Source organism: Nycticebus coucang, chromosome 22, assembly GCF_027406575.1.
Source record: "Nycticebus coucang isolate mNycCou1 chromosome 22, mNycCou1.pri, whole genome shotgun sequence".
Classification (NCBI taxonomy): Eukaryota; Metazoa; Chordata; class Mammalia; order Primates; family Lorisidae; genus Nycticebus; species Nycticebus coucang.
The window spans coordinates 34,147,785-34,274,701 of NC_069801.1; the positions used below are offsets into that span (position 1 = coordinate 34,147,785).

The window sequence follows — 126,917 nt, forward strand, 5'->3', positions numbered from 1 at the left end:
AAAGAATCAAAAGTAAGGACTCAAAGAGATATTCATGCATCAAAAAAAAAAGAAAAGAAAAATAGGCAATGAAATCCTGAATAGGGACTTCAATGGGGAACTCAAATAGCTAGCAAATACTGAGGGTGCCAAGAAAATGTAGCCACATTTTTTTTTTTTGCAGTTTTTGGCTGGGGCTGGGTTTGAACCCACCACCTCTGGCATATGGGGCCAGTGCCCTACCCCTTTGAGCCACAGGCACCGCCCATGTAGCCACATTTTAAGTGATGTTATCTATGTATTACTTTTTGAAGTTGAATGTATTATAGTAGCAATGAATAGTATGAAATTGACTCAAAAGATGGCGTTAATCAAATGAATGCCAGCATCATGCAATGGGCAGAATAGTCAAAGAAAATGGTGGAACCATGATCATCCTTCAAGCAGCACAAGGCCATTTTGAAGTGATATTTGAAATTCAAGAACATTGTGGAAGTATGACAATGGAGGTGTGAGTATGGGGGACCTTAAAGGATATGGTGTACTATAGAAAACTGGCTACACTGGGAACTTGGGGAAGAATTCGAAATGGCATGTGCAGTGATTCAAGTGGGCACTTTTTTTTTTGGTAGAGACAGAGTCTCACTTTATTGTCCACAGTAGAGTGCTGTGGCGTCACACAGCTCACAGCAACCTCCAGCTCTTGGGCATAGGCGATTCTCTTGCCTTCAGCCTCCCGAGTAACTGGGACTACAGGCACCTGCCACAACACTGGCTATTTTTTTGTTGCAGTTTGGCCAGGGCTGGGTTTGAACCTGCCACCCTCAGTATATGGGGCTGGCGCCCTGCCCACTGAGCCACAGGCACCGCCTCAAGTGGACATTTTGGTCAACATTGTTCATGAGGTAGTTTGCCACAATCAGAAGTGTCTGGACACTGATGGTACCACTTTGAGTACCTCTTATAATTGCAGAAGTCAAAAGTGACTCATATTCATCTTTTGTTATTAGTATATTTTGAGTATTAAAATTTTAATAAATTTTTTTCTTTTCTTAATATGTGTGCACATTTTTTGGCATCCTTTGTACATGAAGCTACGTTCAATCTCAGTAGTAGTTGGGGGAACAGGAATAAAAACTGCTGTAAGATATTAATGAACATCTACTAGTATATAGAGATGATGAACATTTTTTCATGTGTTTGTTAGCCATTCATCTGTCGTCTATAGAGAAAGTTCTATTCATGTCTCTTGCCCATTGATATATGGGATTGTTGGCTTTTTTCATGTGGCTTAACTTGAGTTCTCTATAGATCCTAGTTATCAAGCTTTTGTCTGATTGAAAATATGCAAATATCCTTTCCCATTGTGTAGGTTATCTCTTTGCTTTGGTTATTGTCTCCTTAGCTGTACAGAAGCTTTTCAGTTTAATGAAGTCCCATTGGTTTATTTTTGTTGTTGTTGCAATTGCCATGGCAGTCTTCTTCATGAAGTCTTTCCCCAGGCCAATATCTTCCAGTGTTTTTCCTATGCTTTCTTGGAGGATTTTTATTGTTTCATGCCTTAAATGTAAGTCCTTTATCCATCTTGAATCAATTTTTGTGAGTGGGGAAAGGTGTGGGTCCAGTTTCAGTCTTTTACATGTAGACATCCAGTTCTCCCAACACCATTTATTGAATAGGGAGTCTTTCCCCCAAGGTATGTTCTTGTTTGGTTTATCAAAGATTAGGTGGTTGTAAGATGTTAGTTTCATTTCTTGGTTTTCAATTCGATTCCAAGTGTCTATGTCTCTGTTTTTGTGCCAGTACCATGCTGTCTTGACCACTATGGCTTTGTAGTATAGACTAAAATCTGGTATGCTGATGCCCCCAGCTTTATTTTTGTTACAGAGAACTGCCTTAGCTATACGGGTTTTTTTCTGGTTCCATACAAAATGCAGAATCATTTTTTCCAAATCTTGAAAGTACGATGTTGGTATTTTGATAGCAATGGCATTGAATAGGTAGATTGCTTTGGGAAGAATAGACATTTTAACAATGTCGATTCTTCCCATCCATGAGCATGGTATGTTCTTCCATTTGTTAATATCCTCTGCTATTTCCTTTCTGAGGTGTTCATAGTTTTCTTTATAGAGGTCCTTCACCTCCTTCGTTAGGTATACTCCTAGGTATTTCATTTTCTTTGAAACTATGGTGAAGGGAGTTGTGTCCTTAATTAGCTTCTCATCTTGGCTGTTATTGGTGTACACAAAGGCTACTGACTTGTGGACATTGATTTTATATCCTGAAACATTACTGTATTTTTTGATGACTTTTAGGAGTCTTGTGGTTGAGTCTTTGGGGTTCTCTAAGTATAAGATCATGTCGTCAGCAAAGAGGGAGAGTTTGACCTCCTCTGCTCCCATTTGGATTCCCTTTATTTCCTTGTCTTGCCTAATTGTATTGGCTAGAACTTCCAGCACTACGTTGAATAGTAAAGGTGACAGAGGACTACTGTAGTTATATGCAACCACACAAAGGAATCTTACAAACTCAATGTTGAATGCATTTTATCTTTTTTTGTTTTGCTTTTTTGATAGTCTTGCTCTGCTGTCCCAGCTAGAGTGCAGTGATGTCATCTTAGCTCACTGCAATCTTAAATTACTGAGCTGAAGTAATTCTCCGGCCTCAGCCTCCCAAATAGCCACCAGGCCTAGACTGCTATTTGTAGAGACAAGGTCTTGCTCTCGCTCAGGTTATTTTGTGTGTGTGTGAATATTTCCAGAAATAGTTTATATCACCAATTTTTCACTTGATGATAAAAGTCACTGTACACTTGATACTGTCTTCCTAATCAATGTATCACCTCAATTCCTATATTTATTTTATTTAATTTTTTAATTTTATTTTATATTTTTTGAGACAGAGTCTCACTATGTCACCCTCAGTAGAGTGTCGTGGCATCACAGCTTACATCAAACTCTTGGACTTAAGCGATTCTCTTGTCTTATCCTCCCAAGTAGCTGGGACTAACAGGTAGCTACTACAACAACAGGCTATATTTTAAGACGGGGTCTTGCTCTTGCTCAGGCTGGTCTTGAACCCGTGAGCTCAGGGCAATCCACCTGTCTTGGCCTCCCAGAGTGCTAGGAGACTCCATCTCTTAAAAGAGTCTAAAGTAACTACAATTTTAATTCTGAATTTCTGTTACTCTTATGTAAAAATTAGCATAAAACTGCATAGTTTTGTTTACTAATCTTGTAGAGGCTTAAGGAAAGTAAGATGAATGTGGCTTTCTTCTGTCCCTCAGGAGTTTGAGGTTGCTTTGTGACTCCACCGCACTCTACTGAGACCCTGTCTCAAAAGAAAAAAAAGAAACAGTTGCTTAGAACCAAGGGTGTCTATGACTCTGAAAGACAATTTTAATTGTTATATGTTTCTGTTTTTAACTATGGTGTGTATGTATATACATGAAACCTTCCACAGACTGGACTCATCAGTGTTTACTTAGATCCCTGAAGATACTCCAGAATATTTCCAATAATACTACTAATAATCACTTTAACTTAGAAAGCAATTCTGGTGAGCTAGTTACTTGCATATAAAAGAGCCTTCATCACAAAACAATGTACAAAATACTTTCTTATCTCAAAACTATGTATAGAATCACCTTTCTTTGAATAATAGTTTTGCCTTTTAACTTTAAAACAAAACTTTACTTTCCTGAAGTTGTATGATGTGTAACATGTACGGTAGGAAGCCAATCTGATTTGTTCCTATTATGAAGTGAAAGTTTGTGTCCCCCTCCCAAATTCATATGTATGTTGAAGTCCTAACTCCTAATTTGACTATATTTGGAAATAGAGGCTTTAAGGAAGTAATAAGGTTAAATGGGGCTATCGGGTGGGGCTTTAATCTGTGGGATGAGGGTCCCTAAAAGAAGAGATACAAGAGAGCTCACTTTCCTCAAGCACAAGAAGAGGTCATGTAAGCATACAGCAAGATACGGCCACCTACAAGCAAGGAAAATGAAACCTATTTTGCCCACACCTTGACCTTGTATTTCCTACCCACCAGAATTCTGAGAAAACTAATTTCTGCTGTTTAAGCCCAGTCTGTAGTATTTTGTTATGCCAGGAAAACTAAAAACTAAAACAGTTCCCTAAATGGGTAGCTAGTTGTCCTAATGACATTAGTTGAATAATCCATCATTACCCAACTATTTTCATCAGTTTGTGCTCCTGTAACAAACTACCATTGACTGGGTAGCTTCAACAATAGAAATTTATTTCCTCACAGTTGTGGAGACTAGAGTTCCAGATAAAGGTCTGGCAGGTTTAGTTTCTGACTAGCACTCTTGCAGCGGGAAGTCTTCTCCCTAAGTCCTCACATAGCCTCTAAGTGCCTGCAGTGTCCCAGAGACAGAGGGAGAGGGAGGAGAAGGTAGGAGGAGGAAAAAGGGAGAAGAGGGAGGGACACAGTGAGCTCCCTGGTGTCTCTTCCTATAAGGACGTTAATACAATGGGACCAGGGCCCCACCCTTCAGACCTTATTTAATCATAATTATTTCCATAAAGGCTCTGACTCCAAAATATAGTAAGATTGTAGGGCTTCAATATAAATTTTGGGATAGCACATTCATAAGAACTATAGCAACTGCTATAATTTTATTCCATTTTCTAAATTGTTATTTTTGTAAGCTATTGATGTAGAAATGTATTTGGAATGATGTATTCTTAATTTTCTGAGGGGAGAAAACCCAGCAATAAAACACCATAAATCGCTTTTATGGAAAATAGATAAAAATTCATGAAAAAACATAAACGGTGTGTATGAGAGAGAGAGAGAAAGAGAGAAAAGCTGTGCACCCTTAGCAACAGTTACCTCCGCTTGGTGAGATTACAGGTAATAATCGTTCTCTTGTTTATGTGTATTTTCTGGCATTTCAGAAATACAAGGAGAGCAATTAACACGAAAAATTCTTGAACACTAGAACAAAAAGCTACCTGATCCTGGTATTCTTTTAATAAAACACTGGACCCCATCAAATGTGCAGTCTTTCCCCAGGAGCACATTATTCAGGGACGGTGGTATGTTTCTGCGCTAGTGTTGTTTCAACATTGGCAAAGATTGCAAATGCTTACCGAGAAATTTTTATGTGCATATCGTCAGCAGAGGAGACCTGGGTCTCTGCTGCAGCATCTGGGACACAGGGACATAGGCTGCTGCGGCAGGAGCAGGGCGGGACCACGCCGGGCTGGGATCCCGGGGCCCCCAAAGGCAGCGGCGGGCGGGTGCTGGGGAGGACGCGCGAGGCCGCCACCGCGCAGGCGCGCTGCGCGGGGCTGGGAGCTGCGGGCAGGCGGGAGCGTGCGGTCCGGCGGGTAAGAGGGGTAGCCCGGAGTGCTTTCTGGGGTTCGGGTAGGGGGCGGAGCAGGGGCAGTGCGACCTGGGCCCCGCGGCATCCCTGCCTCGCGCGGTGCTCTGCGCAGCCCCGCAGGGAGCTCGGACAAAGACCGCGAAGGCCGGGCTGGGCGGGTCCAGCCTTGCCACCGAGGTGAGGTTTCGCCTCTTGTTTAGGGAGGAAGGCGTGGGATCCGAGCGGTTACGGGACTTGCCACCATTGATAAGTGAAGGAGCTGGGACTCCAAATTCCAGACTGCTTGAGACATAATTACTGCCCAAGAGAAAGAATTGGGGTGTATTCGTCTCTGCCCCTAAGTGATACCTGCAGGGTGTTGTGGACCTTGTGGGCTGTGTCTGTCCACCATCTCCATGTGTCTTTTGTAAAAATGTAAAAATTTGACAGTGGTTTGTGTAAGTTCTAAGCTTTGGGACCCTGACCCTGAGCCTCAGTCTAGACTCTAATCTAGTTTTCTACCCCTAGTCTGCAGGGGACTGGAGAGGTGGCTGCTGAGAATAAACACCTAGCACCTCCTGCTGGAGCTCAGGTTGGGAGACAGGTCTTGATAGCCGTTGACAGAAACGAGGCCAGAGCCCAGATTTTGGTGCTGTATGCTTCCCGTGTTCCTGATGATGAGGCTTCAGAGGAGCAGAAGTGGTGACTACAGGTCACCTGTGAAGCCTCCTATCGGAGGTTCCAGCAGTTTCCTCCCAGAAGTGGACAGGCCTGCGGGCTGAGACAGAGAGTTGCTCAGAAAGGAGGCGGAAGTCATCATGCCGCAGCGGCTCCTGACCTCCCTGCCCACCGAGGCCAGCACCAGGATGAAGTTGCACCATCCACAGAAGGCCGAGGAGGGGCCGCCCCGGTGGGAGGATGTGACTAAATTGTTTAAACAAGAAGGTGAGAGTAAACTGACGGGTGGGAGGGAGGAAAAGCCGTCGCCCCCTGTGTGTAAAAGATGGTGGACGGCGGAGTGGAAGCGCGTCTTGGGGGGATAATCGGGTGAAACATCTCTGGAGTTCTTGTTATGGCTTCTGGTCTGCGGTTTTCCTAAGTACTAGTGGTCAGTTCAGCCTAAAAGGATAACTGCAATGTCCTAGCTATGTATGTTTTTATTTATTTATTTTATTTTTTGCAGTTTTTGGCTGGGACCCGGTTTGAACCCACCACCTCTGGTATATGGGGCTGGCACCCTACTCCTTGAGCCACAGATGCCACCCTAATTATTTATTTTTTGAGACAGAGTCTCAAGTTGTCCCTCTGGGTAGAGTGCTGTGAAGTGACAGCTCACAGAAACCTCAAACTCTTGGGCTTACGCAATTCTCTTGCCTCAGCCTCCCAGGTAGCTGGGACTACAGGTGCCCCCCACAATGCCTGGCTATTTTTTGTTGCAGTTGCCATTGTTTAGCAGGCCTGGGCCAGGTTCGAACCTGCCAGCTTCAGTGTATGTGGCCGGCGCCCTACCCACTGAGCTATAGGCACCTCTGCTACATATGTTTTCTTTTCATCTTCCCTGTGAGCATGTGTGGCAGGAGGGACTTACCTGATTTTCTTTCTTCTATCAGTTGGGGAACTGTAAATCAAATGGGAGACCTGCCCAGGATCACACAGGTAGTTGGTGGTTGGGTCAGAAGTAGAAGGCAGCAGGGGAAGTCTCAAGTGAGTCTAGAGCTAGACTTGTGCTAGAAAGCAGGGAAGAGCATAAGGACTGATGGACGTGTGTCAAAAGGATGCAGGAGCCAGGTTCAGGGGGCTGCCACTGGACACATCTGGGACAGTTTAAGTGTCCAAATTGATTGTAACAGCTTGAATAAATGAGATTCCACAGCTCACAGTCACACTTAAAATAGAGAAAAATGAGGGGGAAAAACTCATTTGCAACATTGGAGGCAATTAATATGATGATTCCTTACTTTGAAAAATAGATTGTCATGGGAATGAATGATGCATTTACCTTGCATTTTAGATCATCTGCAGTTGGTGAGAGAGAGCTCTTTACAGAAACACCTGCCAATAATTCTGTAGAACAAATGATAGAATACTATAAATGAAATAATTGAAAGGTTGATGGGGAACAGATATTCACATAGTATCAAAGTATTACCCTCTTAGATTATGCTAAATGTCAAGGAAAGAACGTATGGTGAGGTCTGATGGTCACTCTCTTAACCAAATGTCCCAACAACAGGATAACTTGACATTTTGTATTTCTGGGTAATGTAATATTAAGCACATGGTATCACCCTACCAAAAATGTTCAACCTGATCTTTAGTTAAGCTTCAAGGCTGAACTTCTGGTTTACAGAAAATACAGGGGAGAAATAAGGTAAACCTCACCATCAGGATACAGTCAGACTATTCTTGTCTTTTAAAAAGTGTCATGAAAAATAGGAAAGTACTATTGTAGAGTAAAAGAAACTAGACGTAACAACCACTTTGAAGGTATGAACCTTTATTAACTCCTGGTTTGGAAAAACCCTAGAATAAAAGATAGTTTGGGAGCAGTTGAAGAAATCTGAATATGGATTGAATATTTATTTATTTAGAGACAGAGTCTTGCTTGGTCGCTGCCCTGAGTAGAGTGCCATGGCATCATAGCTCACAGCAAACTGAAGCTTGGGCTCAAGTGGTCCTCTTGCCTCAGCCTCCTAAGTAGCTGGGACTACAGGCATCTGCCAAAAAGCCCAGCTATTTTTTAGAGACAGGGTCTTACACTTGCTCAGGCTGGTCTGAAACCTGTGAGTTCAGGCAATCCACCTGCTTCAGCCTCCCAGAGTGTTAGAATTACAGGTGTGAGCCATCATGCCTGGCCTTAGTTTTTCTATTTTTAGTAGAGACAGATTCCTGCTTTTGGCTCAGGCTGGTCTCAAACTCGTAAGCTCAAGCAATCCACCTGTCTCGGACTCCCAGATTGTTAGAATTACAAGCGTGAGCTACCATGGCTGGCCTAGATTGAATATTTAGATGGCACTATAGATTTATTATTAATTTTTGTAGGTGTGATGAATGACATTGTGGTTATGCAGGAAAAGGTCCTTATTTGAAGTATTGAGGGATGAAATATCATGATGTCTACAACTTTCAAATGGTTCAGAAAAGTACAGATAAATAAAATATGGTGGTATATGTTAATTGTTGAATCTAAGTGGTGGATATATGGGGTTCAATATTCATGACAAAAAGCTGGAATAAAATATTTGAATAATAATTCATGTGTTTTAATTCCTAGTTCATATTTTTAATATGAACTTTTTTTTTTTTTTTTTTTAGAGACACAGTCTCACTTTATGGTCCTCAGTAGAGTGCCGTGGCCTCACACAGCTCACAGCAACCTCCAACTCCTGGGCTTAAGCGATTCTCTTGCCTCAGCCTCCCGAGTAGCTGGGGCTACAGGTGCCCGCCACAACGCCCGGCTATTTTTTGGTTGCAGTTTGGCTGGGGCTGGGTTTGAACCCGTCACCCTCGGTATATGGGGCTGGCGCCTTACCAACTGAGCCACAGGCGCCGCCCTTTAATATGAACTTTTTAATAAAAAGAGAAGAAAAGAAAAAGAATTACATGAGTAGGTGTGCTTAGTGGGTGGAGGATGACATTTAGAGGGAGATCATCCATAGAGAAGTAGCTTTGGACTGGTTGTGGGGGAACCTTTGAGGATTTTTTTTTTTTTTTGAGACAGCGTCTCACTCTGTCACCCTCAGTAGAGTGCTGTGGCGTCATAGTTCATAGCAACCTCCAACTCTTGGGCTCAAGCGAGTCTCTTTGCCTCAGCCTCCCCAGTAGTTGGGACTTCAGGCGCCTGCCACAACTCCTGGTTATGAGGATTTTTTAAAAACAGTACTTTGAGTTGCCATTTTAGCCTTTGAGGATTTTTGAACAAAGGATTGGCCTGAGAGATCTGAGACCAGTGGGAAATGTTAATGCCTAAAGCAATATGCTCATTAAGGAGGCATACTGCTCTTGAGTCACTCTGAATGTCCTTCTTTGTGCATCTATTGGGGAAGGAGCCACATTCAGTGGGTCTGCAGGCAGTTTTTGTGTTTGGGGGACTTGGGGAGATGTAATCTCATGGCTCTTTTCCTTCCCTAGCTCTACTATCTCAGGATACTGATGTGACCCAGGGAGAAAGTTTAGAGGATGAAGTGACCCCTGAGCCCCTGACAGCAGAATCCCAGGTGGGTTGGAGTTTCTGGTCACTTTCTTTTTTTCTTTCTTTTTTTTTTTTTAGAGACAGAGTCTCACTTTACTGCCCTTGGTAGAGTGCCTTGATGTCACATGGCTCACAGCAACCTCAAACTCTTGGGCTTAAGCAATTCCTTGCCTCAGTCTCCCAAGCAGCTGGGACTATAGGCGCCCGCCACAACGCCCGGCTATTTTTTTTTTTGGTTGCAGTTTGGCCGAGGCCAGGTTTGAACCTGCTACCCTCGGTATGTGGGGCTGGCGCCCTACTCACTGAGCCACAGGTGCCACCCTCTGGTCACTTTCTTGATGTTGTTTTTCAGACTTTAAGTGCTCTGGACTTTGATTTTTTTGGCTGGACTTCCTGAATTGGTTTTTCTTAGCCTGTTCTTCCTCAGGGAAAACCTCAGTTGAACTGGGCCTACCTCAATTGATTTTGCAGGTAATTTCCCACCAGTAATAATCCTCCCCAGTAAACCTTGTTTTTAGCGAATCGCTAGTCATTTGTCCAGCAAATTTAAAAAGTGTGCTGGTGTGTGTATGTGAGTGAGTGTGTGAGAATTTACGTGTGTAAGAGAAAGAGAGAGAGAAAAGGAAAAGGAGGAGGGAGGAGAGAGAGAGAGGAAGTATAAAATTTAGTCCTTGGTTCGGCGCCTGTGGCACAGAGGTTACAGCATCAGCCACATACACCAAGGCTGGCGGGTTCCAACCCGGCCCGGGCCAGCTAAAGAACAATAACAACTGCAACAAAAAAACAAAACAAAACAAAAAAAAGCCAGGCGTTGTGGCCATTGCCTGTCGTCCCAGCTACTCGAGAGGCTGAGGCAAGAGAATCACCTAAGCCCAAGAGCTGGAGGTTACTGTGAGCTATGATGTCACAGCACTCTACTGAGGGTGACAAAGTGAGACTCTGTCTCTAAAAAAATAATAATAATAAATAAATAAAATTTAGTTCTTGTTCTCAAAACTCACAGATATTGGGTGGCGCCTGTGGCTCAGTGAGGGCGCCGGCCCCATATACCGAGGGTGGTGGGTTCAAACCCAGCCCCGGCTGAACTGCAACCAAAAAATAGCTGGGCATTGTGGCGGGCATCTGTAGTCCCAGCTGCTCTGGGCTGAGGCAGAAGAATTGCAAAAGCCCAAGAGCTGGAGGTTGCTGTGAGTCCTGTGACATCACGGCACTCTACCGAGGGTGGTAAAGTGAGACTCTGTCTGTACAAAAAAAAAACAAAAAACAAAAACCTCACAGGTATTACCTGGGAGAAAGACAAATGTTACAAAGTCATTTCAAGCAACATTTTAAAATCAACAAAAGTCATAAACTTCATTAATGACCTTTAAGAGAAGTTTTTTGGTCAAGTCTTGAAGCAAAACTGTAGCTGAAAAGAGAAATGAGCAGAGAAGATACTAACAAGTCAGAAAGGACACAAACTAAATGGGCTGAATAGAAAAGGAAGGAAAACTTCTAAGAGCAGTTTAACAGTGTGCTGTATATCATAAATGAGCTAATCAGAAAACTTACTTCACTGGCAACTGGCACAGCTCTACACTACCAAACTCCAGAGGGAACCTTAGGAAAATTACAGTCAGAGAACTAGGAGATGTTATTGGAGAATAGAAGAGTTTTAGCATGGAGTATTCTTAGCTAATAAAACCATGTAGTTTAATCACATTTAATCATAGGGTTTAATCCTGTGTGGTTAGCCTTCTTCAAATTCAGTTTTCTTTTTTCTTTTTTTTTTTTTAAAACAGAGTCTCACTTTGTTACCTTTGATAGAGTGCTATGGTATCATAGCTCTCAGCAACCTCAAACTCTTAGGCTGGAGTAATTCTCTTGCCTCAGCTTCCCGAGTAGCTGGGACTATAGACACCTGCCACAATGCCAGGCTATTTATACAGACACGGTCTTGTTCTGGCTCAGGCTGGAACTCGTGAGCTCAAGCAGTCCACCTGCCTCAGCCTCCTAGAGTGCTAGGATTACAGGTGTGAACCACCATGCCTCACCTCAAATTCATTTTTCCTGTAGGCCAGAAATGAATTTTAGAATTATTTATGGTACATAAAAAGCATTAAAGTAGTGTCCATACTTGGGGGATTTGTTATTATTTCAGCATTCTGGCCTTTGAATTCTCTTTGTATTTGGGAGTATTTTTAGAAAAGAACTAGCAAATGGTTGTTTAATTTGTGTAGATCATATATAACAGACTCTTGTACTTCACAATGCAGAGTGTCTGCCTCGGTCAAGGTGTCTTCCTTATAGTCAGAATTCATGCTCCCTCCAAAAACATGCTGTTCTCTCATACTTTTCTTATTAACAAAAAAATACAGCTAAGGGTATTGTACCCATGCTAAAATATTCTCATTTTAACCAATTCTTTGAGACCAGCCCAGGTACCTGTGGCCTTGCTGCTTTTGAATTCTCCCCTTCCCCAAATACTCCTTAACTTTATTGTCCTTAATCTAAATTACTGCACACAGTTCTGTAACCTTCTTTAATATTTCATGAACACTTTCTCTTCATCTAAATTGTAAGCTGTAAAAGCAGCTCACTACTCTGCAACCAAATGATTAGCAAGAGGGTACCAGGAAAACTTGACTAGAATCTCTTTGCATCTAGACAAAGTCAGAACAATTTCCTGAACTCTGGCTGAAAAGGAACATATTTGATGTTCTAGGAACTGTTAACCTTCAAGGACGTATCTGTGGACTTCACCCAGGAAGAATGGAGGCAGCTGGCCCCTGCCCACCAGAATCTGTATCGGGAGGTGATGCTGGAGAACTATGGCAACCTGGTCTCAGTGGGTAAGCATAGATTCCCCTTGAAAATAGGACGTGCCTTTTGGAATAAAATTTTTGTTTCTAGGGTGGCGCCTGTGGCTCAAGGAGTAGGGCGCCGGCCCCATATACTGGCGGTAGCGGGTTCAAGCCTGGCGCCTGCCAAAACTGCAAAAAAAAAATTTTTGTTTCTAAATTAAGTGTTTTTCTTGGGCTTTGGGTTTACATTAGAGGTTTCTAATTCCATCTGAACACCAAGTCAGGATTGCTGTGGTCTTTCTACTCTACTATCTTTAGAAGACTTGAATATCAAAGGACCATTTTTAAATTCTTGGGATGGCTCTTTGACTCAGCACATACACCTTTTTTTTCCCCATAAGCAGGATACCAGTTTTCCAAACCTGGTGTGATTTCCCAGTTGGAGAAAGGAGAAGAACCATGGCTGATGGAGGGACAGATTTTAGGATATGCAAGTTCAGGTAAGAGCAAGGCAGATGGGGCTTTTGTGATGCTGGCCAGAGAATTCCCCTCAAACCTTCTCCAAGCAGTGGGGAAGGCTAAAGCCATTTAAATAAGACCCACAAGAAAGCTGGTTCTATCATTTTTGTTACTTGTTTCCCACACTTACATCTCCTTAATCTCTCTGGAGTCAGAGGAAAAGAGATGCCTTTCTCATCAGAGTTAACATTCATTGTCATTTCTTTTGATCTGACCTTCATGATTTTTACCACTTTCTCTAGTATTCTGAACCTTGCTCTGATCAGTTTCTTTCCCATGTAGATTTAGATGTACATAAGTCTCTCATTAAATATAATCTACTTCACTGGATTCTTATGTCATTTTATCATTGGTTTCATTTCCTTTCAATAATTTTATTTTCCAGTTTTTTTCTAAATATTATTCTATGATCACAGCTATAATTCTGATTCTCTTTTTAACTTGTATAATTTAACTTTTCGTGCTAGATACTTTGTGGCTTTTTGAGAAATGACAGAATTCCTTCTTACCAAATAACAATGGCCTTTAACAATCTTCTTCAACATCTATGAACAGTAACGGTGACAGTTTTTGCCAAGCTGGCCTCTGTTAGTCCTACATTAACCCATCTTTTTTTTTTTTTTTTTTTTAGGTTTTTGTTTTTTAATTTATGAACCTCTATACAAATCGGCATTGCCCTGCTCACATGCTCCTTAAGATAGCTATTGCCCCTGCCTTTATAATAACCACGTCTTCACTTTTCTTTATAGTTTCACTGTCTTAGTATGCATGCTTAAACAATAGAGTTTAATTGTTCCTGGTCCTGGATTTTACAGGCTGGGATTACCCTGCCAGAATTCTCCTGTGTCTTCCTTTCCAGGATGTTGTTAAATTCAGCTGTAGTTCATCAATTTTCTCTTCTCTTTTTTTTTTTTTTTATTGTTGGGGATTCATTGAGGGTACAATAAGCCAGGTTACACTGATTGCAATTGTTAGGTAAAGTCCCTCTTGCAATCATGTCTTGCCCCCATGAAGTGTGACACACACCAAGGCTCCACCCCCCACATTAACCCATCTTAAAAAAGAGGAAGAAGGAGGCAGATTAAGAAATATACAGTGGGGCGGCGCCTGTGGCTCAGTGAGTAGGGCGTCGGCCCCATATGCCGAGGGTGGCGGGTTCAAACCCAGCCCCGGCCAAACTGCAACAAAAAAATAGCCGGGCGTTGTGGCGGGCGCCTGTAGTCCCAGCTACTCGGGAGGCTGAGGCAAGAGAATCGCGTAAGCCCAAGAGTTAGAGGTTGCTGTGAGCCGTGTGACGCCACGGCGCTCTACCAAGGGCGGTACAGTGAGACTCTGTCTCTACAAAAAAAAAAAAAAAAAGAAATATACAGTGAAATCAGCTACCACTTAGTGGAGTACCATATTTTGTTGTGTATAATGTGTTCCTGTGTATAACCTGCGCCCACATATTTGGCCCAAACTTTCAGGAAAGAAATCTTTTGATTTTTTTTTTTGAGACAGTCCTCACTTGGTCTCCTTCGGTAGAGTGCCATAGCGTCACAGCTCACAGCAAGCTCACACTCTTGGGCTTAAGCTGTTCTCTTGCCTCAGCCTCCCAAGTAGGTGGGACTATAGGCGTCCGCCACAATGCCTGGTTATTTTTTAGAGACGAGGTCTCACTCTTTTTTTTTTTTTTATAGAAACAGACTCTCACGTTATGGCCCTCAGTAGAGTGCCGTAGCCTCACATAGCTCACAGCAACCTCCAACTCCTGGGCTTAAGCAATTCTCTTGCCTCAGCCTCCCGAGTAGCTGGGACTACAGGCGCCCGCCACAACGCCCGGCTATAGCTATGGAATTTAGTATATGGGCCACTATGAAAGTTTTAGACAGATTGTGTTATGGTTCATTATTTTGCTTCTAAGAAATATGGTCAGTTGTGTCCTTTCTGAGTCACCTATGTGAGTTTGGTCTTCCAGTATTGCTGGAAGGGCTTCATTTTTTTCCTTTTGGATGGATTATGTTTCTTGATTTTTGTGTATCTCAAAACTTTTGTAATGACCCATGTACCATGTATAATGCACATCCTTATTTTTCCCTCAGAAATTTCAGGAAAGAAGTACACATTATTCACTGCAAATATCGATAAGTATTTTATTTCTAATCATTCTGATTCCACAATTTGTGTGTTCTTATGGCACTGTGCTATATGACTACAATAGATTATACAGACCTTATCACCTTAGTTCCTTTCCTCCATCAGCTAGTTTAATAATTTTTGTTTCCTCTCTCTCTTACTGCTTTTTCAGTGCTTCTCTTCAGTGTCTTTTTCTTTTCTTTTGGAGACAGAGTCTCAAGCTGTTGCCCTGGGTAGAGTGCTGTGGCATCACAGCTCACAGCAACCTCAAACTCTTGGGTCCAAGTGATTCTCTTGCCTCAGCCTCCCAGGTATCTGGGACCACAGGCACCTGCCACAACACCCAGCTGTTTTTGATTGTAGTTGTCATTGTTATTTGGCAGGCCTGGGCCAGGTTTGAACACCAACTCTGGTGTATGTGGCTGGTACCCTAGCTGCTAGCCACAGGCACCAAGCCAATTTTTCCATTTTGTAGTATGGATGGGGTCTCACTTTTTCTCAGGCTGGTCTCAAACTCATGAGCTCAAGCAATGCACCTCCCTTGGCCTCCCAGAGTGCTAGGATTAAAGGTGTGAGCCACTACTCCTGGCCATTTTTTTTTTTTTTTTTGAGACAGAGTCTCACTCTGTGCCCTGGGTAGAGTGCTATGGTGTCATAGCTCACAGCAACCTCAAACTCATGACTCAAAGAGTTCTCTTGCCTAAGCCTCCCTACAGGCACCCACCACAACACCCAGCTACTTTTTTCTATTTTTAGTAGAGAGAGGGGTCTCACTCTTGCTCAGGCTGGTTTTGAACTCTTGAGCCTGCCTTGGCCTCCCAGAGTAATGGGATTACAGATGTGAGCCACTGTGCCCAGCCTTCAATGTATTTTTAATGCAGATATATAATTTCTTCCTTTGTTAAGATTGGCTAAACTACTATAACAAATAGACTTCAAAATTTTGCAACAAATTTTGAGCTAGAAATTATTTCAAACATAATATGAATTTACAATATGAACTTATTTTTATTTTAATTTTTAGTTTATATTATTTTTTCCTGTCATTCTCATTGTGATTAATTTTTTTGAAGTTCAGTGAATATGGGTCATTTGTATTTCTGGATTTCTTTCAGGCTTGAAGAATAAAACAGAAACCAAAGAGTCAACCTTAAAGAAAGGCATCTCATGGGAGGAATTACACCATGGTCTGATGACAGAAAGGTCTCCAAGAGGAAGCACCTTGTATTCTACATTGGGAAGAATCTCCAAATGTGATAATTTAGAAATCAAGCAGGAACAACAAGAAATGGCTGAAGGGAAGAAAGCTTGCGCTCAGGAGAGAGGCCAAGCATCTGACAGATTTGAGAAAGAAATTAATGTGAATTTAAAAGTTAACCCAGGACCAACAAGTCGTTTAAGAAAAAGAGGCCATAAATATGACACATCTGGAAAAAGAAGTAGATACAACTTAGATTTAATTCATTGTTCAAGGAGTTACACAAAAATGAAAACTTTTGAGTGTAATATTTGTGAAAAAATCTTTAAACAGCTCATTCACCTTACTGAACACATGAGAATTCATACTGGAGAGAAACCTTTCAGATGTAAGGAATGTGGAAAGTCCTTTAGTCAAAGTTCATCCCTTATTCCACATCAGAGAATCCATACTGGTGAGAAACCTTATGAATGTAAGGAATGTGGGAAAACCTTCAGACATCCTTCATCCCTTACTCAACATGTTAGAATTCATACTGGGGAAAAGCCCTATGAATGTGGGGTATGTGAGAAAGCTTTCAGCCAGAGCATTGGACTGATCCAACACCTGAGAACTCATGTTAGAGAGAAACCTTTTATATGTAAAGACTGTGGAAAAGCATTTTTCCAGATAAGACACCTTAGGCAGCATGAGATTATTCATACTGGTGTGAAACCCTATATTTGCAACGTATGCAGTAAAACCTTTAGCCATAGCACATACCTAACTCAACACCAGAGAACTCATACTGGAGAAAGACCATATAAATGTAAAGAATGTGGGAAAGCCTTTAGCCAGAGAATACACCTTTCTATCCATCAAAGAGTCCATACTGGAGTCAAACCTTATGAATGCAGTCATTGTGGAAAAGCCTTTAGGCATGATTCATCCTTTGCTAAACATCAGAGAATTCATACTGGAGAAAAACCTTATGATTGTAATGAATGTGGAAAAGCCTTCAGATGTAGTTCATCACTTATTAGACACTGCAAAACACATTTAAGAAATACCTTCAGCAATGATATGTGAAACATACTCAACATCAAAGACTCTATATTGGAGCCAAAGCCTCTAAATCAGTGGTTCTCAACCTGTGGGTTGTGACCCCTTTGTAACAATGAAAATACATCCTGCGTATCAGATATTTACATTATGGTTCATAACGGTAGCAAAATTACAGTTATGAAGTAGCAATGAAAATAATTTTATGGTTGGGGGGTCACCACAACATGAAGAACTATATTAAAGGGCTGCAGCATTAGGACGGTTGAGAACCACTGCTCTAAATCATCAGTTCCCAACTTTTGGATTTCAAGAACCAATAATTTTAAAAAATAATTTGGCACAATTATTAATTTTGGTATATTAAAAACCAATCACCTGCTATTAGCACTGTTTCAGAAAATAATGGGCATTTTATTATTTTAAGATGTAGGAGAGGCTCAGCACCTGTAGCTCAAGCAGCTAAGGCACCAGCCACATACACGAGAGCTGGTGGGTTCGAATCCAGCCCAGGCCTGCCAAACAACAATGACAAGTACAACCAAAAAAAAAAAAGTCAGGTGTTGTGGCTGGTGCCTGTAGTCCCAGCTACTTGGGAGGCTGAAGCAAGAGAATCGCTTAAGCCCAGGAGTTGGAGGTTGCTGTAAGCTGTGATGCCATGACACTCTACCCAGGGCAACAGCTTGAGGCTCTGTCTCAAAAAAAAAAAAAGGACATAGGATAGATATATGTAATCATTATGAAGAACGTAATGTTAAGTATGTTGAATTAAATCAGTTTTAATTCAGGAAATACCTATATTTGTCTTTACTTTTCAGATTTCATTATGAGCCAATAAAAATTTCATGGCAAGTCAATGATCTGGTGATTGGCTTTTGAGAATAATTGTTTCAAATATCCCTTTAATGAATCAGAAAATATACCACAACATTTGTATAAACCTATAAAAGCCTATAGCCCTTTAGAAGAGGTATAAATTGGATTGTTAAGCTGGGCATGGTGTTACATGCCTGTGTAGTACTTGCTACTCAGGAGGCTGAGGCAGGAGAATTGTTTGAGCCCAGGAGTTTGAGGCTTGCTTAAACAACATAATGGGGTAGTGTCTAAAAAAAAAAAAAAAAAAAAAAAGCTAAGAAAATAATGTTAAAGTGAGTTTTCTAGAATTGATAGATAATTTACTATACACAAGATACTTATTTCAATTTTCTGGTTTCCTACAGAACAAGAATTGGCAACCTTTTCTTGTGAAGGGCCAGATAGAAAATATGGTAGGTGTTGTGAGCTGGATGGTCTGGCAAAGTACTCTGTTTTAGTACAAAAGCAGACAGAGACAATACATAAATGCAGATGTCTGAACTTTGGCACTGTTGGTATTTGCCTCTCCTCACAAGATACCAATGCTACATGCCAGTAGCCGCCTCTTCCCCTAATTTTGACAGCCAAAAATGTCTCCAGACATTGCCATATGTATCTTGGAGGGAAAATTTATCCCTGATTGAGAATCATTGACAAAAAGGAATGGGTGTAATAGGGTTCCACTAAATGTCACTTAAAAAATAGGTATTGGGGCCAGGTGCAAAATGAGGGGAGAATTTGAGGAGAGAATCACTTGAGGCCAGGAGTTGTAGAGCAGCCTAGGCAACATAGTGAGATCCTGACTATTTATTCTAGTTTATTTTTGTTTTGTTTTGGGACAGAGTCTCACTATGTCATCCTCAGTAGAGTGCTGTGGCATCATAGCTCACAGCAACCTCAAACTCTTGGGCTTGGCTTGGCAGCCATAGCACATGCACCGAGGCTGGTGGGTTTGAGCCTGGCACGGCCAGCTAAACAACAATGACAACTGCAACAGGAAAATAGCTGGGCATTGTGGCGGGCACCTGTTGTCCCAGCTACTTGGGAGGCTGAGGCAAGAGAATCCCTTTAGTCCAAAAGTTGGAGGTTGCTGTGATTTGTGACTCCATGGCACTCTACCAAGGGCAACATAGTGAGACTCTGTCTTAAAACGAACAAACTCTTGGGCAGCATTTGTGGCTCAAAAGGGTAGGGCGCTGGTCCCATATGCCAGAGGTAGCAGGTTCAAACCCAGCCCTGGCCAAAAATAAAAAAAGAACTTAAAAAAAAAAACGAACAAACTCTTGGGCTTAAGCAATTCTCTTGCTTTAGCCTCCCAAGTAGCTGGACTATAGGCACCCAACACAGTGCCTGGCTATTTTGTTGTTGTTGTAGTTGTCATTGTTGTTTGGTAAGCCCGGACTGGGTTTGAACCCACCAGCCCTGGTGTATGTGGCTGGTGCCCTAGCTGCTGAGCTGCAGGTGCTGAGCCCTGTCTCTTTAAAAAGTAAAAGAAAAAAATCCAGGCGTGATGGCACACATCTGTATTCCCAGGTACTCAGGTGGCAGGATATCTTGAGCTCAGGTGTTCAAGGGTACAGTGTGGTATAATTGCACCACTGCACGCTAGCCTGGGTGATGGAGCAAGACCCTATGTCTCAACAATAACAAAATGGTGTTGGGTTGCATTTTGCCCAGGGTTGTATTTTCTACCCCATCCTCCTCCACAGAGTATGTAAAATGATTAGAAATGGCAATAGACAATCATTTAATGTCAAGTTAGTATGTTTGTGTATCTGCTGCCATACATTTCTTTTTTTTTTTTTTTTTTTGTAGAGACAGAGTCTCACTGTACCGCCCTTGGGTAGAGTGCCGTGGTGTCACACAGCTCACAGCAACCTCCAGCTCTTGGGCTTACATGATTCTCTTGCCTCAGCCTCCCAAGCAGCTGGGTGCTGCCATACATTTCACTCTCCTAAAAATTCCTTTAGTATTCAATAATTTTTTTTTTTTTTTTTTTTTGGTTTTTGGCTGGGGCTGGGTTTGAACCCGCCACCTCCGGCATATGGGACTGGCACTCTACCCCTTGAGCCACAGGCACCACCCTATTCAATAATTTTTTAAAATCACATTTTTAATGCTGCCTTGGGAGCCTATGAATTATTTTTGCAGACTTCAGTCTATAATTTTTTTTGTTCACAAATATTTTGAAATGTATGTCTAAAAGATGTACATTCTTTTAAAACATAAATGCAATGTTATTATCACTCAGAAAAATCATAATTCTTTAAAGATGCCTTTTTGAAGATAGATACATTGAAATTGGTGACTGCCATTTAAATTTTTTATTTTTAACTTTCCCTTTGCCAAGCATACAGTATTAAATGTGAAAATGTGCTTTCTGTTGGGTGAGAGGGTCTTTAAGATGGCCCCAGGAATGACACATTGAGGGGCCCATCAAAGGGAAGCAAGGAAAGGAGGCTGTAGGAGCCAGATTAAGGTAGAGAGTTATGGGAGAGCAAATGTGGGAATTGACTCTTAATGCTTCAAGTACTTAGTGAAATAGATACTGCATTTTTTTTTTGAGACAGTCTTACTATGTTGCCATCAGTAGAGTACTATGGCGTCACAGCTCACAGCAACCTCCCTCAGCCTCCCAAGTAGCTGGGACTACAGGCACCCACCACAACCCCTAGCTATTTTTTTTGTTGTAGTTATCATTGTTGTTTGGCAGGTCTGGGCTGGGTTTAAACCCACCAGCCCCGGTGCATGTGGCCTGGACCCTAGCCACTGAGCTACAGATGCCTAGCTGATACTGCATTCTTAGAAACATAGTTGGAAAGAGATCAAACTTCTTATTCGCTTATATGGAAATAAAACTGTCATCAGTTCAATTGCCTGGACCTTTCAACCATCTCCCACTCAACCCTAGCAGGAAATTAGAGTAAACAACCTTCTCTGGGGAAATTGAATGCCCCTCCCCCTAAAGAAAAAGTACTGACATTTATGAATACCTCAGGGAAAATCAAGGTCAATGATCCAAGCATCCTGTACATAAACAGCCATCTTCTAATCTCCATAAAGAGAAAATTAGGGGAAGGAAATATACACATTCATACAAGACAAGTTTTCAAAAATAAAGAGCATGAATCTTCAGATTAAAAGGGTCCTGAATAGGGCAGTGCCTGTGGCTCAGTGACTGGGCACCAGCCCCATATACCAAGGGTGGTGGGTTCGAACCCAGCCCCAGTCAAACTGCAACAAAAAACAGCCGGGGGTTGTGATGGATGCCTATAGTCGGAGCTACTGGAGAGGCTGAGGCTAGAGAATTGCCTAAGCCCAAGAGCTGGAGGTTGCTGTGAGCTGTGATGCCACGGCATTCTACCAAGGGCAACAAAATGAGACTCTGTCTAAAAAAAAAAAAAAAAAAAAGGGTTCTGAATAGCCAGGCATTGTGGTGGGCACCTGTAGTCCCCCCGCAAAAAGTAAATAAATAAAAGGGTCCTATCTGCCCAGCACAGTAAATACCAATAGCTAAAATTTGTCATGTGTTTACACTGTGCCAGGCACTGTTACTAGTATTTTATCATGTTAACTCATTTAATTCTTTTTTTTTTTTTTCCAGTTTTTGTCTGGGGCTGGGTTTGAACCTGCCACCTCTGGCATATGGGGATGGCGTCCTACACCTTTGAGCCACAGGCACCGCCCAACTCATTTAATTCTTTAAACAATCTTCTACAGTAGGTACTACTATTATTCCCATTTTACGGATGAGGAAACAGAAATTAAACAAGTAAGGACATTTAAGTAGTGATGCCACTCAGGCAATCTGCTTCCAAAAAGAACCTACATCAAGGAACATCATTATGAAGTATTAAGTCCAGAGAGTAAAAGGAAATATCCTAAAGGTTTCTGAAGCAAGATGATAGATAGGTCATTCAGCCTATGGGAATAATAAAAATTTCAGACTTTACAAGCAATAATCAACCAATTTCTTCAAAATTTTAAGAAAAAATGATTTTCAGCTTAACGTTCTATGCTCCATTAACTCCCAATCAAGTGTAAGGGCAAAATAAACACATTTTTGGATATGTCAGATGTCAAATTTTGCCTACTGTGCAGTCTTTTTTTTTTTTTTTATTTTAGAGACAGAGTCTCACTTTGTTGCTCTTAGTGTCATCACAGCTCACAGCAACCTCAAACTCTTGGGCTTAAATGATTCTCTTGCCTCAGCCTCCCAAGTAGCTGGGACTACAGGCACCCACCACAATGCCCAGCTATTTTCTTGTTGAAGTTGTGATTGTTGTTTAGCAGGCCTGGGCTGGGTTTGAATCCACCAGCGTGGGTGTATGTGGCCAGTGCCGTAACCACTGTACTACAGGTGCCAAGGTGCCAAGCCTATGCAGTCTTTCTTTTTTTTTTTGTAGAGACAGAGTCTCACCTTATCACCCTCGGTAGAGTGCCGTGGCGTCACACAGCTCACAGCAACCTCCAAATCCTTGGGCTTAGGCGATTCTCTTGACTCAGCCTCCCAAGTAGCTGGGACTACAGGTGCCTGCCACAACGCCCGGCTATTTTTTTGTTGCAGTTTGGCCAGGGCTGGGCTTGAACACGCCACCCTCGCCACCCTCGGCATATGGGGCCAGCGCCCTACCTGCTGAGCCACAGGCGCCGCCCCTATGCAGTCTTTCTTAAGGAGGTACAGGAGAATGTGCTCCATCAAACAGGGGAGTAATTAAAAAAAAAAAAAGAGGCAAATAATGTAGGTAACACGTGGCTCCAGGCAGAAGAGAGACTCAACTTGTATATTCATAAAGTGTGATAATTAATACCTAGATTCTGGGATTCACATAGAAAAATTTTCTTTGGCTATGCATTCATCTTAATTTTCTTTCTGTTTTTTGTGTATCATTCCACTATTATGTTTTTGTATTCAACTCATCACTCCATATAGAATTTATTTTTGTTAATGGTATTGTAACTGACAAGGGTATTTCCTATATTTTGACTTTGTGCTTTTACATCCAATGCAATTGAAGACCTAAACATTTCTGCTTTCAAATTTTCTGGTCAACTATCCAAATGCCCCTCATTGTATGTCATCCCTTCTCAACTGGTTGTATATGCAAAACACACTCTGTATGCATCTACACACGTGATCTTATTTGGAACTACATCATCCTTATGAAGTGGGTACTATTATTTCACCCATTTGTGAATGAAGACACTGAAGATCTAAGAGGATAAATGATAAGCCCAAGATTGCAGAGCTAAGCAATCAAAGAGCTGTACAGGAACTGTGGTCTCATGCACTGGTGTAGTGAGATTGGAGCTGGGCTATGTGTGACATTCATCTTTTCTCCAATGAAATACTGGGTTTTTTTGTTTGGTTTGGTTTTTCAGATAGAGTCTCACTTTGTCGCTTTTATGTAATAGATTTCAGAACATAGGTTCCTCTATTTACCTTTCTTTTTCTATAAAAGTTTCTCAACTGTATCTCTATTTTTCTAACATCTTCTCAACTGTATCTATTATAGACTGAATGTCTGTGTCCACCCCTATTCATATGCTAAAGCCTTAACCGCTAATAAAATGGTATTTGGAGATACGGCCTTTGAAGGAAGTAATTAAGGTTAGGTAAGATTTTAAAGATTAGGCCCTCAAATGACACCAGACACCAGACACCTTGTTCTTTCTCTCTCCCTTCATCTTCACCCTCCTCCCCCCAGGTCCCAAGGGGGCACAAAGAAGAGGTCATGTGAGCACACAGCAAGATGGTGTCTGTCTACAAGCCAAGGGAAGAGGCTTCAGAATGAAACCCATTGTGCAGCACCTTGATCTTGAACTTTCCAGTCTTGAGAACTATGAGAAATTTCTGTGATTTAAGCCACTCCATCTATGGTATTTTGTTATGGCAGCCTAAGCAGAATAATGCAATATCATGCCAATTTAAATTTCTGGATAAACTTTAGGATTCCACACTATTTCTCCCAACCCCATTGATTGATTTGTTTTCTTTCTCTCTCCCCTTCCCTCCCCATACATCTCTCTCATGTAAATTTTCTAAAAATATTAAAAATGTAATACTTATTCATGGGTGGTGGTTGAGGGTAGGGAACAAAACCTGGACAACTCACAATTTTGCAATTTTTAGCCAGGGCCAGGTTTGAACCTGCCACCTTTGGTATATGGGGCTGGTGCCCTACTCCTTGAGCCACAGGCGCCACCAGGATTTTTTTACTTATAAAAAAGGAAATGTCCGCTTATGAAAATATAGAGATGTATAAAGTTTAGGGAAAATCCCAGGACAGTACAGATAAACCAATAAACCATCCCCAAACTGAGAGCGAGCTGAGAGACCAAAGAATGACTCAGAGAAGTCCAGCTGGTGAGTTAGATTGAGTTTAATAGAGGTTACTTACTAGGGCGCTTGTACCTGGATGACACAGAAATTTTTTTTTTTCTTTTTGAGACAGAGTCTCACTTGGTCGCCCCCTGAGTAGAGTGCCATGGCGTCTCTTGCCTCACAAGTAGCTGGGACTAAAGCGCCCACCACAATGCCTGGCTGTTTTTAGAGCTGTGGTCTCTGGCTCAGGTTGATCTCAAACCTGTGAGCTCAGGCAGTCCACCGGCCTCGGCCTCCCACAGTGCTAGGATTACAGGCATGAGCCACTGTGCCTGCCTGGTGGCACAGGAATTTCTCCACAGGAGCTTCTTGTTTGCAAAATCCACCTCTGCAAAAAAAAAACACCTCTGCCTACCCTGTGTCTGTGTTTTAAATGCCTTCCCAGTGAGTAATGCTTTTACCCCTTTCCTGATCTATGTACTATTGTTTTTGAGTATTTTAATTCTTTTTTCTTTTTCTTTTTTTTTTTTTTTTTTTGAGGCAGAGTCTATGTCACCCTCAGTGCTGTGCTGTGGCATCACAGCTCACAACAACCTCAAACTCTTGGGCTTAAGCAATTCTCTTGCCTCAGCCTCCCAAATAGCTGGGACTACAAGTGTCCGCTACAACACTGGGCTGTTTTTTTTGTTGCAGTTGTCATTGTTGTTTTAGCTGGTCCAGGCCAGGTTCAAACCCGCCAGCCCTGGTGTATGTGGTTGGCACCCTACCCACTGAGCATGAGTGCCATCCTGCAGCCATTGTTTTTTTGTTTTTCTTTTTTGGCTGGGGCTGGGTTTGAACCTGCCACCTCTGATATATGGGGCTGGCACCCTACTCCTTTGAGCCACAGGCGCCACCTGCTGCAGCCACTTTTAAGATTTTTCTATTTACCTTTAGTGTTTTGTAGTTTCACTATGATATGTCTGAGTGTAAATTTCTTTTATTCATCCTGCTAGCAGTTGTTCTCAACCTTCCTAATGCCATGACCCTTTAATACAATTCCTGTGGGTCACAACCCACAGGTTGAGAACTGCTGTCTGGAGAGTATTTGGCTTCCTATATCTGTGATCTGGTTGCTTTCACGGGTACTGAAAAATATTCACCTATTATATCTGCCCTAGCTTCTCTCCTCTTAAATTTATATTAGATCGTCTCCCTGTATTCTCTGTTTCTTAGCTTCTCTTCTGTATATTCCATCTTTTTGTTTCCTAATACTGTTGTAGGAAAATAGCAAATTAAAACAGACATGCCAACAATATAGATGAAGGAACCTTTAATTGCTAGCAAGAACTCAGATGTCTAAAGGTGTAAAATGCTGAACTCTGGGGAACAGTTTTTTCCAAACTCTTTTATACCTTTTTTTTTTTTTTTTACTTCAGTTCAATATCAGCTACATAGTTATGGCTACAGATGTTAGAAACCAGGGTATTGTTATTAGTTACAGAGTCTTTTTTTCTTTTATTTTTCAAGGTTATTTTAGCTCAGTGTAAAGTTTGTTCTTATCTTTAGAGGAGGAGTTCTTCTGCAGCTGTCTGCTGCTTTTGAGAGAGGATACCTGGAAAAAGTAAGGTCTAAGAAAACAGAGGTCTTCTGAAGGAGACCTCAAGGATACACTTGCCAGGTCCTCACCATGGTGACTCAGCTTTTAGGAATTGTAGAAACTTAACTTCCTGGGACCTGGAAACTAATGCTTGCTTCTGCTTCTGTAAAAGCCATGGTTCTATAAAAGCAGGAGCCAGATTCTCCAGCTTGATTCAAACTGACCAGTGAGAAAGGTACCTGTGGGATGAAAGACTGGAGATAAAAGGAAGACTGAGTCAGGGAGCATGATCACTTTGAGTTCTTCTGAGTCATCATTTTGCTGGCTGAAATAAAGCCCTTCCTCTTTTAAACATGGTATTTGGATTCTCTTTCTCTCCATTGGCCCTTGTCTTCCTGCAACACTTTCTCAGGATCACTAAGAAGTGTAAGATTTATTTCTCCTTCCTTAATACTTCATTCTAGATAATTTCTTCTGACCTACCTTCCTTTTCATTGATTCTCTATTTAGCAATGTCTAATCTGCCAAGTTATTAATTTTTTTTTTTTTTTTTTTTTTGTAGAGATAGAGTTTCACTTTATTGCCCTCGGTAGAGTGCCGTGGCATCACACAGCTCACAGCAACCTCCAACTCCTGGGCTTAGGCGATTCTCCTGCCTCAGCCTCCCGAGTAGCTGGGGCTACAGGCGCCCGCCACAATGCCCAGCTATTTTTTTGTTGCCGTTTGGTGGGGGCTGGGTTTGAACCCGCCACCCTCGGTGTATGGGGCCGGCGCCCTGCTCACTGAGCCACAGGCGCCGCCCTTTTGTTTGTTTTTGAGACAGGGTCTCACTGTGTCGCCCTGGGTAGAATGCCATGGTGTCATAGAGCATAGCAACCTCAAACTCCTGGGTTTGCGTGGTCTTCCTGCCTCAGCTTCCCCAGTAGCTGGGACTACAGGTGCCCACCACAAGGCCTGGCTAGTTTTTTCTTTTCTTTTGTTTTCTTTTGTAGAGCCAGGGTCTTGCTCTTTCTCAGGCTGATCTGGAACTCCTGAGCTCAAGTGATCCACCCACCTTGCCCTTCCAGAGTGTTAGGATTACAGGCTTAAGACAACTGTGTCAAGCAGAGTTCTTAATTTTGTTGCTGTATTTTTCACACACAAGATAGAAGTCTATTTACTTCTTTTTTACATCTACTGTATCACTTTTGAGTCTTTTTTGGGGGGCTGTTTTTTGTTATTTTTGAAAACAGGGTCTCACTCTGTTGCTTAGGATAGAGTGCAGTGGTATCATGATAATTTCCTGGGTTCAAAAAATCCTCCCATCTTGACCTCCCAAAGTGCTAGAATTACAGGGGTGAGCCATAAGACCTGGTCTTTATCACTTTTTATAGTTTCCAGGAACCTTCCAAAATTGCCCAAGTTATCTTTTATTTGTTTGAACAAAGAAAATATTATTTTATAGTTTGCAGCTGATAATTCCAGAGGCAGATGTCTCTGCAGGCCCATTTCTCTTGCATCCCTGCTTACTCTAGCTAAAAGAGTATAGTATCCCCATTTAATTCTGTGCTCAATTCTGTACTTTAATTCTTTAATTCTGTACTTAACATTGCCTGTGAAAACTTAAGTGTAAGAAAGATTTGGGGCCAGGCGATGCCTGTGGCTCAGTAGGTAGGGCACTGACCCCATAAACCGAGGATGGCGGGTTCAAACCTGGCCCTGGCTAAACTGCAACAAAAAAATGGCTGGGCGTTGTGGCGGGCGCCTGTAGTCCCTACTACTTAGCAAGAGAAGTGCCTAAGCCAGTGGTTGTCAATCTTCCTAATGCCAAGACCCTTTAATACAGTTCCTGCCGGTCGACCCACAGGTTGAGAACCACTGACTAAGTCCAGGAGTTGGAGGTTGCTGTGAGCTGTGACGGCATAGCACTCCACCGAAGGCAATAAAGTGAGACTCTGTCTCTAAAAAAAAAAAGAAAAGAAAAAAAGATTTGGGGCCTACCATTATAGTGTTTTTTTTCCAAAGAGGATTTGTGTTGGCTTTTGCCAGGTATCTGGTGGCACCATAGATGATCTTAAACCAAGATCATGGCTTGAGACCAGCAATTTGATCCCAGTCTGTAAATTCCTCTAAAGCAGTTGCATTTCCAAGTCATCCTGGCTCTGAGGGTATAGTTTTTTGTCATCCCAGCCATTATAAGGAGGGTCTTCTATTTCACTCCCTACTCACTGTTTTATTTACTTTCCTTTATTTATTATTTATTTATTTTGAGACAGACTCTCATTTTGTTGCCCTCGGTAGAGTGCTGTGATGTCACAGCTCATAGCAACCTCAAACTCTTGGGCTCAAGCAATCCTCTTGCCTCAGCCTCCCGAGTAGCTGGGACTATAGGCGCCCACCATAACACCCAGCTATTTTAGAGACACGGATCTTACTCTTGCTCAGGCTGGTTGTGAGCTCAACCAATTCAACCGCTTTGGCCTTCCAGAGTGCTAGGATTATAGGTGTGAGCCACCACTCAGGCCTTGTTTTATATATTTTCTTCTTCTTTGAAATTGAGAAGCAAGGTTTTCTCACCCCAACCCCCAAGCTAGGTAAATGCCCTCAGGGCAAAAGCAGCTTCTAAATAGGAAGACTTCCCTGGATCTTGGCTTTTTAGCTTTCCCCCTGATAATTCCCTACCGTCTTTCCATCTCCTAGATACTTTGTTATGAGCTCGATTTGTTCCCCCCTAAATTTATTATGTTGAATCCCTAACTCCTAGCACCTCACACTGTGACATCCTCTAATCTCCCTCTCCCCTGCCTCTTGCCCCCCATACAAAGGCAGCTATCTGCAAGTGAAGGAAATAGGTCTTAGGAGGAACCAAACCTGCCCACACTTTATACTGGATTTCTAGCTCTGGAACTTTGAGAAAAGAAATTTCTGTCGTTTAGGTCACCCAGCCTGTAATTTTTTTTTTTTTTAATTAATGGCAGCCAAAAAGAAAAAAAAAATAAATTAATGGCAGCCCTAGCAAACTAATACATACTGTTAGGCCTAGTGGGCCTAGGCTAAGATAGAAAGTGTCAAGCCTAGGCTATAAAGGAAAAGTACCAGTTAACTCCTGGTAAATTTCCAGATTGCAAGCTTTCAAAAAAGAAATGAAATAAGTCTGGTTCACTCTCAAGATAAATGAGAAAGTACTAATTGATTTCTTGCTTTGAGTTCACTCCCAGTTTCTTGCTTGGCTAACTCCCTGGGAAAGGAACCAGAAGGCAACAACTGTACCCAAGCTCACCTTTAAATAATACCAGGTGGGGGAAAATACTGAGACTAAGATGTATTGGGGAAAGTATTGAAACTAAGATGTATAGGGGGGAAATATTAAAACAAAGATGTATGACATATGGCTAACTAACTGCAAAATTCTGCTTCTGTACAATGCTTGCTTGCTACCTACCTGGTTGCACGTGGACAGCCTGCGTGCCAACCAGGATGCAGACCAAGCCTTAAAAACCTGACCCTTCCAGCTGTTCTCAACCTGTGGTCTCAACCCCTTTGTAACAATGAAAATACAACCTGCATATCAGATATTTACATTACGATTCATAACAGTAGCAAAATTACAGTTATGAAGTAGCAGTGAAAATAATTTTAAGGTTGGGGGGTCACAACATGAGGAACTGTATTAAAGGGTCATGGCATTAGGAAGGTTGAGAACCACTGCTTGAAGCACTCTGAGCTGCTCTCAGAAACCCCATGTTGGGACACTGAGGTGGTTGCCAGCTGGTTTTTCAATAAAAGAACTCCTCTTTAAATTTAACTTATTTGGCAGTGTGGTCTTTGGGGAACTCCTGAGTACAACAATACCTTTAAGAAAATTAAAAGTGGCTCGGCGCCTGTGGCTCAAGTGGCTAAGGCGCCAGCCACATACACCTGAGCTGGTAGGTTTGAATCCAGCCTCGGCCTGCCAAACGACAATGATGGCTGCAACCAAAAAATAGCCACAGCACTCTACCCAGGGCAACAACTTGAGGCTCTGTCTCAAAAAAAAAAAAAAGAAAGAAAGAAAGAAAGAAAATTAAAAGTATATATTCCAGACTTTGATACAAATATCCTGGCCTACCAAGGGAACTCCAGTCATCCTCTCTGTCCCTTCTTTCCCCACTCTGTTTCCTTTTACCTCATTTTTTTTTTTTTTTTTGTAGAGACAGAGTCTCACTTTACTGCCCTCGGTAGAGTGCCGTGGCGTCACACGGCTCACAGCAACCTCCACCTCTTGGGCTTACGCGATTATCTTGCCTCAGCCTCCCAAGCAGCTGGGACTACAGGTGCCCGCCACAACGCCCAGCTATTTTTTTGTTGTTGCAGTTTGGCCGGGGCTGGATTTGAACCCACCACCCTCGGTATATGGGGCCGGCGCCCTACTCACTGAGCCACAGGCGCCGCCCTCCTTTTACTTCATAATCCTTACTGTTGCTTGGGGTATCATCTTTTTTTCTATTTATTATCAGTTAATTTCACTCTAAATTAGAAAAACAGGAACTTCATTTTGTTTCCTGCTGTACTCTGTCTCGGAGCCCGTAAGAATGTATGGCAGATCTTACGGTCTCTAAAGATAATTGAATTAATGAATGACAGAGAGGGGACTTCGCCAGTGGCTCGAGGACGCTCCATTGCCAAGTCCAGAGACGCGTAAGCGTCCCGCTTTGCAGCACCGGGGTATGCGCGCACCCGAGGAGGCTCCCCGACTTCCGGCTTCCGGGTTGGCGGGCGCGCGCTGCTTGCCCAGAGAGGGCGGGTTCAGCCGCCGCCCTCGGGGGCGGAGCCGGCGGCCGGGCGTGAGGAGCCGGGGGAGGACGCGCCGGCTCGCAGTCAGCCTGCCGCGCGACGCGTGGGGTGGGCTCGACCTGGGGACAGCCCGTGCTGGGGCGAGGGTGCCGGCAGTGCGGGTGACCCCAGAGGGAACGTCTGAGGGCAGAGGGAGCGCGAGACGCCTGGCCGCGGCCTAAGAGGCCGGAGGCCGGATGGTCTTGGTCCCTGTCGCCAGTCCCCGGCATTAGAGCAACCGCCAGCGAGGTGCCTCCTCCCTTCGATCTGCGAGAAACCAGTTCGGGGCACCCCTCGCATTCTGGCCCCCCAAAGCGCCGCTCCTCGGTTGCGGCTGGGAAAGCCCACCCACACTAGGCGGGCCCTTGGTGGGAATTTGGAAAAGACCCTCGTCCATTCCGGAGGCCGAGGGTCCTCTGGGCTTCTGAAAGGAGACTACCTAAACGCTGGATGAATTTTGGAGAATGCGTTGAGTGAAATGTATCTATAAAAGGCTGGGACAGAGCAAAATCTGTTACCGCTCTGTCCATTTCTGCAGCTGAAAACCCCAGAGCAAGCGCGCTCAAGTCCGCATCTGTGGTCCTACCTGCGTCCACGGCCGATCTGGTGAGTGTGTCCGCCGTCTGTAAGTCCGAGGGTGGCGTGTCTGGGAGCACTGTGAGGATGGGGGCATCTTCAAGTTGAAGCTTCTTAGCCATTAACTGTTTCTTAAGATTTAAAAGTTTCTGCACTTCAGTAACAAAACCTTTTGTATATTGAGAGGCAGGATATTTTCCACTAGCTCCAATCTCTAGGACATACGCAGCTCCTTTCTCTGCATCAGTTACAGAAAACAAAAACAACACCTTCCTATAAGTCACACACCCATCCCTTACCTACAAACTTCAGAAAGTGGGACTGGTTTCCTTTCCACGGAGCTAAGACTATTCTTGGGGCAGCAGATACCCTGGGTCTAGTCCGGCAGATGCCGGGGTTGGTAGAGATGATGGATCTGGGTTGTTTCCAAATTTGCCTGGTACAATTCTCTAGTAGTCTTCATTATGCTTATAGTATTATATTTCCTCCATGTGAAGACCCCTATCCATTTTTAACATTTCTGAAACCTGGATGCAGTGAGGTTAAAAGAGACTTGCCAGCTGCTGGGCATCTGCGTGGGTGGTGATGTGTCTGTGTTGCTTGCTCATGCCAAATGCAACTATGTAATCGATTATTCTATCAGCAGAGATACTTGAACTTTAAAATCAGATCTCTAATTTTTTCAAAAAGTAACTTTAAAAGGTAATGCTGTAATAAGATGATAAAAGGCTTATAACAATGTTTATTAAGGATTTGCTGTGTGCCTACCATTGTCTTGATTAACATTACAACAATAGGAAGTACAATTATTATCCTCATTTTATAGACGAAGAAGCTGAAGCTTAGAGAGTTGAATTGCCTTAGAACTTTTAGTACAAATGTCAGGGCTCTGACCCAGGCTGTCTAATTTCAAAGCCTACCCTTTTTAACTCCCTCCTCTGTATCCAGGAGAGATGCCTGCAACTGACAAGGAGGGAAGTCAAGGCAGGATCTGTGCTTGTTTGTACGTCTATGGGGTGTTTGTGTATCTTTGGCTATTTGTGTATATATGTATGAACTGGGAGATAGAGTTACATCCAAGAACATTGATTATTTATTATTTCTACACTGACAATCTTTGCTTTGGATCTTTTGAAGTTTTAAATATATTTCTGCAGGTTCTGGAGTTCTGGTGTAGGACAAGTGGTTGTACATCCCTCTTCTCTTTTTTGCTCCCCTGAAAGAGTGTTGAGGCAGTACTCAGCTGGCTGTATCCCAAAGAAAGCAGTGCTTAATTTAGGAGGGGAGTCCGTTTTGCAGAGTTGTTAAAGTTAAACCACCCTCCAGGAGTGCCCAGATCCTGGTAGTGCAGGGACACAAGCTCCAATCTCAAGGACACACACAGCTCTTTTCCTGAGGAGCCCACGTCTTGGGAACAGGTCACTGTGATCTGTAGAGGACCACACAACCGTGAAGCCTCTCATCAGAGTTCTGGAAATTTCCTCACCAGAAGTGGACAAACTCAGTCAAGAGGGCATCCTAATGCCACAGCAGCTCCTGATCACTCTGCCCACCAAGGCCAGCACTTGGGTGAAGTTGTACCACCCCAAAAAGGCCAAGGAGGGGGTGCCCCGGTGGGAAGATGTGACCAAAATGTTTGAAAGAGAAGGTAAGAATGGACTGATGGAGGAGGAAGGGAGATGTATGTAAAAAGATAGGTATACATTTTATTGAGGTGATCTCTTGCGGAGAAAATTGGGAGGAAGAAGGTCTTTGAGGTTCATTCTTATAGTTTTTCAAAAGGAGAGAAAAAGATGAGGGAAAATACTGGGCTCCCACCATGGGCTCCATGTGACAAGTTCTCTGTGCTGCTCCCATCTCCTGTTTTCAAATACATGTGGCAAGGAGAAAATGCAAGGTGCTCTCACTGGTGGCTCCTGAGTATGGGAATGTGATTCACAGATGGGGGTCAAGGTTTCTGCCCCCTTAAATCCTCTTAAGTCCCAGTCATTTTAGCCTGAAAACAGTCATTTTCACGAGTATTAGGTTTTTTTTTTTTTTTTGAGACAGAATCTCAAGCTGTTGTCCTGGGTAGAGTGCTCATAGCTCACAGCAACCTCCAACTCAGGTTCAAGCGATCCTCTTGCCTCAGTTTTTCTATTTTTTGTAGAGACAGGGTCTCTCTTTTGCTCTGGCTGGTCTTGACCTTGTGAGCTCAAGCAATCTACCCGCCTCAGCCGCCCAGAGTGCTAGGGTTACAGGCATGAGCCACGGCGCCCGGCCCTGAGTATCAGTTTTTCATTACATCTGCTGAGCAGGAGTGACAGGCCTGATAACTCTCTTTCCTGAACTATGTGGGTTCCAGGAGAAACATGCTCAAAATGACACCTTATTTAGTGGTCTGCTCTGGAGTAGCTAGAAGGACAGAGGAATTCACATGTCTTTGTCTTATGTGGTGTATTTGTTCATACTTCTAACACTTTAAACTCTACCAGTGTTTATTGTGTTTTAACTGTAAAGATGGAAAATGAATAATTAGACACACATCCCAATCAAAACAATAGAAAGTAGGCTAAGAAAAGTTCTTTTGGGCTCAGAGCCTGTGGCTCAGTGGTTAGGGTGCTGGCCACATGCACCCGGGGCTGGTGGGTTTGAACCTGGCCAGGGCCTGCTAAACAATGACAACTGTAACAAAAAAAATAGCCAGGCATTGAAGTGGGTGACTGTAGTCCCAGCTACTGGGAGGGCAAGGCAAGAGAACTGCTTAAGCCCAAGAGTTTGAGGTTGCTGTGAGTTGTGACACCTCGGCACTGTACCAAGGGTGACATAGACTCTGTCTCAAAAAAAAAAAAAAGTTCTTTTAGAATACAGCAGACAGCAGACTTTCTTCTGATCGTGTGTATTTGAGAAACTTTCACAAAATAGATACCATCGCATTGAGCGTTAAAGAATGTCTTATGTTGGGTGGTGCCTCTGGCTCAAAGGAATAGGGCACCTGCCCCATATGCTGGAGGTGGTGGGTTCAAACCCAGCCCTGGCTAGAAACTGCAAAAAAAATTAAAAAAAAAGAATGTCTTATGTTTTTTGTAGATTTGGAGAAAGAATAAAAAAATGAGTGCCTTGGAAAGTAGCTCAGAGAATGGGTAATATTTATTTATTTATTTATTTTAAGACAGAGCTTCAAGCTGTCACCCTGGGTAGTGTTGTGTCATCACAGCTCACAGCAACCTCCAACTCCTGGGCTTAAGCGATTCTCTTGCCTCAGCCTCCCAAGTAGCTGGGACTACAGGCGCCCACCACAATGCCCGGCTATTTTTTTTTTGGTTGTAGTTGTCATTGTTGTTTGTCAGGCCCAGGCTGGATTCGAACCTGCCAGCTCTGGTGTATGTGGCTGGCCCCTTAGCCACTTGATCTAACAGGGTGAGGAACGTGGTGGGGGATGTGTCCCATGTATAAAGGATGGTAGTTTTGAAGTAACCATTGTTGAGAAAATGGGCTTCAGGCTGATTATAGAGTGCCTTGAAATCTGTAGTGAAGTATTTGGATTTTTCTTCTATGTCATTGGAGAACCTTTGAGGATTTTTAAGGAAAGGAGAAGGAGTGGAGGCCTGATAGATAAGTGCTGTTGGAACAGTGTTGGCTATTGGGAATTTTTTTTTTTTTTTTTTTAGAGACAGAGTCTCACTTTATCACCCTCAGTAGAGTGCTGTGATGTCACAGCTCACAGCAACCTCCAACTCCTGGGCTTAGGCGATTCTCTCGCCTCAGCCTCCAGAGTAGCTGAGACTACAGGCACCCACCACAATGCCCAGCTATTTTTTTTGTTGCAGTTTGGCTGGGGCCAGGTTTGAACCTGCCACCTCAGTAAATGGGGCTGGTGCCCTACCCACTGAACCACAGGTGCCACCCTGGGAATATTTTTTTAATCTAAAGAATTACCCATTTATTTTTTCCAAAATACTTTATTCTCTCATATATAGTTTTTTTTTTTTTTTTGAGACAAGAGTTTTACTATGTCACCCTTGGTAGAGCGCTGTGGTATCACAGCTCACAGCAACCCTTCAAACTCTTGGGCTTAAGTGATTCTCTTGCCTCAGCCTCCCAAGTAGCTAGGAATACAGGCACCTGCCACAACACCCTGGCTATTTTTGTTGTTGTTTACAGTTGTCAATGTTGCTTAGCTGGCCCAGGCCGGGTTCAATTCTCCAGCCTCAGTGCACTGTGGCTGGAGCCATAACCACTGTGCTATGCATGCTGAGCCTCTCATACATAGTTTTTGACCTCTGGGAAATATTGATGCCCAAAGCAACATATCAGGCATCACGTTCTCCTCAGTAAGGAGGACTTGGGCTGCTCTGGAGTGGCTCTAAATCAGGTGGCCCTCCTTGTGAATGTACTGGAGAAAGAGCCACATTCAGTGGGTCTGTGGGCAGTTTTTATGTTTAAGGGATGTTGGGGGATGCAAACCTTCTGGCTCTTTTCCTTCCACAGTTCTGTCTCAGGATGCTGATGTGACCCAGGGAGAAAGTTTAGAGGATGAAATGACCTCTGTGCCCCCAGCAGCAGAATCCCAAGTAGGTTGGACTTCCTTCTCATTTTCTTGGCATTGTTTCTTGGTTTTTAAGGCTATAACCTCCCTCCTTTTATTTGGAGAGGGGGAGGGGTGTTGAGACTAACATTCAACTTGGGAGCTCAGTGCAGTTTGCTCTTGTGTAGAAAGTTGGGCTTCAGTGCTGGCAGTTTCCTTGCTCTTAGTGGTCTTCCTACACCTAATTCTTGTTTCTAACCAACATCTAGATCTAATATTTGTGTGAATTTCTGTAGAGACAGCAAAATGAGGGATATAATTCTAGCCCCTAAAAACCAACAGATACCACTTGCAGTCTAAGATACTCAGTACTCAATAAACTATGCATGAGAAGAAAATTCTCACATTCTTAGTCATGTACACAAATCACTGAATTTCAGTAGGCGACTTTTAGTATAGTATTGAGAATACAAGTCAAACCACAGCCAAAGTGGAAGTGAACAGAGAAGAAATAGGTCACACAGAATACACATAATACAGGGTGGGCAGAAAAGCAGGAGCAGCTACTGGGAGCAATTAAAACAGGGTATCAAGGCTGTGCACGATGGCTCACGCCTATAATCCTAGCACTCTGGGAGGTTGAGGTGGGTGGATTTCCTGGGCTCACAGGTTTGAGACCAGCCTGACCCAGAGTGAGACCTCGTCTCTAAAAAAATAGCTGGGCGTTATGGTGGGCACCTGTAGTGTCAGCTACTTGTAAGGCTGAGGCAAGAATTGCTTAAGCCCAAGAGTTGGAGGTTGCTGTGAGCTGTGACACCATGGCACTCTACCGAGGATGACAAAGTGAGACTCTGTCTCAAAAAACAAAAAAACAAAATAGGATGTTGGAAATGGGTAGTCCTCACTACCTGCTAGTAACAGGTGAAACAGAAGAAAACTATAGAATAAATGCAAGAGAGACATTTATTTTATTATTATTTTATTTATTTATTTGTTACATAAAATCTCACTCATTCCCCATGGGTAGAGTGCTGTGGCATTATAGCTCAAAGCAACCTCAAGCTCTTGAGATTCTCTGGCCTCAGCCTCTGGAGTAACTAGGCCTACAGGCGCTGGTCACAATGCCAGGTCTTGCTCAGAACTCCTGAGCACAGGTGATCCACTCACTTCAGCCTCCTAGGGCATTAGGATTATAGGTGTGAGCCACTGAACTCCACCCAAAAGAGAGACTTTTTTTTTTCTTTTTTTAGAAGAGAGAATTATAATGTTCGCAACACAAAGAAAAGATAAATATCTGAAGTAATGGATATCCCAGTTACCCTGATTTGATCATTACCCATTGTATGCTTATATCAAAATAGCACGTGTCCCCAAAATATGTACAGCTATGATACATCAACGAAAACACATAAACTAAAATTTAAAACATGACAATAGACTGTCAGGAGCAAAGTTATGGAGAGACAGAGTCCTAGGAGTGCAGAGAGGGGCATGGAGCAGCTGGGACAGAGAGAAAGCAAGTGAGGAAAAGAGAGACTTTTAAAGATGAGATCTTAAGGATTGTGCTGTTTTAAGTGAAAAGAATTTGGGTTCTGAAATTTGATGGGTTCTGAAATTTGATGGTATAGGATTTGATTTTATCTCTTTTCATTACTTGGTTGGTGACCTGGACTATGTTTTTTTTTTTTTTTTTAGCTGTTTAAAATCTCAGTTTCTGGGTGGCGCCTGTGGCTCATAAACCAAGGGTGGCGGGTTCAAACTCAGCCCCGGCCAAACTGCAACAAATAAATAGCCTGGTGTTGTGTTGTGCGCCTATAGTCCCAGCTACTCAGGAGGCTGAGGCAAGAGAATTCCCTAAGCCCAGGAGCTGGAGGTTGCTGTGAGCTGTGACGCCACGGCATTCTAACTGAGGGCGACAAAATGAGACTCTGTCTCAGAAAAATAAATACATAAATAAATAAATCTCGGTTTCCTCAGCTAAGAAGTTCAGCTGCTAGTATCTGCCTTCTAGGATTGAAATGCATTCCAGAGTTATTTATAGTCATATGGAAGAAATAAAAATAGAAGTCTAATTATTCAAAGATTTATCTTTATATTTATTTTCTATTTATATTCTACTTATTTAGAATTCCTCACTTTTTGATGTTTATCATAAAGTGGTGGGATTCTAAGCACTGGGAAAGGATTAAATTATTTTTTTTTTTTTTTTGAGACAGAGCCTCAAGCTGTCTCCCTGAGTAGAGTGCCATGGCATCACAGCCCACAGCAACCCCCAACTCCTGGGCTTAAGCGATTCTCTTGCCTCAGCCTCCCAAGTAGCTGGGACTACCAGCACCTGCCACGATGCCCGGCTATTTTTTGGTTGTAGTTGTCATTGTTGTTTGGCAGGCCCAGGCTGGATTTGAACACGCCAGCTCTGGTGTATGTGGCTGGTGCCTTAGCCGCTTGAGCTACAGGCGCTGAGCCAGGATTAAATTTTTTTAAATTGAGGTATAATTTTTTTTTTTCGTGGGACAGAGTCTTACTTTGTTGCCCTTAGTAGAGTTGCCAGTGTCATAGCTCATAGCAACCTCAGACACTTGGGCTCAAGTGATCCCCTTGCCTCAGTCTCTGTCTCCTGAGTAGTTGGGACTATGGGCACTTGCCACAATGCCCAGCTGTTTTTGTTTTTTTTTTTTTTTGTAGAGACAGAGTCTCACTTTATGGCCCTCGGTAGAGTGCCGTGGCCTCACACAGTTCACAGCAACCTCCAACTCCTGGGCTTAAGCGATTCTCTTGCCTCAGCCTCCCGAGTAGCTGGGACTACAGGCGCCCGCCACAATGCCCGGCTATTTACCCAGCTGTTTTTAGAGATGGTGTCTTTGTCTCATTTCTTACCACTGCATGTGAATCTATACATATCTTAAAGAATTTAATTTTAAAAAGAATATATTCTGTACTTGTTAGGTACAGTGCTCTCTAAGTGTTAATTAGATTAAATTGGTTGCTAGTGTTGAAATCTTCTGTATCTTTTTTTTTTAACTTACAAAAATTTTTTCTTCATTCAATAGTACATTAATCTTAGCTTCCTGTAACTTTTATGCTTCATGAAACTTTAAAAAAACTTTTTGACTTATATGCAATCAAAACTATTTTTTCTTTTTTTTTTTTGTAGAGACAGAGTCTCACTTTATGGCCCTCGGTAGAGTGCCGTGGCCTCACACAGCTCACAGCAACCTCCAACTCTTGGGCTTAAGCAATTCTGTTGCCTCAGCCTCCCGTGTAGCTGGGACTACAGGCGCCAGCCACAATGCCCGGCTATCTTTTTTTTTTTATTGTTGGGGATTCATTGAGGGTACAGTAAGCCAGGTTACACTGATTGCAATTGTTAGGTAAAGTCCCTCTTGCAATCGTGTCTTGCCCCCATAAAGTGTGACATCACACCAAGGTCCCACCCCCCAATCTTCTGTATCTTTGATGAGTTTTTTTCTGTTGGTTTTGTCAGTTACTGAGAGAGGAGTGTTAAAATCTCCAATTACTGTGTAACTCTTTAGTTCCATCATTTCTGCTTTATTTTAAAGTTTTGTCATCAGCTGTGTAAACACTTAGGATTGTTGTCTTCTGACCCGCTTATCATTGTGAAATTCCCCTCTTTTTGCCTAGTAATATTCCTTTTCCTGAAGTCCATTTTGTCTGATAACAATACAGCTATTCCAATGTTCTTTTAATTATTATTTAGTGGTATAACATTTTTTCCATTTTTTAATTTTTTTTTTTTTTTTTTTGTAGAGACAGAGTCTCACTTTATGGCCCTTGGTAGAGTGCCATGGCCTCACACAGCTCACAGCAACCTCCAGCTCCTGGGCTTAAGCCATTCTCTTGCCTCAGCTTCCTGAGTAGCTGGGACTACAGGCGCCCGCCACAACACCCGGCTATTTTTTTGTTGCAGTTTGGCTGGGGCTGGGTTTGAACCCACCACCCTCGGCATATGGGGCCGGCGCCCTACTCACTGAACCACAGGCGCCGCCCCCCATTTTTTAATTTTAAATCCGTTTGTGTCATATTTAAAATATGATCTTCTTAAATTTAGCTGGGTCTGGCTAGTTTATTTAGTCTATTGATAGTTAAAGTAATCATTAATACTGTTTTTTGTTTGTCCTATCCATTCTTTGTTTCTTTGTTCCACCTCCTCTGCCTTCTTTTGGAATGAATCATGCTTTAGTGTTCCTTTTTTTTTTTTGAGACAGAACCTCAAGCTGTCGCCCTGGGTAGAATGTCCTGACATCACAGCTCACAGCAACCTCCAACTCCTGGGCTTAAGCGACCCTCTTGCCTCAGCCTCCCAAGTAGCTGGGACTACAGGTGCCCACCATCCGGCTGTTTTTTGGTTGTAGTTGTCATTGTTGTTTGGCAGGCCCTGGCTGGATTCGAACCTGCCAGCTCTGGTGTATGTGGCTGGCGCCTTAGCCCCTTGAGCTACAGGCACTGAACCTAGTGTTCCATTTTATGTCCTCTAGTGATTTCTAAGCTGCGGTGCTTTTCAGTAGTTGTTCTAGCTATTACAATACACATTTTTAGCATCACAGTTCCTTTGAATTAATATTATATTGCTTCACATACGAGAGCCTCACATTATAGTTTTACTTACTCCTTCCCATTCTTTGCATTATTGTCATCATATGTTTTACTTTAAATGTTAAAAACTCTACAATATATTGTTCTTATTTTTACTTTTTTTTTTTTTGTAGAGCTAGAGTCTTACTTTGTCGCCCTCGGTAGAGTGCTGTGGCGTCCTCCAACTCCTGGGCTTAGCTAATTCTCTTGCCTCAGCCTCCCGAGTAGCTGGGACTACAGGCGCCCACCACAGCACCCAGCTATTTTTTTGTTGCAGTTTGGCGGGGGCTGGGTTTGAACTCACCACCCTCAGTGTATTGGGCTGGTGTCCTACCCACTGTGCCACAGGCACCGCCCCTTATTTTTGCTTTTAATAATAAAATATCTTGTAAGAAATTAAAAAAGGAAAAAAAATGGATCTTGGATATTTGACCACATATTTACAGAGTTAGGCACTCTTTATTCTTTACTTTAGTTCCAAGTTTTTCTCTGGCCTCATTTCCCTTCAGCTTAAAGAACTGTATTTAGAATTTTTTTTGTAGTATGAGTGTTCTGGTGATGAATTCTCACAACTTTTGTTGATCTGAACAGGTCTTTAAATTGAGCAATTTTTATTGGATATGGAATTCTAGGTTGAGTGTTTTGTTTTGTTTTATTCAGTGTTTTTTTCTTTAAACATTTAAAAATGTTCCATTCTCTTTTAGCTTGTATTGTTTCTGATGAGAAGTCAGCTGTTATTCTTATCGTTTATGTGATATGTCAGTTTTTTTTTTTTCTTTTTAGAGACAGAGTCTCATTTTTATCATCCTCGGTAGAGTACTGTGGTATCACAGCTCACAGCAACCTCCAACTCCTGGGCTTAAGTGATTCTCTTGCCTCAGCCTCCTAAGTGACTGGGACTACAGGTGCCACAATGCCCAGCTATTTTTTTGTTGCAGTTTGGCCGGGGCCGGGCTTGAACCTGCCACCCTCAGTGTATGGGGCCGGCGCTCTACCCACTGAGCCACAGGTGCCGCCCGATGTGTCAGTCTCATATCAACTTTTCTTTGATGTGCATAGGTGTGGTTTTCTTTGAGTTTATCTTTTTGGAGATTTGCTAGGTTTTTTGCATCTGTGGGTTGTTTTTCCATTGATTTTGATTTTTTCTTTTTTGTGAGACAGTCTCACTTTGTCACCCTGGGGTAGAGTGGTGTAGTGTCACAGCTCACAGCAACCTCAAACTCTTGGGCTCAAGCAATTCTCTTGTCTCAGCCTCCTGAGTAGCTGGGACTATAGGCACCCGCCACAATGCCTGGCTATTTTTTGGAGATGGGGTCTCGCACTTTCTCAGGCTGGTCTTGAACCTGTGAGCTCAGGCAGTCCACCCACCTTGGCCTCCCAGAGTGCTAGGATTACATGCATGAGCCACCTACCCAACTGGATATTTTTGGAGATAAGAATCTCATGCTGTGGGCGGCGCCTGTGGCTCAGTGAGTAGGGCGCCAGTCCCATATGCTGAGGGTGGCGGGTTCAAACCCAGCCCCGGCCAAACTGCAACCAAAAAATAGCCGGGCGTTGTGGCGGGCCCCTGTAGTCCCAGCTGCTCGGGAGGCTGAGGCAAGAGAATCGCGTAAGCCCAAGAGTTAAGAGGTTGCTGTGAGCCGTGTGACGCCACGGCACTCTACCTGAGGGCGGTACAGTGAGACTCTGTCTCTACAAAAAGAAAAAAAAAAGAATCTCATGCTGTTCTCCCAGGCTGGCTCATAGCAACCTCAAGCTCCTAGGCTCAAATGATCCTCCTGCCTCAGCCTCCCAAATAGCTGGGACTACTGTGCCAAGCACCTGGCACAACTCCTGGCTAATTTTTCTATTCTTAGTAGAGACAGGGTCTTGCTTTTGCTCAGGTTGGTCTTGAACTCTTGAGCTCAAGCAAAGGTTGGTCTTGAACTCCTGAGCTCAAGCAAAGGTTGCTGCCTCCTCAAAGGAGGATCTGCCTCAGCCTCCTCGTGTGTTAGAATTACAACTGTACCAGCCCATTATTTCTTCAAATATTTTTTTCTGTTTATTCTCCTGAGATTTTAATTGCATGTGTATTAGGCCACTTGATATTATCCCACAGATTTTTTTTTCTGTTGGTGTTCTAGTTTGAATATTTATTTACCTATCTTAAGTTTCACCAATCTCGTCTTCATCACAGGGTAATCTTGTCTTCAGCACATTGAATAATTATATTTTACATTTTGTATTTTTTGCTTGTAGAACTTTCATTTACAGTTGCGGGTTGGAACCATAAAGCTCTACTTATATGTAGACTTCTTTTTTTTTTTTTTTTTTTGAGATGGAGTCTGTGCCTAGCCTATATGTGGACATTTTTCAATAAATATATTGGAAAAATTTTTGGAGACACGAGACAATTTTTTAAAAACTCACAGATGAACCATGTAGTCTAAAACTTTTGAAAAAAATTAAGAAAAGGTATTTCATGAATGTATAAAATATATGTAGATAGATTATTTTTATCCTTCACTATCATAAAATATGTATGACTCTATTATAAAAAGTTAAAATTTATCGAAACTTATCCACACACAGACTGTACATGGTACTATTCAAAGTTGAGAGAAATGTAAACAAACATAAAGGTGCAGTATTACATCATGACTGCATAAAATTAATTGTGATATGTACTGTACTACTATGATAATTTCATACTATCTCCTGTTGCTATAGAAGCGAGCTTATTGAATGACTGCTTAAAAAACCATGGGATGCTAAGTATCTCCATGTGCGTAGCTCATTTGTAAATTGTATATCAAAGTATAATAAAAAAAGAGCTCTTATGGGTTCTTGAGTATTTTTCTTCATGTTTAGTACAACCATAAACCTTGAATAACAACATGGGATCTATGCAAAGTGCCATGAGTGATACTGGATATACTCCCAAGAAGCAGAGAAAAGTCATGACATTAAAGAAAAAGTTGAGTTGTCTGGGTGTGGTGGCTCACACCTGTAATCCTAGTGTTCTGGGAGGCCGAGGTAGGTGGATTGCCTGAGCTCAGGAGTTGGAGACCATCCTGAGCAACAGTGAGACCCTGCATCTACTAAAACTAGAAACACTAGCCAGGCATGGTGCCCCAGGCCTGTAGTCCCAGCTACTCAGGAGGCTGAGGCAAGAGGCTCACTTGAGCCCAGGAGTTTGAGGTCACTGTGAGCTGTGACGCCACAGCACTCTACCTAGAGCAACTGAGTGAGATGTGAGACTTGGTCTCAAAAAAGAAAAAAAAGAAAAAAGAAAGAAAGAATTGAGTTGCTTGATATGTAGCATATTTTGAGGTCTACAGCTATGGTTGCCCGCTATTTCAGAGATTCGTATTATAAACAGATGACATAATCTTATTGTGTCGATAAATACAGTACAGTATTATAAATGTATGTTCTTTTGCTTATGATTTTCTTTTCTTTATTGTAAGAATACAGCACAGAATACATATTACATACACAATTTATGTTAATTGATTGTTATTGGTAAGGCTTGCAGTAAATAGACTATGAGTTGTTAAGTTTGGGGAAAAGTCAAAAGTTATATAGTTTTCAGGAGATTGGCACCCTTAAGCCTTGAGTTGTTCAAGGGCCAACTGTATTTCCTTTTTAGCATCTCTATATCTCCCAATTATCTCCATCTCTTTACCCTATTCATATTATATCATAAATAATATATATTTTAATAGTTGCTTTAAGTTTCTTGTCTGCTAATTCCAATGACTTGGTCACCTATTGGTCTGCTTATATTGTTTTTTTATTTTCTTGATTATAGGTTATATTTTTCTCCTTAATTTATGTTAATACTTTTTTTCTTTTTTTTTTTTGAGACAGAGTCTCACTTTATCGCCCTCGGTGGAGTGCCATGGCATGACAGTTCACAGCAACCTCCAGCTCCTGGGCTTAGGCGATTCTCTTGCCTTAGCCTCCTGAGTAGCTGGGACTACAGGTGCCCGCCACAATGCCTGGCTGCTTTTTTGTTGCAGTTTGGCCAGGGCCAGGTTTGAACCTGCCACCCTCGGTATATGGGGCCAGCACCCTACTTACTGAGCCAAAGGAGCCACCATAATTTATGTAATACTTTTTTGTTGTAGTTCAGATATTGTATATAAAGTGTATATGTATGTAGTTTATTTAGTTTTGTTTCGTTTTGTTTTCAAGAGACACAAACCTTTCTTCTTAGTCTGGTGGTTAAAGTGAAGACTGAGTATTCATATTCTTCTTGGAGCTGTGGCTAAGTCTGGCTGTGATGCAGCTTTAATTTGGTTAAATTTACTTATAATTAATCTATTGCCAGTGTCCCATGACACTAAAGCTGAGAGCATATCTCTTTTTTGTTGTTGTTGTTGTTGTTTTTGTTTGTTTTTGGCCGGGGCTGGGTTTGAACCTGCCACCTCCGGCATATGGGGCCAGCACCCTACTCCTTTGAGCCACAGGCACTTCCCTGTATCTCTTTTATCTATATAGTGTTTGAACTAGAAAAGAATTAGACCATGGGCGGCACCTGTGGCTCAAGGAGTAGGGTGCCGGTCCCATATGCCGGAGGTGGTGGGTTCAAACCCAGCCCTGGCCAAAAAAAGAAAAGAATTAGACCACAGTTCCAGTTTTGTTCTTTTTATTTTTTTGGTTGGTTGGTTGGTTGGTGCTGAAACTTGAGATTGAACAGTTTTATTTGGTTTTGAATTAAGCTCCAGTGGGACCTCAGAGTTCAAGCTCAGCAAGGATGCATAAGTGTTTGTAACCATAAGTGCTGGGGAGAGCGTAAAGGCCTTATTTCTGTGCCCCTCCCTCTAATCTACCTCTCTGATCTTTATTTTATTTTATTTTTTATTTTTTTTATTAAATCATAGCTGTGTACATTAATGTGATCATGGGGCACCATACACTGGCTTTATAGACCGTTTGACACATTTTCATCACACTGGTTAACATAGCCTTCCTGGCATTTTCTTAGTTATTGTGTTAAGACATTTACATTCTACATTTACTAAGTTTCACATGCACCCTTGTAAGATGCACCACAGGTGTAAATCCCATCAATCGCCCTCCCTCCGCCCATCCTCCCCCCTCCCTCCCCTCCCTCCCCTTTCCCCCTATTCTTAGGTTATAACTGGATTATAGCTTTCATGTGAAAGCCATAAATTAGTTGCATAGTAGGGCTGAGTAAATTGGATACTTTTTCTTCCATTCTTGAGATACTTTACTAAGAAGAATATGTTCCAGCTCCATCCATGTAAACATGAGAGAGGTAAAGTCTCCATCTTTCTTTAAGGCTGCATAATATTCCATGGTGTACATATACCACAATTTATTAATCTACTAGTGGATCGATGGGCACTTGGGCTTTTTCCATGACTTAGCAATTATGAATTGGGCTGCAATAAACATTCTGGTACAAATATCTTTGTTATGATGTGATTTTTGGTCTTCTGGGTATATGCCTAGTAGAGGAATTATAGGATTGAATGGCAGATCTATTTTTAGATCTCTAAGTGTTCTCCAAACATCTTTCCAAAAGGAATGTATTAATTTGCATTCCCAGCAGCAGTGTAGAAGTGTTCCCTTTTCTCCACATCCACGCCAACATCTCTGGTCTTGGGATTTTGTGATATAGGCTAATCTTACTGGAGTTAGATGATATCTCAAAGTAGTTTTGATTTGCATTTCTCTGATGATTAAAGATGATGAACATTTTTTCATATGTCTGTAGGCTGTGTGCCTGTCTTCTTCAGAGAAGTTTCTCTTTAACTCCCTTGCCCAGTCTGCGATGGGATCACTTGTTCTTTTCTTGCTAATATGTTTGAGTTCTCTGTGGATTCTGGTTATTAAACCTGCTAATATCTTCTCCCATTCTGAGGGCTGTCTGCTTGCCTTACTTACTGTGTTCTTGGCTGTGCAGAAGCTTTTTAGTTTGATCAGGTCCCAGTAGTGAATTTTTGAAGCTGCTTCAATTGCCCAGGGGGTCCTCATCATAAAATACTCGCCTAGACCGATTTCTTCAAGGGTTCTCCCTGCACTCTCTTCTAGTATTTTTATAGTTTCATGTCTTAAGTTTAAATCTTTAATCCAGTGAGAGTCTATCTTAGTTAATGGTGAAAGGTGTGGGTCCAGTTTTAGTCTTCTACAGGTTGCCAGCCAGTTCACCCAACACCATTTGTTATATAGGAAATCTTTTCCCCACTGAATGTTTTTAATTGGCTTGTCAAAGATCAAGTAACGGTAAGTAGCTGGGTTCATCTCTTGGTTCTCTATTCTGTTCCATACATCTACTTCTCTGTTTTTGTGCCAGTACCATGCTGTTTTGATCACTATTGATTTATAATATAGTCTGAGGTCTGGTAGTGTGATTCCTCCTGCTTTGTTTTTATTTCTGAGTAATGTCTTGGCTATTCGAGGTTTTTTTCTGATTCCATATAAAACGAAGTATTATTTTTTCAAGATCTTTAAAGTATGACAGTTTATTTTCTTAGAGTTTCTATTTATTTTCTTAGAGTTTCATAGTTCTGTTTATAGAGATCTTTCATGTCCTTTGTTAGATAAACTCCCAAATATTTCATCTTCTTTGGCACTACTGTGAATGGAATAGAGTCCTTGACTGTTCGGCTTGGTTATTGTTGGTATATATAAAGGCTACAGATTTATGGGGGTTGATTTTGTAGCCTGAGACACTGCTGTATTCCTTGATCACTTCTAAGAGTTTTGTAGTAGAATCCCTGGTGTTTTCCAGATACACAGTCATATCATCTGGGAAGAGCGAAAGTTTGATCTCTTCTGACCCTATATGGATACCCTTGATCGCCTTTTCTTCCCTAATTGCGGTGGCTAAAACTTCCATTACAATGTTAAAGAGCAGTGGGAACAATGGGCAGCCTTGTCTGGTTCCTGACCTGAGTGGAAATGATTTCAATTTAAGTCCATTCAATACGATATTGGCTGTGGGTTTGCTGTAGATGGCCTCTATCAGTTTAAGAAATGTTCCTTCTATACCAATTTTCTTAAGTGTTCTGATCATGAAGGGATGCTGAATATTATCAAACGCTTTTTCTGCATTGATTGAGAGAATCATATGGTCTTTGTTTTTTAATTTGTTTATGTGCTGAATTACATTTATAGATTTACATATATTGGACCACCCTTGAGACCCTGGGATAAAACCGACTTGGTCATAATGTATAATTTGTTTGATGTGTTGCTGGATTCTGTTTGTTAAGATCTTGTTGAATATTTTTGCATCTATATTCATTAGTGATATTGGTCTATAATTTTCTTTTCTTGTTGGGTCTTTTCCTGGTTTGGGGATCAGGGTGATGTTTGCTTCATAGAATGTGTTGGGTAGTCTTCCTTCTTTTTCTACCTTTTGGAACAGGTTGAGTAATATAGGTAGTAATTTCTCTTTAAAGGTTTGGTAGAATTCTGGAGTGAAGCCATCTGGTCCCAGGCTTTTCTTTTTAGGGAGGTTTTGTATGGTTGATGCTATTTCCGAACTTGATATGGGCCTGTTCAACATTTCCACTTGATTCTGGCTAAGTCTTAGAAGGTGACGTGCTTCTAAGTATTGGTCAATTTCCTTCAGATTTTCATATTTCTGAGAATAAAGTTTCAAGTAGTATTCATTAAGGATTTTTTTAATTTCTGAGGAGTCTATCGTTATTTTATCTTTGTCATTTTTGATTGATGAAATTAGAAATTTTACTCTTTTTTTCCTGGTTAGGTTAGCCAAAGGGTTATCTATTTTATTGACCTTTTCAAAAAACCAACTTCTTGATTTATTGATCTGTTGTATAATTCTTTTGTTTTCAATTTAATTTAATTCTGCTCTACTTTTGGTTATTTCTTTTCTTCTACTGGGTTTGGGGTTGGAATGTTCTTCGTTTTTCCAGTTGCTTGAGATGTCCCATTAAGTTGTTAACGTTCTCTCTTTCCGTTCTCTTGAGGAAGGCTTGCAGTGCTATTAATTTCTGGCTTAGGACTGCCTTTGCCATATCCCAGAGGTTCTGATAATTTGTGTCTTCATTGTCGTTTTGTTGGCAAATTCCTTCTTAATCTCATCTCTGACCCAGCTATCATTCAGCATAAGGTTATTTAACTTCCATGTTTTTGTATGCGTATGCAGATTCCTGTTGTTACTGAGCTCAACTTTTATTCCATGATGGTCCGATAAGATGCAAGGAATAATTTCTATTCCTTTCAATTTACTGAGGTTAGACTTGTGACCTAAGATGTGATCGATTTTGGAATTTGTTCCGTAGGCTGATGAGAAGTATGTGTATTCAGTTTTGTTGGGATGAAATGTTCTGTAGATGTCTGCTAAATCCAAATGCTGGATCGTTAGGTTTAAATCTAAAATTTCTTTGCTCAGCTTCTTATTGGAGGATCAATCCAACACTGCCAAAGGAGTGTTGAAATCTCCAACTTTTATGGAGCTGGAGGAAATCGAGTTGCTCATGTCTGTTAGAGTTTCTCTTATAAATTGAGGTGTATTCTGGTTGGGTGGTTAGATATTAATAATTGAAATCTCATCATATTGAGTATTACCCTTAACAAATACGAAGTGATCATTCTTATCTGTCCTTACTTTTGTTGGTTTAAAGCCTATTGTATCTGCAAATAAAATTGCAACACCTGCTTTTTTCTGATTACCATTTGCCTGAAATATGGATGACCATCCTTTCACCCTGACTCTATATTTGTCTTTTAAGGTAAGATGTGACTCTTGTATGCAACAAATATCTGGCCTGAGTTTTTGTATCCAGTCAGCTAACCTGTGCCTCTTTACAGGACAGTTTAAGCCGTTCACATTAATAGAGAATATTGTTAAGTCTGGTAAAATTTTGGGTATCAAGTTTTTTAAAAGTCCAGTGGACATTTTTAATCCTTTCATCACTGTGGAAGTTGGAGTTTAATCAAAAGTTTCTGAGTGAGTTTACTTGTGTGGTAGAGGATTGGGCTGGTCATTATGGAGGATAGGTCTGAGAATATCCTGAAGAGCTGGTTTGGTTATGGCAAGTTTCTTCAACATATGAATGTCATTACAGTATTTAATTTCTCCATCATAAATGAAACTCGGTTTAGCTGGATACAGGATCCAGGGTTGAAAGTTATTTTGCTTTAGGAGATTAAAGGTTGATGACCACACTCTTCTGGCTTGAAAAGTTTCAGCAGAGAGATCTACAGTCATTCTAATATTCTTCCCTTTGTAGGTTATGGATTTCTTATGTCTGGCTGCTTTCAGAATTTTCTCCTTCATGTGAACTTTAGTGAAGTTAATTATGATATGCCTGGGGGATGTCTTATTGGGATTGAGTCGTGCTGGGGTTCTGCAACTGTCTGCTATCTGAATTTCAGAATCTCTTGGCATGTCTGGAAAATTCTCTTTCATAATTTCATGGAGAAGGGCCTCTGTGCCCAGCGAGGCCACTTCATCAGTTTCAGGGATTCTAATGAGGCGGATATTAACCTTCTTCAAATTATCCCAGAGCTCTCTGAGAGAATGATCCGTTTTTGCTCTCCATTTCTCTTCCTCTTTGAGAGTTTGGGAGCATTCAAAGGCTTTGTCTTCAATGTCAGAAATTCTTTTTTCTGCTTGCTCCACTCTGTTACTGAGAGCTTCTACTGTATTTTTCAGATCTTTGAGTGCTGCAAATTCTTGCTTCAGTGCATCAAAATCTTTGGTCGTTTTGTCTTTAAATTCATTAAATTCTTGAGACAACTTTTGAATTTCTTCTCGAATTTCTAATTCCGACTTTTGTATTGCTGCTTGAATTTCTAATTCCAGATTTTCCTCCATTTTATTAATCTTGTTTGCAATCCAAATTTGGAATTTGATTTCTGACATCTTGGCCAGCTGTTTATGAATGGGATCTTCAGTTACATCTGCCATATCTTTCCTTGGGTAGGTTGATTTATTCTGGTTATTCATGTTACCAGAGTTTTTCTGCTGATTCTGCCCCATGATTGTTTTACACTGTTTGATTTTTCCCCTGGAGCTTTGTCGAGGACCTGTATAGTGCTATGGCCTGAGAAACTGGGGCCCTGTTTCATGTGGTGGGGCTAAGTGGTTCCGTCTTGTTTTCAGTGAAACAGTTACTCTGGGTTGAAGTCTCAGCTGTGGAGTAATACCAGCAATTAAGTCACCCCGCCCCCCACAGGCAACAATTGGAAAAGGAAAATCAAACCTTCCTATAACCACACACCAAGGACACCACCTGAATAGTCCTCAGGCGATTGGCTCAGTTCAAAAGGTTCAAATCAATTGTCTCAGCCAGCACCTGTCTCAGGTGGGAGAGTTTAAAAGGTCTCTGGCAACTGGATCACAGGGGTGTGGTGACTACTCTGATATGGCTTGCTCCAGTGCTGCGTGGAGTCAGGAGGAGCCACCCAGCAAATAGATCAGTCTGGGAAGGTTGATGCCTCCTTCCACACCTTGCACCTCTGTTATACCCAGTCATGATAGTCCCGCAGGGCTTTGACTCAGTTGCCTGTAGTGAATAGATACTCCAGGGGTTTGCACCTGCCTGAATAACAAGGAAATCTATTTCTGCTCAGCCAGGCTGCTGCGCTCTACCTCTAGCAGGGGGAGGTGAGCCCTGACAAGCTTGGGCACTTGATGGAGGCTGGTGGGTGTTTACTCAGTTCCAGCCCTGCCCCTGATTGATGTTACTGACAGAACAGAACAGAACTACTTTGCGGGAATTTGTTTCTGTCCCTGCTAAATTCCCCTGCAGAAAAGAAGCTGTTTTGAGTTCCTGGAGCCTGTGCCTCAGGCCCTGTCTTTGCTCCTGCAGGTTTGTATTTGGTTACCTGTCAGTTCTAGCCTCCAGCCTTCCTTTGTCTATAGGCTGATGATCCCCTGAGGGCCGGGTGCATCTTAGGCTCAGTAAAGCGGTCCTCTGTGTCAGCCCCACCCTGGGAACTTCTTGGGTCTGTGAGTGCATTTCTAGTCCCTGCGCTCCACCCAGGCCGGTCCTGCCTCAGGCAAACCGTTTACTCTCGGGTCTGCGTTTCCGTCCCAGATCTGTTCCGCGGTGGTTGCCACCTGAGTAGATGCCTGGCCTTCTCTGGTTGCCCAGGGAGACAGGGGATGTGGCTTCAGAATATCTGGGAGTAAGCCCTATTGTTGCTAAAAGACGGCTGTTTCTCTGCGCCTCGGGACACTGCTGCTCCAGTGTTGTTCCCTCTCAGCCGACCATCCTCTCCTCACTCCTGTGCCCCAGAGTCAGCACTGACCAGCTGCAGTTTAGGCACTGTCCACACCCCTCAATATATCACCCAAGAATCTGGACTCCTGGGGGACAGGTCTCCAGACCTCAGAGTGAGAGTGGAGGGGAGTGCTGGGAGCTTGGAGTTGCAGGTAGAGAATATATACAGTTTTATGCCTGGCAGGAGAAAGCCGTGGCACCCTAGTAGGGGAGGTAGATCCAGTTTTTAGAGGGTCTCTCCCGTGGAGTGTAGTGGGAGGACCTGTGAACTCTGCTCGTTTGTTTGTGGGGCACTCTGAGCCGTTCTCATGGGGGAGGGGACTCCCATCCGCTTGGTGATGGATTTTGTACCTTTTATTTGTATCCTTGGGGTCTCAGCTCGCCTCAGTGGGGTTGATGTGCGTTCTTCAACCTTCTCTCTTGGTGCAGCTCAGATCCACCAGGTTACTTGCTAAATTTCTGTCCTTTAACTCTCCTTCTGGACAGGAACCTCTGTGGAAAGCTGGCTTTAGTCAGCCATCTTGACTCCGCCCCATACCTCTCTGATCTTATCTCCTTCTACTCTCCCCTTAACTAAGGTGCCTTCAGGGATTTTGTTCACCTTGTTTGTTCCTCAAACAAGCCAAGAATGCTCTAACCTTAGGTACTTTCCACCTGCTTAGAATACTGTTCCCGCAGATTTGCACATGGCTGTCTCCCTCAGTAAATTTATGTCTCTGGTCAAATATCACCCTTTTAGTGGGACCTCTCCCAACCGCCTATGTAAGAGATTATTTCTATCCTCACTATGGCTCCCCCTGTTCTCCTTATCCTTCCTAATTTTTTTCTAAGGCATTCATGGCCATTTATCCTACTATATTTAATTATTTATAGTTATCTCCAGAGAATCTTCAAACAGATCCAGAGGAGGCTCCTGGTAAAACCAGTTTAGAATCTCATATAATTTAGAATACTGTCGGACCTCCTGGGACCTTGACAGAGGTGGTCTTTGACTGAAAAGGAATTGTTTGATATTCTAGGAACTGTTGACCTTCAATGACATATCTATTGACTTCAGCCAGGATGAGTGGGGGCAACTGGCCCCTGCTCACCAGGATCTGTACCGAGAGGTGATGTTGGAGAACTACAGGAACTTGGTGTCAGTAGGTAAGAATGGGCTGGCCATATATTCAGACACCTACCTGTTATAGGAATGTCTTTTTTTTTTTTTTGAGGCAGAGTCTCACTTTGTTGCCCTCAGTAGAGTGCCATGGCGTTATAGCTCACAGCAGCCTCAAACTCTTGGGCTTAAGTGATCCTCTTGCCTCAACTTCCCAAGTAGCTGGGACTACTTGAGTAGTTGAGGCACCTGCTTCAACTGGCTTTTTTTTTTTTTTTTGCAGTTTTTGGCTGGGGCTGGGTTTGCACCCGCCACCTCCAGTATATGGGGCTGGGGCCCTACTCCTTTGAGCCATAGGTGCTGCCCACAACTGGCTATTTTTTAGAGATGAAGTTTTGCTGTTGCTCAGGATGGTCTCAAACTCCTGAGCTTATGAGATTTACCTGCCTCAGTCTTCCAAAGTGCTAGGATTGTAGGCGTGATCCACCGTACCTGGCAGGAAAGTCATTATTTTAAATTATTGATGCTGTGGATTTATTTTATTTTATTTATTTATTTATTTATTTTGAGACAGAGCCTCAAGCTGTTGCCCTGGGTAGGGTACCATGGCATCACAGCTCACAGCAACTTCTAACTCCTGGGCTCAAGTGATTCTCCTGCCTCTGCCTTCCAAGTAGCTGGAATTACAGGCACCTGCTACAACGCCTGACTATTTTTTGATTGCAGCCATCATTGTTGTTTGGCAGGCCTTGGGTGGATTCCAATCCATCCGGCTCAGGTGTATGTGGCTGGCGCCTTAGCTGCTTGAGCCACAGGCGCCGAGCCACTGTGGATTTCTTTCTTTCTTTCTTTCTTTTTTTTTGAGACAGAGTGTCACTCTATCGCCCTTGGTAGAGTGCCGTGGTGTCACAGCTCACAGCAACCTCCAACTCCTGGGCTTAGGCGATTCTCTTGCCTCAGCCTCCCGAGTTGCTGGGACTACAGGTGCCCACCACAATGCCTGGCTATGCTGTGGATTTCTTGAAGCTTGGCCTTGTGTTCTGTGTTAGAGATGTCTTAATCCTTTGAACTCTTAAGTCAGCACATTGCACCTTCCTTGGGCAACAGCTTTACTACATAGAGGTAAAATAGAAAAACCCATCCATTTCAACTTTCAGTGACCCTGACTAGTAGAAGACTTGAACTAAATTCTGGGGATGGTTCTTTGACATCAACATAAACATTCACACTCTTTCTTTACTCCATAAGCAGGATATCAACTTTCTAAACCTAGTGTGATTTCTCATTTGGAGAAAGGAGAAGAACCGTGGATGACAGAGAAAGAAGGCCCAGCAGATCCCAGTTCAGGTGAGAGCGAGAGCAAGGCAATTGGTACCTATTAATATGTAGAGAAGAGTGCTGAAGGCCTTTCCAGGATGTGGGGAAGGTTCACAGGACAGTGCCTGCACTAAACCTGATTTCACCCCTTCCTCTGTCACCCCTTTTTTTCACTAAGCCCTTGCAAAAGTCCTTTTGGAATTGGAGGGAGGAGAAAGAAGTCTTGCTTTCATTAAGGGTTAACTTGATTTTCCTTCTGTCTCCAGTATCCTTAGGTCTGCCAGTCAAAAGCTCCTTTTCTTTTAAGCATCAGATGCACCTAATCTCTGTACAGAAATCAAATCTCTTTTCAAGACTCTTTCTGCGTTCTGCAAATCTTTAATTTTCTTGCCTCTATTTTCACTTTTTGCCAGCTTCATTTTACAATCTCAGGTTCAATTCTCATTTCTCTTTTCAATTTATCTATCTTAATGTTTTGTAATGGCTATTTCATGAAAACTGCTGTAAGAGAAATTGCCACAGGATTTTTTCTCACTAAATCTTTGGCCTCCAGCCATCTCCTTAACCTTTGCTTTTTATTATGAAATATATTAGATATTCACAAATTTCTGTGTAATGTCCACCTAGATTAAGAGTTGAAGTCCTGCTGTTCCCCTTCTATCTTTCTAAATACCCACTTTTCTGAGTTTAAATATTGTTATTCCCATATGATCTCATATTTTTGTTACATAGCTATATCCCTAAACAACATATAGTATTGTTTTGCATTTACTTGTTCTTGAATATTCTTATTCTCTCCACCACATTCACTCTGTTCTCACTGAACGCTGTTGATGTTTCTTTGTGTTCTAATTCATTCATTTCCATTGAATTAGTAAACCACAATTTATTTGTTCATTTTCCTATCGATAGGCATTTATGTTGTTTCCAAATTTAGGGGTTACAAAGATGCTGTAGCAAACCTTTGTGTATATATCTTCTCATATATATATGTAAGTGTTTTTCTAACATGGTAGAAATAAAATTGTTGGGTCATGAAATGTATCACGTTCACTTTGCTTGGTATTACCAAATTGCTCTTTAAAGCAAGTACATCAATTTTTACTCCCAAAGCAGATTTTAAGAGTTTTCAGAATTTAGCATCTTTGTCAATGTTTGGCACTGAGAAACATTAAAATTTGTAAATTCAGGGCGATGCCCTTAGCTCAGTGGGTAGGGCACTGGCCACATACACTGAGGCTGGTGGGTTCAAACCCGGCCTGGGCCTGGTAAACAACAATGACAACTGCAACAAAAAAATAGCCGAGTGTTGTGGCGGGCGCCTGTAGTCCCAGCTACTTGGGAGGCTGAGGCAAGAGAATCACTTAAGCCCAAGAGTTTGAGGTTGCTGTGAGCTATGACACCATGGTACTTGACCCAGGGTAACAGCTTGAGGCTCTGTCTCAAAAAAAAAAAAAAAAAAAAAAAAATTGTAAATTCAGTGGGTGAATATGGTATCTTGTTTCTTTCACTTTCATGATAACTAATGAAAGGAAGCACATTTCTCAGGTTTATTGACCATACATCTAGCATTTCTCTTCTGTAAATTATCTGTTTATATTACTTGTTAATTTTTCTGTTGTTTATTCTATTTCTTATTGATTTATAGAAACTTGTATATGTATACATGTATGTTCTGGATACTTATGCTTGACAGCTTTAAATTTTGTAAATGTTTTCTTTCAGTCAGTGCCCATCTTTTACTCTTTTAAAAATACTATCTTTTGTGAGTTTTCTAAATTTAATATCATCAGTTTTCTTTTTATTCTTTCTGTAGGAAACCCTTTCTGCTCTATTATCCTCCATTTCTTTGTTAATTAAACAAGCTTCACTGTGTTGCCCAGGCTGGAGCCCAGTGGCTATTCATAGATACAATCATTGTGCACTATAGCCTCAAACTCATGGGCAGCACACGTGATCCTCCTGCCTCAGCCTGCTGAGTAGCTGGGACTATAGGCATGGCTCACTACACCTTTCCCTCTGTCTCCAGTATCCTTAGGTCTGCCAATCAAAAGCTCCTTTTCTCTTAAGCAGTCAGATGTACTTGGTCTCTCTGTAGAAGACAGAGAAGAGGGGCTATCTTCTCTCTTATCATGTATATGAGGTGTGTGTGTATGGTTTCCAAATACAGTAGAACCTCTGTAAATTGACCACCCAAAGGACTGTAACAAACTAGTCAACATACTGCAGTGGTCAACATAAGCAACTAGGCCTACTGTGTATATATATATTTTTTTTCTTTTTTTTGAGACAGAGCCTCAAGCTGTCGCCCTGGATAGAGTGCTGTGGCATCACAACTCACAGCAACCTCCAACTCCTGGGCTCAGGTGATTCCCTGCCTCTGCCTCCCAAGTAGCTGGGACTACAGGTGCCTGCCACAATGCCTGGCTATTTTTTGGTTACAGCTCTCATTGTTGTTTGGCGGGCCCCAGGGCTGGATTCGAGCCCACCAGCTCAGGTGTATGTGGCTGGCACCTTAGCTGCTTGAGCCACAGGCGCCGAGACAGACCTACTGTATAAATACGTACTTATAGTGCATGTCTGGTCTATGAAAATTAGGTCAACTTAAGGAGGTGGTCAAATGAGGTAGTCAACTATGGAGGGTCTACTGTGTATTCCTATATTTTCGAAGTTGTGCTTTTCATATTTAGGCTTGATTCACCTGGAATTTATTTTGTATATAGTATGAGGTGAAAATCTAGTTCAACTTTTCCACATGGATAATAAGTGCAGCAGTGGTTAATGCCACTCTGTCACCTGTCACGTTTCTTTATGGGTTTGAGTCTGTTTCTGGCCTCTATCTATTCCTTTTTATTCTTTTATTTTTCCATCCCTACTCTAATGCCAAGCTACCTTAATTACTATATTTCAGAATGATATTTACTATCTGGTACTTCACCCACCTTGTTTTTTAATATCTTCTGAATATTCTTCACTCCTTGGTTTTCCATAAGGATTATGTAATCAGTGTATCACATCACACACACACACACACAAATACTCTGTTGGCATTTTGATTGGAATAGAGCTGAATTGATAGATCAATTTTGGGAAGAGTTAATATTGTTGTATTGAGTCCAACCATCCAGGAATATGATATATTGCTCCATTTATTGATGTCTCGTAATTTTTTTAGTAATATTTCAGGATTTTCTACATAAATATCTTATAGATATTGAATATCTTTTTTTAGATTTAGCCTGAATAATCTTATATTTTGTTGCTATTATAGGTGGCATTTTTCTTTTTTCCATCCCTAGTCATGAACATGTCTATTTTTTAAAATTATGTTTTGTTTGTTGTAATAACAAAATTGATTTTAAATATTGGTTTTTATAGGCAGCTGTCTTATTTCATTTTGTTAGTAATTCCAATAATTGTACATTTTCCTGGGTTTTCTCTTCTTCAATTTATAATAATGAAAGTAATAATAAAAGCTATCATAACCAGGTGCAGTGGCATGTGCCTATAGTCCCAGCTACTTGAGGGATCGAGACAGGAGGATTACTTGAGCCTAGGAGATCGAATCTAGCCCAGCAACATAGTAAGACCCTGTCACTTTAAAAATTTTTTTTAAAAAAGAACCTACTGTAACTGTTCTTGTCCTGCCTCTGGATGAAATCTCAGAGAGGTCCCATAGATGGTCTAATGCCTTTATTTTATTTATTTATTTATTTTGAGACAGAGTCTCTCTATGTTACTCTGGGTAGAGTGCTGTGGTGTCATAGCTCACAGCAACCTCAAACTCTTGGGCTTAAGTGATTCTCTTGCCTTAACCTCCCAAGTAGCTGGGACTACAGGTGCCTGGCACAGGGCCCGGCTATATTTTTTTGTTGTTGTTGTCATTGTTGTTTCACAGGCCTGGGCTGGGTTCAGACTCACCAACCCCGTTGCATGTGGCTGACACCTTACTCACTGAGATATGGGCTCCCAGCCCAAACCCCTTTAAATAACAAGAACAGTACCCTGTTTTCCCGAAAATAAGACAGTGTCTTATTTTCAGGTGTGCTCCCAAAGAGGTGCTAGGTCTTATTTTCAGGGGACGTCTTATCTTTCCTGTAAGTAGGTCTTATTTTTGGAGGATGTCTTATTTTCGGGGAAACAGGGTATTTTAGTAAAATGTTTATTTAGTTCGGGGCAATAAGAAAAACTCCCAAGTTCATCTGAAATTAAATCCTCCTTTCTTCCTCATTGGCTTCCATTACTGGCTTGAACCTACCTCAGGCTGGAATACTGAACTGGGGAGGGGTACGTAGATGGCTTCCTTTCCTTTTCTGTATCGTCATCACTTCCTCCTTCCCTATTCAGGACCAGAACTTGGCCTGTGGAGCACAGACATCATTAGATAGTATTGCTTTTCTTCATTAGCATTTGGAATTTGGAAGTGGTAGTGAACTTTTTGTGCTGGTTGAAATATTTATTAGTAATGAAGGAACAAATTATCAAGTAAGAAAATCAGTCAGAATTGTAAAGGTCAAAACCTAGCAGTACTAGCAACATAGCAGAATTTCCTTCTTCCATCCCTCCCTCCCTTCTTTTTCTTTCTTTTCTTTTTTTTGTTTCCTTCTTTTCTTTCTTTCCAACAGAGTCTCACACTACCCTGGGTAGAGTGCTGTGGCATCATAGCTCACAGCAACCTCAAACTCTTGGGCTCAAGCAATCCACTTGGCTTAGCCTCCTGAGTAACTGGAACTACAGGCATATGCCCCTATACCCAACTAGACTTTATTTTTAGAAGAGACAGGGTCTCCATCTTGCGCAGGCTGGTCTTAAACTCATGAGCTCAGATAATCTACCCACTTTGGCTTCTCAGAGTGCTAGGATTATAGGCATGAGCCACCATGCCTGGCCAGCAGAATTTTAAAGGTTAAAACTTAGCAGTAGTAGCAACATAGCAGTCTGGGGTTCTTACAAGTCTCTTTGTATAAGTAACACTTCCATGGATATATTAATGACTATAGAAAACAAAATTGTACACACACAAATACAATTTCCAATAAAAGACAGTATAATGTTCTTTTTGTGTTCTTAGTTCAATCCTACTGTTTGACTCTCCTAGTGATGCTGGGGTAGAGAGAGATATCTATCTTTCTGAGAGTGTTTTCCAAAAGTAGTCATTGATTAAAATTACTTAACATTCATAAGACATAGCTTGAAATGTTATTAGTATTACTATTATAGAAAGAGTAGGATTAAAATTTTACTACATACATAAAATGACACTTTTAACCTATTTACTGTTTTCTTAATTTCATTTCCCATTACCACTCCAAACAGCATAGCCATATTTAAATATAGTCAAAATCGCATGTACTTATTTGTGTTGTTGTCTAACTCTCTGTTCCATAACCACTATGGCAATTGATTTTTCAAGGCATAATGAGCATGAATTATTTGCAGTTTTTCCATTTCTTTCAGACTTGAAGAGTAAAACAGAAACTAATGAGTCAACTACAAAGAATTTCATTTCACAGGAACAGTTATATCATGGCATTTTGATGGAAAGGGTCATGAAAGATGATATCATTTATTCCTCATTGAGAAAAGTCTCCAAATATGATGATATGTTAGAAATGCACCGCGAATCCTGTGTGAGAGATGTGAGACAAACCATGTTGACCCATAAGAAGAAAGGCCAAAAAACTAACAAATTTGGAGAAAATATCATTATGAGTTCAAATGTTATAACAGAACAGAGGCGTCATAAATGTGATACAACTAGAAAGAGGAACAAATACAAATTAGATTTGACTAATCATCCAACAAGTTACATAAGACCAAAAACCTATGAATGTAATATATGTGAAAAAATCTTCAAACAACCCATTCACCTTACTGAACACATGAGAATTCATACTGGTGAGAAACCTTTCAGATGTAAAGAATGTGGAAGGGCCTTTAGTCAAAGTGCATCTCTTAGTACACACCAGAGAATCCATACTGGTGAGAAACCCTTTGAATGTGAGGAGTGTGGCAAAGCCTTCAGACATCGCTCATCGCTTAATCAGCATCATAGAACTCACACTGGGGAGAAACCCTATGTATGTGATAAGTGTCAGAAAGCTTTCAGCCAGAACATTAGCTTGGTTCAACATTTGAGGACTCATTCTGGAGAGAAACCTTTTACTTGCAATGAATGTGGGAAAACCTTTCGACAGATTAGACACCTTAGTGAACATATAAGAATTCATACGGGGGAGAAGCCCTATGCATGCACTGCATGTTGTAAAACCTTTAGTCATAGGGCATATCTAACACATCACCAGAGAATCCACACTGGGGAAAGACCCTACAAATGTAAGGAATGTGGGAAGGCCTTTAGGCAGAGGATACACCTTAGCAATCATAAAATTGTTCATACAGGAGTGAAGGCATATGAATGTGACCGCTGTGGAAAAGCCTACAGGCATGATTCATCCTTTAAAAAACATCAGAGACATCACACTGGAGAAAAACCTTATGAATGTAATGAATGTGGAAAAGCCTTCAGCTATAATTCATCACTTAGTCGACACCATGAAATACACAGAAGGAATGCCTTCAGAAATAATGTGTAAAAAGGGGTATTTGACATGAGAACAAAAGCCAGCTCTAAATCAGTGATTCTATGTTTTAAAATTTCAAGATGCAAGTAAATTTAAGGAATTGATGTAATGATTACAACTTCAAATTTTGCCCATTGTATAAATAAACCTTGACAACTACTGTCTACTAACATCTCCATACAAAGTACTTAAGAATAAAATCTGGACTGGGCATGGTGGCTGACGCCTATAATCCTAGCACACTGGAAGATCAAGGGAGGAGGATCATGAGCTCAGGAGTTCAAGACCAGTCTCTACAATAAAGAGAAAAAAATTAGCTGGGTATGGTAATATATACCTGTAGTCCCAGCTACTTAGGCTGAGGCAGGAGGATTGCTTGAACCTAAGAGTTTGAGGTTGCTGTGAACTATGATGACACCACTGCACTCTAGTTGGGGTGATAGAATGAGACTCTCAACTCAAAAATAAACAACAACAAAAAGAAAATCTTGTCCTTCAAATCAATTGTGTTTAGCATTTTATTTACAAGATAATTTTTGTTTCTGATTTCATAGTTAAAAAATCATGGGTATTCATTGATACACAGATTAGCATTTGGGAACTACTGTTTACAATATTACCACCTTTTTGTTGTTGTTGTTGTTGCCTTTGGTAGAGTGCTGTGGCATCACAACTCACAGCAACTTCCAGCTCTTGGGCCTAGGCAATTCTCTTGCCTCAGCTTCCTGAGTAGCTGAGACTACAGGCACCTGCCACAACACCCAGCTATTTTTTGTTGCAATTTGGCCGGGGCTGGGTTCAAACCCTCCACCCTCGGTATATAGGGCTGGCGCCCACCACCTCTGTTTTTTAAATTTACATTTTCTTTTAATGGTGAAAGCTCTTTTTTTTCTTTTGAGATAGATTCTCACCTTGTCGGCCTAGGTAGAGTGCTGTGGCGTCATAGCTCACAGCAACCTCAAATTCTTTGGGCTAAATTTTTCATTTTTAGTATAGACGGGGGGTAGGGGGTGTCCTCACTCTTGCTCAGGCTGGTCTCGAACTTCTGAGCTCAAGAGATCCACCCGCCTCGGCCTCCCAGGGCAGTATATGGGGCCAGTGCCCTACCCACTGAGCCACTGGCACCACCCTAGAGCCTCTTTACTATAGATAAATTTGAGTTATTTTCAGTCTTTTGTTTGTACAATATATAGTGAATATTCTTACATGTTTTCATTTTATGATTGTAAGTCAATATGTAGGGAAAGTTCCTAGAACTGGAATTTCTGTGTGGGAGGGCATGTGCATTTGTGTGGATGGCTATTGGCAAATTGACGTTGATGGAGGTTGGGCCAATTTATTTTCCCACAAGCAAGATATAGAGCTTTAGGTGCCATATCTAACGCTAAAGCATCTCCTAGACCAACAACACTGTCAACCATCCAAGCACTGTCAGTTTGTCTCAGTAACATGGCCCAGAAATGTCAGGGCAGAAGTAGCCCCAGAAATAGCATTTGCCACCCCTGGAGCCAGGGAGGAACCTGCATCCCTTTGACAGTAGCCAAGACTACCAGTTTTAGCTGGAGAAGGATACACTTTTCCACCAATTGCTCTAGTCCTTGACTTCCTAGGCTGGAGCTGTCTGATGAAGCTGTCTTTTTTTTTTTTTTCAGACGGTCTCACTATGTCGCGTTTGGTAGAGTGTTGTGGTGTCAGCTCCCAGCAACCTCAAACTCTTGGGCTTAAGCAATTCTCTTGCCTCAGCCTCCCAAGTAACTGGGACTACAGGAACCCACCACAACGGCTATTTTTTGTTGTTGTTGTAGTTGTCGTTTAGCAGGCTTGGGCCGGGACACTGTGGACACTGGTACAGGCGCCAAGCCAGCACATACAATTTTAGACCAGCTGCATTTCAAGTGTTTGAGAGCCCCATATGGCTTCTGTATTGTACAGTGCCACTCTAAGTAGGTCATATGAATACCTACTCTGATAAATGGTAGACTGTAGTCAGAACAGTTGAGTACACAAATACTGTGTCTAAAAAGCTAAGAAAAGGATGCATGCAGAGGAAAACGATCCATTTGTGTCAAACAATATTTCCATGGTTATAGGCCTGGAGATGAAAGAACCAAATGAGTGACTTTTGTCTACAGATGGGCCTTCAGGATCCAGACTTCCTAGGCTATCCTTTTGGGTGTGGGGAAGCAACCTTTTTTCTAAATTTGGAGGCCCACAGTCCTCACATTGAATGTTTGGGGGAATATCGTATTTTTGTCTTAGATATTTTTGTTCCTCACAAATTGTATGATTGCTTCTCAAATCTCTTCTGCTTCATCCCACTTAGTGGCATTGTCCCCCAAATGCCATTTGAAGAGTTGTCCATGTATGAAAGGGTTGGGCAGGGGTGTTCCTGGCAGTGGCAATTACATCATGGCTAAGGAGAGTTATATTTATATTGAGTAAGAGGCAAAAGCCTTTTCCAGCCTCAATCCAGCAATGCCCTCTAGTATCTCACTTGATTAAAAAGCTGTTCTTCAACTTCCATATTTCTTTCTTTCTTTCTTTTTTTTTGGGGGGGGGGGTTTGGCCAGAGCTGGGTTATGAACCTGCCACCTCTGGCATATGGGACCGGCGCCCTACCACTTTGAGCCACAGGCGCCACCCCAACTTCCATATTTCTAAGAAAAAGGACATTTTCCTACATAACCACAGAATCATTATTACATTCAGGATATCTGTAATTGATTGTTAATATTACCTAACACACAAGTCTCTTTAAAATGTCTGAAGTGACACACAAAACAACCTTTGTAGTTTTCTTAATTTTATGCTTTTCTATTTTTATTTAAAAATATTTACCTATTCTGAAGTCCAAAAGATAATTTCCTATATTATATTCTAAAAGCTTTACAGTTTAGAATTTCACAGTTGAGTCTTCAACCCACCTAGAATTGATTTTTGTGATGAAGGGAGGTAGAGGTTCCTTTTCATATTTTGTTTGTTTGTTTGTTTGTATTTTTTTTTGTTTTTTTTGTGGAGACAGAGTCTCACTGTACCGCCCTCGGTAGAGTGCCGTGGCGTCACACAGCTCACAGCAACCTCCAACTCTTGGGCCTACGCGATTCTCTTGCCTCAGCCTCCCGAGTAGCTGGGACCACAGGCGTTTTTTGTTGCAGTTTGGCCGGGGCCAGATTTGAACCCGCCACCCTCGGCATATGGGGCTGGCGCCCTACTCACTGAGCCTACAGGCGCCGCCCCCTTTTCATATTTTTTTAAATAAAGATACTGCTATTGTCATAGAACTTACATTGAAAAGACCATTTTTTCTGCTCGGCGCGCGTAGCACAGTGGTTACAGCGCCAGCCACATACACCGAAGGTGGTGGGTACAAACCCAACCCAGGCCACCTAAACAACAGCAACAAAAAATAGCCGGGCGTTGTGGCGGGCGCCTGTAGTCCCCGCTACTTGGGAGGCTGAGGCAAAACAAGAGTTGGAGGTTGCTGTGAGCTGTGGGAGGCCACAGCACTCTACCGAGGGCGACATAGTGAGACTCTGTCTAAAAAAGAAAGAAAAGACCATCTTTTCTCCATTGCGGTGTGATACCACATTTTCTCATATATCAAATTTCCATAATGTGTGAAAAACAAAGGAAAAGCAAGGAAATGCCATAAACGTCAGGCTAGTGGTTGCATCAGGAATGAATTTGGTAAGGGAATGACACCGTTCCTTTTGCTCTAATGATGACATGTCTGTTCAGTGTTCTATAATTATTATACTTATACCCCAAGCGAATGGAATAGAGATAGCCAGCACACCGAGTCCAAATTAAGCAAGTGTTCTTTATTGATGGCCCGCGGCGAGAGCGAGCGAGCTCCATAAAGTTTCCACCCCTAGAAGCAGGGGTGGAAACCTTTTAAAGGTACTTTTGTCAAGGGGAAGTCCTTAACGCAAGCCGAATTTCGTTAACGGCCAACACCTGGTAAGGGGAGTGCTTTGCAAGGGGAGCTGGGCTTTTGCAATTATTACTAAATTCCTTCATCTGAGCTTCCAGTCTTAAAGGGGGAGTGTTGAAAGCCCTTAGCAGGATGGAGTTAGGGCATAACAATCATACTTGTTTTATACTTAACAATATAGTTGTGTTACATTTCCCAATAAAAAGTTACTTAAAAGTAAGCAAACAGAAAAAAAGTATACTGATGACGAGGGTGCCAGCATCTTTGAAAAATGAGCTCGTGGTTATTCTTTCAGCTGGAAAAGCTGGTGCGAGGTGCTAAGATGGGGAAAGAGAATCCAACACTTAATCGGCAGAGGCCAGGTGCACGGGAATGCCACCTGCCCACACTTTCTCAGAAGGACCGGCAGTAGCCTGGGGATTCCCCCAGAGAGGAAATTTATAGGGCGAGAAATAGCGTCGCTCCGCCCAGAATTAAACGGCGGTGCAGACAGCAGCATCCAACAGCCCAGCTGTAAGCTCCCAGAAGTTACTCTGGCCATCGCAGTATCGGATTCTGCCCCACAGCTCGGTCCGAGCCAGGGCCTCGCGAGAACTGGGGGAGCCGCTGAGGCCTCATTGGGCAAGCGCTGCGCATGCTGGGACTGGACCCCCTTTGGCTGAGAATCCGCCGTAGCTCCGCGCTCTGCCAAGCTTCCTCGGAGTGGTCGGCAGAAGTTTCTCGGAACAGCTCCGAGGCAGCGGAGGAATCAGGTGGAGACTGGGGTTGGGAGGAGTGTCTGAGGTTAAGGGAAGGCTAGCAAAAGGGGCGGCGACCTGCGTTCCGTCCGCGCTGTGGCTGGTCCTGCTCCCTGGGTGGGAGCGGCTCCTGGAAAGCGGTTCGTTTCGTCTCTCTCGAAGACCAGGTTCCCGTTCTGGACCTTCGACTTCGGAAGACCCTACGGTTGGTTAGGCCTCTTCTGGAGGCCAGCGAGCTTTTGTTCTGGCTGGCTCCACCAGGACATTGTAGGAAGTGTTCAGTAAGGCGTGCAAGGCACTCCAGGGAGAAAATGATTCGGGACTACAGGGAAGGTCCCCGCTGAAGGCAGATGCCCTTCGCCACAAGTCGAGCCAGCACCGAACAAATCAGGATGTTGAGAGTGAAGGCCGGGGTAGCGCAGCAGGCAGCAGGAACATAAAGAGGTGGAGCCTCTGACCTGAGGTCTCCTGGCCGCTTCTAGGCTGAGGATGGAGCTGGAAAAGGGAATCAATCTCGGATCTCCTGGGGACCTTGGCTATTTTTGACTCTTTTACTTGCAGGGAACAGGGATTGGATCCAAAAAAACTGTATCCAGAGTACAGGGAAAACCAAGAAATCATGGCGAGTTTACCCCAGGAGGGAGGCATGTGTTAGGATCTGAGGCAGGCAACAGTCTGGACAGTGTGGATCAAAGAGGAGAAAACACCACAACATAAGGGAATGGTCAGGTAAGAAAGAATTTATATCCCCGGTTCGACCATAACAAAGACCCAAGTTGCTAATCTAGGTTCTTTGATGCAGACTTGGTCTTTCAGAGCTGCTTTCTCTGCCCCTAGCCTTGTCATTTCAGCATTCTGGCCTTCCCTGTGAGGAGGAAGATCAACTGAGTCCCAGGTGAGTAGGAGTTTCCCCTCTTCTAAAAGTCTAATCTAATTTGTCTCATCTCTTCCATAGGAGGGAGGAGTCCCACATTTATTGAGCACTAATATGTGTACTGCATTTATCACTCAAAGTTTGGTAGCTGAGTAGGGTTAGAAGGAATACCCTCATTTTAAGATGTGTCAGTAGCTTCAGGAAAACTAAAACCTTGTCTAAGATTACTCAAAGGCAAGGAGCAGGAGCAGGAGCAGGTTCAGAATCCAGATCTGTAGGACCTCCCCCTCTCCCCCAGACTCTTGACACTATGCCAGTGCTTCCCAAACAGCTCATTCATTTACCATCTAACAATTTTTGCCATACCTATGTACTACCCATATTGTTATTCTCAGAATTTTTTTACTTACTTGTTTAAAAAAATCAAACTTGTCTTAAGAAATATCTAGGAAATTAGACATTCATGGATATTCCAATAGTTATTCTAAAGTGTATCTAATAATGTTGGTCCATGTACCATGTAAAATTATCTCATGTCTTGAAGACAAACTACATTGTGGGATACAATGCCCTATATTATACTCTCCCTGGACTTTTTTTTTTTTTTCTGCATAGGAAAGTCCCAACCACACATCTGAGTGTGAATTGTCCATCCCTAGTATATTGTTTTCTTTTAGATGAATAATTCCAAAGTGAATGTCCCCTCTGATTCTTCTTCACAGAAGTTTTCACTTACCTGTTTAGGACTAACCTGGTCTCAATTTTGTATGTAAAACAAATAGAAGGTATGTACCTTTCAGGAACTTACTTTCTCATTCATGTTAATGAATATACACGAAATAGTCTAAATCAGTGCTGTTCAGTAGAACTTTCTATAATCAGAAAAATGTTCTATATCTGTGCCTTATTCTGTATCCACTATACGTAGCTACTGGACACTTAAAATATGGCTAGTGCAAAAGAGAAAATGAATTTTACATTTTATTTTAATCAATTTAAATTTAGGTAGCCACATATGGCTGGTGGCTACCATATTGGACAGCCAGATATTTGAAATAAAATATTTTTAAGGTTAATTCATTTGACCTTAGTGCCCCTCTACCCCCTCATAAAAACCCCACAGCATACATTTTGGTGGAGGGTAAAGATTCTTTCAAATTTTCAGGCACTTTATAATAAAGTGCACATAAAATTACTAATTTTGAAAATTATCATTTAAAGCATATTTACAGTTTCAGACACTTGTGCAGGTGTGTGTCTTCTGTGTTTGTTTTTTTTTTTTTTTGAGACAGAGTCTCACTATGTCACCCTCAGTCGAGTGCTATGGTGTCACAGCTCACAGCAACCTCAAACTCTTAGGCTTAAGCGATTCTCTTGCCTTGGCTTCCTAAGTAGCTGGGACTACAGGCGCCTGCCACAATGTCCGGCTCTTTTTTTGTTGTAGTTGTCGTTGTTTGGCGGGCCAGGGCTGGGATCAAACCTGCCAGCTCTGGTGTATGTGACTGGTGCCCTAGTCGCTGAGCTACAGGTGCCAAGCTGGCTTCTGTGTTTTAATATTTTTTGCCCCTATGACCAACATTTAAAGTTTTTTAAAGTATATTATACAGCAATAACTTACTCTCTAAGTGAAAGTCTTAGCACTGTATTTTTTTTTTTTTTTGCAGTTTTTGGCTGGGGCCTGGTTTGAACCCGCCACCTCCAGCATATAGGGCCAGCCCCCTACTCCTTTGAGCCACAGGCACTGCCCAGCACTGTATTTTTTGTTCATTGCAAATAACTTCTGGCTATGTGTGTTTTATTAGTGACGTAGACTATTTAAAAATTAGTTAAGCACAACAATAACATTAAAGACATTTTTCAGGGCTTCATTTCTTAAGATTTGACATGGGAGTTTATGCATTTACCGTATTCACTGATAATTAGAATAGCAAGAAAGAGACAGTTAGTTCATAGTTACCTCTATCACCTTAATTTCTGTGTTAAATTATTTTTCTGGCACTCAACATTGAATACTAGTTGCGTGGTGATACCTTGTTTTGTTTTCTCTCTATGCAAGCTTAGATATGTGAGGCTTGGAGGAAGGCTTAAAAAGAATATGTTCACGGGCGGCGCCTATGGCTCAGTCAGTAGGGCGCCAGCCCCATATACCGAGGGTGGCGGGTTCAAACCCAGCCCCGGCCAAAACTGCAACCAAAAAATAGCCGGGCGTTGTGGTGGGCGCCTGTAGTCCCAGCTACTCGGGAGGCTGAGGCAAGAGAATCGCTTGAGCCCAGGAGTTGGAGGTTGCTGTGAGCTGTGTGAGGCCATGGCACTCTACCAAGGGCCATAAAGTGAGACTCTGTCTCTACAAAAAAAAAAAAAAAAATATGTTCACAAGATAATTTGCCTAGTTTATTAAGATTAAAATACTTAAGAGACATAATCTGTGGTCTTTTTTCCCAGTTTAAAGAAAAGGAGAAAGCTATTCAGCACTTTAAGACAGCTGGGGAAATTTGAATATGGACTGGAGTAGTAGGGAATTATTTTTTATTTTTTTTTTTTGGTAGAGACAGAGTCTCACTGTACCGCCCTCGGGTAGAGTGCCGTGGCATCACACGGCTCACAGCAACCTCTTAACTCTTGGGCTTACGCGATTCTCTTGCCTCAGCCTCCCGAGCAGCTGGGACTACAGGCGCCCGCCACAACGCCCAGCTATTTTTTGGTTGCAGCTTGGCCGGGGCTGGGTTTGAACCCGCCACCCTCGGCATATGGGGCCGGCGCCCTACTCACTGAGCCACAGGCACCGCCCGGGAATTATTAATTTTGTTAAATGTGATAATAATGTAATTATGGGCTTGGTGCCCATAGCACAATGGTTACGGCACCAGCCACATACACCAAAGGTAGCGGGTTTGAACCCAGCCTTGGCCAGCTAACCAACAGCTAAACAATTGCAACAAAAAATAGCCGGGCATTGTGGCAGGCGCTTGTAGTCCCAGCTACTTGGGAGGCTAAGGCAAGAGAATCACTTAAGCCCAGGAGTTTGAGGTTGCTGTGAGCTGTGACGCCATGGCACGCTACTGAGGGCAACATAGTGAGATTCTCTCTCTCAAAAAAAAAAAAAAAAAAAAAAGTGTAATTATGAAGGAAAATGTCATTTGGAAATGTGTTAGATTTGAAATGTTATAATATCTGTAACTTACTCTAAAATAGGCCAGAAAGAAAGAAATGTATACAGATGAGGCAAATAAAGCAAATTATTGATAATTGTTTATTTCCGTGGTGTGTTCCATGTATTTCCATGTTCATGGTTCTATTCTTTCAACTTTTATGCATATTTGAAATTTTTTATAGCAAAAAGTTAAAAGTAAAAAAGAGTACAGCACCCATCCCATTGAAGAGTAGTGAGATACCTGATATAAACACTTGGCTCAGTGCCTAGAACACAATAACTGCACAACAAATATTCACTATTATTTATAGCAATAAATTTGGGCTTTTTATAAGTGCTTATAGACAAATATTTTCCATTATAAGCTAATTTCTTGTGGAGAGAGAAAATAAGCCTAATGGAAAACAGCAATTTAGTGTAAATACCAATTTCTGTGTTAAAAGGATAATTTATAAAGTCAGTAAAGGTAAATTAAAACCCACCAAGTGCTTTTTTCCTTGCCATTTCCTTAATATATCTGAAGTATAAAAAGCTACTGATTTCTATGTGTCACTGTGAATATTCTTTCCTATTACTTCATGCATCACTTTGTGTTTGAGTAGATTTATTTGTATTTACCTGTATTTAATCTTTGAATTTTGCCATACTATGTTCCTGAGAACTACATTTTAAAAGTCATCATAGGCCAGGTATTGGTGGCTTACACTGTAATCCTAGTACTTTGGGAGGCTGAGGCAGGAGGATCGCTTAAGCTTAGGAGTTCAAGACAAGCCTGAGTTTGAGCGAGACCCCATCTGTACAAAAAATAGAAAAATTAGGCCAGCACCTGTGGCTCAGTGAATAGGGCGCTGGCCCCATACACCGAGGGTGGTGGGTTAGAATCCGGCCCCAGCCAAACTGCAACAACAAAAAAAAATAGCCAGGTGTTGTGACAGGTGCCTATACTCCCAGCTACATGGGAGGCTGAGGCAAGAGAATCACCTAAGCCCAAGAGGGGGAGGTTGCTGTGAGCTGTGATATTACAGCACGCTACCGAGGGCGACAAAATGAGACTTCGTCTCTAAAAAAAGAAAAATTAGCTGGGGGTGGTGGTGCATGCCTGTAGTCCCAGCTACTGGGGAGACTGAGGCAGAAGGATTGCTTGAGCCCAGGAGTTTGAGGTTGCAGTGAGCTGTGATCATGTCACTTCAATCTAGCCATGGCAATATAGCAATTGAGGCAATTGAGGCAATCCTGCCTCAAAAAAAAAAAAAAGTTATCATAGAACTGATTTTTCTGATTTTTCTTAAGGTATAGTCCATATTTGAGATTTACTTTCTTGCTCAAGGACTTCATATCAAAGAAATCGTGGAAGTGGCCTGTGATAAACTGTAAAACGTTGTTTGTACATTTACAAAGAAGTACACTTTCTTAGAATAATGAAATAATGTTTGAAGTCAGTAAAATTTTAAAGCAGAAAAGGCAAACCTCAAATCTCCTTTTAAATGTGAAGAAATTGAGGCCAAGCAAGGTGATTAGTTAAAATCACACACCGTATGTTAGTGCAGGTCCAGTAATAAAACTGTTTTTCCATTTAAAAAATTCTGTCAGGCAGGCATATGGATGATACAGGGAGCCCTATCGTAAAGTATACATGTACTGAAACTCTGTGGCCTTACTATTGGTCATAATTAAATTGGTTTCTTTAAAGATTATTAATAATTTATCATGATTTTTTTTTAATCTCACTGGAACTTAAGTGCTTTTGAGGTTTCTTATTTGGACAGTGTTTCTTTAACCTGTTATGCAGGGCCCTCCTTGCCCCATCCAGAGCTATACCATGGCAGAGACTGGGGAAGAGGAGACAGTATCAGCAGAAGCCTCAGGCTTCTCAGATTTGAGTGACTGAGAATTTTTGGACTTTCTGGACCTGGACGATGCCCAAGAGTCCAGTGCTTCACTTAGCAAGCCTGGCCCTTCTTCTGAACCTCCTGGGAAGGATGATAAGCCCATAAGTTCACAAAACTGGAAAAGAGGATTGGATATCTCATCACCCATGGAGAGATTTCACCTAAAATATTTATATGTCAGTGATTTGGCTACTCAGAACTGGTGTGAACTGCAAACAATATATGGGAAGAAGCATCCTTGTTTTTTGGCACCTGAGAAGGCAGCTATTTTGGACACTGGTGCTAGCATCCGCCTAGCTAGAGAACTAGAACTTCATGATCTTGTGACTATCCCCATTACCACTAAAGAAGATACTTGGGCAATTAGGTTTCTGAACATACTATCAATGATTCCTACCCTGCAGTCAGAAGGGTGCGTCAGAGAATTTCCAGTGTTTGGGGAAGTGGAGGGCTTGCTTCTTGTTGGAGTGATTGATGAGCTGCACTATACAGCAAAAAGGGAACTGGAACTGGTTGAACTCAGGCACCCTGTACTCCCTCTAGAAGCTCAGAAAGACTATTTTCACGTCAGCCTATACAAATGCATCTTTGATGCCATGGTACAAGGGAAAGTGACCCCTGCTAGCCTAATCTACCACACAAAATTGTGTCCAGAAAAGGCACTGGGCCCTTCAGTGCTGAAGCATGCCCAGCAGGAAGGCTTCTCTCTGAAGTCTTTGGGTGACCTTATGGAACTGGTCTTCTTGTGTCTAACACTGTCAGATCTCCCAGTTATTAATATCCTGAAGGTTGAGTATATCCACCAAGAGACTGCTACTCTACTAGGTACAGAGTTGATAGCCTTTGATGAGAAGGAGGTGAGAAGCAAGGTGCAGCATCATATGGCTTATTGGATGGGACACCGAGATCCTCAAGGGGTTGATGTGGAGGAGGCTTGGAAGTGCAGGACATGCGACTATGCAGGCATTTGTGAGTGGAGGAAGGGTAGTGAAATGCTCAGCTCCATGCTGGAGTCCCAAGTCAAAAAATTCAAATGAAATGAGGTATGCTTTCAGAAATGTTGATTGTTCCTGTTCCTGATACACCTAAGTAAAAGAGGACCAATCTCTGAGTTTGGCTTTTATAGAGTGTTTTTATAATACCTGAATTATTTTTTTTAATTTCCACAACCTCTAACCTCTACTCATATCCAGGACCAAGGCTCCAGGATGAGTGAGAAAGATACCATGGAGCTTTGTCATGGATTGTCAAGATGATAGATGCTCATGATGAGTAGACCAAAGGCATTCTTCTGCAAACATTGCTTTTCTAAGAAAATTCTTCAGTTTCTGATGTTTTCTTTATTTTTCCTCAATCAAGGATTTCTATATTTAACATAATAAAATAAATGAAACTCTGCCCAGTGTAGTTGAATTGACGTTTTTATCATAATCTCAGTCCCTCAAGGATGACCACTATACATAGTTGTGTGTATGTTATTCCCAGCCTTCAAATACATACATAAACATATTATCTTTTCTTTTTTTTTTGAGACAGTGTCACAATGTTGCCCTCCGTAGAGTGCTGTGGTATCACAGCTCACAGCAACTTCAAACTCTTGGGCTCAAGCTATTCTCTTGCCCCAGCCTCCAAAGTAGCTAGGACTACAGGCGCCTGCCACAACACCAACTGTTTTTGGTTGCAATTGTTGTTTAGCAGGCCTGGGCCAGGTTTGAACCCATCAAACCCAGTGTATGTGACGGGCGCCCTAGTCCCTGAGCTACAGGCGCCAAGCTGGAAAAGATGTTTAAGATTAATAAAAGTGTAAAGGGGGGCACCTGTGGCTCAGTGGGTAGGGTGCCTGCCCTATATACTGAGGGTGGCAGGTTTGAACCCGGCCTTGGCCAAACTACAACACAAAATAGCTGGGCGTTGTGGCGGGCGGCTGTAGTCCCAGCTACTTGGCACTCCACCGAGGGCAACAAAGTGAAACTGTCTCAAAAAAAAGTGTAAAGTTCCAAAGAGAGAAGACACCCGTGATTGGTATCAGGAGTGACAGAGGCAATGTTACGACTACAGATATTTTGAATATAATGGATTATTCTGAACAACTATATGACCAAATTCCATAGCTTAGATGAAACAGGCAAATTTCTTGAATGACACTACCAAACCTCTCAAGAAGAAACTTAAATACTGAATACTTACATTTAATTTTTTAAAAACTTTTTAGTGGAAGACTTTCCCACAAAGAAAACTTCAGGTCCAGATGACTTCAGTCCTATAGAAGAGGGATGCAAAAATTTTAAATGACTAGAAAATAGACTCCAACAATATACAAAAAGGATAGTACATCATGACCAAGTGAGATTTATCCCAGGAATACAAGATTGGCTTAACATTTAACAATCAAGTCAATGCAATTCACTGTATTACCATACCAAAAACAAATCCACATGATAATCTCAATAAATGCAAAAAAATGCACCACTCATTTTTATTAAATCATAACTGTACATTGATGCATTTATGGGGTTCAGTGTACTGATTTGATATACAATGTGAAATGCTTACATTGAGCTGATTAACAACATCCATCACAGTTATATGCTTTTCTTTTTGCAGTTTTTGGCTGGGGCCAGTGCCCTACTCCTTTAAACCACAGGCACCGCCCAGTTATACTCTTTTCTTGATAGTTTTGACTTGTACCATTACATCTTGCATGTTAGGTGAGGTCCCCCCAAATACCCTTTCTCCTCCTGCCTTTCCCCTTCTTTCCCCCTCTCTCATCTTCCCTTCTACTTTCTGGACTATAGTTATGATTTACCATTTGTATGAATGTGTAGGTGATTATATATTGATTTCATGGTAGTATTGAGTATGTTGGATACTTTTTTCCCCATTCTTGAGATACTTCACTAAGAAGAATATGTTCTAGCTCCATCTAGGTAAACATAGACGATGTGAAGTCTCCATCTTTTTTATGGCTGCATAGTATTCCATGGTGTACATATACCACAATTTGTTAATCCATTCATGGGTTGATGGGCACTTAGGCTGTTTCCATGTCTTGGCAATTATGAATTGGGCTGCTATAAATATTCTGGTGCAAATGTCTTTGTTGTAAAATAATTTTTGATTATCTGGATATATACCTAGTAGAGTAATTGCAGGATGGAACAGCAGGTCTATGTTTTAGTTCCTTTTTTTTTTTTTTTTGAGACAGAGTCTCACTTGATCGCCCTTGGTAGAGTGCTATGGCTTTACAGCTCTCAGCAAAGCAACCTCCAACTCCTGGGCTTAGGTGATTCTCTTGCCTCAGCCTCCTGAGTAGCTGGGACTACAGGCATCTGCCACAAAACCTGCCTATTTTTTGTTGCAGTTTGGCTGGGGCCGGGTTTGAACCCGACACCCTCAGTCTATGGGGCCAATGCCCTACCCACTGAGCCACAGGCACTGCCCATATGTTTAGTTCCTTGATTATTCTTCAAACTTCTTTCCAAAAAGGTCTATTAGCTTGCATTCCCACCAGTACCACTCATTTTTTTGAGATGGGATCTCACTGTGTCACCACGGCTGGAGTGCCATGGTGCAATCAGTGTTCTCTGCAGCCTTGAACTCCTGGGCTCAATCTTTCTGATTTAGACACCTGGTACTTAGATAGCTGGTACTACAAGTGGGCACAACTATCCCCACACCATCCATTTTTTATAAAAAAAATACCAGTACTAGGCACAGTGACTCAAGCCTGTAATCCCAGGTTTGGGGATGATATAATCAAACTACTGAAAGGAAGTAACTCCCAGCCAAACATATTATACCCAGAAAACCTATCCTTCAGACATGGCAGAGAAATAAAAGTTTTCCCAAACAAGCATACCTAAGGGAATTGATCACTACTAGACTAGTCTTACAAGAAATACATCTGGAAGAGAGAAGATGGCAATTATCATTACGAAAGCAAGCAAAACTATAAACCTTACTAGTGTAGCCAGTGTGCAAAGGAGAAAAAGCAAACTTTATAATTACCAACGACTAGTCAAATGGAAAAATAAGAAAGGGAACATTATATACAAAAATATTAAATACAATGACAGGAATGCATCTTCATCTTCAATAATAGCTTTTTCTTTTGTTGGAGACAGAGTCTCTGTTGCCCAGACATCACACCTCACAGCAACCTCAAGCTCTTGGGCTGAGCAATCCCCTTGCCTCAGCCTTTTGAGTAGCTGGTACTATAGGCCTGCACCACTACACCTGACTAGTTTTTCTATTTTTAGTAGAGACAGGGGTCTTGCTCTTGCTCAGGCTGGTCTGGAACACCTAAGCTCAAGCAATCCACCTGCATTGGCCTCCCAGAGTGCTAGGATTAAAAGCGTGAGCCACTGCACCTGGCCTATCAATAACGTAATGTAAATTGAACAAATTCCCTCACTTAAGAGATACACACTATCTGGATTTTTACAAAGATTAAACTATATGCTGTCTACAAGAAACTGACCTCATCTATAAAGAGAAACAGATTAAAAGTAAATAGATGGACAAAGATATTTCACACAGATGGAAACTAAAAGCAAGCAGGAGTAGTTATTCTTATATCAGACAAAATAGATTTCAAGTCAAAAGCTGTATAAAGACACAAAGAAGGATATTAGGATTAATTTAGCAAGAGAATAAATAGTTGTAAATATATATATACCAACAGCAGAGTACCCAGATACATAAGCAAATATCATATTATTAGACCTAAAAGAGATAGATCCCAAATGCAATAGTAGTTGGAGATTTCTAACACCCCTCTCTCAGCATTGGACAGATCATCTAGACAGAAAATTAACAAATATTTGATTTTACGGCTTGGCGCCTGTGGCTCAAGCAGCTAAGGCGCCAGCCACATACACCTGAGCTGGTGGGTTTGAATCCAGCCCGGGCCTGCCAAACAACAATGATGGCTGCAACCAAAAAATAGCCGGGTGTTGTGGCAGGCACCTGTAGTCCCAGCTACTTGGGAGGCTGAGGCAGGAGAATCACTTGAGCCCAGGAGTTGGAGGTTGCTGTGAGCTGTGATGCCATGGCACTCTATCCAGGGGGACAGCTTGAGGCTTTGTCTCAAAAAAAAAAAAAAAAAAAAGAAAGAAAGAAAAAATATTTGATTTTAACTCCATCATAGACCAAATGGACCTCACAGACATTTACAGAACACTTCACCCAACAGCTGCAGAATACACATTGTTTTCATTAGCGCATGGAACATTGTCCAAGATTGAGTATATGTTAGTATACAAAGCAAGTCTCAAAAATTCTTTGAAAATCTAAATCAGGCCAGGTGTGGAGGCTCATATCTATAATCCCAACACTGAGAGGCCAATGCAGGAGATCCACCTGAGCCCAGGAGTTCAAGACTATCCTGAGCAATATAGCAAGACCTTGTTTCTACAAAAACAACAACAACAACAAAATTAGCTTGGTGTGGTGGTGCATACCTGTAGTTTCACCTACTCAGGGGGTGGAGGCAGGAGGATCACTTGAGCCCAAGAGTTCGAGGCTGCAGTAAGCTATGATTGCACCACTACACTTCAGCCTAGGTGACAGAGTGAGGCATCAATAAGTAAATAAATAGAAATGATATTATTTACCTTACAGGGGACCATTCAAACAACATGTTCCTGAACAACCAATGAGTGAAAGAAGAAATTAAGAATGAAATATCTGAATTCCTTGAAACAAAAATAGAAACAGAACATGCCAAAACTTACGGAGCACAGTGAAGGCAGTATAAAGAGCAGTATTAGTACCTATTATAACACTTGCATCAAAAAACTAGTAAGATTTCAAAAAGACAACCTAATGATACATCTTAATGAACTAGAAAAACAAAACAAACCCAAAATTAATACAGGGAAAGAAACAATAAAGATCAAAGCAGATTTTTTTTTAAAGTAAAAAGTCTGAATGCAGTGGCTCATGCCTGTAATCCTAGCACTCTGGGAGGCTGAGGTGGGTTGATCGCCTGAGTTTATGAGTTTGAGACCAATCTTAGCCAGAGTGAGACCTCATCTCTTAAAAAAAATAGCTAGACATTGTGTGGTGCCTATAGTGGCAGCTACTTGGGAAGCTGAGACAAGAGGATCACTTGAGCCCAAGAGTTTGAAGTTGTTGTGAGCTATGAAGCCATAGCACTTTATTGAAAGTGACAAAGTGAGACTTTGTCTCAAAAAATAAAATAAAAATAAGAGTAAAAATACAAAAGATTGATGAAAAATGTTGGTTTTTAAAAGATGAACAAAATTAACAAAACATTAGCCAGACTAAGAAACAAAAGAAGACCCAAATAAGTAAAATCAGAAGCAAAAAGGAGATGTCACAGCAAATACCAAAGAAATGCAAAGGATCATTAGAGACTACTCTGAACGACTCTATGCCAATAGATTTGAAAGCCTAGAGGAAGCAGATAAATTCCTGAACATATACTAATATTGAACCAAGAAGAAATAGAAAGCTGGAACAGATCAATAACATGTAACCAGACTGAATTAGAAATAAAATGTCTCCTAAACAAAGCAAAGTCCAAAACTGGATGGTTTCACTGCTGTATTTTACCCAAACCTTTCAAGAATTGATACCAGTTCTCAAACTATTCCAGAAAACCCAAGCAGTGGGAGCTCTTCCTAATTCATTCTGTGGCCAGCAGAACCCTGAAAGCAAAACAAGATAAGGGTACAACAAAAAAGAAAACTGCAGGCCAATATCCCTTGTTAATATGATACAAAAATGATCTCAACGCAATGCTAGCAAACGGAATCCAATAATATATCAAAAAGGTAATATACAATGACCAAATAAGATTTATCCCAGGAATGCAAGGATAATTCAACCTATGCAAATCAATAAACATGGTACATCACATCAACAGAATGACAAAAACCAGAGAATCATCTCAAATGATGCAGAAAAATCATTGGATAAAAACATCCCTTCATGATAAGAACAAATTCAATAAGTTTGGTATAGAAGGAAAGTGCCTCAATACAATAAATACCATATGTGACAAACTCACAGCTAATATCACACTGAATAGGTAAAAGCTGAAATATTTTCCACTAAGAACTGGGACTAGGCAAGGATGCCCACTTTCACCACTCTTATCCAACATAGTACTGGATGTTCTAGCAGAGCAATTAGGCGAAAGTAAGAAAGGCCATCCAAATTAGAAAGGAAGAAGTCAAATTGTACCTGTTGGTAGATGATATGATCTTATATATTGAAGAACCTGAAGATTCTACCAAAAACTCTTTCTTTTTGTCTTTTAGAGATTGGATCCCACTCTGTTACCCAGGCTGAAGTACAGTGGCCCAATCATAGCTCACTGTGACATCAAACTCGCTGGGCTCAAACAATTCTCCGGTGCCCTCATACCCTGCTAATTTTTTTTTCTTTTTGAAGAGACATGGGTCTTGCTGTGCTTCCCAATCTGGTTTTGAACTCATGACTCAAGTGATCCTTCCATTGCAGCCTTCTGAAGTTCTGCAATTATAGGCATGAGCCATATGGCCTGCCCTGAAAAACTCTTAGAACCAATAAACAAAATCAGTACAGTTGCAAGATACAAAGTCAACATACAAAAATCAGTAGTGCTTCTATACACAAACAATGAACAACTAGCTGAAAAGCAATCAAGCAGCGGCCGGGAATGGTGGCTCATACCTGTAATCCTAGTACTCTGGGAGGCTGAGGTGGGTGGATTGCCTGAGCTCACAGTTTCAAGACCAGCCTGAGCAAGAGCGAGACCCCTGTCTCTAAAAAAAAAAAAAAAAAAAATAGCCAGTCACTGAGGTGGGCATCTGTAGTCCCAGCTACATAGGAGGCTGAGGCAAGAGAATCGCTTAAGCCCAAGGGTTTGAGGTTGCTGTGAGCTGTGAAGTCACATCACTCTACCAATGACTACAAAGTGAGACTCTGTCTCAAAAAAACTATGAGTTAATAATTTTTTCTTATTTCACTAGAAACACGACCATCCTTAAAGAAACACTACAGAGCTTATTTTGAATTTCCAGTACTTAAAAATTCTGATGGCTATCTTTTCAAATGAAAATGATTTTATATATCCTTTTTTTTTTTTGCAGATTGATTTTAATGAACAAAAATCTGTGTATAAAAAACATTTAAACTTTATCAAATGCTTTGAAAACATACACACACCACACACTCAAAAATCCAAGTCCAACACAGAATCTTTAAACATACCCTTTGTTTATCTGAATGTAATCTGTAAAAGTACTTCTGAATAAAACTTTACAAGTGAAAAAAGAAGACCTATGATGCTATACACTTACACACACAGAATCATTCTTAAGGAAGAATAAAAAACATATGATAAGAGTGTGAATGGGACAGGAAGGCATTTCTTATAAAGCTTATATAAAAAAAACACTGCATGAATAAAAGAAGTTCCTATACCAAGAGAAGCAGAGTGGGGAAAGAAAGCAGGGGCTAGACTAATTCATTAATAAATACTTTGAGAATGGCATTCAAGAGCAGTGAAATTTTCAGTTACAGTCTCAAGTTTTTACCACCTCAATTCTGTGATTCCAACAATTGATAACACTTAAAAAATATCTATGCTTTCATTTTTTTTGTAGATCTTAATTTGTCATTATTTAAGTGGTTTGTCTCTTTCAGTGGTTAATTCCTCAGTTCACACTCGATGTTAGGCCCTGTTCACCCAAAGGGATGTGACAATAAATATGGGGAGCACAGGCTTTAAGAGGTGTCACTGGGTATCCTGGATGGCAGATAATAAGAGCCACATTGCCTGGGTATGGATTTCAGCACAACTGTCTGCTGGCTGCCTGTTACTTAGCCAGCCACCAAGTGTCTCCATTTCTTCACCTCAGTTAGGGATCAATATAACACAGCCTTAATAAGAGAATTAATTAAACAAGACAGTCATTTAAAGAATTTATCACAGTGGGCGGCGCCTGTGGCTCAGTGAGTAGGGCGCCGGCCCCATATACCGAGGGTGGCGGGTTCAAACCCAGCCCCGGCCAAACTGCAACAAAAAAATAGCCCTGCGTTGTGGCGGGCGCCTGTGGTCCCAGCTGCTCGGGAGGCTGAGGCAAGAGAATCGCGTAAGCCCAAGACTGTGAGGTTGCTGTGAGCCGTGTGACGCCACAGCACTCTACCAAGGGCGGTACAGTGAGACTCTGTCTCTACAAAAAAATAGAAAAAAAAAAAGAAAAAAAAATTTATCACAGTGCCTGGCTCAATATTATCTAAAATTACTATTAGTTATTGTATTACGTGGGAACCAAAAGAAAAATTCTATCTCTGTATTTCTCCTCATTGATAAAGTTTCAGGGATCAATCTGTGGCAACAAGCAGAGACACAGTACATCTGAGGCCAGTACACAGAGATTGAGGACCTTGTCTTATGAATATAGATGCTTATTTTTATATTAGAAAACAATTACATGGCTCCATATCACAAAATTTAAATCTTTCTAACAAATATCACACAATTCCCACCATTATTATGCCCTACATTCACCCTAACTGAGGTGGAGTTTCTATTGATGTTCAACAACAACAGGGTTTGGAAATTTTAACTAAGAAATATCTGCAGAACTGCATGTTAGGCAGTAAGCTGTGTGCACCACGAGAGTGTGTGCTAACACAGCAGGCTTGGGATCCTGCCTCCGCAGCTGGAACTCCCCCCACACACAGTCTGATGGGTCAGGTTCCTGCAAACCTTCCAGTCTCCATTCACGGCCCCCTTCAAGAGGGCCATTTTCAAGAGGTGAAGGAAGCAGCAGCCACCGAGCACGGAATGCCCCACTCCTACTTCAGTATGATATGATAGCTATCATTGGTTTCTTTTGTTGTGTCCAGAATAAAACAGGCTTCTTCCTGAAAATTCTGAATCATCTCATCACTGATGAGCACATGGATTCCTATTGATCCCTGCTTGTAAATCTGGCTGATCTGGCAAGGGGAAATGCTGAAAAGTAAGCAATTTTTTCCGTCAATTCAACAGCTGTAAGTTCTTCTAGATAGATGGCATGGTACACGAAGAAGGTACCATTTGAGTCCCCATCCTTGTGCATCTGTTGTTGCTGCTGCTGCTGCTGCTGCTGCTCGCTCAACTGCAGCGATTCCTGACAAACATAAATGGTTAACCTTGGACGCACCATCCGGCCTTTTAATGCATTAAAAAATCTGATTTCATCTGCAGGGCCACAGATTTGGATCACATAATCTCTAGTTAATTTCAGTAAATCTGCCCCTGAGAAGTTTGTGAAAAGCCTTGTGAATGTAGAAAAACAGTTTCGGCGCAATCACTGCTGAGCTTCCTGAGGTGTGGTTATTGGCAAGAGGTTATCTGTGACTGGAGGGGGTGGCTCTGGCTGGTAGTTTGGTGAACCATTTCCTTCCCCAAGAGAAAAACTGCTATGGGAACTGTTGAAGCCAGGTGATGGGGAATTATTGAGGTAAGTGATCTCAGGCCATGGAGAACACTCTGTGAGTATGGTGGTCTCATAGGAAGGTTGATACTTTTCCTTTTCATGAGGTGTATGTTTCTCCATTTTTCCCCTGTCTGTTTTTTGCTTTCTGTCTGCACCTTTGGGTTTAAAAACTTTGATCTGGCACTAGCTGAGTGTAAGCGCTCAGTATATTCTCCATTCTCATTCTCCTTGAAAGTATCAATTTGTACTCAAAATGGCACCCCCTTTTCTCCACCGCGTTTCTTCAAGGTGAACTCTTGTGCTAATACAGTGCACCTGAATAAACACAGATGTTCTCTTTGCAGGGTCCCACAGGAACTCTACTGTATTTAGTTGGGTTGCATTAGCCCTAGGATCAATTATCCCCACAGATATTGGAATATCTCTATCAAGAATTCTATCTCCAGATCGTTTCCACCTCCAGCCCTCCAGCTGCTGATGCTCAGTGTATTGTAGCCTTCTGTTATGGAATACTATATGACAATTTCCCATTAATTTCTGGAAGTTCTCCAAGTTTCCTATTGTCTAGCATTCGAATTTCATAAGACTGTCTTTGAGATATGTTAGGGTCTCATCATGGAGTTTCACTGCTGGAGAGGTGGCAGCACAAATCACGTACTGAAAAGGTAGAATTTTGTTCTCATTATCAGGAGGCAAACTTTACTCTTCTTGCTTAAAAATGGGCAATGCGAGGACATCACTCATGCTATAGGCACCAGCACCCAGTTCCTGGCCGATCCCGGACAGGCTAGCATCAAAGTCCTGCACCAGCCCGGATTCAATCACTTCATCCGCCAGAGGAAGCTTCAGAGCCCAGGCCATCCTGGCTCCTTCCTTGCCCCCGGAGACGCCGTTTCTTGTACAAAGGCGCGGAGCGTGATTCTACCCAACTGGGGCAAGACAGTAGAAGACTCCAAACCAAGATCTCTCACGCAATGCTCACCAGCCACCCCCAAACCCGATCAGCACTGCCTACATAACTAACCTCCCGTGCCCCTGGCTCCTTGCTGTTGGCTGTCCCAGCTACCCAGCTCTCGGAACGTAAGGCTCTTTTTGCAGAGCAGATCTGGAATTCCACACTACCACTTCCTGGGCTCTCCCCTTAAGGTCATGGCGATTGCTTGCCGCTTTCCAGACAACCAGCGGCAACGGCAAGTCGCCAGCGGGGCGCCACCACGCTGCTAAAGCACCTTTTCCTCCTACCCCCTTTTGCTGGACCTTCTTAAACATAAGCGCGTCTCTCAGGCCAGCCCCAGAGATACTAACTTGGGAACCCCCTGTAAAAGAGGTTCCTAAGAAGAAGCATCTGACGTTTTCCGGAAAGGAGCCTTGTGGGAAATGCGGTCTTTGATGAAAGGCCTTCACCCTGGAGGAGATCGGGAACTCTAGGTGGGCAGTTACTATCACACATGCGCAGTAGACGGAACCCGGTATTTTTGCTTTGAGACTTGTGGCTGGTAAAGTCTGGGAAGTTGCTGCTCTTTTAGTCTTTGGACTACGCTGTAACCTGATTCTAGGCTTGGAGCCAGAGCTGAGAATGAAGCAGTGACAGGATGGCAGGTGTGGGTTTTCCAGATTCGGAGGACGTACGGGAAAGGCGGGGAGAAAAGCAGGAATGACTATGGATTTGTTTACCCCACCAAAGAAAAATATTACATCCTCAAGTGCGGTGACTTTCGGTTTGGGGATGTGGCTCCTTTTCTAACTCTTGAGTCTTTCAGAGAAGGCAAGAGTAGGACTCCCAACTAGCTTTGGGTAAGTTCTCAGAACCCCTGGTGGGGCTCTATTTGCATTCCTCTGTTGTAGGTAAAGGGCACTGTGTAGGAGTCTGCGCATCTAACTGTACCTTTCCTGGTTCTAAGAGCACAGATGGCCTAGAGCCTGCGTTAGGAAATTTTAAGACACTTCAAGGGATCCAGGAAGAAAGCATTTCTAAAGAAAAATGCTATGCATTTTTAGGGTATTCTCACAGCAATCATCTGCAATAAATGCTATCGCTATTTTGCGTATGAATTGAAGCTGAAAGAGGTGAAGTACCTTGCCCACACGCACACAGCTTAGTATGTGGGAGAGCTGAGACTCTAACCCAGACTCGTTTTCTTCAAATTTCTCTTTTTTCCCCACGTTACACTTCTTCATAAAATAGTGTTGGATTTATTCTCCTTTTGAAATAAATGCTACATAAATTTTAATTGGTGGTGATTATTTAGGGTCTCTTGGTGTTATCTGCAGCTCTCCAGTGAAGCTGGAGTAAATGAAACTGTGAGTCTCTCTTGCCCATTTTAGCCTTTCTGGGGCCCTGACAGTGCTGGTTAGAATTTCAAAAAGGGGTGGCGCCTGTGGCTCAGTGAGTAGGGAGCCGGCACCATATGCCGAGGGTGGCAGGTTCAAACCCAGCCCCAGCCAAACTGCAGCAAAAAAATAGCCGGGCGTTGTGGCGGGCGCCTGTAGTCCCAGCTACTCGGGAGGCTGAGGCAAGAGAATCGCGTAAGAATCACGTAAGAGGGCGGCGCCTGTGGCTCAGTCGGTAGGGCGCCGGCCCCATATACCGAGGGTGGCGGGTTCAAACCTGGCCCCGGCCAAAGTGCAACCAAAAAATAGCCGGGTGTTGTGGCGGGCGCCTGTAGTCCCAGCTACTCGGGAGGCCGAGGCAAGAGAATCGCTTAAGCCCAGGAGTTGGAGATTGCTGTGAGCTGTGTGATGCCATGGCACTCTACCGAGGGCCATAAAGTGAAACTCTGTCTCTACAAAAATAATAATAATAATAATAATAAAAAGAATCACGTAAGAGCTAGAGGTTGCTGTGAGCCATGTGACGCCACGGCACTCTACCCGAGGGCAGTAAAGTGAGACTCTGTCTCTACAAAAAAAAAAAAAAATAGAATTTCAAAACGCCCAGACTAAGCTCATAGGAGATGGTGAGTTTCCACAGAGACAGAAACAGATTTGGAGTCTAAACTGAAGGCTCCAACTTTAAAAAAAAATGTTCCTAGGTCCCTGAACCCAACCTTTTCAAGAGAGCCCAATCTAATTTGAGATCTTTTATGCCACCTGCAGAGCAGAAACCAGAAAATCAGAGGAAGGAAGAATTTCTGGACTTACTGAATTTCAGAGATCAGGCTTGTGGCTTTTTTACGCATTCATTATTTCCTTAGGATAAATTTTTGGGAGAAAAAAAATCACTGATTCAAAAGTTAACACTTTGATGTTAGATCAGTAAGACAGCAATGTGAACATCCTTATCTAAGGATGTATATTTGCAACAGGATCACGAATAGAGATTTTTCCTTATGGAACATGGACTTTCCTGACTTGCTAGAAATATCATTCTCCCACTAGCTGGCATTTTCTGAGGCAGCAATGTGGGTGCTTCTGGCTTGATAAAACAGCATTCTATGTTGCATTCCTGGTGTGTCAGGTTTATCTGTTCTCTCCATTTCTACTTTCATAGATCTCTGTCCAAGAGCTGCAGAAAAAAGATCAGTTTGCAGGTAAGACATCCATCTATCATTTAAATCTCCCTCAAATCCATATGATAAAAAGGAACAGTACAGGAAAGGAAAATATAGATGGGATAGAATATTAGAGCCAAAAGAAAATTTAGAAAGTTAATAAATTAGGCCAGGTGTGGTGGATCACGTCTGTAATCCTAGCACTTGGGAGGCAAAGGCAGGTGGATTGCCTGAGCTTACGGGTTCGAAACCAGCCTGACCCAGAGTGACACCTTGTCTCTAAAAATAGCCGGGCGTTGTGGCAGGTGCCTGTAGTCCCAGCTACTTGGGAGGCTGAGGCAAGAGAATCACTTGAGCCCAAGAGTTTGAGGTTGCTGTGAGCTATGACACCATTGCACTCTACTGAGGGCAAAAAAGTGAGACTCTGTCTCAAAAAAAAAAAAAGAAAAGAAAGTTAATAAATTGATACTCAAATTATAGGGCAGGATTGTACAACATTGGAGTAAATTTGAGCTGCAAATGGGTACTTAGTCTTCCTGGAAATCATAGTAAATGATGGCTAGCCAGTTTAAGTATTGGCATTGTCCATATGGATAGAGCAAAATAATTTCCCAGTAAGGTTGTTTTTCTGTATAGGTAATGTTAGAAAAACACTTCCCGCTGGGAATGGTGGCTCATACCTGAAATCCCAGCACTTTGGGAGACTAACGTAGGAGAATTTCTCAAGACAAGAGTTTGTGACCAGCTTTGGCAACATAGTGAGACTCCATGTCTATAAAAAACAAATTATCCAAGCTTGATGAGGTATACCTTGTCCCAGATACTCAGGGGGCTCAAGCCAGAGGATTACTTGAGCCCAAGAGTTTGAGGTCACCTCGAACTATGATCCTGCTACTATACTATAGACCCTATCTCAAAAAAAAAAAAAAAAGCACAGCAACAGGCTGCGATAAATATACCAGGTTTCCTATGACTTTTTTAGAATGTTCCAGAATAAGCAGAGAATATAGTGTTAACCAGCTCTAAATGAACTCAGTTTGTAAGTTCAGGTGCATAGCCCTTAATAATGGCAATATGGATCCGTAAGTAAACCTTGTACCTTTTCCAGAGTCTCCAGCTATCTTGTCTCTGTTTTTATTGTTTTTTGAGATAATGTCTTACTCAGTTGCCTAAGCTGGAGTGCAGTGGCATCATTATAGGTTACTGCCACCTCAAACTCCTGGGCTTAAGTGATCTTCCTACCTCAGCCTCCAGAGTCGTTGGGATTACAGGCATGTGCCACACACCTGGCTAATATTAAAATTTTTTGTACAGACAGGGTCTTGTTATGTTGCTCAGGCTGATCTCAAACTCCTGGCCTCAAGTAATCCTCCTACCTCAGCCTTCTGAAGTGCTAGGATTACAGGCACCCCACTCTGCCAAAGATTTCCCTATGTTGATTTTATATCTACCCAACTTACAGAACTCTTTTTTTGTGTGTGTGTGTGGTTTTTGGAGGGGGCTAGGTTTGAACCCGCCACCTCTGGCATATGGGACCTGCACCCTACTCCTTGAGCCACAGGTGCCCAGAACTCTTATTAGGTTCAAGAGTTTCTTGGTTTGGCGCCTGTAGTTCAAGCCGCTAGGGCACCGGCCACAGACACTGGAGTGGTGGGTTTGAATCCAACCCAGGCCCGCCAAACAACAATGACAACTACAACCAAAAAATAGCCAGGCGTTGTGGTGGGTGCCTGTAGTCCCAGCTACTTGGGAGGCTGAGGCAAGAGAATTGCTTAAGCCCAAAATTTTGGTGTTGCTGTGAACTGTGACACCACGGTACTCTACCCAGGGTGACAGCTTGAGACTCTGTCTTAAAAAAATTTTTCTTAGTTGTTTATTAGATTTTCTGGGTAGATAAAATGATATTCTCCTCAAATGGAGCTTTGTCCCTTCCTGCCCAGTATTTATATCTCCCTCCATGTTTTTCTTGTCTTAATTGCATTGGGCAGGATTTCTAGTAATTACAATTTTGAATGTACAGACATCCCTTGGTATCCCAGGGGAACTGGTTCCAGGACCCCTACAGATACCCCAATCTGTGCAAACTCAAGTCCTGAAGTTGGCCCTGTGGAATCCAAGATACAAAAAGTTGGCCCTCCATATTCTTGGATTTGCATCCTGAGAATACTATATTTTTGATCTGCATTTAGTTGCAAAGGTAAAATCTGCAAGTGGAAGGCCACTTGAAAAAAATCTGAGGATAAGAGGACTTGTGTAGTTCTAATCCGTGTTGTCTAGAGTCAACTGTAATTGCTTGCCGAAAGTCTTTTGTCCTGATTTTATTTATTTATTGGTGTTTTGTTGTTGTCGTTGTTTGTTTGTTTAAGGTGTTTTTTTTTTTGACAGAGCCTCAAGCTGTCACCCTGGGTAGATTGCCGTGGAATCACAAGTCACAGCAACCTCCAACTCCTGGGCTCAAGTGATTCTCCTGCCTCTATCTCCCAAGTAGCTGGGATTACAGGCGCCTGCCACAACGCCTGGCTATTTTTTGGTTGCAGCCGTCATTGTTGTTTGGTGGGCCCGGGCTGGATTAGAACCCGCCAGCTCAGGTGTATGTAGCTGGCGCCTTAACTGCTTGAGCCACAGGCGCCGAGCCTGTTTGAGGGATTTTTTTTGTCTCAGTTTTGATGGAATTGTTTCCAGTGTTTCACCATTTCCTCTTGTACTATTATGGTATATGGGGGGAGCGGTGTGACCAGCTTTGGGAGGCCAAACCACATTTGTTTTATCTATGTGTTCCTGGGATAAATTCTCAATGCTCCCCTTGCAGCTGAATTAAATGAATGGGTATGACTATATTTCAATAACAGTTTATTTACAAAAACAGAAGGCGTTGGGACCCTGACGCCATGACTCCAGCCCCAACCCAGGGCTTGTTGGAGCCAGAATGCTAGGTCTCTGGTCCCGGCCCACTCAACTGTCTGGACGCCGGCTGCTGCGCCAGCTTACTCGGGGTAGGTCTCGTTCAGGTCTCAGGTACCGAAGCACCTTAGAAGTCACATTCAATATTAGTAGGAGGGGCATCTCAGCAGCAATCTCTCAGCAGCAGTCTTAGTAGGGGAGCACCTATCAGGCATCCTCCTCTGAGCAAGAAGCAGAGCCAAAGGAGGAGCCCGGCTAACTTCTCCTGAAGCTATTTATAGAAGTAATTTGGTGGCCGCTTACCAGGTGTGGAGACTGCTGACCGCTGATGTACATACTTTCGTGCTCTCATGCGTCTCACTAACGAGAGCCAAAGATGTTAAATCCCTTCCCCAATCTGTCATTGCCAAAGGATTTCTCAGAGGTGCATCCTACAAGAAGGCCAGTCCAGGGGCTGTAGTTTCCTGATCCCATCTTTATATGGTCTTAACTATCTCTTTTGTGCTAGGTATGCAACTGCATGCCTTTAAATTCGGGACTTTTACTATCCATTAAACATGATTTTAGCTCTACATTTGAGAGGGTGTATTTTATCATGTAAAAAATCCAGGTGTTCTTGTTTTATTATACTTTGTGCATCTGGCATGAAAACTTTATAGTCTCTGTAACCTCTTATTGTACTTTACTTTGTACAGTCTAATCTAGTGTAAGATCTCTGAGAACAGTAATATCTTTATTCCTTCTAAAATCACTAATACAAGATCTGTAGGTCGAGCTTCCTCTTTTTCCGGCTGGAACCATGGCGGCTGTTGAAGAGAAGAAAAAGAAGGTTCCTGTTGTGCCAGAAACGCTTAAGAAAAAGCGAAAGAATTTCGCAGAGCTGAAGATCAAGCGTCTGAGAAAGAAGTGTGCCCAAAAGATGCTTCGAAAGGCAAGGAGGAAGCTTATCTATGAAAAAGCTAAGCATTATCATAAAGAATATAGGCAGATGTACAGAACTGAGATTCGGATGGCTAGGATGGCAAGAAAAGCTGGCAACTTCTATGTACCTGCAGAACCAAAATTGGCATTTGTCATCAGGATCAGAGGTATCAATGGTGTGAGTCCAAAGGTCCGAAAAGTGTTGCAGCTTCTTCGCCTTCGCCAGATCTTCAATGGAACTTTTGTTAAGCTCAACAAGGCTTCCATTAACATGCTGAGGATTGTAGAACCGTATATTGCATGGGGGTACCCAAATCTGAAGTCAGTAAATGAGCTAATCTACAAGCGTGGTTATGGCAAAATCAATAAGAAACGAATTGCGTTGACTGATAACAGTTTGATTGCACGATCTCTTGGTAAATATGGCATCATCTGCATGGAGGATCTGATTCATGAGATCTATACTGTTGGAAAACGCTTCAAAGAAGCAAATAACTTCTTGTGGCCCTTTAAGTTATCATCTCCACGGGGAGGGATGAAGAAAAAAACAACCCACTTTGTAGAAGGTGGAGATGCTGGTAATAGGGAAGATCAAATTAATAGGCTTATTAGAAGAATGAACTAAGGTATCTGCCCTGATTGTTTTTGTAATCTGGTCAGTTAATAAACAGTGACTGCTTTCAAATTGAAAAAAAAAAAAAAAAAAAAAAAAAAAAAAAAAGATCTGTAGGTCCTCATTAAATGTTTTGTGAGTGAATAAATGAAGAATATATATGTGATATAGTTAAATAGCTTTATTGAAATACAATTCACATGTCACAAAAAGTAACCCAGTTAAAGTATATATAATTCAGTGGTTTTTAGGATATTCAGAGAGTTGTACAGCCATCACCACTACCTAATTTTAGAATATTTTCATTTCCCCCCAAACCACCATCACTCCCCATTCCTCCCTTCCTGGAACCGTAATCTAGTTCTGTTTCTATGGCTTTTCTTTTTTTTTTGTAGAGACAGAGTCTCACTTTATGGCCCTCGGTAGAGTGCCGTGGCCTCACACAGCTCACAGCAACCTCCAGCTCTTGGGCTTACGTGATTCTCTTGTCTCAGCCTCCAGAGCAGCTGGGACTACAGGCGCCCACAACAACGCCCGGCTATTTTTTTTTTTTTTTTTTTTTGTAGAGACAGAGTTTCAGTTTATTGCCCTCGGTAGAGTGCCGTGGCATCACACAGCTCACAGCAACCTCCAGCTCTTGGGCTTACGTGATTCTCTTGTCTCAGCCTCCAGAGCAGCTGGGACTACAGGCGCCCGCCACAACGCCCGGCTATTTTCTATGGCTTTTCTATTCTGAACATTTCATACAAATGGATCCTATTACAATAGGCAATCCTTTGTCACTGACTTCTTTCACCCCAGTGCAATTTTTTTTTTTTTTTTTAGACATTGTCTCAAGCTGTCGCCCTGGGTAGAGTGCCCTGACGTTATAACTCACTGCCACCTCCAACTCTTGGGCTCAAGTGATCCTCTTGCCTCAGTTTTTTCTATTTTTAGTAGAGATGTGGTCCTGCTTTTGTCCAGGCTGGTCTTGAACTCCTGAGCTTAAGCAACCCACCCGCCTTGGCCTCCCAGAGTGTTAGGATTACAGGTGTGAGCCATTGCACCTGACTGCCAGTGCGATATTTTTAAGATTGATCCATATTGTAGATGAATAAATAGCTTGTTCCTTTTTTATTGCCAAATAATATTCCACATATGGTTATACTAATTTTTTTAATCCGTTTGTTAGTTCACAGACAGTAGATTTTTAAACCGTTTGTTAGTTCACAGACAGTAGATTTTTAATCCGTTTGTTAGTTCACAGACAGCAGATTTTTAATCCGTTTGTTAGTTCACAGACAGCAGATTTTTTTCTTTTTGTAGAGATAGTCTCACTTTACCGCCCTCAGTAGAGTGCCATGACATCACAGGACTCACAGCAACCTCTAGCTCTTGGGCTTACGTGATTCTCTTGCCTCAGCCTCCCGAGCAGCCCGCCACAACGCCCGGCTATTTTTTTGTTGCAGTTTGGCCGGAGCTAGGTTTGAACCCACCACTCTAGGTATATGGGGCCGGCGCCCTACTCACTGAGCCACAGGCGCTGCCCACAGACAGCAGATTTTTAATCCATTTGTTAGTTCACAGATAGCAGATTTTTTTTTTTTTTTTTTTTGGTTTTTGGCCGGGGCTAGGTTTGAACCCACCACCTCTGGCATATGGGACAGGTGCCCTACTCCTTGAGCCACAGGCACCACCCAACAGCAGATTTTTTAATCCGTTTATTAGTTCACAGACAGCAGATTTTTAATCCATTAGTTCACAGACAGCAGATTTTTAATCCGTTAGTTTACAGACACCAGATTTTTAATCCGTTAGTTCACAGACAGCGGATTTTTAATCCGTGTGTTAGTTCACGGACAGCAGATTTTTAATCCGTTAGTTCACAGACCGCAGATTTTTAATCCGTTTGTTAGTTCACAGACAGCAGATTTTTAATCCTTTGTTAGTTCACAGACAGCAGATTTTTAATTCATTTGTTAGTTCACAGACAGCAGATTTTTTTCCTACTTTTTTGCCTACTATGAATGATTCTGCTATGACCATTTGGGGTAGCAAATGGGGGTAGACAAATATTTTGAATTCTCTTGGGTATATACCTAGGAGTGGAATTGCCGAGTCATGGGCCAGGTGCAGTGGCTCACGCCTGTAATCCTTGCACTCTGGGAGACTGAGGCAGGTGGATAGCTTGAGCTCAGAAGTTCGAGATCAGCCTGAGCAAAAAGTGAGACCCCATCCCTACTAAAGCATAGAAAAACTGAGGCAAGAAGATTGCTTGAGCCCAAGAGTTGGAGGTTGTTGTGAGCTATGATGCCATGGCACCCTACCCAGGGCGACAGCTTGAGACTCTGTCTCAAAAAACCAAACAAAAAACAGAAGATAGAATGTCTGACTAATATTATCACTCTTATGTTTAACATTTTGAGGAAGTGCCAAACCATTTTCCATACTTGCTGCACTATTTTACAGTCCCACCGGCAGTGTACAAGAGTTTCTGTTTCTGCACAGCTTTGCAAACATTTGTCACTGTCTACGTTTGATTTTAACTGTCCTTGTGGGTGTGAAGTATTATCTCATTATGGTTTTGATTTGCATTTCGCTAAGGACTGATGGTGTTGAGCATCTTTTCTTACATACATACACACACACAAACATATATATCTTCAGAGAAATGTCTTTTCATATTCTTTGTCCATTTTAAAATTGGATTTTCTTTTTGTTCAATTTTAGGAGTTCTTTATCTATTCTAGGTATGAGCTTCTTCTCAGATACATGGTTTTCTCCCATTCTTTCACCTTGATGGTGACTCTGTGGAGCACAAAGATTTTTAATTTTGATGAATTCCAATTTTTCTTTGTCAGTTCCCCTTTTTCTGTTATATTTAAGAAACTACTGCCTGATCCAAGGTCATAGGTTTTATCCTATTATCTTCTAAGAGTTTGATAACATTATTTATTACATTTAGGTCTCTGATCCATTTAAGTTCATTTTTGTATATGATGTGAAGTGAGTAGGGAGTCCAGTTTAATTCTTGTGTGTGTAGATATCCAGTTGTCTCAGCACCATTTGTGGAAAAGACTTTTCTTTCCCTAAACAAATTGTTCTGGCACTAGTTCAATATTTTCCTTTTTTTTGAGACAGAGCCTCACTTTGTCACCTTTAGTAGAGTGCCATGGTTTCATAGCTCACAGCAACCTCAAACTCTTGGGCTCAAATGATTCTCTTGCCTCAGCCTGCTAAGTAGCTGGGACTACAGGCACCTGCCACAATGCCCGGCTATTTTTTTTTTTTTTTTAAGAGGCTGGGTCTTGCTCTGGTTCAGGCTGGTCTTGAACTCCTGAGCTCCAGGAGTCCACCCACCTCAGCCTCTCGGAGTGCTGAGATTACAGGTTTGAGCCGCCACACCTGGCAATTCAGTATTTTAAATACTATTTTTGGCTTTTGTCACAAAATATATTGCTGAATCAAGTATGTAGTAGTTTTTATATCTAACTCTTACATATTTCTGAATCAAGCATGTAATAGTTACTATATTTAACTTTCTGAATCAAGTCTGTGAAGTTACCATATCTTTCTACAGACTAGCAATGAACATGACATGATAACAAGGAGCTGCCTTGATTCTCTTGCAAGTCCCTTAATCATGATGCTTTAGTTTAAAGATGAATGAGCTGTTGCAGGAACCAGTGACATTCCAGGATGTGGCTGTGGACTTCACCCTGGAGGAGTGGCAGCTGCTTGATTGTGCCAAGAGAACCCTGTATTGGGATGTTATGTTGGAGAACTATAGAAACCTCATCTCAGTGGGTAAGGACAATGGGTGGTAACCTTTTGGTATAACTGAGAATGTAATAATAGTGCCATTCCTTTAAGACTTGTGAAAGCTGTGAACATTCTGAAACGTTAATAAGCTTGGCCCTGAATTTTAGTGCTCAAAAATTTTTACTCCCCTTTAGGGGTCAGATAGTCTGTTAATGCTTTTACCTGCCAAAGGGAGAAAGGTCTTTTTTGTTCTAAAGCACACTTGTTATCTTTTACAGGCCCTGGGACTGAAGGAGGTTGACCTGAGTTGTGAGGTAGTTGTTCACCTAGCACTCTGTCCTCTCTTCTGTGTTCTTCCTACCAACAGGATGTCCAGTTACCAAAACCAAAGTAATCTTCAAAGTGGAGCAAGGACAAGAGCCTTGGATGGTGGAGACAGGGAACCCACACTGGAGCCATCCAGGTAAGTGAAAGAAAATCAGATTGGGGGTGTTTGAAATTGAGATCCCAGTTAGTCATTGACCTTAGAAATACTTACAGGAAGCACTTCTTAAAAGCCACAGACCTTTGGAAGTGACTGGGTACACTTGACATACATCAGCTCCCCAAGTGGTGCCTTCCCCTCACTCTCTCACACAGGTGCTCTTTTCTCCTCTCTCAGCTGCTGTATGGAGGGATGTCCATCTCCTCTTCACTCTGGCTCCTCACACTGCATGTTTCATCGAGGTCCTTATTTTGTTTCTATTCTCTTAATTCCAAAAACCCTCATTTTTCTTGACTTTTCACCACAACTATACAGATCTTTTTCTTTTTCTTTTCTATAGTCCTTAGAATATAGTCAGATTGTGTAGATTTGAAGCCATTACTCCACTAATCACTGTCTAACCTTGGGCAAATTCTTTTGTAGCACACTTATCTTTATACAATAGGAATAACATTAATCCTGACCTCAAGTTTCCTGTGAAGATTATATGAGCTTCAAAACACTATACGTGCAAAACACTTCAAATAGTTGACAAATAGTAAGTTTTAAGTATATGTAGTTTAAAAAAGAAAACTTATATTAACATCATACTCAGGTTTCCTTTTTTTTGAGACAGAGTTTCACTGTGTTGCCCTGGGTAGAGTTCTGGGGCATCACAGTTCACAGCAACCTCAAACTCTTGGGCTTAAGTGATTCTCTTGCCTCAGCCTCCCAAGTAGCTGGGACTACAGGCACCTGCCACAATGCCCGTCTATTTTTTTACTGTCATTATTATTGTTGTTTGGTAGGACCAGGCCGGGTTTGAACCCGCCAGCCCCAGTGTATGTGGCCGGTGCCCTAGCCACTGAGCTATAGGCACCAAGCCTCAGGTTTCCTTTTTATAAAAAACTTATTCCAAGTGCGAGACCAGCCTGAGCAAGAGTGACACCATGTCTCTACTAAAAAACAGAAAAACTAGCTGGGAGTTGTGGCAGGTGCCTGCAGTCCCAGCTACTTAGGAGGCTTAGGCAGGAGGATTACTTAAACCCAGGAGTGTGAGGTTGTTGTGAGCTAGGTTGACGCCATGACTCCCTAGCTGGGTGACGGAGGGAGACAATGTTTCAAAAAAAAACAAAAACCCCACTTATCTCTCTTCTTCCTCATGAAGCCTACCGTGCATCTTTATTCTCACTGATAACTCAGGGTATCTTCCTTGTGCATTTTTCTGTTTCACTTGGTAATATTGATATCTTTTTTTTTTTTTTGTAGAGACAGAGTCTCACTTTATGGCCCTCGGTAGAGTGCCGTGGCGTCACACAGCTCACAGCAACCTCCAACTCCTGGGCTTAGGCGATTCTCCTGCCTCAGCCTCCCGAGTAGCTGGGACTACAGGCGCCCGCCACAACGCCCGGCTATTTTTTTTTTTTTGTTGCAGTTTGGCCGGGGCTGGGTTTGAATCCGCCACCCTCGGCATATGGGGCCGGCGCCCTACTCACTGAGCCACAGGCGCCGCCCTCTTTTTTTTTTTTTTTGCAGTTTTTGGCCGGGGCTGGGTTTGAACCCGCCACCTCCGGCATATGGGGCCAGCGCCCTGCCCCTTTGAGCCACAGGTGCTGCCAGTAATATTGATATCTTTCTAAAAATTTCCTCTTAACTTTTAGAGGAGAACTTTTAAAAGAATTTTAACTATTTCCTTGTAACTGTCCTCAGCCTTTCTTACTGCTTATCTACTTTTTGCTTCATGCCTTCCCTTCCATTTTATTTTTTCTTTTTTTTTTTTTGAGACAGAGTCTCACTATGTTGCCCTCGGTAGAGTACCCTAGCCTCACAGCTCACAGCAACCTCAAACTCTTGGTCTTAAGTGATTCCCTTGCCTCAGCCTCCTGAGTAGCTGGGACTACAGGCGCCCACCACAGTGCCGGCTATTTTTTTTGTTGCACTTGTCATTGATGTTTAGCTGGCCCAGGCCAGGTTGGAACCCGCCACCCTCGGTGCACGTGGTCGGTGCTGTAACCACTGTGCTACAGGTGCTGCCCCCTTCCATTTCTTTTTCTTTTCTTTTCTCTTTTTTTTTTTTTTTTGAGACAGAGCCTCAAGCTGTCGCCCTAAGTACAGTGCTGTGGCATCATAGCTCACAGCAACCTCCAACTCCTGGGCTCAAGTGATTCTCCTGCCTCTGCCTCCCCTAGTAGCTGGGACTACAGGCACTCGCCACAATGCCCAGCTATTTTTTGGTTGCAGCTGTCATTGTTGTTTGGTGGGCCTGGGCTGGATTTGAACTCGCCAGGTCAGGTGTATGTGGCTGGCGCCTCAGCTGCTTGAACCACAGGCGCGCAGCCTCATTTTCTTACCTTCTCTTCAGATTAACTCCCCAGAAGCCTCATCACACTCTGAAGACTGAAGTTGTTTTATGCCATAATAGCATCTTTGCCTCATCAACATTCCATTCCCATAATTTTACCCTGCCAGGCCTTATTTTCTATTTTTTCATAGTAAATAATTTTTTAAATTCTTTCACTTGTACTATTATCTTTACATTAAAGAGCAATGACTAGCCCACTGCTTTGCAGTCTGAAAGTCACTGCAGTAAGCACTTTGGTTTTTTTTCTTTCAGCAGATTCTCATTAAATACTCTAGTAATGTACGGCCTGTAGCTATTGGTTTATTCAAAACTGATTCAAGGAAAATTTTCCCTTTCCACAGAGACCATAAAAGAAGTATGTTTCAAATGATTAAGACACACCTTTAAGTATATTTTAGATTCCCTGGGACGCCAAGACTTGGTGACATAAACCAAATGAATTTTAATTACTGATACTGTGGTCTGGGCTATTTGTGATACTGTTTTACCAATTCCATTCTGTTTCTAATTTATCTTGTGTTTCTTCAAGAGTTATGCAAATTATTCTATTTTTCTTATCACTCTCCTGATATATTTTCCCTTTAACCTGTATTGTGATATTTAAATGGCTTTTAATGTCCTCTATGGTGTAGTCCCATTTTACTTACCCATAATTATTCATCTTTTCTCTATTCCATGGGAATTGAGTTCTATTTTTTTTTTTTTTTTTGGAGACAGAGTCTCAAGTTGTCGCCCTGGGTAGAGTGCTGTGGCGTCATAGCTCATAGCAACCTCCAACTCTTGGGCTTAAGTGATTCTCTTGCCTCAGCCTCCCAAGTAACTAGGACTACAGGCACCCACTACAACGGCTGGCTGTTTATTGCTTCTAGTTCTCGTTGTTTGGTGGGCCCGAGCTGGATTCAAATCTGCCAGCTCCCGTGTTTGTGGCTGGTGCCCTAGCTGCTTGAGCTACAGGTGCCGAGCCTATTTTTTTTTCTTTTTAATTGAGACAGAGTCTTATTTTGTCAACCTCATTAGAGTGCTATGGTGTCATAGCTCACAGCAACCTGAAACTCCTGGGCTCAAGCAATTCTCTTGCCTTAGCCTCCCAAGTAGTTGGGACTACAGGCACCCACCACAAGACCTGGCTATTTTTTGTTGTTGTTGTTTAGCAGGCCTGGGCCAGGTTCGAACCCATCAGCCCCTGGAGCATGTGGCCGGCACCCTAACCACTGAGCTATGGGCACCTGGGAATTGGGCTCTTTAATATCCTCTATACAGTTTTTTCTCTGCATCAATCCATTTTTGTTTTGTTTTGTTGAGATAGTCTTATTGTCGTCCCAGCTAGAGTGCAGAGTACAGTGGTGTCATCACAGCTCACTGCAACTTCAATCTCCTGGGCTCAAGCGATTCTCCTGCCTCAGCTTCCCAAGTAACTGGGACTGTGGACGCCCACCATGCATGGCTAATTTCTCTAGTTTTAATAGAAATGGGGTCTTGCTCTTGTTCAGGTTGGTCTTAAACTCCTGAGCTCAAGGAATCTTCCTGCTTTGGCTTCCCAGTGTACTAAGATTATAGATGTGAGTGCTGGCACCTGGACTGCATAAATCCTTTTGATTCTGCTGTGTTCCACCTCACTAAAATCAGCATGCTGTAAGTCTGACTTCAATTTTTCCTCTGTCATGGTAACTCCAGTCTAAGATAATCTTTACCTTCTTTGAACTCCAGTGCCAGCTCTACTATGACTCTATCATGAAAACTTGACATATACTGTGTTGGATTTCAAAAAATCTCTGTAGCTTTTGAAGATTGTCTTCTCATGATAGTGCCCTGAAGAGAAAGATCTGTATTATTTTTTCCTTTGTATCAATGCTGAGCCCAAAATGGTATTCAATGAACATGTCACTAATTCATTATTATAGAGCCAGATATCATAGGGGATATTTTTTATATTACTATTCAACAAGGCTTTTCAAATTATTTATTTATTTATTTATTTATTTATTTATTTAGACAGAGCCTCAAGCTTTTGCCCTGGATACAGTGCCATGGCATCACAGCTCATAGCAACCTCCAACTCCTGGGCTTAAGCGATTTTCCTGTCTCCGTCTCCCAAGTAGCTGGGAATACGGGTGCCCGCCGTAACGCCCAGCTAGTTTTTGGTTGCAGCCGTCCTTGTTGTTTGGTGGGCACGGGCTGGAGTTGAACCCACCAGCTCAGGTGTATGTGGCTGGTGTGTTAGCCGCTTGAGCCACAGGCGCCAAGCCTATTTATTTATTTTTTTTACATGCTCACTAGAAAGACATACAAGGCTTTTTTTTTTTCTGTGTGGGCAACATTGGCCTTTATTCCACCCAGGTGAGGGTGAGCTGAGCTCGAGAAGGAAGTCAGCCCATGGGTTAAGGTGGATGGGGATTTTAAAGGGTTGGAAGGGTTGGGGTTGGCATATTTCTTCTTTCTTGGGTGGGATATTCTATTTGGCTGGGTTGATTCTATTTGGGCGGATCCCTCCATTTGACTCTATCAATAATATGCATTTTTGTTCACCTAAAGGAAAAAACTATTAGAGATGCATGTTTGTTACCAAACAAAGGGGTCCAGGCATCTATCACTGTCCACCCAATACACAGAGATGGGGGATAGGTCCATCAAGTTTTATTATCAAAAGGCCAGCAACTCTGGAAGTCCTCGAAGGGTGTTGCTCCATACAACTGGATTCCTGGGGGTACCATCAGTCCTTGGTGTGTGTTGAACTGGTTACAGGTGACACATTGTAGACTGACAGTTTTGGCCAGGACTGCCAGGTGGGAGGTGTAGAGGTACCAGCCCAGCAACTTTATCTAATACTTCCGTCACTACTGTTAGAACCTGGGGGACTGCTACTCGTCCATCTGGCCTCTTTATCTATTTTTTCTCTATTTTCTGGCTATTCTCTGCTGCCAACTGTTTCTTTTTTTCTTGGGAGTAGATAGGTGAGAGCTCCAGAACCCATGGGATGAGGGGAGCCACTCAGTTTGGATGTAGCCCTTTTTGTCTCAGTACCGACCCTAGTGTTCCCTTTAGTGATGGTGGAAGCGTCTCTTTGATGTCCAGGACAGTGCATCACTGCCACCTTCTGGGGTTTCCATACTGCCTTTAGCAACTGAAGTATCTCTTGTTGATACTTAATGTCCTTTTGTCTAGAATTTAATAGTCCCTTTTTTTTTTTTTTACAAGGCTTTTTGTTGTTGTTGTTGAGACAGAGCCTCAAGCTGTCTCAGTCTGCCTAACTAGTCTCCAGGCTTGGCATCACCGCTCACAGCAACCTCCAACTCCTGAGCTCAAGTGATTCTCCTGCCTCTGCCTCCCAAGTAGCTGGGACTACAGGCGCTCGTCACAACGCCCAGCTATTTTTTGGTTTCAGCCGTCATTGTTGTTTGGTGGGCCCGGGCTGGGTTCGGACCCGCCAGCCCTGGTGTATGTGGCTGGGACCTTAACTGCTTGAGCCACAGGTGCCGAGACAACAAGGCTTTTTTAAAATGTTTCCTTGAGAAGGTTCAAAGAAAGCAAAAAAAACCATTACCATTTTCAATGTGTAAAATGGTAACTGGAACTAACAAAACATGGTCACATTAAAATATTCCAAAATTTGACAAGTAGGGCCTGGCACGGTTGCTCACGCCTGTAATCCTAGCACTCTGGAAGGCCGAGGTGGGTGGATAGCTTGAGCTCACAAGTTCGAGACCAGCCTGAGCAAAAGAGAGACCCCCGTCTCTACTGAAAATAGAAAAAACTGAGGCAAGTGAATCACTTGAGTCCAAGAGTTGGAGGTTGCTGTGAGCCATGATGCCACGGCACTCCGCCCAGGGCAACAGCTTGAGACTCTGACTCAAAAAAACAATTGACAACTGGGTATGAAACATTTGCTTGCTACACTACAGTTTTGTTTCAGTTGATTGTTGAAATAAATGGTACAGATAGTAGCAATGACTATTTTAGAAATTAAAAGAAGATGGACCTTAAAGTATGCAAACATTGGAGAAGTCTTTTTTTTTTTTGAGATCATGAGACATTGGCTCCTCCCTAAAGAATACCTAAGTCCTAGAGAGAATGAGAGGAGATGAGGGAGACCAACTTCAGGTGGCAAAGGAACATGAGCAAAAGATCAATTTAGGAGTCTAGGATCCATGGAAAAGAAAGAATTTGTTGAGGACGAGTGGAATGCACACTTAACCTTGTGAGTAAATTCATATCTTGCATAGTTTACCAGGACGATTACCCTGAATTTTTCAGGTGGTCATTGTTGATAGAAGTAACACAGGATGCTGCTTCTCACTGGTGAAAGTAGAAAGGGAAGAAGAGAGGAACAAAATCCCCACTTTATAAAGAGATGTGGGTAAAAGAGGAATGTGTACTAATGGCTGTGGCCCACTCGCACTCAGCCTAGGTTCAGAGATGATAAGGAACAACAAGAGGCTGGGAGTGTCCTATTAATTAATACTCCATAGGGAGGGAAACTCAAGAGTGGGGAGTTAACAACCTTCCCCCTGATTTTTTTAAATGGAGCAACAGATTTTGGATTTATAATGTTTTGCGCATAGGAGCAAAAAAATGTGACTTAAGGAGCAAAGTGGCATTCTGGACACCAGTTAGGCAGATTGAAAGAGGATATAAAAACAATTACTTGTCAAATAAAATTGGACAGATAGTTTTCATATATAGAAACCCAGCCAGAGTGAAAAATGATAGCAAGTAGACAGAATATATGCCCACTAAGGATGTCCTGCCCTTGGGTAACTTGGTGGACATTTGTGTTCCTGGGCTTACAGAGTTAAGAGTGAATCCCAACTGTCAGCAGAACTGGAGGTCTGTCTGCAAATACACCTCCACTGTGGTTTGCATGGATTTAGAGGACTGGAGATAGAAGAATGTTCCTAAAGGACAGTGACATTGTGCAGGGTGATTAAAAGGGAAAGGAGATATAAATGAGAGAAATAGGGAAATATCCTAACCAGGGTGATCTAGGAATTACGTAGTGAGGATGCTCCGTCTTATCACCTCCTCCAAACCTAGTCTCGAATAATTTTCCCTTATCTCCCTCATTTCCCGTTTCCCTGCTTACTCTGTCCATTAATCAGATCTCCATGATGGACTCTTCATCCTGTGAGCTGAGCCTGCACCGCTATTCAGCAGCCTTTTGTCTCCTTTGTACCCTACTCACTATACCCTGCTCTTGTTCTACTGTCTTTCCACAGGTCATATTAAGCCATCATCTGCTCCCATTTCTTTTTTTAGCAATTTTATTTACTTATTTATTTATTTTGAGATTGAGTCCCACTATGTCACACTCAGTAGAGTGCCGTGGTGTCACAGCTCACGGGCTTAACTCTTGGGCTTAACTCCTGGGCTTAATTCTTAACTCTTGGGCTTAAGTAATTTTCCTTCCTCAGCCTTCCAAGTAGCTGGGACTACAGGTGCCCACCACAATGCCTGGCTATTTTTTGTTGTAGTTGTCATTGTCGTTTTAGCTGGCCCAAGCTGTGTTCAAACCCACCAACTTTGGTGTTTGTGGCTGGCGCCGTGACCACTGTGCTACGAGTGCCAAGCCAGCAATTTTATTCTTAAAGCTCAAGAGGAGAGGTGGGGTGTAGTGGCTCATGCCTATAATACTAGCACTCTGGGAGGCTAAGGCAGGTGGATTGCGTGAGCTCACAAATTTTCGAACAGCTTGAGTGAAAGTGAGACCCTGTCTCTACGAAAAATAGAAAAGCTATCCAGGGCATTGTGGAGGCACCTATAATCCCAGCTACTTGGGAGGCTGACGCAAGAGGATTGCTTGAAACCAAGAATTTGAGTTGCTGTGAGCTATGATGCCATGGCACTTTACCAAGGGCAACAAAGTGAGACTCTGTCTCAAAAATGAACTAGGCATTATGGTGGGTGCCTATAGGCCCAGCTACTGGGGAGGCTGAAGCAAGTGGATCGCTTAGCCCAAGAGTTTGAGGTTGCTGTGAGCTGTGTGACACCACAGCACTCTACAGAGGGTGACAAAGTGAGACTCTGTCTCAAAAAACAAAACAAAACTGGGTCATGCCTCAGTGGGTAGGGTGCTGGCCCCATATACCGAGGGTGGTGGGTTCAAACCTGGCCCTGGCCAAACTGCAACAAAAAAATAGCCGGGCATTGTGGCATAAGCCTGTAGTCCCAGCTTCTCAGGAGGCTGAGGCAAGAGAATCGCCTAAGCCCAGGAGCTTGAGGAGGTTGCTGTGAGCTGTGTGACACCATGCCACTCTACCAAGGGCGATAAAGTGAAACTCTGTCTCTACAAAAAAATAAAATAAAATAAAACTGGGAGGCCAAGGTGCGTGGATTGCTTGAGCTCAGGAGTTTGAGCAAGAGCGAGATCCTGTCTCTACAAATAGCAGGGCATTGTGGTGGGTGCCTGTAGTCCCAGCTACTTGGGAGGCTAAGGCAAGAAGACCACTTGAGTCCAAGAGTTAGAGGTTGTTGTGAGCTATGACAACATGGCACTCTACCAAGGGTGACAAAGTGAGATTCTTGTTTCAAAAAAAAAAAAAAAAAAGCTCAAGAGGAACAAGACAAATACAGGATTTGTTTCAAAATAAGGGATTAGATTCTGAAACTATAGATGTTTCTCTCTATAATGTGTTGGTGGGAAGAAATAACTAGGAATGTTCTATGATACTCTTTTTTAGAAGCTGACTGCCTACTTGTTGATGAACCAGAGAAGCATCAGGAAAGCAAAGATAATTTTTTGACATCAGTTTTTTTCACATTCAATAAAATTCCGACTATGGAGAGAATCTACTGTTATAATGTGAGAACAAGTCTTAATCCTACAAGAAATAAATCATATAAATCATATGGGAAGAGTCTGCAACCTAATGTAGACTTTCTTAATTATAATGAAAATAACAGTGGATAAAACTCTTATGAATGCCGTGAATGTGGAAAGGCCTTTAGAAAGAAGTTTTGTTTCATTAGACATGAAAAAAATCATACAAGAAAAAAGCCTTTTGAATGCAATGACTGTGGGAAAGCCTATAGCAGGAAGGCATACCTTGCTACTCATCAGAAGATTCATAATGGAGAGAGACCCTTTGTGTGCAATGATTGTGGGAAAGCTTTTATGCATAAAGCTCAACTTGTGGTCCACCAGAGACTTCACACTGGAGAGAAAACTTATGAATGCACTCTGTGTGGGAAAACATTCGCTTGGAACTCCTCTTTTAATCAGCATGTGAAATCTCATATAATTGAGAATTCATTTGAATGTAAGGAATGCGGGAAAACCTTCAGATATAGTTCATCCCTTAATAAACATAAACCCTATCGATGTATCGTATGTGGGAAAGCCTTTGGAAACACATCTGTGCTTGTTACACATCAAAGAATCCACACAGGAGAGAAACCTTATGGATGTGTTCAATGTGGCAAAGCCTTCATCAAGAAGTCTCATCCCCTCAGACATCAGATAACACACACAGGAGAGAAGCCCTATGAATGTAACAGATGTGGAAAAGCATTTTCCCAGAAGTCAAATCTCACTGTACATCATAAAATTCATATGTGATACTCACTTTATGAATATGAGAAGGCCTTAAATATTACTTAAATCTTACTGAATAGCAGAGAATTCATAGTGAGAAGAAACCCACAACTTGAATGAATTTGGAAGGGGAGAGTCCCATAAATATTCAATGCCAGTCATGTTTTAGAAGTGATGATAAACTTTTTACAGAAACAAATTACAGAAAACATTAAATTTTAAGTAACAGAGGTTAGAGTTTGGAAAGTAAGCATAAATGAAATAATCAAAGAACCAGTAAAAACTATACTTGCCATTCCTGGTTTTTACTTTTTATAATACAATAGTATAGTACAGTTATGCAAGTGAATATAAAATACATGCTTATGCATTTTATTAAATTATACCTATTATGAATTTCTGTAATAAACATTACCATTTTTTCTTCTAGTCCTAACAATAACATGCATAATTAATCAAGTGAGAAAATGTGGTTTAATATGTAGTATGAATTTCAGTAATTTCATCCAATTGCTGGAACTTTAATGAGCATGGCAGTGTTACTGAATGTGAGACTCCTACTTCAAAGATGTGAAGTTTTTTTTGTTTTTTTTTTTCAGTTTTTGGCCCGGGCCAGGTTTGAACCCACCACCTCTGGTATATGGGGCCAGCGCCCTACTCCTTGAGCCACAGGTACCGCCAGATGTGAAGATTTTTTATAAAAATTCTTATGAAGATATTTTCCTTTGTAAACAACAAAACAAAAAAATTAACAAGATACTAATTGAAAAGAACAAGCCAACTGTGCTGTTAGAAGAAGTATTCAGCTGAGGAAAATAAAGTATTTAAATATGTAAATAAAACATTTGCTTTTCAAATATTCCTGTTTCATTGGTATATCTACATTTAGCTTAAGTGGTATTTAACTAGGCTGTTAGCTGTGTTTGGTTTTAATAGAGTAGGATGTCAGGCAGCACCTGTGGCTCAAAGGGGTTAGGATGCCAGCCCCATATGCCAGAGGTGGCTGGGTTCAAACCCAGCCCCAGCCAAAAACTGTAAAAAATTAAAAAAAGTAGGATTCATGATATTTTGTAGAGTTTTAGGGATTTTGCTATTTTCTAAAGAAACCAAAGGGCCAGGCATGATGGCTCACACCTATCAGTGTGGACACTGAGGTGGGAGGATTGCTTGAGTTGAGGAGTTCAAGAACAGGCTGAGTAAGAGTGAAACCCATGTTTACTAAAAATAGAAAAATTAGCTGGACATTGTGGTGGGCACCTGTACCCCCAGCTACTCAGGAGGTTGAGGCAGGAGGATTGCTTGAGCCCAGAAGTATGAGGTTGCTGTGAGCTAGGCTGATTCCACAGCATTCTACCTTAGGGCAACAGAGAAATAGGAGAAAAACCGGGTTACTGTGGTATCCAGACCCTGGGAGGAGAGTTTTGAGGAAGATCATGTAGTTTATAGGGCCAAATAATCCAAGAAATCAAGTATGGAAAGGATTAAAAATTTTCCATTGGATTTATCAGCAAAGTCACGAATTATCTTAATGAAGATGAATTTCTAAAATTAGAATTGGTGAATAATACTCCCAGGTTGCTCTGCAAAAAAGTGGTTTATACTCCTTCCAACAACAGATGAGGGTATCTTTCCTTACACCCTCAAGTCTTAACCTTTGCCCAATGAATTGGGGAAATAACGTCTCGTTATCTTTTTTTTTTCCTCTTTGCTTTTGGCATGTTATCAGTATCTGAATGTTTATTTCTTTGATAATTTGTGAGGCAGCATATCTCGTCGTGTTTATTGGCCATTTGTTTTTCTTCTAGAAATTACTCATCCAGGTCATTTTTAATTTGTGTTTAGCTGGAGCATTTAATCTTTTTTCTTGCTGATTTGTTTTCTACTTTTAAACATACTTCCAATTTATTAAAGTTAGTGAGCCTCTGCATAGGATATATGTATCTTAAATTTTTTTATTGTTCTTTTAATTATTATGGTTTGAGGATGAGCTCTGAGGTCCCCATTATTACCTACCTTTCTCAGTGTTGCCAATCATATTTTAGAAGCGATGATAAACTTTTTACAGAAACAAATCATAGAAAACATTAAAATAAAAATAATTTAGGTTTTCCTTTTGTACCACATGTGCTGGTGCTGCTCACTGAAGAGGAATTCCTGTTCCCAGGTGTTTTAGGAACCTATTACATTCAAGGATGTGGTCATGGACTTCACGAGGAGGAGTTGGGCAACTAGCCTCTATACAAAGGACCCTGTATGGAGAGGTGATGCCAGAGGTCTATGGCATCCCAGTCATAGTGGGCAAGGACAACTACTCTTTGGAGAATTTTGGTTTCCTTGGTTGTTGAAATTTATGAGCTCTTTGAGTATTTAACTAAGGTAGGGCTTGCAATTCAGATATCAGCATTTCCAAATTACTATTGAAGATAGAAAAATGTTGCTACCTAAGTAAAAACCTGAGTTTCTTTCCCCCATTTGTATTTCTCTTTCTCTCTTTTTTTTTTTTTTTTTTTTGAGATAGTCTCACTCTGCATTCTGAGTGCAGTGGCGTCATCATAGCTTACTGAACTGCAACCTCAAACTCAAGTGTTCAAGTGATACTCCTCCTTCAGCCTCCCTAGTAGCCAGGACTACAGGCAAATGCCTCAAACTCTTGGGCTCAAATGATCCTCCTGCCTCAGCCTCCTGAGTAGCTGAAACTGTAGTCATATGCCACCATGCCCACCTAATTTTTCTATTTTTGGTAAAGACAGAGTCTCACTCTTGTTCAGGTTGGTCTTGAACTGCTGACCTCCTTCCTTGGCCTCCCAGACTGCTAGGATTACACTCATGGGCCACTGCACCCAACCTAAAATTTATTTTTTTAATTTCTATTTTATTTGTATATATTCATGGATTACAAGTGCAATTTTGCTACATTGATGTATTGCACTGTGATGAAGTCAGGACCTTCTGTGCCTTCATTACTGGAGCAACACATATTTTACCCACCAAATAACCTCCTTCCCACACCAGCCCCAAATCTCAAAGTCTGAAAACTAGTGAAATTTAAATGGGGTCTGAATTGGTGACCTCATAGTCTGAAATGTAAACAAAATTATAAAGGTTAGATCCAAAAATACACTTTTCTATGGAAATTATAGATGATTGAAAGTAAAAGACAGAATGGAATTTAAATGTATTTCATTAAAAATGGGGTATTACATAATACTGGAAGGAAATGACCTACCAAGCCCTGGAAAGTCATAAAGGACCTGAAATGCATATTAAAGTGAAAGAAACCAATCTGAAAGGCTGCATACTGTATGTTTTTAGCTTTATGACATTCTAGAAAAGGTAAAACTGGAAAGATCAGTGGTTGCCAGGGTTCAGGGAAGAGGGAGCAGAGCACAGAGGATTACGTTACTAAAATAGTGGATACGTGTCATATGTTTGTCAAAGCTCATACATAGACTGTACAATGCCAGGAATGAACTCTAATGTAAATGGTGAGATTTGGGTAATAATACATCATTGTAGTTTCATTGATGGGAACCAATGTACCACTCTGGTGCAAGATGTGGATATGGGGGAGGTTGTGCCTATGTGTGGGGAGGAGGGATATGGGGATTCTTTGTACTTCCTGCTCAATTTTACTGTGAACCTAAAATTGCTCTAAAAAATAGAGTCTATTTAGAAACACACATACTGCAGCAAAGACATAAATCCAAAGTAAAGGAAAAGGGTAAAGATAACTTCTTTTTTAAAATCGCTCAAACCAGCCAGGCACCGTGTCTCATGCTTGTAATCCTAGCATTTTGGGAGTCCAAAGTGGGTGGATTGCCTGAGCTCAAGAGTTTGAGACCACCCTAAGCAAAGAAGAGACCCCATTCTCTACTAAAAATAGAAAAACTAGCCAGGTCTTGTGGTGGGTGCCTGTAGTCCCAGCTACTTGGGAAGCTGAGGTAGGAAGATCGCTTGAGCCCAGGAGTTTGAGGTGCTAGGTTGCCGTAACCCTCTGCCCAGGCTGCACAGAGTGAGACTCTGTCTTAGGAAAAAAAAAATCACTCAAACCCGCAAACTGAGAAAACATGTAAGATTTGATATAATACTTCCATTACTATTTCTGATACATAATACATACACATATATTTATACAAAGTGGGATTATATGTATAACGCCTACTTTTATAATCAGCACTTTCCACTTAATATATTATGCACATCTTTTTATCTTTTCTCATTCACCAGTCTCTTTCAGAAGGCCCTTCTCCTGAAAGTTAAAGGAGCACAAAATTTTATATACATTTCAGGTCGTCCATCAGTTCCCTGAAGCCTACCCTAAGCTTATCTCCCTTTTAATAGGTGCATACTATTCCATTGTATGGGAAAAACCTTCATTTATCTAAAGATTTATTAATTCATTTAAATATTTGTATGCAGCACTGTTTTAGACACTGGGAATATAACAATGAACAAAACAAACTCCATTCAGCATGGCGTTTACATTTAGGGGAAAGAGAGACATAAGGAAACGACTATGTATGGTTCTGGTGATAATGAATGTACTGAAGCCTGGTCCAGAAAGGAGAGGGTGAAGAAGGGTGGAATGCTATTTTATAGAGTAGTCAGGGTAGGCCTCTTTGATAAGGTGATATCTGGTAGGAATCTGAAGGAAATGAGGGAGCACGTATTTTGGATATCTGGGGAAAGACTATTCCACAAACAACCCACCATGGTAGGACACATGCCTTCTTTCCACTTAGTTCATTGTTAAATAATGCTTCAATCTACATTATTGTAGATTTGTCTGCATATTTGTGTGCAAATTTTTTATTTATCTGATTTTCTTAAGACAATTTTCTAGAAGTAGAAAATTATGTCAAAGGGTATGTACACCTTAAGGCTTTTGACACCTCCATCTGTCTGCCATCCATTGTTCACAGTACTTCACTAGAATTAATTGAGTTAGTCTTCACAGTAACTCTGAGATAAATGGATCTTAATGTCATCCCCGTCATGCCTGTTTTATAGAGAAGGAGACAGAAGCACAACTACCTATTTTTCTATTCATTCTGTAACATGACTATATTTTTAATTTAATTTAATTCAATTTTTTATTTTTTTGAGACAGAGTCTCAAGCTGTCTCCCTGGGTCGAGTACTGTGGCATCACAGCTCACAGCAACCTCAAACTCTTGGCTCAAGTGATGCTTTTGCCTCGGCCTCCCAAGTAGCTGGGACTACAGGTGACTGCCACAACGCCCGGCTATTTTGTTGCTGTTGTTGTTGCAGTTGTCATTGTTTTTGCTGGCACAGGCTGGGTTGGAACCTGCCAACCTCAGTGTATGTGGCCAGCGCCCTACCCACTGAGCTACGGGCGCCTCCACGACTGTATTTTTTAGTCTTTGATTCATCATGGACATGATTCTACATCAGCATATCTGGTTCTGCCTCATCCTGTTTTTTTAACCTTATCTTTTTTGTAAAAGCTAGTCTGTATTCCATAGTACACAGACCCACACTTCACTTAATGAGTCTCATCTTGTACATTTAGGCTATTCCAGTTTGGCAGCATTATTATTGGCTACAATTAACATTCTTTTATTTTTTCCAATAGATTTAGGGGTATAAGTGATTTGGGGCTACATAGATGAATTGGATAGTGGTGATGTCTGAGTTTTTGCATTTATTTTTAGTTTTTTGAGACAGAGTCTCAATTGCTCTGGGTTGAGTACCCTGGCATCCTACCTCACATCAACCCCAAATTCCTGGGCTCAAACATTCCTCCTGCATCAGCCTCCTGGATAGCTGATGCTATCCTACATATCCTGCCACAATGCCCAGCTAGTCTTTCTATTTTTATTTTTATGTTTTTTTGAGTTAGTTTCATTCTGTCGCCCTCAGTAGAGTGCCATGGCATCACAGCAACTCAAACTCGTGGGCTCAAGCCATCCTCTTGCCTCAGCCTGTCCAGTAGCTGAGACTACAGGCACCTGCCACAACAAAATAGCTCTCGCTGCTATTTTTTCTTTTTTCTTTTTTCTTTTTTTTTTTTTAGAGACAGAGTTTCACTTTATCACCCTCGGTAGAGTGCTATGGCATCACAGCTCACAGCAACCTCCAACTTCTGGGTTTCGGCGATTCTCTTGCCTCAGCCTCCCAAGTAGCTGGGACTACAGGCACCTGCCACAACACCCGGCTATATTTTTGTTGCAATTTGGCCGGGGCTGGGTTTGAACCCACCACCCTCGGTATATGGGGCCGGCACCCTACTTACTGAGCCACAGGCGCCGCCCTCCCGCTGCTATTTTTTTAGAGACAGGGTCTTGCTTTTGCTCAGGTTGGTGTCCAGCTTGTGAGCTCGAGCAATCCATCTGCCTTGGCCTCCCAAAGTGCTCGGCCACATGCTCAGCCAAGTTTTTCTATTTTTAGTAGAGACATGGTCTTGCTGTTGTTCAGGCTGGTCTCACACTCATGAGCTCAGGCATTCTACCTGCCTCAGCCTCCTAGAGTGCTATGATTACAGGCATGAGCCACAGCACCCGGCTGATGTCTGAGTTTTTCATGTACTAGTCACTCAAATAGTATACATTGCATCTAATAAGTACTTTTTGTTCCCTAACTGCTTCCTATCTCCTCCCCTTCTGAGTCTCCAATGACCATTGTAGCACTCTGTATGCCCCTGCATACCCCTGGCTTAGCTCCCACCTGTAAGTGAGAATGTGCAGTATTTGGTTTTCCATTCCTATTACTTCACTTACAATAATGGCCTCCAGTTCCATCAAAGATCCTGCAAAAGACATTATTTCATTCATTTTATGGCTAAGTAGTATTCCATGGTATATATACACCACATTTTCTTTATCTACTTGGTTGATGGACACTTAGAGTAGATTCTATATCCTTGCGGTTGTGAATGTGCTGTGATAAACATACAATTGCAAGTGCTTTTTTTGAGACAAAGTATCAAGCTGTCGCCCTGGGTAGAGTGCCATGGTGTCACAGCTCACAGCAACCTCCAACTCTTGGGCTTGAAAGATTCTTTTACCTCAGCTTCCCTAGTAGCTGGAACTGCAGGCGCCCACCACAGCACCTGACTATTTTTGGTGGTGGTTGTTATTGTTGTTTGGCAAGCCCAGGCTGGATTTGAACCTGCCAGCTCCAGTATGTATGGCTAGCGCCCTAGCCGCTTGAGCTACAGGTGCCAAGCCAAGTGTCTTTTTTTTTGGAGTCAGTCATGCTCTGTCACCCCAGCCAGAGTGCAATGATGTCTTTGTAGCTTACAGCAATATCAAACTCCTTGGCTCGAGTGATCCTTCTGCCTGTGTCTCCTCAGTAGCTGGAACTACAGGTGTGTGCTGCCACACCTGGCTAATTTTTCTCTTTTTTGTAGAGATGGGGGTCTTGCTTTTGTTCAGACTAGCTTGAAATTCCTGAGATCAAGCCATCCTCCTGCCTCAACTTCCCAGGTGCTAGGATTACAGGCATGAGCAACCACACCCAGCCCTACAGGTGCCTTTTTGACATAATAATAACTTCCTATCCTTTGAGTAGGTACCCAATAATAGGATTGCTGGTTCAAATGATGCATCTACTTTTCTTTCTTTGAGAAATATCCATACTATTTTCCATAGAAGTTGTACTAACTTACATTCCTACCAATAGTGTATAAGCATTCCCTTTTCACTGAATCCATGCGAACATCTATTGTTTTTTGACTTTTTTTTTTTTTTTTTGAGACAGAGTCTCACTTGGTCACCCTTGGTAGAGTGCTGTGGCATCTTAGCTCACAGCAACCTCAAACTCTTGGGTTCAAGCAATTCTTTTGCCTCAGCCTCCCAGGTGGCTGGGACTACAGGTGCCTGACACAACACCCAGCTATTTTTTAGAGATGGGGTCTTGCTCTTGCTCAGGTTGGTCTTGAACTCGTTGAGCTCAGGCAATCTACCTGCCTCAGCCTCCCACATGCTGGGATTACAGGTGTGATCCACCTCGCCCCACTATGGTTTTTTTACTTTTTAATAATGGCCATTCTGACTGGAGTAAGGTGGTATCTCTTTGTGGTTTTAATTTGCATTTCTCTGATGTTAGTGATGTTCAGCATTTTTCATAGGTTTGTTGGCCATTTTTATGGGGTTTTTTTGAATATCTATGTATTTTGCCCACCTTCTATTGGAATTATTTGCTTTTTTCTCTTGCTGATTTGAGTTTCTTGTAGATTCTGAAAGTCAGTCCTGTGTCAGATAAATGATATTCATATATCTGGTGAAGGTTGTCTTTCCGATTTTGTAGGTTGTTTGTCTACTCTATTGATTGTTTCTTTTGCTGTACAGAAGCTTTTTCCTTAAAGCCCATTTATTTATCTATAATTAACATTCTTTTGTACATTCTGTTTAGAGTTTTAAAAATGCTTATACAACAATTTTGGATTTGATGATTTCTTTATGATTGTAGTACTCTTTCTATTAGTAGATGATGCCCTTTATCCTGTTCAGTGTGTTTTACCTGGAATTCTGCTTTGCTGGAAAAGTAATATTGTTTATCTACTTTCTTTTTTTTTCATTTATTATTATTTTTTTATTGTTGGGGATTCATTGAGTGTACAATAAGCCAGGTTACACTGATTGCATTTGTTAGGTAAAGTCCCTCTTACAATCGTGTCTTGCCCACGAAAGGTTTGGCACACACCAAGGCCCCCCCCGTTTATCTACTTTCTCTGTGTTCGCATTTGCCTACTATGTTTTTGTCTCTTGCAAGGTGAAAATGACTGGTCTTTTATAACCTAATATTAGAGTCTCTGTCCAAGACTGTAAGCAGAATTTAGCCTATTCACATATACTATGGTAATTGGTATATTTGGTCTGATTCCTGACATCTTATTTTATACGTTCTGCTTAATTCCCCCCTTCCTTACTATTTAGGATCTCTAAATGACTTCTTGTTTCTTTTTTCTTTTTTTTTGAGACAGAGTCTCACTCTGTCACCCTCGGTAGGGTGCTGTGGCATCACAGCTCACAGCAACCTCCAACTCTTGGGCTGAAGTGATTCTCTTGCCTCAGCCTCCTGAGTAGCTGGGACTACAGACGCCTGCCACAACACCCGGCTATTTTTTGTTGCAGTTGCCACTGCTGTTTTAGCTGGCCAGGGCTGGGTTTGAACGCGCCACCCTCAGTATATGGGGCCGGCGCCCTACCTGCTGAGCCACAGGCACTGCCCAGACTTCTTGTTTCTTTTAATCCCTAATACTGTATTATTTGGAAACTGTATTTCTGATTTTTATCCTTCAGTTAGTTACCCCTAAGATTATAACAAGTTTTAAAAGTTAAATTTTTCTGTCAGTGGCTAGTGTTAATTGGCATTTATAACTTTCATTTTCCAGAACAAGACAAAGCCATTAGCATGTTTTTTCTTAGTCTAGATATACACACACCTCTCCTCTTCCCTACCCCACACTGTGTTACTTTGAAACCATTTACAATTGTTATTAACTTTTTTCATCGTACTTTTGTTTTCTCAGCATCTAAATTAGACTTAATTTTTACGAGAGTCCTTGCTTTCTATAATTTCTTATATCCCATATCTGCCTTTAGCTTGTATTTGTTTTTCATTTACAAATACATTTTCTGCATCTTTGCAGGTTTGAAAAGGTTTGTTTACCCCCTTCTTGAGCACTAGCTTTGTTAAGTTAGAAAGCTCTAGATTTCAAAATCATTTTCCCTGACAATTTATATCCATTCCACCTTTTTAAAAAGCTTCTAACATTGTTGATTCTAATTTGATTCATTATTATATTATATTTTTGTTTGATTATGTTTATTTTATTTTATTTTATTTTTATTGTTGGGGATTCATTGAGGGTACAATAAGCCAGGTTACACTGATTGCAATTGTTACGTAAAGTCCCTCTTGCAATCATGTCTTGCCCCCATAAAGTGTGACACACACCAAGGCCCCACCCCCCTCCCTCCTTCCCTCTTTCTGTTCCCCCCCAATAACCATAATTGTCATTAATTGTCCTCATATCAAAATTGAGTACATAGGATTCATGCTTCTCCATTCTTGTGATGCTTTACTAAGAATAATGTCTTCCACGTCCATCCAGGTTAATATGAAGGATGTAAAGTCTCCATTTTTTTTAATGGCTGAATAGTATTCCATGGTATACATATACCACAGCTTGTTAATCCATTCCTGGGTTGGTGGGCATTTAGGCTGTTTCCACATTTTGGCGATTGTAAATTGAGCTGCAATAAACAGTCTAGTACAAGTGTCCTTATGATAAAAGGATTTCTTTCCTTCTGGGTAGATGCCCAGTAATGGGATTGCAGGATCAAATGGGAGGTCTAGCTTGAGTGCTTTGAGGTTTCTCCATACTTCCTTCCAGAAAGGTTGTACTAGTTTGCAGTCCCACCAGCAGTGTAAAAGTGTTCCCTTCTCTCCACATCCACGCCAGCATCTGCAGTTTTGAGATTTTGTGATGTGGGGTTAGATGATATCTCAGGGTTGTTTTGATTTGCATTTCTCTAATATATAGAGATGATGAACATTTTTTCATGTGTTTGTTAGCCATTCGTCTGTCGTCTTTAGAGAAAGTTCTATTCATGTCTCTTGCCCATTGATATATGGGATTGTTGGCTTTTTTCATGTGGATTAATTTGAGTTCTCTATAGATCCTAGTTATCAAGCTTTTGTCTGATTCAAAATATGCAAATATCCTTTCCCATTGTGTAGGTTGTCTCTTTGCTTTGGTTATTGTCTCCTTAGCTGTACAGAAGCTTTTCTGTTTAATGAAGTCCCATTTGTTTATTTTTGTTGTTGTTACAATTGCCATGGCAGTCTTCTTCATGAAGTCTTTCCCCAGGCCAATATCTTCCAGTGTTTTTCCTATGCTTTCTTGGAGGATGATTATATTTATTTTTATTTAATTTTGTTTATTTATTTCATTGTTATTTTTTTGAGACAGAGTCCCACTATGTTGCCCTCGGTAGAGTGCGGTGGCGTTACAGCTCACAGCAACCTCCAGCTCTTGGGCTCTAGCTATTCTCTTGCCTCAGCCTCCCAAGTAGCTGGGACTGGCAGGGTTTGAACCCACCAATTTCAGTGGGTTCAGTATGTAACCACTGGGCTATGGGTGCTAAGCCTATTTTTATTTATTTATTTTTGTTTCTTTTTCTTCTTTTCCAGAAAAATTTAGAATATTTTGTTTCTCTTTTTTTCTGTTTCTCCTTGGAGTTCAGAAATTTTACCAAGATATTTTTAAATGTGTGATTTTTTTTTCTTTTTAATAATCACATTTGTCAATAATCGAACCTGTTCATCCCTGAATCAAGAAAGTTTTCCCTTGCCATTTCATGAGATTTTGTTGGAGGGGGGGAGAAAAGCTATATTTACATCAGTAAATTCATTATTCATTTCTACTTCTTATATTCCATGTCTTCCTTTTTCATGAATTTTTATTTTGACTAATTTTAGGTTTGGCTGTAAACCTTTGTTTTTCTTGTCTTCCTATTACCCTTTTAGGGCAATCATCAGTTTAGGTTTAAGGTTCCTGACTCAGAGTCTTTTTCCGTCAGAACTCTGGAGACAGAGCACTGTCATCTCTCTTTTGATGTGGCAGCGAAACCAGGCTAACGTTATTATCTTTTCAAGGAAGCAACCTGTTTAGTTCTGAACGTTTGTTTGCTTGGAAGATGTCTTCTTGATCCTTGAAATCAGAAAGTTCATCCAGATAAGCATATATGTTAGTTGATCTTTATTCTAGCACTCCTAACATGGTGCTGGGAGAAGACTTTCAATCTAAAGAATCAAATTCTTGGGTGGTGCCTGTGGCTCAGAAGGTTAGGGTGCTGGTCCCATATGCCAGAGGTGGCGGGTTCAAACCCAGCCCCGGCCAAAACACACACACACACACACACACACACAAAAGAATCAAATTCTCTTTAAAATTAAGTACATTTTCATTATTTCTTCTCTGCTTGCTCTTTCCTTCTGGATCTTTTATCTGTATGCAAGATTTAAGTCTGTTCACGAGGACTTAATATTTTTCTCATAATTTCACTGTTTAAATTCTTTTCCTCTGAGTCCTGGTAGAATTCAAGTTGATCTTTTAATTAACTAACACAGTTTTCCATATTCTCTAAGTTGATATTCTATTGCTTGCAACCTTCTTTGAGTTTTTAAATTTGACAATCATATTTTTTGTCTTTGGAAGTATTTTCCCATTCTCAAAGCTCCCCCTTTCCACACAGGAAAGAAACGCTACCACTGTGGTGAGTGTGGTAAATTTCAGTCAGAGCACAGATGTTTGCTATCATCAGCGAATTCATACAGGAGAGAATCCTTTCATATGTGATACATACAGGAAAGCTTCAATCGTAACACCAGTCTTCACCTTCCTCTAGGAGTCCCGCCAGGAGAGAAATCTTTTTTGATTGTGAGGAGTGTGACAGGGGCTTCCATCAGAATTCCAATCTTCACATTCCTCAGAGAGTCCACACTGGAGAAAATCTGTATAAATGTAGTAAGTATGGCAAAGGTTTCAATCAGAGTATAGATCTTCAAGTGCGTCAGAAAGTCCACATGATAGAAAGTGTTCAAATATGCAACTCTTTTTGTTTGTTTGTTTTTTTAAGACAGAGTTTTACTCTGTCGCCCTCAGTAGAGTGCTGTGGCATCAAGCTTGCAGCAACCTCAGACCCATGCACTCAACTGACCCTATTGCCCCAGTCTCCCGAGCAGCTGGGACTACAGGTGCCTGCCACAACGCCTGGCTAGTTTTTCCATTTTTAGTAGAGGTGGGGTCTCGTTCTTGTTCAGGCTGGTCTTGAACTCCTGAGCTCAAGCAATGCAGGCGCGTGCCTCCCAGAGTTCTAGGATTACAGGTGTGAGCCACCCGCCCCTAAATATGCAACTCTTAAAACACAAATCTTGTGTTCATCAGAAAATTCACATAGAAGAGAAGCCATTAAGTATGAGGAGTGTGGCAAGGACTTTCATCATAGCTCTAATCTTCACATTCACCAGAGAGTGAAAGTGAAGAAGAACGCTATACTTTGATGTGTGTTGATAATGGCTTCAGCCAGAGCACAGATCTTCGAGTTTTCAAATTTACTCAGGAGAAAAGAACTTTCATATTCACCAGAGAATCCACACAGGGTAGAGAGCCTGAGAAGCGAGCTCAAGTCTTCAAGTCAGTCCTTTTCCACATAGGAGAGAAAACTTACAAGCATGGAAAGTGTGGTAAGAACTTCTATAGCTCCTCCTTTACCAGGTCTGTGTCTCCCACAGGACTTGTGAGTTTGATGAGAATGTAACTCTGTGTCTCCTCACTAAGGTGTCCCCAGCACCTAACGCAGTATCTGACACAGTAGCCATGCAGTAAATATTCTTTAAATGAGAATCTATGAGTCAGAGAATCCCTGTTTATATATTATATGTGTGGGAAGGGCTTCACAATGTACACCTTGAAATAGTGTTTTTTTTTTTTTTTTTGAGACAGAGTCTCACTTTGTCACCCTCAGTGGAGTGCGGTGGCATCACAGCTCACAGCAACCTCAAACTCTTGGGTTCAAGTGATTCTCTTGCCTCAGCCTCCCAAGTAGCAGGGACTATAGGTGCCCACCACAATGCTCAGCTATTTTTAGAGATGGGATCTTGCGCTTGCTCAGGCTGGTTTCAAACCTGTGAGCTGAGGCAATCCACTTGCCTTGGCACCCTCCCCAGCCTCTACACTTTGAAATCTTTTAAAAATTTCATATCAGGCCAGGCATGGTGGCTCACGCCTATAATCCTAGCACTCTGGGAGGCCGAGGTGGGTGGATTGCTTGAGTTCATGGGTTTGAGACCAGCCTGAGCAAAAGAAAGACCCCCTCTCTACTAAAAATAGAAAAACTGAGTCAAGAGGATCCCTTAAGCCCAAGAGTTGGAGGTTGCTATGAGCTATGATGCCATCGCACTCTACCCAGGGCAACAGCTGGAGACTCTGTCTCAAAAAAAAATAAATAAATAAAGATTAAAAAAAAATTTTAATCATATTTAAAAATATGTTGTATGATAAAGATTTCAGTCAGATCACAGGTTTCATCATGAGTAGTCCTTGCAGGACAGAATTCTTGTTAACCTGATGAATTAGTAATAGATTTAATCTATGATAAACATTCAAATTATTAAATCAGTATAGCGGTAGATCTACAAATACATACCTTCAACACAAGGCAATCTATGACCCCAAATTGTGTCAGTTTTTAACATATTTTAATTAAAACTTAAACATTTAAACATATATTTAGGGCAGTGCCTGTGGCTCAGTGGGTAGGGCACCAGCCCCATGTAACTGAGGGTGGTGGGTTCAAACCTGGCCCCAAGCCAAACTGCAACAAAAAAATAGCTGGGCATTGTGGCGGGTGCCTGTATACCAGCTACTTGGGAGGCTGAGGCAAGAGAATCGCCTAAGCACAGGAGTTGGAAGTTGCTGTGAGCTGTGACGCCATGACATTCTACCGAGGGCAATAAATAAATAGCCATATATTTAATTATCATTAAGGAAAAATCCTGTGAATATCTTACATGAAATATATATAACATTTGACTCAACCAATGGTGATTTTGTTTTATATTTCATTTCAAAAAGAATTTTTTTTTTTTAGACAGATGTCACTATGTCGCCCTCAGTAGAGTGCTGTGGCATCACAGCTCACAGCAACCTCAAACTGTTGGGCTTCAGCAATTCTCTTGCCTCAGCCTCCCAAGTAGCTGGGACTACAGGTGCCCACCACAATGCCCAGCTATTTTTTTGTTACAGTTGTTTAGCTGGCTGGGGCTGGGTTCGAACACGCCACCCTCAGTGTATGTGGCTGGCACTGTAACCACTGTGCTATGGGTGCCGAGCCAATGACCGGCTTTTTGGGTTGCATGTGTCATTGTTTTTCTTTTTTAGCTGGCCCAGGCTCAAACCCAACACCTTTGGTGTATGTGGCTGGTGCTAACCACTGTGCTATGGGAACTGAGCCCAAAAAGAAACATGTTGAACTCAACAAATGAGTTAGTTACCCAAGACCAAACAGTGACGGTCTTCCTGGGAAAGACACCCCTTACTTGGCAAAGTGCCCTTTCAAGCTAAGAGTCTCTTGGCCCTAGTCTGGTATCTCCCCGTCCTTCATGTCATCAGGCTGCTGGGTGCTCCTCAGCATGGGTTATAGAAATAACTATGTAGGGCATCTTCACGATAGATGTCTGTAGAACAGGTAGCTAAAGAAGGGGGTTGGGTTTGGTCTACGGAAAGAGGTAGGAAGAGAGGAAAGCGCATCTGAAGGGGTAGGGAATGGCTAAAGGAAAGGGAGAAGAAACAGTGCCTGGGAAGTAGGTGGTAGGGTAGGGGAAGTGGACAGTTCAGACTTCTCCAAAGTCTCCAGCAAGTATATTGACCCCTGGTACAGGAGGTACATGCTGACCAGAAGATGGTCAGAGATGGACCCTACTAACGTCAGGGCCGGCTGGGACCAGAAGTAAGGGAGCTGTTGTGAGGGGCCTTGGAAAGTGACTCCATGCTGCATCATTTCCCAAGCGGCCCATAGGTAGGGCTGTTGTCCCTCCAGTGGAAGAGGAAGGAGGGGCCACATATAAGAGTGGTAATAAGGCTGACTCCCTTCAGTAGGCATAGATGAATCAAGAGAATGAAGTCTAGGGGCCGGGTATTGAAGAGGAAAGACCTGGGGCAGTGGAGGTTAGGAGAAGTTCAGTGACCCAGTTTCATCACTAAATGTGGGTAGGGAAGAGAAAGTTTGTCAGCATTTACACTGAATCCTTCATGTTCTACTAGGTCCTTCCTATGCAGCCATTTTTGGGGGGAAGAATATTCATAATTAGAGAGGCTTTGGGCGCTTTAGGAGGACTGAACCAGTTGAGCTGTCTGGGGACCTTTGGTCTAAGTTGAGAAAGAAGGTCGATATCTCCAAGGACTGTAATGCCAACTGGCACTTGGTGGTGGGGGGCACTCAGATGTCTTTGAATGAAAGCATTAGTAAAATTCTCACAACTCTGAGGTTTTCTGTTCTCATCTTTGTTTTCCCTCTGTCTTGTCTTTTCTTTTATCTTTCTTTCTGTTTTTATATTTTTCTTTTGAGACAGAGTCTCACTCTGTTGCCCTAGGCCAAAATGCCATGGGGTAATCATAGCTCACAGCCATCTAAACTCTTGGGCTCAAGCAATCTTTCTACTTCAGCTCCCAAGTAGCAGGAACTGTAGGCTCCCATCATGACACCTGGATAATTTTTCTATTTTTAGTAGAGACAGGGACTCCCTCTTGTTCAGGCTCGTCTCAAACTCCCAACTCAAGCAATCCTCCTGCCTCGGCCTCCAAGAATGCTAGGATTACAGGCATGATCCACCACACCTCGCCCTGTTTTTAGTTTTAAAAAAATATTTTAAGTATAAAGTATTCCAGACATACAGAAAAGTTCAGAAAACGTAACAACTATTTTCTCATCATTGAGATTAAGTAGATGTTAAAATTTCTGCTATATTAGATTCAGGTCATTTTTGTTATTGTTAAGGAACAAAACAACAGCTGCTGTTAAAGTCTTGTGACCTCTTTTTCTGTCATCTCTGCTCAGAGGCAACCATTATGCCAAAGTTACTATGTGTTTTTGTTTTTTTTTTCTTTTTACTATTTGGGATTCATTGAGGGTACAAAGAATTAGGTTACACTGATTGCATTTGCTAGATAGAGTCCCTCCTTTTTTTATTTTTATTACCTGTATATCCATAGTATCTTAAATTTTTACATCTGTTGCAGGCAGTCTCTGAGTTACAAACATCTGACTGATGTACAACTTCCAGAGGCCATTACAGGTAATGGGTAAATGTCCCTGTTCCAGTTTGCTTACAAATTCAACTTAAGAACAAACCAACAGGAGCTATCTTGTTCATAACCCCGGGAATCCCTGTGTATCATGTTGTGTATTATCTTTCTGTGATTTGCTTTATGAGTATTTGCTGAACATTACATTTTCTGTGCTGTTGCGTTAAAGCTGGCTCATTGATTGCAACCTCTGTTGTATTCTAAGACATCAGATATTCTTTTCAATAAATTCCTTGCGTATCCCTGTGCCAGTAACACACTTTTTGACTATTATTGCTTTATAGAAATTGTCTTGGCTCTGAACACCCTTTCTTCTTTCAGATACATTATAGGATCAGCTCCTCAAAATCCTTGAACAAAATCTGTTGGGTTTGGGGGGTTTTGTTTGTTTCCTTCTTTCTTTGTGTCTTTCCTTTTCTTTCTCACCTTTCATTCCTTCCATTGGATTATGTTTTCTTTATTCTTCCTTAATTTCTATGAGATTAACAGTTACATTTTCTCTCTTTGATTTATGTTAATATGCATAATGTACCAAAGCCTATATTATACCTCTCATTAACAATCTAGAGTAGAACATAACTCTATTTCTCTTTCTCCCATGTTCCATGTTATTGTTATATATGGTCTTAATTTTACCGCGTTTTTAACATGACCCCAAATTTGTCATTATTATTAATGTTGCAAATACCCAATGAAAACTTGGATTAACCTACATATTTGCCAATTTCTTACCTTGGGTTCTTGCTCTGATTTCAATTTCTTTGGTCTCCCAGAGCAGAGGCAGCTTATGCAGTGATTAAAAGCACCAAGTCTGTAGTCAGACTGCTGGGGTTTAATATTCAGCACTGTTATCTTGAGTGTATTACTTTAATTTCTTTGTGCCTCAGTTTTTCCATTTGTAAAACAGGGATGATTATTACTTCATGAGGTTGCTGCGAGGATCAAATGAATTAATATTTGTCAAATGATTAAAATAGTGCCTGGCACACACTAATCCTTGTGATAGTGTTTCTTATAATTGAACCCCTCAGTAGCTTTTCAACAAATAATAAGTAAATTATTTCTTTCTTACTCTTTTTTTAAATTTTATTATTATTATTTTTTATTAAATCATAGCTGTGTACATTAATGCGACCTTGGGGCACCATACACTGGTTTTATATACCATCTGACACACCTCATCACACTGGTTAACGCAGCCTTCCCGGCACCCTCTTAGTTATTGCGTTAAGACATCTACACTCTACACTTAGTAAGTTTCACATATACCCCTGTAAGATGCACCGCAGGTGTAATCCTACCAATCACCCTCCCTCCGCCCATCCTCCCCCTTCTCTCCCCTACCTCTCCCCCTTCCCCATATTCTTAGGTCTTTCTTACTCTTGAATTATAGTGTAGCGGGAGGGAGAATTCTAAGTTGACCCTTCCTTTTCTTTTTCTTTTTTTTTTTTAGACGGAGTTTCACTATGTCACCCTCGGTGGTGCTGTGGTGTCATAGCTCACAGCAACCTCAAACTCTTGGGCTTAAGCGATTCTCTTACCTCAGCTTCCTAAGTAGCTGGGACTACAGGTGCCTGCCACAATGCCCGGCTATTTTCTTTGTTGTTGTCATTGTTTAGCAGGCCTGTGTTGGGTTCGAACCCAGGAGCCTTGGTGCATGTGGCCAGTGCCATAACCACTGTGCTGCAGGCGCCAAGCCTTGACCCTATTTTTCCTTAGCTGCTCTGCAGTCTTGACTGCTGCTATTGAAAAGTCTGCTCTTAGCTGAATTATTGTCCCCTTTGACAAATCTGTCTTTTCTTTCTGGCTGCCTTTAAGAGTAGCTCTTTAGGTTGGGCGCAGTGGCTCACGCCTATAATCCTAGAACTCCGAGAGGCCAAGGCAGGGATTGCTTGAGCTAAGGAGTTCAAGACCAGCCTGAGCGAGAACAAGACCTCGTCTCTACTAAAAATAGAAAAACTAGCCGGGCATTGTTGTAGTACCTGTATTCCCAGGTTCTCAGGAGGCTGAGACATGAGGATCACCCAAACCCAAGAGTTCGAGGTTGCTGTGAACTATGATGTGACAGCACTCTACACAGGGTGACAGAGTGAGTCTCTGTCTCAGAAAAAAAAAAAAGAAGAGTACCTCTTCGTCTTTAAAGAGGTTGTATAAAATTCTCAAAAGCAGAAAAGTGCAGAGCATTTCTCTGAGGAGTTTGATAAAGAATCTAAGGTCCAGGTTTGGCAACTACTGCTTTATACTCTACTAAATGGAACCTGTACTTCTAGGAAGCTGATTGTTATTCAGAATTTTGGTCATGAAGATTAAGATGGATACTCAAACATCCTGTCAAATTGGTAATGCTTAGGGTTTACTGGGGAGTCATGAAGGGAAGTAAAGAAAAAAAGAGCCTTTCCACTTGTGAGGCTGGCCAGGCAATGACGAATTGAGTTGTTAGGGCATCTCTCCTCACTCTGCTTTTAGGGGGATGCATATGTTCCACCAGCACTGTTTAAATATTCTAAAAATATTTTGCACTTGTCAGCAAATCCTCACAGAAAAATGTTGCTGATATTGGAACATTTTGCTCTATTCAGCAAGAAGCTATTGGTCCTGTGTTTAATAAGCCCCCTGTTTTTACACAGTACCACAGTACCACTAAAAATCCAAGCACCCACTTCTAGATTCTGTATGACAACTTTAAGGTGGGGCTCCCATCCTTTTTCAAATTCTATCTGACATTTGGTGGAATTCAATAAGGAGCAGGAGTCTGCTTCTGAAGACAGGGTAGGAAGGGGCAAAGAGACCACAAGACTAGCACAGTTGTTAAGACCAGGGTGAGTGTGGTGTCCATCTGTTCTGGTAACACTTTCTTTGTTTGTTTTGAGACAGGCTCTCACTCTGTTGCCTGGGCTAGAGTGCAGGGATGTGATCATAGATCACTGCAACCTCACACTCCTGGGCTCAAGTGATCCTCCTGCCTCAGCCTCCCAGGTAGCTGGGACTACAGGCATGTGCCACCTTGCCTGGCTAGTTTTTCTATTTTTAGTGGAGATGGGGTCTCACTCTTGCTCAGGCTGGTCTCAAACTCCTAATCTCAAGTGATCTTCCCATTTCAGCCTCCCAGAGTGCTAGGATTACAGGCCTGAGCCACTGCACTGGGCTCTGTTCTGGCAGCAATTTAAGACATTTAGCAGTAATCCCTTGGCTTCCCTTAAACCAGCAAACAATTAAGGGGTTGGAACCCTTCATTAGCTAAACCATGGTCAAGAGAAGTCTCCTTATCAAAGGCTTTGCCAGCACACTTGCCTGGGACTAAGGGTGCGAAATTTAGAGGTGAGGTGAGGGAGCGAAAATTCACTATTTTGGGGGGTTCACTGCACCCCTGAAAATTATGTCTTTATTTTAAGAATCTACTATTAAGGCACAGTACCCCTAGCACAGTTGTTATAGTGCCGGCCACATACACCAAGGCTGGTGGGTTTGAACCTGGCCCAGACCAGCTAAACAACAATGACAACTGCAACAAAAAAATAGCCAGGAGTTGTGGCAGGCGCCTGCAATCCCAGCTACTTGGGAGGCTGAGGCAAGAGAATCTCTCTCTTTTTCTTTTTTTTTTTTTTTGAGACAGAGTCTTGCTATGTCACCCTGGGTAGAGTCACAGCTCACAGCAACCTCAAACTCTTGGGCTTAAGCGATTCTCTTGCCTCAGCTTCCCAAGTAGCTGGGACTACAGGCATCCGCCACAACGCTGGCTATTTTTTGGTTGTACTTGTCATTGTTGTTTGGCAGGTCCGGGTTGAATTCAAACCCTACAGCCTCAGTACATGTGACTGGCACCCTAGCTGCTGAGGTACAGGTGCCGAGCCGCAAGAGAATCTCTTAAACCCAAGAGTTTAAGGTTGCTGTGAGCTGTGATGCCACGGCATTCTACTGAGGGCGACATAGTGAGACTCTGCCCCAAAAAATAAAATAAAATAAAGAATCTACTATTAAGTAACTAATTTGCTCAATTGATGTAGATAGGTAGAAAAGAGAAACACTTTTTATCCCCTTACATAGTCAACACAGCACTTCTGACACAGATGGGTGGGCATCCCCCCCTCCCCCACCCCACACACACAGCAATTCTCCAGTGGACACCGACAGGGTGTCCTACAATTTAACCCAATTCTAACACTATCACTATCTTTTTTTTTTTTTTTTTGAGACAGAGTTTCAAGCTGTTACCCTGGGTAGAGTGCTGTGGCATCACAGCTCACAGCAACCTCAATCTCTTGGGCTTAAGCAATTCTCTTGCCTCAGCCTCCCAAGTAGCTGGGACTACAGGCACCCGACACAATGCCCGGCTATTTTTTGTTGTCATTGTTGTTTTAGCTGACCCAGACTAGGTTCGAACCTGCCAGCTTTGGTGTATGTGGCCAGTGCCCTACCCACTTAACTACAGGTACCACCAACACTATTGCTGTCTATCTGGATTTAGATCAGATCCCATAGGTCGACAACTCAGTCCCACAATGCTGCCCTCCACTTCAGACCTCCGTCAAGGTAGTAGGTTGTCACCTATACTTTTGATCAAGTCAGAAGGTCAATCAGGGGTTCTCATACCTCCTCTTTGGTTCAATTAATTTGCTAGGGTGGCTCACAGAATTCAGGGAAACACTTTATTTACATTTACCTATTTATTTATTTATTTATTGCATTTTAATAATTTTGTTGAAAGGTAAGTTGGTTAAGTTACCTGTGCCAACTCAAAATTAACACTGACATATTCAAAATATTGAAATAGCTGAGCCTTTGGGGAAAAATGAAAAGTTATCCATAAAACATGGTTTACAAAAGTTAAGGATCAGATATATTATGGTTCTTTGGCTTATTTTTCAGTGCTTATTTATCCATAACATGTCAAAATTGTTTACAGCCATTCCGGATGGACTTAGGTTACACTTTGCATTGAATACTCATCTATAGCACTTCAACACTGTAGTTCTTACAATCACTGACATGAAGAATCCTGAACACTAGCTCAGCAACCTCATAATTATGAAGGTATCTAGTCATTTTTCTTAAGACTTTGTTTTGGCACAGTAAGGGTGTTACTGAAAGTATATTCTTTTTAAATAAAGTTCTAAATTAGAAACAATGGAAATTTTATAAAAACAGTCCGTTGTAAAAACTTCTGAAGTGTTAAATCTAGCCTGAACTTATTTTAGTGGGATAAAGCAAGTTTTCAAAGTGATAATTTATTTTGAGTTACTCAGACAATAGAAACTAATTTTCTCAGCGGGACTAGATTGAAGTAGTAGGTTCTATACAAAAAGTTCATCATGGATACAAACATCATCTGTTTTTTAGAAAAAATGTTAAAGATAATTTAATAAATATGCCAAATTTACTAGGTTTGTATTTTTGCTTTATATAAAATGCCCTAAAATTTAAATGTAATTCCCATACAGCAATAAAGTCCACATCTCTAGATTACCTATTACTTGCATTATGGGTGTCAAGAAACCATTTACACTACTTAGAATATTAACCCTTATTAGGTCTTAAAAGTGCATTTGTGAAATGTTGGTTTTGATGTAAACCTCAAAATTTAACATTTAAATTAGGTAGATTATCATTTGCAATACCAACTAAACACAGTACATTGATCTAGTACAGAAAATTAGATCAATGTTAGAAATGAAGATTCATAGTTTACCTTCCCAGGCTTGTCATTAGTATTTCACATTTATGCTATTTTAGCTTTGATCTGAATGCTTCACAGATGAATTCAAATTCTAAACATGATTCTACTACAGCATAATATTAATTAGGCAGCTTTCCCAAGTTTGAGAACATTACGCTAATCTAGTTGTGATGTTTTGAGGCTTCACAGCTTAAATCCATTATAACACTATGGAATCCATAGATCTTGTAGAGAAAGGCTTCAAGGAGGTTTTTGTTGCTTAATAAGCTTATTTAAATTTTAAAAAAGTCCCAAATTATCAGAAGTCTGCTTAAAATAACAAAATTGAACAGTCCATGCCATAATATTGATAATCACATTAACTTTTAGTTTTGAGTAGGAAAAAATAAATCTTACTGTGAGTTAATTTAGATGGCAAAAATGTATATCATATATTCAACAACCAAGTTTACATGTCTATGCATATAATTACTTTCTCTTGGTCCAACTGCTACGGCAGTGACGTGTTATGGTATTGAGACACACTAGCAGTTTCCAGACAGCAGTCTGGAGATTATCTGCCATTTGTTATTGTTTCTTTAAGTACGTTTTTTATGTACAAGCTAATAGTCTCAAATCAGTTTATGTATGGTTCAAACTTTTGGTCCTATTGTCCTACTTGGCCCATGTAACTTTAAATGAGCTGGAGTTTGGGACTACATACAATAAGATATGCAATAAAAAAAACACTAGTGATACTATTAAAATTCAGGCTAT

The 126,917-nt window shown here is 41.8% G+C and overlaps 4 protein-coding genes and 2 pseudogenes across 15 annotated transcripts; 4 read left to right on the forward strand and 2 right to left on the reverse strand.

Moving 5' to 3' along the window:
- Nucleotides 1–5,312: 5,312 nt before the first annotated feature.
- ZFP69B (ZFP69 zinc finger protein B) lies at nucleotides 5,313–17,801 on the forward strand. 4 transcript variants are annotated; one of them, XM_053576237.1, is made up of 6 exons: nucleotides 5,313–5,339; nucleotides 5,843–6,259; nucleotides 9,446–9,531; nucleotides 12,211–12,337; nucleotides 12,691–12,789; nucleotides 16,039–17,801. In XM_053576237.1, the coding sequence occupies exons 2-6, from the start codon at nucleotides 6,133–6,135 to the stop codon at nucleotides 17,187–17,189; spliced, it is 1,590 nt and encodes a 529-aa protein (XP_053432212.1). In that variant the 5' UTR covers nucleotides 5,313–5,339; nucleotides 5,843–6,132; the 3' UTR covers nucleotides 17,190–17,801. The 4 variants fall into 4 exon arrangements, with proteins under 4 accessions (XP_053432212.1, XP_053432211.1, XP_053432214.1 ...); XM_053576236.1 differs by having other exon boundaries at nucleotides 5,326–5,512; XM_053576239.1 differs by having other exon boundaries at nucleotides 5,326–5,512; nucleotides 12,694–12,789.
- Nucleotides 17,802–30,716: 12,915 nt separating this feature from the next.
- Nucleotides 30,717–62,216, forward strand: ZFP69 (ZFP69 zinc finger protein). Of its 7 annotated transcripts, none has more exons than XM_053576241.1 (6): nucleotides 30,717–31,318; nucleotides 32,446–32,936; nucleotides 35,759–35,841; nucleotides 52,624–52,750; nucleotides 53,952–54,050; nucleotides 59,478–62,216. In XM_053576241.1, exons 2-6 carry the CDS (start codon nucleotides 32,810–32,812, stop codon nucleotides 60,614–60,616), a joined length of 1,575 nt encoding a protein of 524 aa, XP_053432216.1. In that variant the 5' UTR covers nucleotides 30,717–31,318; nucleotides 32,446–32,809; the 3' UTR covers nucleotides 60,617–62,216. The 7 variants fall into 7 exon arrangements, with proteins under 7 accessions (XP_053432216.1, XP_053432220.1, XP_053432218.1 ...); XM_053576245.1 differs by having other exon boundaries at nucleotides 53,955–54,050; XM_053576243.1 differs by having other exon boundaries at nucleotides 32,615–32,936.
- A 2,896-nt stretch (nucleotides 62,217–65,112) lies between these two features.
- On the forward strand, nucleotides 65,113–72,359 carry EXO5 (exonuclease 5). 2 transcript variants are annotated; one of them, XM_053576264.1, is made up of 3 exons: nucleotides 65,113–66,004; nucleotides 66,113–66,170; nucleotides 71,090–72,359. In XM_053576264.1, the coding sequence occupies exon 3, from the start codon at nucleotides 71,336–71,338 to the stop codon at nucleotides 72,224–72,226; it is 891 nt and encodes a 296-aa protein (XP_053432239.1). In that variant the 5' UTR covers nucleotides 65,113–66,004; nucleotides 66,113–66,170; nucleotides 71,090–71,335; the 3' UTR covers nucleotides 72,227–72,359. The 2 variants fall into 2 exon arrangements, 1 of the variants encoding a protein (XP_053432239.1); XR_008376895.1 differs by lacking the exon at nucleotides 71,090–72,359 and adding an exon at nucleotides 67,814–68,235 and having other exon boundaries at nucleotides 65,120–66,004.
- Nucleotides 72,360–80,596: 8,237 nt separating this feature from the next.
- Nucleotides 80,597–83,877, reverse strand: LOC128575017 (alpha-globin transcription factor CP2-like; annotated as a pseudogene). The gene has a single exon (XR_008376894.1). The product of XR_008376894.1 is annotated as an alpha-globin transcription factor CP2-like (transcript).
- A 4,909-nt stretch (nucleotides 83,878–88,786) lies between these two features.
- On the forward strand, nucleotides 88,787–89,635 carry LOC128575027 (60S ribosomal protein L7-like). The gene has a single exon (XM_053576265.1). The coding sequence runs from the start codon at nucleotides 88,823–88,825 to the stop codon at nucleotides 89,567–89,569; it is 747 nt and encodes a 248-aa protein (XP_053432240.1). The 5' UTR covers nucleotides 88,787–88,822; the 3' UTR covers nucleotides 89,570–89,635.
- A 37,142-nt stretch (nucleotides 89,636–126,777) lies between these two features.
- Nucleotides 126,778–126,917, reverse strand: part of LOC128575026 (cyclin-G1-like) — a 1,290-nt pseudogene continuing 1,150 nt past the window's right edge.

Coding starts and splice junctions, on each gene's coding strand:
- ZFP69B (XM_053576237.1), top strand. CDS start 6,133: ATGCCGCAGCGGCTCCTGACCTCCCTGCCCACCGAGGCCAGCACCAGG. Junction 6,260..9,445: donor TAAATTGTTTAAACAAGAAG/GTGAGAGTAAAC, acceptor TTCCTTCCCTAG/CTCTACTATCTCAGGATACT. Junction 12,338..12,690: donor TGGCAACCTGGTCTCAGTGG/GTAAGCATAGAT, acceptor TTTCCCCATAAG/CAGGATACCAGTTTTCCAAA.
- ZFP69 (XM_053576241.1), top strand. CDS start 32,810: ATGCCACAGCAGCTCCTGATCACTCTGCCCACCAAGGCCAGCACTTGG. Junction 32,937..35,758: donor CAAAATGTTTGAAAGAGAAG/GTAAGAATGGAC, acceptor TTCCTTCCACAG/TTCTGTCTCAGGATGCTGAT. Junction 35,842..52,623: donor CCCCAGCAGCAGAATCCCAA/GTAGGTTGGACT, acceptor TTGATATTCTAG/GAACTGTTGACCTTCAATGA.
- LOC128575027 (XM_053576265.1), top strand. CDS start 88,823: ATGGCGGCTGTTGAAGAGAAGAAAAAGAAGGTTCCTGTTGTGCCAGAA.
- EXO5 (XM_053576264.1), top strand. CDS start 71,336: ATGGAGAGATTTCACCTAAAATATTTATATGTCAGTGATTTGGCTACT.